The sequence below is a fragment of the Myxocyprinus asiaticus genome, chromosome 28 (assembly GCF_019703515.2).
Source record: "Myxocyprinus asiaticus isolate MX2 ecotype Aquarium Trade chromosome 28, UBuf_Myxa_2, whole genome shotgun sequence".
NCBI classification, from domain to species: domain Eukaryota; kingdom Metazoa; phylum Chordata; class Actinopteri; order Cypriniformes; family Catostomidae; genus Myxocyprinus; species Myxocyprinus asiaticus.
This window is the reverse complement of record NC_059371.1, coordinates 17,421,597-17,565,194: the sequence shown is the minus strand read 5'-3', so window position 1 is coordinate 17,565,194 and position 143,598 is coordinate 17,421,597. Positions and strand designations below refer to the sequence as shown.

Below are 143,598 nucleotides of genomic sequence, written 5' to 3'. Positions count from 1 at the left end.
TTCCTTTCTTTCATTCATAGGGAAAAAAGCAGTTCAGAGACATTCTGCTAGATAACTCTTTTTGTGTTCCACAGAAGAAAGAAAGTAAAATGGGCTTGGAACGTCATGGGGGTGATTAAGACAGATTTTTCATTTTTGCGAGAAATATGCCTTTAATTGCCATTTCCAGCTCTGTAGAAAAACAACATTAATCATTTTGACCAGATTTAAAAAAGAAATGTGCTTTTTATTGTCTCTCCATGTCCAGTTGGTTGCCCGTTCCCCCATCCTCATTCTGGTGAGTTGCTCATCTCTTTTTGTTGCATATGTTTAATGTTTAATGCATCCTTATGTATTATGTACATTCTTAATATATCTTTAGTATAAAGTAATATATATATATATAGAGAGAGAGAGAGAGAGAGAGAGAGAGAGAGAGAGAGAGAGAGAGAGAGAGAGTATATATTTATATAGTATCAGTTTTTTACTTTAAATTTAATGTATACACAGGCAGTTAGTGTGATTTATGTTATATCGACAACTTCCATTTGATCAAGTACTGTTTTGTATTGGATTGTCTGGTCTGTGATATGTTTTGTCTAATTAGCTTTCATGGCATGTGACTTCTGTAATGAATTGCCAGACAGTCATGGAGTTAACAGCCAATCAGAGGGCTAGTAAGTCTCTAAACAGACTGTTTTGCTGTGTTGTGCTTGGCATAATGATAATTAGTGCATGCATTTATGATAATGTGAGTAATTAATGCGTAAAACTAGATCACATCATTTAAATCTGTTGTCTTATTGGTCTGAACAAAACAGTGCAAACCTTTCCTTATTCTTTTCCAGTGGCTGAATTTAAATGCATGTGAAAAGCTGTACACAATCCTGCAAGGTTATGTTAATAGAAAGATTTTAATCATTCACACAAGTAGTTCTTGAAATTTTAATTAGCTAGGTTTGCTGCTTGATTAAGACTGTAAGATACAAGATAAAAAAAATGGTAAAAGAGCTGTGATACTGTTATTTACTGCAGTTGTTGTTACTGTTGCTATTAGTTATTCTATCTGAATTAGTGTCCCTGAATAAGCTTTAGAATGGTGGCGAGACTTACCTGGGATCTAGAATTATGAGCTCACACTACACTGCATTTTGCTCATAGCAGAATATGTGTATAGTAATACAATCATACTGCCACCCTGATGACTGAATACAACAGGTTTTATTAGGCTTTAACAACCCTTTTTTTTTTTAAATACTCCATGTTACTTATGTCTTATCAATTTAATTTAATTATCTTCTCGAAAGCATTAGATTTCGAGAAGATAAGGCTTTTTTTAAAAATCAGTTTTAGAATAGATACAAAAGATAAATTTTCTAATTATGTTTAAAAAACAAACATGGAAATATTTGGTTTGGAAAGATAAATACTGTATGTTTTTTTCATTTTGAGAAGAATATATTTAATTTGGACAGGTCTACTGGTGTGATAAAAAGCACTTTCACAGAAGTTACCATCGCGTATATAAATGCATTCATTTAAATGTCCCTAAAAGGCTGCTGAAGATATGCAAATTCCCATCAGTTCTCCAATGGAAATTTGCATGACTGAGTTTCCACATTTCCACTTCACCCAATACTATTCCATTTAACTTAGTCTGCTCACCATCTAAGAAAAGGAGGCTTCTTCTGTAGCCAATATTTATTTATTTATTTATTGGTAGCAGCCACAGAAAAAAATAAAATAAAATTACAAGCAAGCCTTTTGCTCAAATGCTTTGGTATATTCCTACAATTTCTGAACTAGCCAACATTTGGAGAGACATGTTGATCACACAATTATCCAGAGTGGAACTGCCTTACAGAGTGTAATGCCTGAACTGAACACACTCAGATAATGAGGTGGAAGATATGAAAAAAGTAATAATAGAATGTGGAAATACACACACACACACACACACACACACACACACACACACTAGTGATAGCCTAGTGTCTCCTTCCTATTTTGACAGCATTGTTTTGTTAGAATATACTATGCTATGAATATAAATGATGTAAATCAAATATTAATCAGCGCTGATAAACAGTGTATTTGATGACATGACACACACACTCTAATCAGCTCTATGTCAGAGCTTTATGAAGATGAATGAGCAGAGTTGACCAATATATTCTCATTCCTAGAGACAGAGAAACAGCCAAATGGCAAATCTGACAATATTTGAAAACTGAGAACACAGACTATATGAGAATCACAGAAAATAACAGTCTGCACTATTTTGAATGAATAAACATTCTGAAAATATGATGCTAGTGTGCACATAACTTGAGTGGTATGCCAAAGCCTTGCTATGATAGTTAGAGAGGTCTTTAAAAATGTTTGGATTTTTAGTGTTTGTGAGAGGGTTAACTGGCCTAATTGTGTTCAGATAATTAAAACCTGATATAACTCAGTGACTCACTTATACTGTATAAATGCTAATGACACATGCAGACCAGACATACAACGAAAATAAATAATCACATAAGGATAGCATTAACATATGACACAAGCACAGACCATGGTGTTAATAATGTAAATAAATGTTAAATGTGTCTAATGAATGCTTTTGTTTTGAGAATGAGTAAGAAAGAAATGTAATGTATCTGAACAGAAATGTTCTAACATTAATTCAAATATGAGAAGATTAACATACCAATCATTTCTTGGATTCCATTTGGTGTTTTCAAAAAAACATATACAGCATTTAGTTGTTATTAAATCACAGCATGAAGCAAAGATTTATCACAAAAATCAGATTATAATGTGCAATTTTCATTAGGCATATAATTAGTGTCTGAACTGCAAATTTGATGTCTGTTTACACAAAGATTGTGTTCATAAATCAGTTTCTACTAAACTCCCTGGGCACCAGCCTTGAGCAGTGATGTAATTCTTAAAGTCTTTTGTCAGAGGCAGAAAGTCAGTAAGACTGCTGGAGTCTAATTGTAAATTGAATGTTTACATAATCCCCTCTGCATTCACCAGGCCACCGTGGAAATCACAAAAGCCTTTTGATAAGCACCGTACCTTTCTATTTCTTGGCATCATTGCTGTGTCTCATCAAAGACTGCTTGGAATGTTCTTGGAGACTGATTGACTAAAAACCTTTTTTGAAGTGGGACAAGGAACTCAGGGATGTTTAAGTGTAATTAATAAAAAATAGCCTTTGCATAAATAAAAGGAAGACATTTTCCCAGAGGAGTAACTTAAAAAAGAACAATGAGATACAAACACTTTAATCCTCCCAGGCCAGAAACACTGAATAGTAGTTCCTCTTTGTTTAATTATTCATGTTGATGTGATTTTTTTATTTTTTTCTTTAATCTTCTGTGCTGCCTGCAACTTGGCTCAAGTGGTTTATACTGAATCTGTTTAGCTGTGGAGGAAAAAGTCACATAATAAGAGGATGGAAACATTGCGAGTCTCTTGGTGGTTTCACTTTAATGTTAGAATTATAAAGCAAGTACAGCCTGATTCAGCTCAAAACACTACTGTGCTTTATGGCTTTCTATTCCTATGTGATTTAGATACAGTTTATCATGTAGGGTTCAAAGCCATTAGGTACAGAGTGGCTTTTCCGCAGTGGCTTTATTCAATCCTACATATACTTGAATAATCAATACATAAACCTCCTGAGTTCATTAGAGTATTTGCCAAAACACTTTTGTTTTGGTCTGGACAAATGTATATGTTGAATGGACTAAAAAAAGGTTGTAGACAATATCTTAATCAGTTACAAAGAGGTGTTTTATTGATATGAAATACACAGCAGCAATATAATACTCCCTAAATAGATAGCAGTCTTATTGTTTAACCGAGTGTCAGGTTTGAATGTTAATCATGCAATTTGCAGTGCCAGTCTTTAACATTGTCTGGGCTGTCTGGGCGAGGGTTGGGGTGATGGCATATTCATGTTTGCCCTCCCTTGCATCATGGTTTCCCCTGGAGAAAAGATGCATTAAATTGAGAATGAAAGGAAAAAAGTAAACAAAAAACAAAAACAAAAAAAAGATGCGAGGAGAGAGAGACACACACAGTAAGCCTGAAAAAGGGGTGGGGGGAGAAAGAGAGAAACATGGGTTATGCATGTTGATGAGTGAATGAATGCCACACTAATCTGGGCAACAGGCAAAGCATTACATTTCCAGAATAAGGATCAGAACGAATCAGAGTTCATCCACAGGGATGCACCTCGGCAGTGAAAAAACAGAGCATCTGTGACATGAGGGAGACAGAGCACAGTTGTGATGCACGGCACGTTTCCTGTTGGCACATCCTTCTGGACTCTTGAAGCTTATTAAAGTGGCTCGTAGTACAGGATAATCCTTTTGCTTGGAGCCCAAAGGAGTAATGTATCAGGCAGATATAAGCCTGGAGAATAACCAAACTGTAGACTAGCTAGTATGGAATTGAAACCTACAGTCTGTGTAGGAGACTAAAAAAGTTACAATAATTTTTTTGCTAAGGTATCTGCTTTTTCTCTGCAAAATGCAAATAGTATACTCAAATAATTTTCTTTACAAATAACCCTGCTGATAAAACAGCTAAAACCAACTTAAGATGGTTTGCTGGTCTTGGCTGGTTTCAGCTGCCTGGCCAAGCTGGTCTTCAGCTGGTCTCCCAGCCTGGCCAAAGTGCTGCTCTGCTTGTTTAGTTGGTCTCCCAGCTTGAAAAGCTTAAAAAGCACCCAAAAACAAAGACAGTTTAGCAAAGACAGACTCCTGATATTAAAATTAATCTGAGAAATTGGAATGGCCAACGGTAAACGGATGTAGAAGAGGAAGTCCCGTCTTTCAGGTAAAAGAGCCAATCACCTTTTAGATACAAACATTGACTATTAGTTAGCTCTAGAACATGCATGCGTGGTTTAGCTGGACCAGCCTGTAAAATAGCATTTTTTAGCGTGATCTGAGTTAAAGAAGCACAGTTTATGATATCATTGTCGTCAGCTTTTACTACTGATTTGAAATATGTTCTTTGATTCTATTCTTGACAAACCGTTTTGGAGATTTCGGTCTTTCCCCATTCAAGTAGATATGAGCTGTATGTATGCCGCTTGTTTACATAGAAAAATAGCTGCCCAGCCTGCCCGAGAGCGTTCCAGAGATGGCCGCCAAGTAGAATGACTTGCCTTGAAAGTAGGGCTGCGATGGTACACAAAATTCACGGTTCAGTTTGTACCTCGGTTTTGGGGTCACGGTTCGGTACGGTTTCGGTACAGCAGGGAAAATATTGCATCTTTTTATAAATTATTTATTTTGAAAACACAGTGGCTGATGGGCAACAATTCTTGAAGGCTCATTTATACATGACTGCACTATGCATATTTCTTCAACAAAATTACAATACAGAACTCAAGAGCCTCTTATATGCACATTGTATAAAAACATAAATAATAATAAAAGTAAAAAAAGTGCAGTTATAATAATTGTAAAAAAAATTAAGACATTAGCAGTGTAGATTTCTGTGTCTGTTGCCTTTCAGCCTACGACTTGTACTTATCATTAAATTTTCAAGTTTATGATGGGGCTCAAGCACGTTAAGCAGATGCTTAAACCCTGTGTTCTCGACAACCGAGTATGGTCGCATATCTACAACAATAAATAATCCTATGGCGTTCATTATCACTTTAGCGCTGTCTGAGCTTGCAGCGAGAGGCTGCTTGAACACTGTGGTGAGACTAACATGCACAGGCTGTTTATGCTGTGCTCCCGTAAGCTCAAGAGACACATGTGGATGATGTCGCCACAAATGAGTCATCGTGTTAGATGTGCTTGCTAAGACATACCCGACTTCGGTGAAACAAAACCCATCTAAAACCAGCAAACAGACCAGACAGAGAGACCAGATAAAACCAGCTAACAATGCTTAAAGATCAGATTTACAAGCATTCTTAATCATAAACATCTCAACATCTGCTGAATGTCTTAGTGACATCCGAGTGGAGACGTTTGCAGATAAGAAAACAACCTAAAAATATGACTTTCAGATGTAAACACACATCAAAGAGATGTGAAGAGACAGACTGGGGCCTTTTACCCCATGTAGCCTTTGGGGTAAACACCTCACCACGTTTTTTTTTAATGAATTTTAATCAAAACAGTCTTTTGTTATTATTTATTGTCACGCAAATTATGTTTCCCTATCTGTCACTCACTCGACGTTGTGTCGATGTAGTGACACTAGGGGTCACTCTTGGGAGCCCGAGACACATCTGGTCTTTGATAAAAGGCCAATGAAAATTGGCGAGTGGTATGCAACCACTCATTCAGATTTTCTCTTCAGAGCCGACTGTTCATTCACCTCTGATGGATCTGATGGTGCATTTCAGCGGTTTCTCCCTCCTCTGCACTGGTGCACTGCAGAGAATGCCCCTGGGTGCTTCGGCAGAAATAAGAGTATATTTCTCTAAAAGAGTATATTTCCCGAAAAGAGTATATTTCTCTAAAAGAGTATATTTTTCTAAAAGAGCGGCATACACGGAACGTCTTTTTAAAGATGCCTTTCCGATTGTGTGTTATTCCTGGTTGCGCTCGTATTCTCTCGCCTTCTGACAGTCAGAATCACTGTCTTTCGTGTCTGGGCACTGCTCACGCGGAGACAGCGTTCATGGATGGTCATGTTCTCATTGCGAGGACATGTCCATGGCAACGATGCGGTCGCGGCTCGCCTTCGTAAGAAAGCAAGCCACCCCAGAGGCTCCCCGCCTCGTTCCTTTTACCCACGGGTATGAGCCCAGCGTGGCTAGCACTGGGGGCAATTTGGGGACCCCAATGGGACCCCCTCCCATTCCCCAGCATGCTCGTCTGCCCCGATCGGGCTTCCGGATGAGTCTGCCGGCTCGTCTCACAGCGAGTTTGACCTCTTATTCGGAGCCCGCGAAAATGATGAGCTCTCGAGCACAGCATCGGAGAGCAGGCTCGTCCAGTCGGATGTGGAAGCCTCAGCTGGGCTCCTCCCTTCGGGGACGATTGCCCAGTCACAGGCTGATGCGGAGATGTCGACATGTTTTCCCGGGCAGCCGCGAGCGTCGGCTAGAGTGGAACCCTCCGCTCTTCCCTGAACCCTTGCGGCTCGATGATTGGTTCCTGGGCTCACGGCGCCGCTCAAAGCCATGCCCTGCCCCCCTTCCTTTCTTCCCGGAAGTGCATGAAGAGCTGACAAGGTCGTGGGAGGCACTTTTTACTGCCCGGTACCGATCTTTTCAGCTTCCCCGCCCTCACTACCCTCGATGGTGGGGCGGCCAAGGGCTATTCAGCAATCCCCTGGTGGATAAAGGCGCTCACATTGCACCTATGCCCGCAGAGTGCCACCACCTGGCGCGAGTGCCCAAAGTCCCCGTCCAAGGCCTGTAGGTTTACGTCGTCTCTGACGGCCAAGGCCTATAGTGCCGCTGGACAAGCTGCCTCTGCCCTGCATGCCATGGCTCTCCTGCAAGTCTGCCAAGGCGCTAAAGGAACTGCACGAGGGTAGGTCCGCCCCGGGATTGATGCAGGAACTGCGCTCGGCAACCGGCCTCGCTCTCCGAGCGACGGAGGTCACGGCGCAGTCTCTCGGGCGGACGATGTCCACATTAGTGGTCCAAGAGTGCCACCTTTGGCTCAACCTGGTCGAGATGGGTGAGGTCGACAGGACACGATTCCTTGCTGCCCCCATCTCCCAGGCTGGCCTATTCGGCAACACCATCAAGGACTTTGCCCAGCAGTTCTCGACGGTGGAGCAGTAGACGGAGGCTATCCGGCATATCCTGCCCCGGTGCGGCTCAAGATCCCGCACCCCATCTACTCGTTGCCAAGGGCATCCCCCTGTGGTGACTGCACCAGCTCTGCCGCTGCCCGCCCCTTCGGCCCGGCCCCGGCGTGGAGCCCACTGCAGGAAGCAGACGCCACCCATCCCATGAAAGTCTTCAAAGCTCCCTTGAGACGGGCGACCCCAGGACGACGAAACCCACTGCTCTGGAGCTGGTAAGCAGACCTCTCCATCTTTTTGTTACCTTTGCATTTAATTGCACTGCATGCCCAAGTGGCTGCAGTACTCAAGAGTTCAGCAAGAGTGGTTTCCTTGTTCCCTGGGTCACGTATCCGGTGTGCACAGCCGTCATCACGACCACCGTCCACCACTTAATTTGGCAGGTTTGGCACTCCAGCGGCGGTCTCCCACCCCTGTGCGCCCAGCTGTGGCACATATCCGCCCCCGATGTGACAGTCTCCACGGGTCACGAAGACAGGCCTCTTCATCCCCATCCCAGGCTGTTCCAGAGGTGGTCACAAGGAGCCAGGTAAGTGCTTTGATGTCCTTAGACTCAGCACGGCCACGACATGGTGTGGCACCTCGAGCTCCATCCCGCCACGAGTCCCCACCTGCCGGTATGTCCGACAACGTTGTCCCTTTGGTCCCCTTTGCGCGGAACTTGGACGCGTGGCTTGCGCTTTCCAATCCGTCGTGATGGCTGGTCCGGACCGTCCGACTCGGCTATGCGATTCAGTTCGCCAGGCGTCCGCCCAGGTTCAGCGGTGTCCACTTCACCTTGGTGAAGGACGAAAACACTGCTACCTTGCGCGGAGATCGCTACCCTCCTGCCAAAAGGGCGCAATAGAACCAGTCCCTCCGGCCGAGATGAAGAAGGGGTTTTACAGCCCCTACTGCATCGTACCGAAAAAAGGCAGTGGGTTGCGGGCAATCTTGGACCTGCGAGTACTAAACCAGGCTTTACACAGACTCCCGTTCAAGATGCAGACGCAAAAAAGCATTCTGGCAAGCATCCGGCATCAAGATTGGTTCGCGGCAGTAGACCTGAAGGACGTGTACTTCCACATCTTGATCCTTCCTCAACACAGACCCTTCCTGCGGTTTGCATTCACGGGTCAGGCATATCAGTACAAGGTCCTCCCTTTCGGCCTGTCCCTGTCTCCTCGCATCTTAATGAAGGTCGCAGAGGCAGCCCTTGCCCCGCTAAGGGAGGTGGGTATTCGCATTCTCAACTATCTCGACGACTGGCTAATCTTAGCTCACTCTCGGGACATGTTGTGCGCACACAGGGACTTGGTGCTCTCACACCTCAGCCGACTAGGGCTTCGGGTCAACTGGGAAAAGAGCAAGCTCCTCCCGGTTCAGAGCATCTCTTTTCTCGGTTTGGAGTTGGACTCAGTCTCTTTGACAGCGCGCCTCACGAACGAGCGCGCCCAGTCGGTGTTGGTCTGTTTGAAGGTGTTCAAACAGAAAACAGCGGTTCCACTGAAACTTTTTCAGAGGCTCCTGGGGTGTATGGCATCCTCAGCGGTGGCCACCCTGCTTGGATTGATGCATATGAGACCGCTTCAGCACTGGCTTCAGACTCGTTCCCGAGATGGGCATGGCACCACGGGACACATCATGCGGTCATCACACCAGTCTGTCACCATCTTTTCAGCCCTTGGACTGACCTCTTGTTTCTACGGGCAGGTGTTCCCCTAGAACTGGTCTCCAGGCACGTAGTGTTCATGACGGACGCCTCCAAAACGGGCTGGGGCGCTGTTTTCAATGGGCACGCAGCTGCCGGCTTGCGGATGGGCCTGCGACTGCATTGGCACATCAACTGCCTCGAGTTGTTGGCAATTCTGCTCGCCCTGCGGAGGTTTCAGCCATTGATCCAGGGCAAGCACGCGTTAGTTCAGACAGACAGCACGGCAATGGTAGCATATGTCAACCGCCAAGGCGGTCTGCGCTCTCGTTGTATGTCACAACTCGCCTATCATCTCCTCCTCTGGAGTCAGCAGCACTTCTAGTTGCTGCGAGCCACTCACATCCCGGGCAACCTCAACACTACAGCGGATGCGCTGTCACGACAGGTTACCCTCAGGGAAGAGTGGAGACTCCACCCTCAGGTGGTCCAGCTGATTTGGAGTCGATTCGGACAGGCACAGGTGCACCTGTTCGCCTCCCAAGAATCCTCCCCACTGCCCGCTCTGGTACGCCCTGACCGAGGCCCCCCTCGGCATAAATGCACTGGCACACAGCTGGCCCCCTGGCATGCACAAATATGCATTTCCCCCAGTGAGCCTACTTGCACAGACCCTGTGCAAGTTCAGGGAGGACGAGGAGCAGGTCATCCTGGTAGCACCCTACTGGCCCACCCAGGCATGGTTCTTGGACCTCACACTCCTCACAACAGCCCCCCCCCCCCGGTGAATTCCCCTGAGGAAGGACCTTCTTTCTCACGGAGGGGGCACCATCTGGCATCCGCAACCAGACCTCTGGAATCTCCATGTCTGGCCCCTGGACGGGACATGGAAGACCTAAGCGATCTACCACCTACAGTGGTAGACACAATCACTCAGGCTAGGACTCCCTCTACGAGGCACCTGTATGCCTTTAAGTGACGTCTGTTCGCTAAGTGGTGTTCTTCCCGACGGGAAGACCCCCAGAGATGTGCAGTCGGATCAGTGCTTTCCTTCCTGCAGGAACGGTTGGAAGGGAGGCTGTCCCCTTCCACCTTGAAGGTGTACGTTTCCGCCATAGCAGCACACCACAACGCAGTCGACGGTAAGTCCTTAGGGAAGCATGACCTAATCATCAGGTTCCTAAGAGGCGCCAGGAGGCTGAATCCCCCCAGACCACGCCTCGTTCCCTCATCGGACCTCTCTGTAGTTCTTCAGGGTCTACAGAGAGCCCCCTTTGAGCCTTTGCAGTCAGCTGAGCTTAAGGTACACTCCTTGAAGACTGCCCTCCTGACTGCACTCACTTCCATCAAGAGGGTAGGAGACCTGCAAGCGTTCTCTGTCAGCGAAATGTGCCTGGAGTTTGGTCCGGGCTTTTCTCACGTGATCCTGAGACCCCGACCAGGCTATGTGCCCAAGGTTCCCACGACCTCTTTTAGGGACCAGGTGGTGAACCTGCAAGCGCTGCCCTAGGAGGAGGCAGAGCCAGCCCTGACCCAGCCCATGCATCTATTTGGATCGCACGCAGAGCTTTAGGATCTCTGAGCAGCTCTTTGTCTGCTTTGGTGCACAGCGGAAAGGAAGCGCTATCTCCAAGCAGAGGATCGCCCACTGGCTCATTGACGCCATAACTATGGCGTATCAAGCCCAGGACATGCCGCCCCCAGTAGGGCTATGAGCCCATTCTACCAGGGGTGTAGTGGCCTCCTGGTCCCTGGCCAGGGGTGCCTCTCTAACAGACATTTGCAGAGCAGCAGGCTGGGCAACACCCAACACCTTTGCAAGATCTAGGTGGAACCGGTTTCGTCCCAGGTAGTGGCACGCAATACAAGCAGATAAGCCCGGGATAGCCGGCCGGGTGTATCGTTTGCACATAGCGCCTTCCACCTCCTTTTGTGCTGAAGACGTGCGTCATTAATTCCCAGTAGTGTTCACAAACTTTTTTCCCTGGTCGACTTCCACCGAGCCCTGTGGCTGTCGAGTCTTCGGAGAGACTCGCTGCCGGCCCAGTACACATGCTAACTAAGAGTCCTGTTCTGGGGTAGGTGCTCCACATGTGGCGGTTCCCTGTAAGGCTAACCCCATGCGATATATATCTTCCGCTAATTCATTTCCCTGTTAGCAAACTGTGAGGCAAAGACCCTCTGCCCCAGTCTCCATGTTTGTAGTAACTCCTCCCCCATTGGGTAGGATCTACCTTGAAGACTCTCCACATGGTTGAAAAGACCATGTGATGTATTTTTCCACTTAAATATCCCCCCCCCTCTTTGGGCGAGGTGTGGTCTCTGCGGTGTCTTCCCCTTGGGAGGGACACCCCCTGACTAGACCTGGCGGCCCAGTCGGACAATCCCCCTTCTTTTTTAGGGAGTGGAAAAAAAGAAGGGGAAAAGAGGCCACGACTGGGTTAGCCTGTCTCTATCTTTTTGGTAGTCGACTTGTCTCCAAAGGGCCGTTCAACACTCATAACTATGTTGGGGGAGGTTACGTGTCGACCTGGTGTGCTGGCTATGAGGCACACAGTAGTCTGCCCACCACACACCGCCAGTTCACTTAACACAGTTCAGCCAGTTGTAGTGTTTCGTATAGGGACCCCTAGTGTCACTACATCGACACAACGTCGAGTGAGTGACAGATAGGGAACGTCATGGTTACATGTGTAACCTCCGTTCCCTGATGGAGGGAACGAGACTTTGTGTCCCTCCTGCCACAACGCTGAACTACCCACTGAAATGGTCGTACCTTATATCGGCTCCTCAGCATAAAACCTGAATGAGTGGTTGCATACCAGCTCCTTTTATACCCATATGTCCGGGGGAGTGGCATGCAAATACCACTCGCCAATCTTCATTGGCCTTTTATCAAAGACCAGAGGTGTCTCGGGCTCCCAAGAGTGACCCCTAGTGTCACTACATCGACACAATGTCTCGTTTCCTCCATCAGGGAACGGAGGTTACAAAGTAACCATGACGTTCTCCATCATCATCCAATAAAAATATATATTTTTTTTTATCTTGATACATTTTGTGATCAGAAAAAAAAAAAAAAGCCAATTTTCCTTAAGGTGTGCCTTTTTTAGCCCTATTGTACCCTACGTGTTCTGTCAGGGAATAATTGTTACAAGAAAAACACGGAAACACTAACGATAAAATTATGCGATTCTTGTTGCATTCGCCAATTCATTGTAAATGGTGGGAAAACACTGAACGTGTGACATTGTCATCAGAGGACGTCAGGTCAGCACGCGGATATTAAAATACAATGCAGGTGCTGCTTCAACTTTTTTGCACTTTGTCTGTAGAAAAGAAATGTACACACCTGTATCTAGCACGGTGAGTTTGCACAACCATAGGGAATGTAACAAGTGTAATACTTTCACGTTAATCCAACCAGTCTCAGAGAGTGATTCTTTCAATTTGTATTGGCCACACATGTGCATTGCACAACCTCCATTCGTTTGTTACGTGAAAACCGCATAGGTGCTGTACAGGAAACAGAAATGATTAGTTTACCTCTCAAGTTTTTTGGTCTCAGTCATTCGTTCTTTTGTCACGTGACATCCGTATACGCTATGCATTGCTCAAACAGGAAACAGAAATTTTTAGTTCACTTCTGGAGTCCTCTGGTCCGAGTCGTTCGTTCTTTTGTCACGTGACAGCTGTATACGCTATGCGTTGCTCACACAGGAAACAGAAATGATTAGTTCACCTCTGGAGTCCTCTGATCCGAGTCATTCGTTCTTTTGTCAAGCATATACGTTATGCACATATGGCTGTCACGTGACAAAAGAACAAATGACTCGGACAAGAAGATTCCACAGGTGAACTAATCATTTCTGTTTCTCATAATTTGTCCTTGGCTGCATTATCAATTTTTCCTTATTAGGACTATAATCAAAGTTTGTGTAAGTATACATGTTGGGGGGATTTGTCTATTGAAAATGTAACATTTTAATTTAATTCTGCTCAAATGAACAAAATGACTTGAATAAAGATTTGTTACGAGACTCAAAGATTCAAGTTAGTAAAATGATCTGATCCTCCCATCACTACTTTACCAGCTGTACATGTCACATTATTAATCATCATTCCCACTGACTCTCTCTTTGCCCTTGACAGTTTTTTGTTTAGAAACGTATTACACTATCTCGGAAATTGCAGACTTTTTGTCTTAGGATTCCCCTAAGAGGATTTTATATACGCACAATAATTTGTCTATCCAACAGTTGGACACAAGGTGGAGTGATTGAAGTTTAATGTGATTTGTGCCATCAATATTCATACCCATATGCTCTTTGCTTTCATTCCTACACAAAGCTGTCGGGGAATTTGTAGGTCATTAGTTGTCAGCTCCCAACTGCAACGAAGTAAGTATGCATGTGTTTCAAAACATTAAAGACTCTGCAGTTCAGTTAAAATGGGCATTACATTTTCCTCTGAGACTGAAACATGATTCCAAAGAGCTGTAGAATTGAGCTGCAGCTCTCTCTCTCTCTCTCTCTCTCTCTCTCTCTCTCTCTCTACACACACACACACACACACACACACACACACACTCTCTCTCTCTGAGAGTAAATGATCTATGGCAGCATGCGTGACCACTGCAGGTGTGTGCTGTGTGTTGGTCAGGGGACCCTCAAAGGGGGCTTGGGAATCTGGATCAAAGCCATCTTAGTGCTCACTGTATGATGACCAAAGTGTTGTCACTCTGGAAAGCAACATGTCTTTGCTTGGTGCATGAGCTGGCGGTTTCATTTCTATACTTTGTATGAACCTAAACCAAGTCCTCTTGAATTTATCTGTTTATGGAAAAAAAAAAGTGGGTGAACTATTGAAGGAACTTTTTGAAGGTTTAGAGCAGGGTTCGGGAACCTTTTTTCACTAAGGGTGTGTTCACACTTGTAGTTCGGTTCTCTTGGTCCCAAAAATGATACATTTAGTCCTGGTTCGCTTAGCGTTCACACTGGCATTTTTAACCCCGAACTTAAAGATACAAAACAAAAGGCATAAGGATAAAGTTACAACCTGATTGGAGAGCTTTTATGAAGTATATTTTGCAGCGGAACTTCACAAGAGTTGCCACTTCGACGCAGAGCATCACGCATTTTTATGTACTGTTGACGCAGCTTCTTCACTTTTATGCCGCACTGTTCCACACTCAGGTTGAACCCACTTTCCCTTAACCTATCACTGAACATTTTGAACACTTGAGCATTTTTTCCAGTATAATGCAAATATGTTCGTCGGACCAAATTTTAATAAGGAACCTCCTTATTGCTCCCTGTGTGCCCTCTGCTCATTTTGTTTTGCGAACACTGCTCTTACCGCTCTTTCTATGTTATCAAATCATGTGATTTTTAGGGTCTCATCTTGTGACATCACGTCCTGTTATTGGTCCGTTTAGATGTCTTTGGTCCATGCTGCATTCTTATATCAGTCGAACTGCACCAGAGTTCATTTGGAAGCAGACCGAGACCCACTATTCAGGCGGTCTCGGTCCGCTTGTTTGGTGCGCACCAAGGTTCAGATGGCAGCGTTCACACTTGTTCAATGAACCGCATTAACAGAGCAATCGCACCAGAGTTCGTTTTAATCAAACCAAACCTGCCAAGTTTGAACACACCCTAAGGAGTCAATTTTAAAATTTTTGGTTGATGCATTTTTTCGAAAGAGCCATAGCAAAAATGAAAAATGTACTATTTTCAGGACAGTTTTTCAATAAAATAAATTGTTTATATTGCCCATAGACTACTCAAAAACACAAAAACAAAAAAATATGCAAAAATAAATAGGTAACATGTTGCAGTCTCCATAAAATTACTTCATTTTACAATTGTTAATGAAAAATTTTACTTCCCTTTTGGGCTGGGCAATATGTAAAAAATATTTGAACGATAATCGCCATTATATGGTCAACCCCCCTGTCAAGGGTCGGTAAATATTTTTTCTTTATTGATTTTGCTTTAAAAATGTAATTAATTTATTGAAACACAAAAAACTTAAAAGACATTTCTAAATTCAAATTGCACTTGAAACGAAAAAAACAGATTAAAAAAATCTTATATAAACTCAGCAAAAAAGGAACGTCCTCTCACTTTCAACTGCTTTTATTTTTAGCAAATTTAACGTGTAAATATTTGTATGAACATAAAAAGATTCAACAACTAAGACATAAACTGAACAAGTTTCACAGACATATGACTAACAGAAATGGAATAATGTGTCCATGAACAAAAGTAACAGTCAGTATTTGGTGTGGCCACCAGCTGCAGTAAGTATTGCAGTGCATCTCCTCCTCATGGACTGCACCAGATTTGCCAGTTCTTGCTGTGAGATGTTACCCCACTCTTCCACCAAGGCACTTGCAAGTTCCTGGACATTTCTGGGGGGAATGGCCCTAGCCCTCACCCTCCGATCCAACAGGTCCCAGACGTGCTCAATGGGATTGAGATCCGGGCTCTTCGCTGGCCATGGCAGAACACTGACATTCCTGTCTTGCAGGAAATCACACACAGAACGAGCAGTATGGCTGGTGGCATTGTCATGCTGGAGGGTCATGTCAGGATGAGCCCACAGGAAGGGTACCACATGAGGGAGGAGGATGTCTTCCCTGCAATGACAACAAGCTCAGTCTGATGATGCTGTGACACTGCCCCAAACCAGGACGCACCCTCCACCTCCAAATCGATCTCGCTCCAGAGTGCAGGCCTCGGTGTAACGCTCATTCCTTTGACAATAAACGTCCGACCATCAACCCTGGTGAGACAAAACCACGACTCGTCAGTGAAGAGCACTTTTTGCCAGTCCTGTCTGATCCAGCGAAGGTGAGTTTGTAACCATAGGTGACAATGTTGCCGGTGATTTCTGGTAAGGACCTGCCTAACAACAGGCCTACAAGCCCTCAGTCCAGCCTCTCTCAGCCTATTGCGGACAGTCTGAGCACTGATGGAGGGATTGTGCATTCCTGGTGTAACTCAGGTAGTTGCTGTTGCCATCCTGTACCTGTCCCACAGGTGTGATATTCGGATGTACCGATCCTGTGCAGGTGTTGTTACACGTGGTCTGCCACTGCAACGATGATCAGCTGTCCTTCCTGTCTCCCTGTACTGCTGTCTTAGGCATCTCACAGTACGAACATTGCAATTTATTGCCCTGGCCACATCTGCAGTCCTCATGCCTCCATGCAGCATGCCTAAAGCACGTTTATGCAGATGAGCAGGGACCCTGGGCATCTTTCTTTTGGTGTTTTTCAGAGTCAGTAGAAAGGTCTCTTTAGTGTCCTAAGTTTTTATAACTGTGACCTTAATTGCCTACCGTTTGTAAGCTGTTAGTGTCTTAATGACCGTTCCACAGGTGCATGTTCATTAATTGTTTATGGTTCATTGAACAAGCATAGAAAACATTGTTTAAACCCTTTACAATAAAGATCTGTAAAGTTATTTGGATTTTTACGAAATTATCTTTAAAATATAGTGTCCTGAAAAAGGGATGTTTCTTTTTTTGCTGATTTTATAAACACCTCCTCCCCAAATCAAAACATTTACCATCTCCAACGGCCCCATTTGCTCAAGCATCCATCAACGACACCAGGTGAAAAATTACTTAAAGCCTACAAATCAAGAACTAAAGATAATTATAAATGTAAAGATAATTATAATTATCATCATAATAAATAAGCCTAATAAATTCCCTTGTGTTCCAAAAAATAAAAAATGCTGCCAAATGTGTTCTTATCGAATGTGTTTGTATTGTGCTTTGGTAATACAGTTAATGCTGCCTAAAAAAATATCAAATAGAACTCAATTTTAGGTTCAAGGTGAACGTGTCTTGTATTACTTTATGATGTAATCACTTTCGTCTTTGTTTCTTTAATACAAAGAGACCTGTATATATTACTGAAACTGCAGAGTTGCGTTCAAAATGTGTAAGAGCAAACTGCTCCGTGGAAATAAAGCGAAACTCACAGCACCTCACAAGATGTTCGGAGATCATTTGCAGCATTCTCATAGACGACATTATTCTTGCAAACAGTTTTCAGATGAATGAAACAGAGAAAAAGGAGTAATAACTCTTTACATGCGCTTGTTCTACGAGACAGTCTCGCACAGCACGTCTTTGAACAAACAGCGAATCAGACACAAGCAATGATGGCTTTTCTTTTGTCTGTTCTTAAAAATATAATAAAGTGTGTTTCTTCAAGCGCATGTCTTTTTGACTAACAGCATTTCTTGTCATGTGTCACTCCAAGACGTCTTACAGGTTGCCCACCTGTTGCGGGTAGATGAGCAAAATTACTCACGCATGAAATACATTTGAATGAGGAGCTCACGAACTGGATTCAGCCTCGTCGCATTTGGAGTATGGCGGGTGCTATTTCACATCCTGGGCGCACATAAAAAATAACAAACGTTCATAAAAATGCTCGTAGAAAATGCTCTTAACAGCTAAGATCAATAGTTATTGGGAAACGAGGCCCAGAACTCTATGAATGTGCGTGTGTTGGAGAAGCGCTTTCATTGCACTCTTGAATAGCAGAGCTCAGTGTGCACACATATCAAATCAGACACACATCGGCAGCTTTTCTTTCGTCTGTTCTTCAAAATATAATCACGTTTTTTCAAACACGCATCTTTGTGTCTAATTTCTTGTAATATATCACTCCGAGAAGTCTTGCAGGTCACCTTCCACAGTGGCTGGTACATCAGCAAAATACAGTGCATCCGGAAAGTATTCACAGCGCTTCACTTTTTCCACATTTTGTTATGTTACAGCCTTATTCCAAAATGGATTAAATTTATTCTTTTCCTCAAAATTCTACAAACAATACCCCATAATGACAATGTGAAAGAAGTTTGTTTGAAATCTTTGCAAATTTATTTAAAAAAAAAAAAATGTAAAAAAAAATAAAATCACATGTACATAAGTATTCACAGCCTTTGCTCAATACTTTGTTGAAGCACCTTTGGCACCAATTACAACCTCAAGTCTTTTTGAGTATGATGCTACAAGCTTGGCACACCTATTTTTGGGCAGTTTCTCCCATTCTTCTTTGCAGGACCTCTCAAGCTCCATCAGATTGGATGGGGAGCATCAGTGCACAGCCATATTCAGATCTCTCCAGAGATGTTCAATCAGGTTCAAGTCTGGGCTCTGGCTGGGCCACTCAAGGACATTCACAGAGTTGTCCCGGAGCCACTCCTTTGTTATCTTGGCTGTGTGCTTTGGGTCGTTGTTCTGTTGGAAGATGAACCTTCGCCCCAGTCTGAGGTCCAGAGCGCTCTGGAGCAGGTTTTCATCAAGGATGTCTCTGTACATTGCTGCATTCATCTTTGCCTCGATCCTGACTAGTCTCCCAGTTCCTGCCGCTGAAAAACATCCCCACAGCATGATGCTGCCACCACCATGCTTCACTGTAGGGATTGTATTGGCCAGGTGATGAGCGGTGCCTGGTTTCCTCCAGACATGGCGCTTGCCATTCAGGCCAAAGAGTTCAATCTTTGTTTCATCAGACCAGAGAATTTTGTTTCTCATGGTCTGAGAGTCCTTCAGTTGCCTTTTGGCAAACTCCAGGCGGGATGTCATGTGCCTTTTACTGAGGAGTGGTTTCCGTCTGGCCACTCTACCATACAGGCCTGATTGGTGGAGTGCTGCAGAGATGGTTGTTCTTCTGGAAGGTTCTCCTCTCTCCACAGAGAAATGCTGGAGCTCTGTCAGAGTGACCATCGGGTTCTTGGTCACCTCCCTGACTAAGGCCCTTCTCCCCCGATCACTCAGTTTGGCCGGGTGGCCAGCTCTAGGAAGAGTCCTGGTGGTTCCAAACTTCTTCCATTTATGGATGATGGAGGCCACTGTGCTCATTGGGACCTTCAATGCTGCAGACATTTTTCTGTACCCTTCCCCAGATCTGTGCCTCGATACAATCCTGTCTCGGAGGTCTACAGACAATTATTTGAACTTCATGGCTTGGTTTGTGCTCTGACATGCACTGTTAACTGTGGGACCTTACATAGACAGGTGTGTGCCTTTCCAAATCATGTCCAATCAACTGAATTTACCACAAGTGGACTCCAATCAAGTTGTAGAAACATCTCAAGGATGATCAATGGAAACAGGATGCACCTGAGCTCAATTTTGAGTGTCATGGCAAAGGCTGTGAATACTTATGTACATGTGATTTTTTTTTCTTTTTTTTTTCTTTTTTTTTTTTTTAATACATTTGCAAAGATTTCAAACAAACTTCTTTCACATTGTCATTATGGGGTATTGTTTGTAGAATTTTGAGGAAAATAATGAATTTAATCCATTTTGGAATAAGGCTGTAACATAACAAAATGTGGAAAAAGTGAAGCGCTCTGAATACTTTCCAGATGCACTGTACTCTGCATGAAAAGTTTGCATTTGGCTGGTGTTCATTTCAAACCTTGTTTACCAGAGTAGGCTGTACGACAAATTCGGGAGAAAAGAAATCAAAACAGTGTAATTTACTTTGCAATCGCACCCACACTTTCTGCAGGAAAATTCCTGTAGAACGTTTTAAACGATCATGTGTTGGTAAATGGTGAGACACCCGGCGAGCCATAGGTTCCCGACCCCTGGTTTAGAGTTTGTAGCAAACAAGTCAACAGTGTTAGGGGTGTTCAGTATGGCATAAAACAACAAGACTAAAATATTTATTGCATAATCTTGTTTTAATTCTAAACTAGTATGATGTTTTGGATCAGCTGGGCATGTACAAAAAGATTAGACAAACCAAATAAAAACCAAGCTGTTTGAGCCAATATTTATTATTTATTACTGCTTGTGCAATAGCCTCAATTGCTCAAACCCTCAGTTTATGCTTGTGTGATGGCGAAATGAATACTGTAATGAGACTGCTCAGTATACTTGCCACGGTATCATAATTTTCACACCGGTGCAGTGTTAACGTTCAAACTGACTAACACCAGTATTACTGCTGGTCGGATGCTAGGTGGTATTGGGTAATTTTCGTTAAGCAATAGCCTACACAATAATGCAAGGCAGCTTGATTTCAAACTTTGAACTTTATTTTTTATTTATTTTAACTAAAATGTCAAATGAAACTGAAAAAACTGAAGTGCAATTAATGGGTGGTGTTCAACTTTTTGAAAGATGGCTGTTCAACAGTTGTGAACTTAGGGCAACATCTTTTTGGCAAAGAACCTACGGACTTCATCCGTGCATTCTCTCCATCATGGACTACTGGTGGGTATTTCATTGTTCGGATAAATCCATCACTTATTGTGGGTTGTTGTGGGTTTAATGTTGGTGTTTTATTACCTTTCATCCCAGGACTTAGTTTAGCTGCTTTGGAAGAGTAATGACTTTGAATGTGTGAATAAATTTGTTTTGTTCCCTCCTAGGGGCGATATGCAAGAAATAAATTGTTCACAATATTTTTATTTAAAAAAAAAATAAAATATATATATATATATATATATATATATATATATATATATATATATATCACAATATCTAATTACATCAACCCCTCGGCTGAGGGATCGGTGAATATTCTTGCTTTAGTGATTTTGCATTGAAATTAAATTCATTTATTTAAAGAACGAAAAACTTAAACCAAAGACATTTCTAAATTCAAATTTCACTTCAAACAAAACAAAAAAGCAATAAAAAATAATGAAGTGCTTAAACATAACCACCTTTCCATTTATCATCAGGCAAGTAGGCCTATCCATCTATGACAACGGTGGAAAATTACTAATACATATCTAGATCAGATCAGATCTAAAAACAATTCTAAAAACAATAATTATAATGAAATTTCAGATAATAATCACTGAAATATAAATCATGGTTCGAGGTGAACGTGTTTTTGTATTATTTTATAATATAATCACAGATGTATAGGCTATATATATAAAGTGAACCTGCAGAGTTGCGCTCACAATGAACTGCTCTGTGGAAATAAAGCAAACTGAACTCAGAGCACCTCCTGAGCTGAGATGGTCTGAGGTCATTTACAGCATTCTTATAGATGATACTATTCTTGCAAAAAAAAATTTTTAGAAGACTGAAACAAAGAAAGAGTGAGAACCTTTTACATACGTGTGTTCCACGAGACTGCACGCCTCCGAACAAAGAGCGCGTCAGACATGCGCATAGATGGCTTTTCTGTCATCTGTTCTTAAAAATTTTGTTTCTTCAAGCCAGTTTTAATTAGGCAACTATTCTTTATTTAAGGCTATTCCATTCGTTAGGCTATTGTATTGATATTGGAAGTTCCATTCATAATGTTTCCACCGGTATAAAATTTTAAACTGGTGTTGTCCCTTGTACCGAGTAAAACCGGTAACACCATACACCGTGGCAGCCCTACTGCTCAGACAGAAAGAAATGTTCATAATACAGTAGTTAAGCTCAGTCGACAACATTAGTGGTATAATGTTGATTACAACAAAAATTAATTTCCACTCATCCCATTCTTTATAAAAGCAAAAATCTGGATTACAGTGAGGCACTTACAATGGATGTGTATTGGGCCAATCCGTAAACGTTAAATTACTCGCCGTTTCAAAAGAAGACATAAGCAATATGCTTGTAAACATGATTTTAGTGTGATAAAATCATTTACTAATATTTTCTGTGTAAAGTTATATCCAATTTTACAATTTAGTTGCCATGACAACGCATAAACCATAAAACACCCGTAAAAAGCAATGATTTAAACAACTTTACAGCTCAAATAATACACAAGATTTGTCAGTGGTTCTATAAAATTATTAGCTTCACATTTCTGCCTATAAACCCTCCAAATACTGGCCCCATTTTCTTCCATTATAAGTGGCTCACTGTAACCTCGATTTTTGCTTGTTTTAAATAATTTGTAGTCATTTGTTTTAAATAATTTGTTGTGATTTTACATCACAACAATGCAAACCTCAAACAGTGGTACACCACCATTCTTGGGGTAAAAGAAGCATTGCCTTTCTGATTTATTGTCAAATGTCTTTGTACTAAATGAAGTTGTCATAAATGACCAACTTTCCATGTGGACTTTATACATGCTTGATTTAATGAAATTTAAATATTTCTTAACTTAAACTTGTTTTTGATCATCTACTGTAAAACACAACAAACGTTTTTGCTTAAGTTTGCCAAAAACCGAAGAACTCTCTTCAGCCTGAGGTTGCTATGGATTGGGAAACTGCTACAGCAGCTAATATTGGATGTGGGATGTGACCCATTTTCAGAATATGACAATGCAGATGCAAAGGCAGAAAAAGCCTCAGAACAAGAGTCTTTTGTGGATTGTGTGAATGGAGGCTCACCCTTTGGCAAGATGGTGTCAGCGTATGTTTATTAGATTATGCTAAAAAGTGCTGATTCCACACTGTGCTGTGATGAATTGCTATAATTTCACTGCCTCAACAGAATTTTTGATTAAATAGTGTGATTTTGTGTGTATTTCACTGTACAGGCAGAGGAAGAGAGAGAAGAGGCATTAGACATGGTAGACCTGGGCTTACTGACTGATGATCAGCTGAAAGCCAAACTGCTCCAATATGGATTCAAATCTGGACCCATTGTAGGTCAGTCCATACAAATCAAAGACTGTTCCTTTCAAAACTGATGAAAAAACTGGGAGAAAATGCATACTGCTGGTTTTAAAGTGAAGTATGTTATTTCTGTGCCACTATCTACTAGAAAGGAATTGCAAAAATGACTTTTCAAACAGGTTTCCCAAAGTCTTATATTTGGTCTGGCAAACGGATGGTTCCATAGCCCCAATCTCACACCATTGGTTGAGCCAGTGTTTTTATCATACTACCATGTTTTTATCGTACTACAAAGCTGCAGTGTTTACACTTTTGGAGAAACAAACCCAAAATTGGCCAATAGTTGACTCTGCACATTTAGCTGGGATTGGGTTGTACAGAGTTTATCTGTCTTTTATAAATGTTGTATTTTATGTGTTGTGAACAGCTTCCACTAGAGCCTTATATATAAAGAAACTGCACAGGCTGATGGAACCTCCAGCACTAGCATCACTGCAAAGGGTTAATGGCATAGCTGATGCAGGCTGGCACTCTGATAGTGAGGTAGAGGCTGATGAAGTGTATAAGGAATCTGGTAGGCAACAGCATTGTATAACTCCCAAATAATAGTCTTTTTAGCCTTATATTTATTTGTATTTGTTTTATTTTCTGTAATGAGTGTGTTATTTTACTTGCTGGTGATGTAGTATGATGTTGTTGTTTGTATGTATCTGTAGAGCCTGAGCTTCATCCTGAAATAGTGCCCCAGATGGAGACTGAGACCAGCAAAATAACCAGCAGAGTGAGTATTTAACATACACCTGCATTCATCCTCATCTTAATTAATCTTAACTCTCCGCTCATCTAGTGTGTTGATCATCAACATGGACAGCGAACCTGTTGATCAAATCTTTTTGTGCATAGAGGTCAAGCAACCAGCTGTCATTCACTTTCTTTGTGTAACATCAAAAATGTGGCTGATGCCTTGAGATGGACACTTTTAATGTAATTTGATGGCATTTAAAGGAACTTTTCACCCAAAAATTAGAATTCTGTCATCATTTACTCTCCCTCAGGCCATCCCAGATGTGTATGACTTTCTTTCTTCTGCAGAACACATATGAAGATTTTAAGAATATCTCTGTTGGTCCTCACAATGCAAGTGAATGGTGGCCAGAACTTTGAAGTTCCAAAAAGGACATAAAGACAGCATTAAAGTAATCCATTTGACTCCAGTGGTTAAATACATGTCTTCAGAAGCGATATGATAGGTGTGGGTGAGAAACAGATCAATAATTCAGTCCTTTATTTACTATAAATATACACGTTCACTTCCACATTCTTCGTGCATATCGCCACCTACTAGAAAAAGGTGGAGATTTATAATAAAAATTGACTATATTTTTCTCACCCACACATTATCATATGACTTCTGAAGACATGGATTTAACCACTGCAGTCATATTGATTCATTTTATGCTTCCTTTATATGCTTTTTGGAGCTTCAAAGTTCTGGCCACCATTAACAAGTAAGTGTGTGGTCCAAGGACAGTGTAGAATCACTGAAGGGATGTTTTCTCTGCACCGACTGGGAAGTTTTCCATAGCGAAGACATTGATGAAGCAACTGTGGTAATGACGGATTATATTAAATTCTGTACGTACAATGTGGTCTAGAGGTTGACCGGTAGTGGATTTTACCAATAACTACGTTGGGCAGTACCTGCCGATAAACGATTAATCAACCGATAGTTTTTAAAATTGATACTGAATGAAAAAATAACTCAAAGTAAAATAGTAATAAACAGTACTGACTGAACCATGAAAATGTATTGTACTTTTTTAAATGAAATAAATATTAATATATATGAACTAATATTCAAATTTTAAAGTCAGCTGATTTTTAAATTGACATTGTTTCCTTAGTCCACAAGAGGGCACAATAAATACATAAACCATTCAGCACCATTATATTATTGCATAGAACATTTCTATCCTGGCTGTTAAAAAAAAGCATTTCATTTTCAACTAATGTGCATAAAATAAATAAATAAATAAATACAAAGTTTTAGTCAGTCCATATTCTCAAATGTTAAGTCAAAAGTAAAATGAGGGGGAAAACGCTTCAATAGACAGTTCACATGGTGTTACACTTGCACTGATTCCGACTACTCCAGACTCAAGCTTCATAATAACAGCGAAATACCACATTGTTTTTTATTCAGTACAGTTGTATGTAGAGTATCACAGATAGCAGTCGTATTCGGCTGAACTCGGTGGTGAAGCGGCTCAGACTATGAGCCCAGGCCAGGGGGCTGTACAAACAGATGGAACACAATAGACTGGAACCAAACGCGAGGATCTCGAGACACACATTTCAAAGATGAACATCTTTCCTGACAAAGCATTTAAACAAATCATTGCTTAATTTGAGGGCGTTTTCAGACCTGTAGACCATTTGCTTTGTTCCGAAATGGGAACTAAATTGTTACAATATTCAAAAAGGAAATCAAAAAGGAAATCTTCAAGTCCTGATAGAATTTCAGCTTCTATTTTAAAAAAGGGCTGTTATTTTACCAGTCCCAAAGAAAACAAAGCCATCAGAAAATAATGACTTTAGACCTGTTGCACTAACGTCAACTGTATTGAAATATTTTGAAAAGTGTGAGGTGTTAAAGGCAGATGTCAGTACAAGGAAGGGGCACTGAGGATGCCATTAATAGCATTATGCATTTGATTTTAAAACACCTGGAGGATCCTAGAGCTTATGCTTGGTTGCTTTTTATCGATTTTAGCTCTGCTTTTAATACACTTAAACCTCATTTGTTGACTAAATAACTGGAGCAGCTGAGTGTAAACCCATCAATTATCAAATGGTATTCTTTTTTAACAAAGAGAGCGCAGTGTGTGAAAGTAAATAGTCTGTCACAAAAAAAAAAAAAATATCAGTACGGTTGTTCCACAAGGCTGTGTTCATTCACCATTCCTTTTTACACTTTTTACAAATGAGTGCTCAAGCAGGCACTCACAGAATTATATTTTTAAATATTCAGATGACTGCTATTTTGAGTTTACTTCACAAGCAAGACAATATCAGCACTATCTACCAGTTGGAAATAAGGTTGTTTGTTGACTGGTGTGATAAGAATTATTTAATAATAAATTAAAAGAAAACAGAGGAGATAGTCTTTGATCCTAAGGGCATAGGTAACCATTGTCAAGTGATTATACATGGCCAGTAAATTACACGCAGTCCTATAAGTGTTTGGGTATCTATATAGATAGTTCACTCACTTGGAATACACACATTGAATGGGTTTTTGCTCGTCTGCATCAGAGATTGAACTTTTTACGTAGACTGTGTTTTTATGGAGTTGATAAGAAAATGTTGTTTTTGTTTTATCAGGCTGTTTTAGAAAGTATTGTCAGGTATGGAATAACTGTATGGTTTGGGAATCTTACTATGAAGCTAAAATCTAAGTTAATACATTTAGTGCAGACAGCAATGAAAATTATGGGACGGAAAGAGTATCACAAACTCCAGTCTCTATTATCCCTTTTCCACCGACATGGTTCGGGTGCGGATTCCTGGACCAGTGTGAATTCTCAAACTGTTCTGTGAATTTCCACCGAAGAAAAGGCCTTTCCAGTGTTGTGTCGGACTCTGTATAGAGGGAACAATATCTGACGGTAACATTCTCTGCTGTCAGAATGTGTTACCCAAGCACAAACCTAAGCCTAACCCTTCCCTACCCTACCGTACCCTACCTACACTTACCCTAACCTACACAACCCTACCTACCCTAACCCTAACCATAACCCCATACCCGAAACAGATTCCGACAAGGAACACAATTCGATACAACACTGGGGCCGAAAACCTGGATCGACACCGGCCCCAAAAGCTTGCTGGTCTTTATGCAGGAACTGATTATGTCAGGGGATGGACAGCAGGATAATGTTTCGTCACCATGGTAAAGTTTTCCCAAACAACAACAGTAGCTACTGTCTGCAGCAAGGAGTACTTCTTCGCTCTATAACAATAAAAAACCCACAAAATTATCAGACATCAAAAGCGTTCTGGTAACATGACGAAACTTGTGCTCTACTTGCGATATGGTATTTACGAAGATCCAAGATAAACTAGAGAGATTGTAAAGGAAAAAATATTCTAAGAGAATGAAGATACAGCACGAAATGATGCATGGCAACTTCAATCGGACAACTGACCAAATCATAAACAAATTGAAAAACACTTAAAGTAGTACAGGGACCATAAGAAGGACATAAGCAAAAGTGACACTGGACGGAGCAACGATGTTTTGGACTCGGACACCGACCAGCCTGCTAACTAACATTAGTTATTGAATTGAATTCAGCCAGTCACGCTCGTGATAAACAATGAATTGCCGGTGTCCTCTGCAGCTGATCTCAGTAAGTTGTTATATTTGCCAACTTTGTTAGCTTTCCTTACACTGTTGTCATCTTATTTTGTGCATTGTTTTGTTCTGTAAGGGAATTTTTGACCAGCTACTAAGTTCAGAAGATCGTGGCTTTCTGTTAAGGAAAACGATGGGATTCTCAATCAATAATGTTATATGCTATGGCAAAAATCCAAATATAACCATCACATTTACTGAAAGTCTTTTATTGTGTGTTTGTACTGTACTGTGCTGTACTGTACTTTGTGTAATATTTAATGTTCATTGAAATGTAGCAACATTGAGTCCACACCAAATTTCAACTTGGGGACAATAAAGTATACTTTGACTTTGAATTTTCATTGTATGGACCGACAGAGCTGTGATATTCTTCTAAAAATCTTCATTTGTGTTCTACAGAATTAAGTCTCACACATCTGGGATGTCATGAGGGTCAGTAAATGGTGAGAGAACTTTCATTTTTGGGCGAACTATCCCTTTAATGATGCAATGTGTTATCTTATGATTTTCACTTTTAGAAGTGTGAACAATGGCACTATTTTGTGGTCAAAGTCGGTATGGAATTAAATCATGATGTATGTTGTACTGCGTTTTCTGGTTTCACAGGTGGGGAGGTTCTGTCAGAGCAGAGATTTTAATCCACAGTGCTTTGTACCCTCTGCTGGATGGGTAAATGTACATTCTGAACAGCATTTTAAAGGGTCTCTTCTAATCCTTTTCTGCGGGGGATAAGGGGTCAAAGGCACAGAATTTGATTCTTTCAGACTGTTTTGCGATGTGAAATTATACCGGATTCACACGGCTTTGTACACTTAAGGCACACACTGTATGTAATACATACTCTTTTTGTTCTTCAGACAAGGTTTGGTTTGATTCAATTGCACTTAAGGATTGTGGAGATTTTGCTATTACAGCTGATTGATTCATTTGTCATATTGCTTGATAAACACTGTTTGGCCCTTTGTAACTTGCAGGGAAAGACTCCACACAGGTCATCTGACAGCAGCCGAAATGGGTCTTTGGTTCAAACTGGGTCGCCGTACAGGTCCTTCAGCATCACCCAGATGGTGGATGAGGGAAGTGTGTGTGTTGAACTAAAAATAACAGTAATTATGCTGCCACGTGTCAATGGCCTAATTACAGTTTTACAATACCTTTGGTGAGTGTAATATTTCATTTATACAGGTCTATACATTTTTTTAATATAACTAATTAATAAAACTAATTTATGTTTCAGACAAAATTAGGCCAGTTAGTGTATTTTTGTTTTTTTCTACATCAACAAAATTTGTTCCAAAAGAAGCGAAAGCAGGATCAACACATACTTGTCGCTGAGCAACTCACAGAATGTCAGCTTGTCTGGAACACTGCAGTCTCAGACAAGCAGAATGATACAAAAAGTGAAGCACCCCAGTGCTGTTAGATAAAATATCAGCACTCTTGGAACGCCGCTTGACAAATCAGAGTACCGTATGACAAAAATTGTGGGATGATTATCAGTGGTCTAATGTATTTGTCTAATACATTTGAATTCATTTTGTTTTGGTTGGTGGTCGTTTTGGGAGTATTGTGTGTTTATGTTGTGGGATTGTACTCGTTTTGTCTGCAGATTGAGAACAGATTAAGTCCTCAGTCACAACACACGCAGTCTGAGAGGAAATCCAGCCAGAGAACTGAGCATATGATGAACAACAGGGCCCTGCGGGTTTGTGGCCACACACACACAATAAGTTGACTTCAACAGCAATGCTCAACAAATCTGACAAAAGCTCAGATTTTCTCATCAGGACTTCATGAGGCTGGACAAAGATACCATGACCGGCAGATCTCTGTGTTTAACAACTCAATCACCCCATCAGAAACAAACTGTCACAGTAACTGCTTTTTCCCCCTCAACATTCCTTCTCTGTCCTCAGGGTCGCTCTTTGTTTGTCTGCACTGTTTCAGTGGATGTTTAATTCAGCAGACATACTGCATTGCCAAAAGTATAATGGGCTTTCACACTCCTCTGTCCTTCAGGATATCCCTCTGAATTATCTAGTTTTTTATCTCTTTTTTACTGCTTTATTGCTTCATTTCCTTTCCAGATCGGAGTGTTCAAACTTAAATGTACAAAGTAAAACCCCAAGCATTGGCATCTTTCTATAATTTTTTTTTTAGACAGTCTATTTTATTTTTTTATTTTTTTCTCCTGATTCAAAGGCAGGCTGTTGAACAAATGTACTGTAATGTGTAACCATAATAAGTCTGTCAGAGGAAAGAGCTCAGAGAATTCATTAGTCATATCAAAAGGCTTACTTTCTTGTTACAGACGCTTGTGTGCTTTAGATCTTAATACTGCGTACATGAGTGCAGCTCACGTGTGATCATAAGGCTTAAATCCTGTATGGTTGACCTGCTGCGGATGCTGTTTTGTGTTCCGTCACCGTGTTCATCTAGCTTTTTATAACACTTTTGTGTTTTTCCACATTTTGTGTTTTTTTTTTTTTTTTTTTTTTTTTTTAAATCTGTCACATTATGTTCTTGAGACTGGGCTGGTATTCCTCTGTCCTTTATATTCCGTCCTCTATGCCTGTATGGTTTTTGTTACAGCTGGTTCACTCTATTTCTCCTGTACACTTTCCATGTCCTATGCAAGGAGTACTTGTTTTAAAGACCCCATGAAATCGGTTGACGAGAGTAGTTTCTATTCCTTTGATGTATTTCCTATTTAAACAAAGTTTGGGCGGGACATATCAAAGGGCTCTTCCCCCTTTAGTTTATGTCAGGCATGAACATGATTTGCTCTGTCTTTGCTAGTCAAAAGTAGGTGATATTTAGATGCGGGGAATTCTCATTATAGAGAACATTTGATTGGACAAAATTACTGTTTGCAAGTCATCAAAATTTTTGGTCCATTTTCCCAGAAGAAATTCTAAATTTAAATGTGTGTGTACCTGCTAAAAGCCTAATTTTGTCAGCTTTTTTTAGTACACTAGCATATATTTGGCCTCAAAGATAATAGAAATGGACTAAAAGTCACTAAACTCCAATTTTGATTTCATGGGATCTTCAAAGGGATACTGTAGTTCACCCCAAAACAAAGGTTCTGTCATGATTTACTCAACCTCATGGCATTTCAAACCTATGACTTTTTACCATGTAACACAACATGTTGATATTAGGCAAATGTTAGGGACTGACAGCCTTTAGGCCCAGGTATACTTTGATTTTCATTGCCTTGCAAAGTATACTCTTTTGACCACAAGTGAATACGAACGTTTGACGCATGTGCACTACTACGACTGCTTTGTGATACACTTTTGGTACAGTAAACGGCAGGAGCATACACCGAAGATGCGCACCGAGGAGGACTGTGTGTTGCGAAAATCTGGACTGCACGGTACACGCAGACTGTGCCAATGATGAAATTTGCGTTTCAGCAACGCGGACAACCGAAGTTACAAACTTTATTACCTTTAGTCACCATTCACTTACATTGTATGGAAAAACAATGCCATGAAAGTGAATGGTGACTGAAACCAGCATTTAATCTAACATCTCCTTTTGTGTTCCATGGAAGGAAGTCATACAGGTTTGGAACTATGTGAGGGTGAGTGAATAATGGCAGAATTTCCATTTTTGGGTGAACAATGCTTTAAAATCCACCTGTTTTCCTGATTTTGACTGTTTTGGCCTCTAGGAACCTGTAACCGATGTTCTTACAGAGATGTTCCCTAACACTGTCAAAACTCCCACTGGAATCTAGTGAGTACCACCTATGAAACTGTGGTGGTAACTAAGGCTAGGGTAAACTTTGTTTTTCTGTGTGCTGTTCTATCTTGCTTACTGTCGAGCGCTCAGCCTTCAAAATATCCACCTTTATTTGAACACGGAAGTGTTCCACGATTCATAATGGATGACTGTTTTTGTTTTCCGGTCTCCAGAGTGGTTTCACTCACATCGGCGTATGTTCTTAGTGGATAATGTGATCTTTAACGCATTAAATGTGTAAAGATTATTATCATGTTGCTCCATATTTTTTGATGGTGCCTAACTCATTAAAATTTAAGGATTGGGTGGATGATGTGAAGCTATGGCCCAAAGTTAGTTACGTTGATATATTTTAATACTTTGAGTTATGACAGCCAACAACTGCACAAGTTGAGCCTGAACTCATTTTTACTCCAACTAACATGGTTGTTGTTCTCCATCTTGACCACTTCTATTGGTAGTTTCTTGTGGAGACCGGAATCAGAGAACAGTCCAACGGCAATTAGAATCATCATAGCGCCACCTAATGGTTTGTCAGGAAAACTATGAGTACCCAACACATATTCCTCTGACTGCACATATGATCGCATCTGACGCAATTGCACTATGACTGTTTTGTGACACTGTTATAGCACAGTCAATGGCAGGTGCATGAGCCAACGGCTGCATCCGAAACCAGGTAAATGCTGCCTCCGGAGGCTTTATACAGAGGTAGGAAGGGACCAAAGCATGTCTGAATTCTATGTTCGTGTCACATCCTGTCTACTGAGATACCTTCATCTGATCGATTTTTTTAAGGCAGCATAGATGTATCCTTCGCTGCCTATCAAATCCCACAAACCTGTGCGCGCGGATCCGTGGCAGTTGAGCTGAAATAGAAAAAATGACGGATGAAGAGGCAGTTGATGGCCAATTTGTGTATAAATGTTTTTATTCACTTTTTCCAACTTCTGATTCCATTTCTAGTGAGAGAGTAGTATTGTAGTTATTTATTTATTTATTTTAATTTTTATCCCCTTTTCTCCTCAATTTTGGAATGCCCAATTCCCACTACATACTAGGTTCTCATGGTGGCACGGTTACTCACCTCCATCCGGGTGCTGGAGGACATGTTACAGTTGCCTCCCCTTCTGAGACAGTCAGTCCGCACATCTTATCACTTGGCTTGCTGTGCATGACACCGCGGAGACTCACAACATGTGGAGGCTCATGCTACTCTCTGCGATCCACACACAACTTACCACACACCCCATTGAGAGCGAGAACCACTTAATCGTGACCACGACGAGGTTACCCCATGTGACTCTACCCTCCCTAGCAATTGGGCCAATTTTGTTGCTTAGGAGACCTGGCTGGTGTCACTCAGCATACCTTGTATTCGAACTCGCAACTCCAGGGGTGGTAGAGTATTGTAGTTATTAAGCATACATTTGGTTATCGCCAAAACTCTTGATTTGTTCTAATTATTAGACCACTGTTGTTCGGTTGTACTGAATAAGCAGACGCTTTACCTCCTATTAAAATGAATGGGAGAAATTGGAATGCGCAACCAAGTAGCTGAGCGCCCAACGGTCAACGGATGTAGAAAGAACCAATCACCTTTTAGATACAGACATCACCTGTCAGTCAACTCTAGAACGCGCATGCACATTAGCTATACAAGCTGGGAAAATTGTGTTTTTTTTAGCTTAATATGAGGTAAAGAATCACAATTTATGATTCTAGTATTGTCAGATTTTATTGCTGATTTGAAATATGTCCTTTGGTCGTAATCTTGACCGACCGTTTTTGATATTTTGGTCTCTCTCCATTCAAGTAGATAGGAGCTGCACCAGCATGACTGGAAATAGTCTCATGAGAGCGTTACAAAGATGGCCGACAGGAGACTGACTTGCTAGAAAGATTTGTTTTAGTGGACAGCAGGTGGTAGTAATCGGTTGCTGGTATCCTAGCAATGATGTGATATTATGCTGAAGCAAACGCTATCTGGTGAGTCATTGACTGATAGGGCAGCGAGGCATCAAGAAAGTTACCTTTGGTTTCGGATGCAGTCAAGGATGCGCAAAGATGCAGACTTTGTAGACACGTGGCGCATGCACTTGCTGTTGACTGTTAAAACACGTACTGTATTAATGATGAAATTTTCATCACACGCACTTTCCACAAGATGTCCTAGCACATGGAAAACCAAAGTATACAATATATTTATTTTATTATCTGATCAGCAGTTTTGACAGCCTGTTCTCATTCTAATGTCTTTGCTTTCACCAGCACCACGAAGAGACTATAAAGGGAGCTGCAGGATGTCCTGTGCAGTTTAAATACCAAGATTTGCCACAACATTGGAGAGGCAGGAGATTCAGCAGCGCCTGGTGCCTTTGTGGGTTCAGACCGTGCTTTTTCTTCTTGTGGTCTGTCTGCTCTGCCTCATCTACTCGTACATGAAAAAGCCACTCTTCAATCCGCTCACTGCTCTGGTGGATGGTCTACATGAGGAACCTGCTCTCATATCCAGCACGCAGGCCACACCCACAAGTGGTGATGCAGCTTAGGTTAACTGTACCGTGAAGATACTGATGTCATAGAAAGTTATGGAAAGATCAGTTCCTTCTACAGTAGTTCATCTCAGGACCAATTCAGCCAGGTGTCCTCTCTTCTGGATTTTACCTTCTAAACTCGTCTCCCTTTGTTAGACAAACTGTGTGTAATTGCGTTTGCGACACTCCCTTCATGAGCTAATCATCTTTAACTGTCTCAGAAAACTTGATATGATTGGACTGAATACAATTCAAGGAGCAATCCATCATAACAGCACTCAGATGCAGCATTTTTCTTACCACATACATTGTGTTTGTTGTAAGTAGGATTGAGCATGGAGTGTATGTTTTGCCAGATTTATCTTTTATCATATACATTACATTTTCCTCATTTAAAAGTTGTTTGGGTTATTTGTACTGATGTATTCATTCACCCTGATTGTAGATAACTCATGAGGGAACAATTAAATTATTTGTCTTTTCCACATGGACAAATGAGGTGTGTATCACCCTTCCAGTTTTAAAGATTGTGTACTGGTTTAATTTGTTAAAGATTGTTCAATTTGTGTGTGGTCAGTGATGAACCTAGAATGCATTTAAGATTGATATAATCAATGTTCAAAATGTTGATTGCTCTCAATTGCTTCTCACATTTGTGATTGGGTCTTTACTACACCAGCAGTGCTGCTTATGTTGCATCACCGTTGGGGCAATAAAAAATGTGAACCCTGATCATGCAAAGACAATGAGAGGACTGTCATTTCCTTCTGAACTGACTGAAAGATGAAGACCAAAATCAAGTTTTTCATAATACTACTGACAATCGCTCTACTTTCAGTTTTAATTTTGTTTCTTGTTGTGATAGGTAGGACATTTACATTTAAGTTGAACACAGAGCTTGAAGAATGGGAAAATACAACCACCATTTATCCTGGTTTAAGTCCAGAACAGAGAAAGGAACTGCTGGCAAATTTTAAAGGTAAAAAGCAAAGCCCATTTTGTCGTAATTTTGATTGCTTAAACATATTTTAAATGTATACCCCTTCCATCCTTTATACTCTTGTGAATTAGTTACTGGAGGGGGGAAATATGATGTAGAGTTTTTAGGTGTATTTGGTGTTATGTTATTTGTTATTGTACCTGTTACTTACACACACACACACACACACACACACACACACACAAACTTCTCTTGGCCAAGTTTACATGCAGAATATTTGGAATTTGAATTAGGTCATGTTTCGATTGTCAGCCTATGTGTTGTGTAAACGTGTTAATCCGATAACCAGATTATACTTTATATTCTGTTTACTAGAGTAAGACATATGGCATTTCTATATTCTGAATTAGAATTATTAAGTTGATTCAACTACTGTGCAGAATAAATATTGATTATTTGGAAAAGATTTGAGTTTATTTAGCATATGCTGATTACCAACAGAAATATTCTAATGGTTCCGTACTCATGCCTTCTTTTCATCTCTTTCATAGAGGCAATTCAGATCCCCACAGTGTCATTTTCAGAGACACAGCAGAACACAAGTGCACTGCATGAATTTAACCTGCTGCTCAGAAGGAGTGAGTTTGTTAGATCCAGCACCAAATGGGCAATGTTCTCCAAAGCATGCATGGGACCACTTGCTGCTAATGTCTTGATTCCTTTTGCATGATTATGCATGAAGAGAGAAAGATCCATTTTTTTATATCAATTTATTGCATCTCTCACAGTCTTCCCAAAGGTCTTTTCATCCAGCCTGGTTCAACATGAAGCAATATCAAACTACAGCCACCTGTTTACAGTGTTTGGGAGTGATCCCTCTTTGGAGCCGTATATGCTGCTGGCACACATTGATGTAGTGCCAGCTGATGAGGTGGATGGGTGGGACGCTCCTCCTTTCTCTGCTAAAGAGATCAATGGCTTCGTTTATGGGCGAGGGACCATCGACAATAAACAGTCTTTGATGGTATAATGAATAAACAGCAGTTCAATCATCAGCACAATCATAGTTGTTTTGGTCAAAAGGTGAAGTGTGTCATTTCTGTGCCTACAGCGACACCAAACAGAATTGCAGAAATATTGATTGTTTTACAGAAACAGATAGTCCCATCCCAAACTCAGGCCACTGGTTGAGCCAATGTTGCTTGTCGGAATGCTCAGACAAATGGAGCAATGTTTTGATAGCACCATAGTTTTTACACTTTTAGGGGAAAGCAACCTACAAATGGCTTACCTACAGCTGACTCTGGGATAGAAGTATTTTAACACTGTTAAAACAATACTACGTGTTCAGTGCAATCTGCTCCTAACTGCACTTATATGTGTGCTCTTAAAGGGGATCCTTCAGGCATTGGAATATCTATTGGAACGAGGTTACACCCCTCAGCGAAGCTTCTACATTGGTTTGGGTCACGATGAGGAGGTCAGTATCAGGATCATTTCTGTACAACTTCAAAACACTAACCACAATTAACCTGGTGAAATGACCACAGCAAGCTTCTCTTAATGCAGCTGTTTATTTCATTTTTGTCAGGTGCATGGCTTACATGGTGCAGTGAATATTGTGAATCTGTTGAAGAGTCGTGGGGTGAAGCTGCGGTATGTTTTAGATGAAGGTCTTACAATTATGGATGGCATTGTAGATGGCCTGAACGGACCAGCTGCCCTGTGAGTCACATCATTTTAGGATTAACTGCATTAATATAAACATTTGATATTGAATTAGTGTGTAATTTATGCCTGGTGTGTTTTTTTTGTTTGTTTTTTTTTTTTGTAGAATAGGAGTCAGTGAGAAGGGCCAAGCCACAGTAAAGCTGAGTGTTAGTGGTGCTCCGGGACATTCATCCATGCCTCCTAAAGAGAGCAGTATTGGCATTTTGGCTTCAGCAGTCAGAAAGTAAGATGAAACTCCTAAAACACTTAAATAATAACTAATTTATCTCGCACTCTTTATTCCCGTCATTTGCTGGCAAAACATCTTTAAAAAACGGCATTACACCAAGTTATCTAGTAAGCTAAAGCTAATTTTGCGCTTTTGGTGATAACCTTTTCCAGTTTGGAGAAGAACCGGATGCCCAATCTCTTTGGTCATGGTCCTGAGCGTGCCACATTTGAGCAGCTGGCACATAAGGTAAAGCAAAACAAACATAAAATTGTACGTCACAACACATCATGCATTTTAAAGAACACGCATAATAGTTTAAATAATTTTGTTCTGTAGTTTGGCATGCCTCACAGAATGGTCATGGCTAATCTGTGGCTCTTCTCTTCACTGCTCAGCGGGTAGGCCACATTGCCCTTTTCACTTACTATAGAATCAATGAGTACATGCTCTGATCTGTGCTACATTCTTACTACATTTGCAGTATTTTGGAAGGACAGCCTGACACAAATGCCTTTGTGAGGACAACGACTGCCGTTACAATGTTTAACTCTGGTGTAAAGGTGGGCTGTCATTCACATCATTCTTATGACACATAAAATCACTCTTAAGCATAAATGGATATGCCTGATTATTTCTCTCTCTCTCTCTCTGTCTGACAGATTAATGTCATGCCAGCATATGCCGAGGCCTTTGTCAATTTCCGTATCCACTCAGCCCAGACAGTGCAGGAGGTAAGAGTTGTTACCACAACAGTGGTTTTGGCACATTCAGTTACTCTTTTAAGATCTCAGTAAGATCTCATAATTGTTTAAAGACTTTTCCCTATTCCTTTTGAAGGTTTTGAAGCTGATCGAGTCCACCATATCAGATAAGCGTGTGAAGGTGGAGCTGGTCAGTGGATTTAACCCACTGCCCATCAGTTCGTATGATGAGCACACATTTGGGTACCAGATCATAAAGAAAACAGTGCAGGACATTTTTCCTGAGGTCACTGTGACCCCTAGTAAGTTAGTCGACTTTTTTATGCACCAAGTACTGCATATTTTCTCCCTCAGCAAAGAGCTCAAGGGGCTTAAATGCCCCTTATATACATCATTTCATTGACTCTTGCACAGCCTGCTTCTACTCTTTGCTTTGTCAACAGTGGTACTCTATGATTTTCTCTTTCAGGTATCTGTGTTGGCAACACTGACAGCCGTCACTACACAGAACTGTCTCCAGACATTTATCGTTTTGCCCCGTCATGGTACAAACCTGGTGATTCTGCAAGGTAGGACACATGGGAATACCACTCTTGGTGACGCAGCATGCATACTCACGTATAAAGACTAAGTATTAAATTGTTTGCACTCCTGTAGATTCCACGGTGTGAATGAGAGAATCGCCATTCAGAACTACGAAGAGATTGTGCTGTTCTACTTTCAGCTCATCCAGAATTGTGACATCAGAAACGTGCCATCACCTCGCACCTGACATAAATCTCTTGCTGTGGTGTTTAAGTTTAATTAACTTGAATATAAAGTCTGTAAAAAAATAACATTATGGCACATTCAAAATGGTTGCAGTGCTGAATGAGTGTGGTTGAACCAACCTATGAAGTGTTGAACCGACCTCAACATAATCTAATGCCCCTTCTATAGTTATTATTTTCAAGTGTTTTGCATTTGTGCAGATTTTACTGAAGATTCATAGTTGTATTTTAAACTGCTGGATTACCATTAGATTATCAAATTTGTGTCAGACAGAAGTGCTTTATTGTGGTATCCTATTCAAATTCTGATAAAGTCTGATGAAAGGTTTGAAGTGTGGTTCAATAAACATTTATTTGCCTCTAAATATCTCTTACATCACAGAGCTGTTGCTGAACACAAATTTTTGGTTGTTGAAATATTCAATGTGCCTTTGAATTCTTTTCTGTTTTGAACTAAAGTGATAAGTACTGATATCGAAAATCCTTGTTTATTTCCATAATTTACGTGAAATAATATGAAATTGCATGATAATTAAGATAATTTCCTATAAGGAAATCCATAGATGAGTTCTTTCTATTAGGTAGATTCGGTCATTTTTCATGATCAAAGTGATATTTAGCCATGCCAAGGCAGTCTACTGTAAGATGGCCAAATTACAAGGTTACCCATACAATATCACTCTATCACTGCGAAACAATGTTACAGATAAGTAACATTACCTGCCTTTAATTTTACGACCATAGAATAGCCTGGTCTTCATGCAAAACCTGTTTTTGGGCAATCATTTCTCCAGTTGTTAATTTGACCTATTTAAAGGAACGTCCCGGTTTCAATTCAAGTTATGCTCGATCGACAGCATTTGTGGCATAGTGTTGATTATCACAAAAATATATTTTGACTTGTCCTTTTTTTTTTTTTTTTTTTTTTTAAAGCAAAAGCCTTGGTTCTAGTGAGGCACTTACTGTACAGTGGAAGTGAATGTGGCCAATTTTTGAACATTAAAATACTAACTTTTTCAAAAGTATAGCCACAAGACAAACAATATGTGTGTTAGTAAAATCACTTACTAACCTTTTCTGTGTAAAGTTATAGCCAATTTTACAACTTACTATGTTACAACTGTTACTATGATGTTAAAATGCCAACAAACCCTAAAACAACTGTAAAACCTTACAGCTCAAATAATACATGAGTTTTAACAGAAGAATTAATACAAGTGCTTCCATAAAATTATAAGCTTCACATTTCTGTTTAAAACCTTCAAAAACTGGCCACATTCACTTCCATTGTAAGTGCCTCACTGTTACCTTTTTCTTTTTTAAAAGGAGGGACAAGTCGAAATTATTTTTTGTGGTACTCAGCATTATGACACAAATGCTGTCAATTGAGCTTAACTTGTACTAAACCCAGAACATTCCTTTAATCCTAAATTTTTGCCAGCTAAGTGGGCACATGTATTTTACTCATTGGATAGCCCAATGAAACAAACTGTATGCCTTTTCCAATAACAATAAAAATAACAATAAAATGTTTGTTATTTATTGTTGGTCACAAAAACTGCAGGGTGTAGTATAGTTGCTCGTAAGGACCAATAGAAAATTGCAAAGTAAAAAAATAAAACTTTTCTTTATCCCATTTATCATGACAATACTTAAAAATCTGCAACTTTACAATGTGACTCATTGAGTTACCAATTCTTAAATGAGGCTCTGTTTTTTCACACTCACAATTGTGACCATTTACTGTACATGTTTATTTGTCCAATGAGCATGAGCCAGAGCTATCTTATTAATATATAAATTATAGACCCATTAAACATTATATGTACAAAATATGGTAGTTATATGTGTACTATGACAGGTTTTCCTTGCTTTGACACTGACATCGTCTTTCAGAGGGACGCAGTGAAATTAAATGGCTCTGCTCCTGTGAATATCTGCACCACTCATAAAAATTTTCACATGAAATCAGACAGTCTGCACTGTTATTTATGGTTGACCATTCTATGTAGAATACAACAACTCTTTTTAGACCCTTCTGAATTTAAACCGGTGGGATTAATTCCTAGGCAAATCACAGTACAAGCAGCTGCTACAGAAGACGATCCCAGCAGGGCATTTTGTGAATGAAGGACATCAGGTCAGCTAAGTTTGCATACACCCCGTCTGGCTTGCCAACATAGAACTGAACAGGCAGGTTTATTACATTTCTTATGTAATTTTTCACATTGGTAGTTTGGTGGCATTGCTTGTTGTATTTTTGACTTTGATCTGACACACTGTGAATGATTAATAATCATAAGTTAAAACGAGATGTACTAGTATTCACATGTTTATCAAGCTCACTGAAGAGAGGGTAGCTGCCGGTCATAAAGATCGATAGAACAGATTAGGGCTCCTCCAACAGGACCAGAGCAAGTAGTTTTGAGCATGTCAAGTGCCTGTTGACAACCTTTATGTAGTTTATAACCTCTGTTATGTATTTTACCTTTGTCTCAAAGCTCTCCTGGGTGTCAAATTCCACTCAATAATTTCCCTTGGTTGCAGATTGAAATCTCTGACCTTCAATCCACTGTAAAGTGGTTCCTTGAAAGAAAAAAAAAGATGATCATCTGATGGGTGATGATAAACTCATGAGTGATTTTGAAATGATTTTGACTGCAGTGTTACTGCAGATTTAACGGACTGCTGATCAAAATAGTGTGTAGAACTGTGGTTTTGAATTGTACTTTATTTTAAATGCATGAGTTTGAATGTTAACCCATGCCTCAAGTTGATCTCATATCAGGGTCAGCTTCTCAGATGGAATGCAATCCCCAACCACAATCATTCATTCATTTACTTTCCTGTTGTTTTTTACCTGTCTTAGTTGCCTGAAATGAATCTGATAACACGTCATCTATGCCTGGGTTCAAGAAGAGAAGCTTGTTATTAATTGGTCATGTTACTGGCCAGAGCTCTTTTCTAAACTTGAATGTAGAAAATCTCAGTTGAAGGTCACACCTTTGATGTTCTCAAGCCATTGGAAGAGAAGAGGAGGGTGACAAAGTTGGAATCCAGTGAAAATAATGGTGGAATTTATAGTAGGTTAATGACATAATTAAACAGTTGATGTACTAAATAAAGTCTTGTCTACAAAAACCACAGCCCAATGTTCCACAATTTATTCCTTATTTTTATAAAGGTTGTGCTAATTTATAAAAAATTTACAAAGAAATTAGATTTAAATTTTTTACATTTACATTTATTCATTTGGCAGACGCTTTTATCCAAAGCGACTTACAAAAGAGGAATAATACATCATAAGTGATTCATCTTAAGGAGACATTGGTACGAAAAGTGCTGCATTACAAAGTTTAACTAGCATCAGAATAGTAGTATCCAAGACAAGAATATACATAATTATTACTATTTATTTATTGAGTGCATGGTGAAGTGCTCATGGAAAATATATTTTTAGAAGTTTTTTGAAGACAGAGAGTGAGTCTGCTTCACGGATGGAGTTGGGAAGGTCATTCCACAAACGAGGAATGTAGTTCTGCAGAAATGATTTTAGGTATGCTGGAGCAGACCCAGTGACTATTCTGTATGCCAGCATCAGAGCCTTGAATTTGATACGTGCATCAACCGGCAGCCAGTGAAGAGAGACGAGTGGTGTAACATGCGTTCTCTTTGGTTCATTTAAGACCAGACGTGCTGCTGCATTCTGTATCATTTGCAGGGGCCTAATTGCGCATGCAGGGGGGATGCAATGAGAGCATTACAGTAGTCCAGTCTAGTTATGACAAGTGACTGAACAAGAAGTTGTGTGGCATGTTCAGATAGGAAGGGTCTTATTTTTCTGATATAGAGGAGTGTAAATCTACATGAATGTGCTGTCTTTGAGATGTGGTCTGTGAAATTGAGTTGGTTATTGATGGTTACTCCTAGATTTCTGACCGTTTTGGAGGGTGTTACTGTAGTTGAGCCCAGCTGAATGGTGATGTTGTGTTCAACAATAGGGTTGGCTGGAAAGATGAGGAGCACCATCTTCGCTGGGTTAAGTAGTGGGTGGTGTTCCTTCATCCAGGCCGAGATGTCTACCAAACAGGCTGAGATTCGAGCAGTCATTGTGATGTCATTGGGACAAGTAGAGCTGTGTGCCATCGGCACAGCAGTGGTAAGAGAAACCATGTGCGTGAATGATGGGTCCCAGTGATGCTGTGTAAATAGAGAAGGGAAGAACCAGTCAAGCACAGTTCCTGTGATGCCCAGAGTAGAGAGGGTTGAGAGTAGGATCTGATGGTTGACTGTGTCAAAGACTGCAGAAAGGTCCAGTAGAATCAAAAAGCAATATAATAACTCTAACAGACTCTAATAGATTAATTTGTTACATCAACACTTATGCAATTTTTGGTCATTTTTGACCAAAATCAATTTGGTTTATTTAATAAAAATGTTATACTTCATCTGAACACACACACACATAAATTGGACTGGATTTGATGAGTTTAGGCCGCGTGACAAAAAAAGCGACACTCGAGTTGTGCACGTTCAAATTTGACCAACCTGAGTAATGGGTGAGACTGTAACACAGAGCAATTTGTTTTGGAATTTTTCAAATAAAATCAAAAAGTCATCCACAATGCAGAACACACACAGACAGAAATGAAGAGTTGAGACTATTAACACTTCCACAATGCAGAACACATGTGCTCACACACACAAACAGGAATGAATGGGTGAGGCTATAACAGAGGGGTTTTGTTTTATTTTGTTCTTTGAGAATTTGCCAAATAAAATCAATAATTCAGCCACAATACAGAAAACACACACAAATGAATGGGTGAGACCATAACACATCCACAATGCAGAACACATACATAAATTAATCTTGTTACAACCAGGAATGAATTAGAGGATCTCTGCAGCCATCTACTGGTTATTATTGTCATAACATGATTTTCAAGTCAAGTAACGGACTACTTGCACTGAGCCTCATGATGTACTTCCACTTTGAAACAGTGTGGCCTGCTAGTTTCCAGTTACATTTGTTCACATGCGTCGAAGTTGCAGAAACATCACTTAAAATTAGTGTTCAAAAGAGGATTTTAAAGTATGCATCTTTTCAGAGACAGGAAATTAAATATTTTGAACATTAACGTGTGCTTCTTCAAAATTCAGTGGAAGAACAGTTTTCAGAGCTTTTATTCAGCCCTAGCCTGTCTGAGAAAGCAATGACTACATACTCCAATCCAAGCGCATTTCACCAGTTCTCCTCAAACGGAGGTCTGTAGCAGACATTTAACCACATATCAGCTCGAAACATAAATGACAAAAGGTGGAAGGAGCTCCAGCTCCTTTGAATTAAACAACTACGTGCTTCAGTCACTCACTGCTATGTTCAATGTGTGAGGGAGAGAAATGCGATGAACGCACCTGTTTTTAATAAATGTATGCTTTAATCTTTATTTTGTGTTGGGGGGGGCCTTGGTAGCTCAGCAAGTATTGATGCTGACTACCACCCATGAAGTCACTAGTTCGAATCTAGGGCATGTGTGACTCCAACCAGAAATCCTAAGCAACCAAATTGGCCCAGTTACTAGGGAGGGTAGAGTCACTTGGGGTAATTTCCTTGTGGTCGCTATAATGTGTGGTTCTCGCTCTTGGTGGGGCGCGTGGTGAGTTGTGCATGGATGCCGCAGAGAATAGCGTGGGCCTCCACATGCGCTATGTCTCAGCAGTAATGCGCTCAACAAGCCACGTGATAAGATACGCGGATTGACTGTCTCAGACGGATTGAGGTAAGTCACTATGCCACCACGAGGACATAGAGCGCATTGGGAATTAGGCATTCCAAATTGGGAGAAAAGGGGAGAAAAAAGTAAAGAAAAAATAATCTTTATTTTGTGTCACTGTTTCACTGATAAGTACAATATATTGATAAATGTTGAAATGCAAATGCATAAGTAAGAGCTGCTAAAGATAATGAGTTATAACGTTTGAAATAGATTAAATATATGTAGTGTGATTAAATATATTTTAGTACAGTTATTTGTTTATTTAATTTGATAATACTTCATTCTTCATGCTTCATTCTGCTCTGAGTGATTTTTAAAGCATGATCAGAGTAAGATAACAGCTAATGTATTTCTAAATAAATACATCTGGGACATTTATCCAAAGAAAAGTCATTATTGTAATCGTTGTATGGTGGAATTTATCATTAAATCTCAACTGGTATGAAATATCATCAGTGAATAAAACTGTTAATGAGACGGCCAGACTGCTGCAGGTTATATGTGTTTGGTTTATTATTCAGGAGCTGAGTTTAGCTACATTTGGAAAGGGAAAAAATATATTTAGTGGCAAATTTCAGCAAATTATAAAACTGTGACGTCACGTTAGCGCCAAAAATATGATTTATTGATTTAATCAGCTGACAGCCCTAAAAATAAATAAATAAATAAATAAATAAATAAATAAATAAATAAATAAATAAATAATAATAGTCTGCCTTCCCATGAATAAATCTCTGCACATAGGCGCGCTGAACGCAGTTTTGCAAGTAGCCCATTGTTCTTTTTTGCACCAGATGGCAGCAATCTGCCCCGAATTTATGACACATTCTCATATTGTTTTCATGTTTCAACTTATAGAAGAGTAGGGGTTTACTGTAGTGAAGTTAACATACATTTGTATGTGCAAATTAATGCTGTATTTGAGATGATAATGTCATGGTGTAATGATGTAATGATGTAATGGTAGATCAAATCTAAATAGTGTTATTTACATTTACATACCCCATTACATTTCTTTCATTTTTTTTTTATTTTTTTATTTTTTTATTTATTTATTTTTTTTTTTACACATTTATTGTTTTCGTCAATTTTGACCTGAAGCAATACAAGTGCGAGTCTAAAACGGACAATGCACAAAGGTTAATTTGCTTTTGGGCATGTGTGTTAGGCTATTTTAACTCGGAAACCCAGAGGTTTGCTGAATTTTCGGTTTGAAACTTCAGTTATATACAATACTTTCCTAAGTTATTTCATTTCTTTTGTCAAAGCACACAGATAATCAAATCTCTTTGTTTGTGCTCAGTTCTATCCCGAACCAGCAGAAGGCGCTCGTGCTGCATCATCGTCAGGGTATTCAATAAACATGGATCCTGATCATGAAATTACTGTTATTCTCACTTCCTGAAACATGACAGGCCATAGCACTCAGTGGAAAATATTTAGGTTTTTGAAAGTACTGCTGCTAAGTGTCATATTTTCGATTACATTTGTGTTTCTTGCTGCCACAATGAGGACATTTACATGTGATGTGAACGCGGGGCTTCAGCTTGGAAAATGGGAAAATACAACCACCATTTCTCTTCATATAAGTCCACAACACAAAAAGAATCTGCTGGCAAATTTCAAAGGAAAAAACGAAGTAGAAACAGCGATGAGTCGGTCTTTGTGCACACAAACTCCAATTGCTTACACGTAGTTTAAAGAGATTTAAACGCTTAACATCACGTGAATGGGTTTATCAGGAGATTATCTCTTCATGTTGATGATAATTGCTATTGTACTTATTCTTGATTCAATATTTTTGTTGCTTCTCATGCCATATTTTAAACTCATTCACAGCGGCAATTCAGATTCCCACTGTGTCATTTACGGAGACAAATCTGAACAAGAGCGCCCTTCGTGAATTTGACCTGCTGCTGAGGAGGGGTGAGAGATCCTTGAGATGAGACAGGACATCAAATAGACAGTGTTTTCTAAAGCATGGCAAAACTTGTTGCCGCGGTCCTATATATATATATATATATATATATATATATATATATATATATATATATATATATATATATATATATATATATATATATATATATTACCTGCCAATGGCCAGTGAAGCTTACCAGTCATAAATAATTCTCACTCACCATGAAACTGTGCTTTGCATAATTTCCCTACAATTTTTGGTCTTATGACATTTTAATTACTTTGCTATTTCCGCAACACACTCTCACAGCGAAATCGTCAGGATTCATACAACATTTCTCAATTGTGCGACTGCACTCGTTTGAATTCCTACGATTTTCACTACAGTCAGTGACATCACTAGACATCGTTTTCATCTAATACGCGACAATTACTTGCTTCTGTCACACACAACAGCTTCCTGTCCACTCTACTGTTTACACACTCTACTGATTGGTTAAGTTTAGATAAGGGGTTTGGGTAAGGGCATAATATTAATAAGTATGCCCTTAACGCCTGCACGGAATTCGTGCTTCTGCATTAGACATCTGGGAATTTGCACGTGATGAAGTCATACAAGTTTATGTGAACAACATGGTGCGAGACCATACGAAATAGCCAACTCGTAAATTATGTACGAATTTTCATGAGATGGGGTTGTATTTCTCTCATATTTACGGCAACACCGCACGTTATTACACTCACGTCAGTAGGCCTATATATTAAATTCTCTCCAAACGTCACTGTCACAGAAACATCGATATCCAACATGGTTTTATTCCTTAAATGTTTTCTTTTTGTTTGTTTGTTTTTTTGTTTTGTTTTTTGGCCATATAAAGTTATGACTGGAGTTATGACGTGTAAATAAGATGTTACGTGCCGTTTATATATGTTTTTAATAGAAGAAAAAAACGTATATAAAAAAACCTCTTAGTTAAATTTTTATCTGAAGTAAAACAGAGGACTTTGGGTAGAAGTTAGGTGCGTGACAGAATAGCCAAGCAATCAGTTTTCTCTGTGGAACACAAAAGGCAATATTTCGCAAAATGCCCAAGCTACTCTTTTCCACACAACAAAAGTAGAGTGACCAGAGGCTGTCAAGTCTCAAAAAGGATTGAAAATCTATCAAAAATACAATTTATGTAGTGTATACCAGTGGTTCTCAACCATGGAGAAGGATATAGCCTGTTCTAAACTGAATTTACTTAACATATTAAATCTGTCAGACTCAGGACATTGTTGAAAATAATTAACAGGTAAGCCAAATCTATGAGAGGGTAAAAAATACGCTGAAAAGATGCGTGTTTTTCACTATGAGCAGTCGTGCATTAGCCATTGATCTAATATGACAGCTGTTCGGTAAAGAACGTTAAACAATAACAGTTACAATGTTTAACAAAATAGCTATAGAATAGAAAAATAGGCCTGTCATATAGCCTAGAATAAACCTAATAATTCTAAACATGACGTGCACACAGAATAAAATATAGTTTAACCTGTTAAGCAGTCGGCACCTCATTGAAAATAGCCTGCGTAATCAGCAGATAAAAAAAAATGGCATACCTAGCCTAAAACAGTCATTTTCTAGGCTACTTACTCAAAAGTATATATTTTTTGATGAGCAAAATTAACAGGTCAACATAATCCGGTGAAACGGGATTTGACTCATCAGAGGCGACAGTCCTGCGCTTGGAAAAGCCGCTCGGCGGGAAAATAACTTTCAAGCATGCACAGATTTAAAGAAGATTCAAATGTGAAAACATCCGACTTTCAAGCCAACATTTCGGAAATCCACTTCCAGCACCACCACCGAAGTGATGCACCGAAGAGCACTGCAGTGATATGTGCTCTTGTAGGGGATTCTTCAGGGGTTGGAATATCTGTTGGAGAAAGGCTACACACCTCGGCGAAGCTTCTTCATTGATTTGGGTCATGATGAAGAGGTCAGTATGAAGGTCTTTTCCGCAACTGTGGGTCATTACCCAGCCTGATCTCAAGAACATTACCTGACCGTGGCAACATTTTTGCAAAAAGAAATTACGTGCTTCATCATTGAATATTTCGCTGCAGTATCCCAGTGAAATGTCAAAAAGATCTAATTATTATTATTAGATGGATTTTTTTTAACAAAAAAATGTACCTCCCTAACCATAAACTTTAACCTAAACCTAGGTTAAGTATTAAAGGAAATATTAAGAGTAAACAGAAAACAGGGAAAACTGGGCCAAAAGGGGGAATCGAACCGGGTCATTTGTATGACAATTTCACTTCCATAGTGTCTTTACACACCACACCATTAAATTTCATTTTGTCAGGTGAATGGTTTACATGGTGCAGTGAATATTGTGAAGCTTCTGAAGAGCCGTGGAGTGAAGCTGCGGTATGTTTTAGATGAAGGCCTTGCAGTCCTGGATGGTGTCGTAAATGGCCTGGATGGACCAGCTGCTCTGTGAGACTATATTATTTTGAGTAATTTTACTAATATAGGCATTTTATTAGTATGTGTATTAGAATAAGTGTCTATTTTTTGCCTTGTTTGTTTTTTTGTAGAATAGGAATAGGGCCAAGCCACAGTAAAGCTGAGTGTTAATGATGCTCCGGGACATTCATCCATGCCTCCTGAACAGAGTAGTATTGGCATCTTGGCTTCAGCAGTCAAAAGGCAAAAAGAACCTCTTAAAACACTTTGTGCACCTTGAAATATAATACAATTTATATTTCCATCAAATTAGTTATTTTATTGTTTTTGTTTAAAAGTTTTGCTAAAAAAACTGCATGACAGCAATATGTAAGTTAAACAAATTGTTCTTCATAATAACTTTTTTTCCCAGGTTGGAGGAATATCCGATGCCCAGATTGTTTGGTTATGGTCCTGAACGTGGCACATTTGAACATCTGGCACATAAGGTAAAAACTATAAAAAAATAAATTAAAAAAAACTTTTTTTAAAAATGTTTAACTAAAAAAAACAGGCTTTGTATGTCATAGCCTGAAGTGCGTTTTACAGAACACCCCTATAAATAATGAATTGCTTTATACATGTGCAATGGGCTTTATGCATGTCTCTTCCTTTATTCTGTAGTTTGGCTTGCCTCTCAGATTCATCATGTCTAATCTGTGGCTCTTCTCTCCTCTGCTCAGCAGGTAGTTTGCATTGATTTTCTTAATAATCATCAAGTAACTTGTCATATAATGGTATATACTGTTTCTGTGTATTCATCTGTGGCCCTTTCATATTGCGCTTGCAGGGTGTTGGAGAGAAAACCTGACACAAATGCTTTTGTGAGGACAACAACTGCTGTCACCATGTTTAACTCGGGTGTAAAGGTGGGACGCACATTTCTGTTTGTAACTCATAAAGTCAGTCTTAGTTTTAGCTGAATGGAGATTTCTGATTATTTCTCCCTCTCTGACTGCTCTGACAGATTAATGTAATCCCATCATATGCTGAGGCTTTCGTCAATCTGCGTATCCACTCAGCCCAGACATTGCAGGAGGTCAGAGGTCACACTGTAGCCACAGCTATCATGTTGAGTCATTCAACCTGCTCTAAAGCACAGAGTCCAAGCTCTTCTGATAGTTCATCTATTAACTTTTGCTCTTTACACCGTCTCAAACCAGTTTCAGGCAATTCACTTCATCAAAGACTATGAGTAAAGTGAAATGTTCAGAACCAAATGTAATTATTCCTAACTTAAAAACTTTCATAATTCATTTTACCCCCTCTTTTCCCTTTCTAGGTTCTGGAGTTGGTTGAGTCCACCATATCAGATGAGTGTAAGGTAAAGTTGGTCAATGGATTTGACCCACTGCCCATCATCTCCTATGATGAGCAGTCGTTTGGGTTTCAGATCATAAAGAAAACGGTGCAAGGCATGTTTCCACAGGTGACTGTGGCCCCTGGTAAGTCCGCATTTCTGTTCGCTTTGCAAAGAGCTCAAGGGACTTAAATGCCCCTTACATACATCATTGACTCTTGAAGAGCCTGCCTCTACTCTTAGTTTTGTCAAAAGCAGTACTCTATGATTATATCTTTCAGGTATCTGCGTTGGCAACACTGACAGCCATCACTACAAGGACCTCACTCAAGACATTTATCACTTTGCCCCGTCATGGTTCAAACCTGGTGATCCTCAAAGGTAGGACACAGGAAAATGGCTCTCTTTGTAGAAGAGCATATCCTCTAATATAAAAGAACTGTTGAAGCTTACAGTGTTTATATTTATGATTAAGCACTCACGTTCGTTCATTAGATTCCACGGCGTGAACGAAAGAATTTCCATTCAGAACTACGAAGAGCTTGTGCTGTTCTACTTTCAGCTCATCCAGAATAATGACATCAGGAAGTTGCCATCACCTCACAGTAGCCAGCATGAGCTGTAAGTTTGATGAGGTGTTGCTTACAGCGATCTCTGAAAACACCCAGCTTTTAGACATTAAGCTCAGGGAGCATAGTTTTAACAAACAGGAATTTCAAATCTACACATATCACTATCATATCTTTAGAAAAAAACACTAAAGAAATATAATCTGTAGATAATTACAAGATCTATAGGCTTTAAGGGTCTAACATTTCAGTCATAAAGGTTCATTCTTTCAGTCCTAAGCAAAATTGCTTTTAAACATAAAGTACAAAGGTTTTTAAAAGCTGCATTTATATCTTCACTAACATTACATTTTTTAAAAGGAAAGTCCACCCAAAAATGAAAATTCTCTCATCATTTACTCACCCTCATGCTATCCCAGATGTGTACGACTTACTTTCTTCTGCTAAACACAAATGAAGATATTTAGAAGAATATTTCAGCTCTGTAAGTCCATACAATGTAAGTGAATGGTGACCAGAAGAAGGTCCAAATGTGAAAGTTTAGATTTACTGTTAAAAATAACTTAAATATTGGCCTGTTTCCCACCTACACCAATCATATCGCTTCAGAATATATGGATTTAACCACTGGAGTCATATGGATTACTTTTATGCTCTCTTTATGTCCCATTTGGACCTTCTGAGTTCTGGCCACCATTCACTTGTATTGTGAGGACCTACAGAGCTGAGATATTCTTCTAAAAAAATTTGTTTATGTTCTGCAGAAGAAATAAAGTCATACACATCTGGGATGGCATGAGGGTGAGTAAATGATAAGATAATTTTCATTTTTGGGTGAACTGTCCCTTTAAGATTAATAATTACTTAGGAAACGTTCCCCCAAAAATCAAAATTCTCTCATTCACTCACCCTGATGCCATCCCAGATGTGTATGCCTTTCTTCAGCAGAATACAAATTAAGATTTAAAGCTCTGTAGGTCCTTATAATGTAAGTAAACGGGTGCCATCAGGCTGCTGGCTATTTGATGGACCAAAAGGCATATTTAGGCAGCTTAAAAGTAATCCACACGACTCCAGTCGTTCAGTTCTTCTGTCGCAAACCGATAGGTTGGTGTAAGAAACAAATTGATAATTAAAACGTTTTTAACTTTAAATCGTTGCTTCCACCCAGCGCTGTTTTTCTGTTTGAAATGACCTAATTCTCACGTGACTTTCATTCCTCTGTTGTATACAAAGCGCACGCTTCTGACTTCTTGCTTGAACGTGCCATAGCACCTACGTCACTGATGCACCGACTGCTGGCAGGAAGTGATTTTTTTAAAGTTAAAGGAATGTTCCGTGTTCAATACAAGTTAAGCTCAATCGACAGCATTTGTGGCATAATGTTGATTACCACAAAAATTAATTTAGACTTGTTCCTCCTTTTCTTTAAAAAGAGCAAAAATCGAGGTTACAGTGAGGCCTTACATTAAAAGTCAATGGGGGCCAATTTTTGAATGTTAAAATACTTTTTCAAAAGTATTGCCACAAGACATAAACAATATGTGCGTAAACATGATTTTAGCCTGATAAAATCACTTACTAAACTTTTCTGTGTAAAGTTATAGCCAATTTTACAACTTCATTACCATGACGATGTAATGTCAACAAACCCTAAACGATTGTAATAATGACAATTTAAACAACTTTACAGCTCAAATAATACACAAGTTTTAACAGAGGAATTAGTGCAAGTGCTTTTATCAAATTATGAGCTTCACATTTCTGCCTTTAAACCCTCCAAAAATTGGCCACATTCACTTTCATTGTAAGTGCCTCACTGGAACCTCGATTTTGCTTTTTTTAAAGAAAAGGGGGAATGAGTCTAAATTAATTTATGTGGTAATCAACATTATGCCACAAATGCTGTCAATTGAGCTTGCCTTGTATTGAACCCGGAACATTCCTTAATAAAGTTTTAATTATCGATTTGTTTCTTACACCAACCTATCGATTTGCTTCAGAAGACAGTAATTGATCGATGGGAGTCATGTGGATTACTTTTATGCTGCCTAAATATGCCTTTTGGACCATCTAATTGCCAGCAACCTGATGGCACCTGTTTACTTACATTATAAGGATCTACAGAGCTTCAACATTTTTCTAAAAATCTTAATTTGTGTTCTGCTGAAGAAAGACAGTCATACACATCTGGGATGGCATCAGGGTAAGTGAATAATGAGAGAATTTTCATTATTGGGTGAAATATTCCATTAAGTCTGTTGACTAAATGACAAAATAAACATTAGCATACAACCCTGACCATGACCGAAACTTAGCCACCATGACCGCCTTAAGCACTGTTAAGCACTATACAAACATCAGTCAAAGTCTGTAAGTGACCGTCCACCAACACAGATGCAGACCAAGCCAGCTATGGGAATGAAGGAGACAGGAATGGGCATTATGACCCAATTTACACCTGGTATTAAGATGCGTTTTTGGTGATCCAATCAAATGTGCTCAGCGCTAAATACAGGTCAAAACAGGGTCTAAAACGTTTTGTGATCGGATCACAAACCACATACGAATGTGGTCAAAAACGCATGTGAACGCATCACATTTGAGGTGTAAACGCTAATCTGTCCTGTATGCGTCCTGGACAGTAGCGAAGTGCCACCTCTGACCTGTCAAACAAACGCTGCGCTAAACCGAATGTTTATACTTTGCCGGTTACGAGCAGCTTAAAAGAAACAACTGTCAGATCTGAACATTTTAAGAAGCGGATACATACACAAACACGAGAAATTCATGGATCTTCTTCAGTATGTCTGATATCAACATGCAGGGACTTATGAGAAGCACGAACATCTGCAGCTCAGGTTAATACAGGTAATCCACTAAAATAACAGACAATTCTGCTCGAAATGTTGATTTTGTGTTTAGATTAAATTTAAGCTGGGAGAAATATTGCACCTTCTTTCGTCTTTGTCTTTTCTGACTTTGTTGTGGTTTATTATCATGCAGTAACACACTGACATAGTGATTGATGTATGTTGTCAAGAAACAGAGACCCTCCCCTCCAAATGCAAACACAAGTGTCACAGGAGATGCATTTAAGCAACCAGGTGTAAACGGGGTCTAAGATGATGATGAAATAAATACTGAGTGATGTTTAGTGGTGCTTTTGTGTATGGTTGAATGTGTTTTAGTGGGGGCAGGGGAAATGGGGTTCAAATGGACTTTGTTAATTTTTCAGTATAACAAACGCCAGCTTGTGTAAGCTATTTTCTGAGTTAGATGATACAGCTTGAACAAACATATTGCCAGTTTACTTTGTTTTGGTGCTCTTCAAAACACACTGTTAATATGTCTGACATTACATTGTCATGCATGCTGCTTTAGGGCCACATCCAAACTAGTATGTTTTAGTTTGAAAATGCATTAATTTTGCTATGTTTACACCACTGGAATGGCATTTGCCTCCACTGAAATGGAGACTTTTGAAAATGGTCTTCATAATCATCACATACTTTGGAAAACGATAATGTTAGGAAACTGAAAACAAAGTTTTCAAAGAAATATCTCTCTATATCAGCTGTATAGATAGCATTGGAAGACATTTAATTCAAAACAATCATTTAATTATTAACACAATACTTAAAGACTTATAGGTGAAGTGTTTCACTTCAGCGCCACTAGCATCACCAAACAGAATAGCAAAATAATTTTCAAGCAGGTTTCCCAAACAGTCCCTTATCTGCCATTAGTTGGACAAACTGATAGTCCTGCCCCTAATTGCGGCATTGGTTGAGTCAATGTTGCTGTGTCGGGCTGGTCGGGGCACTCAAACAAACAAAACAATGATTGGAATGTGCCACAGAACCAGTGTTTGCACTATTCGGGGGAAATAAAGCTAGGAATGGCTTACTTATAATTGTCCCTGCACATTAATCTTGAATAAGAGAAAGTCTATTTAAACATAAAAATACCATTTCAACTTTAAGAGACACTTTATAACATTGCACTCATTTACATTAAAAGCTACAATGCAGATTTAACATTCCATACATTTCCATTGCAGGAGTGTCACAGTAGTACACATTGGATTACATAGGATTAATTCTTGGGCCAGTCACAGCAAATGCAATTGATATTGAAGATGGTTCCTGTAGGGCATCTCTGTACAAAAGTCCTGCCATTAACACACTGTACAAAGGACATCAGGTCAGCAGGGTTTGCATACATCCCACCTTGCTTGCATGCACAGAACTCCTCTTCGGGTGCTGCTGCTGATTGAATATAAGGTCTTGTGGAATGGGACGCAATGGGGGGTGCTCTTGTCGTGGTCTCACCAAGCTGATGTGTTGTATTTGGAGGTAGAGGAGGTCATTCTGAAAGATAAGATGAGTAATTTGAAGGACAATGGCAGGTCATTTGATGCTTTCTCTTATTTTTCACATTAATACTCTGATTTAAAATATCTTTGTACTTAGAAAGCAATGATACTATTATTAATTATCAGTTATGAGATTTACCAGTATTAAGAAGAGCATGGAGTTGGCTGATGAGAGGGTAGTTGCCCTGCCCACAAAACTGTCCCGTAAAGTCATCGAGATCCAAAGTCCAGACAAAGGCTCCTCCAAAGTTATTCTCCTTCAGGTAACGCACCTATAAAATAACAATGAAAATTACAAATACATAATAAGACTAGCCTCTAAAATAACAGTGAAATAATAAAGACAGCATGTTTGTTCAAAAATTAAATAATTGCCTTTAATTTGTAATTGTACTAAAGCCACAACAAATTATTAAAGGGATAGTTCACATAAAAATGAAAATTCTCTCACGATTTACTCATTTTCATGCCATCCCAGGTGTGTATGACTTTGTTTATTCTGCTGAACACAAACAAAGATTTTTACAAGAATTTATCAGCTCTGAAGGTCTATACAATGTAAGTGAATGGGTGGCAAAATTTTGAAACTCCAAAATCCACATAAGGGCAACATAAAAATACTTCAGTCTACTCTGGTGGTTAAATCCTTATGTTAAGAAGTGATATGATAGGTGAGGGTGAGAAACAGATCAATATTCAAGTATTTTTTTTTTTTTTTTTTTTTTAACTATAAATTCGCCTCCCTATTTAGTTAATCTCCACTTTACTTTCACATTCTTCTTGTGTTTTTGGTGATCCACATTCTTCATGCATATCTCCCCTTACTGGGCAGAGAGGAGAATTTATGATAAAAAAATGACTTAAAAATGGATCTGTTTATCACCCACACCTATCATATCGTGTCTGAATATATGTAATAAAACACTGGAGTCTTATGGATTGCTTTTATGCTCCCTTTAAGTGGATTTTGGAGCTTCAAAATTTTGGTATCCATTCACTTGCATTGTATGGACCTACAGAGCTGAAATATTCTTCTAAAATCTTCATTTGTGTTCTGTTGAAGAAAGAAAGTGATACACTGGGATCTGGGATGGCATGAACCCTCATCAAAGTAAATCATGAGAAAATATTCATTTTTGGGTGAACTATACCTTTAAATGTTTTCTGGAAAATATTAAGAATAGATTATATTGGGGCCTGGGTAGTTCAGTGAGTAAAGACGCTGACTGCCACCCCTGGAGTCACGAGTTTGAATCCAGGTTGTGCTGAGTGACTCCAGCCAGGTCTCCTAAGCAACCAAATTGGCCCAGTTGCTAGGGAGGGTAGAGTCACATGGGGTAACCTCCTTGTTGTCGTGATTAGTGGTTCTCGCACTCATTGGGGCGCGTGGTAAATTGTGCGTGGATCGTGGAGAGTAGCATGACCTCCACATGCTGTGAGTCTCCGCGGTGTCATGCACAACGAGCGTGGATTGACGGTCTCAGAAGCGGAGGCAACTGGGACTTGTCCTCCACCACCTGGATTGAGGTGAGTAACCGCGCCACCACGAGGACCTACTAAGTAGTGGGAATTGGGCATTCCAAATTGGGAAGAAAAGGGGATAAAAAAAAAAAACAGCCTATCTTTTTTCTACCCTATATTAAAGTTTTCTAATTCCCAATAGTAGAATATTTGAGAGTTTATTTCAATTCTGTTTAAAGAATTCACAATAAATATGGTTCAAATGCAGTCATAAATATTGTCATAAGAGCAGTGTTTTCTTTTTCACAAAATGACATTTACACTCATTAAAAAAATTATTTTAAGAATTATGCATTTAAATTTCATAACAAAATTCCTTCAAACTGAATTGAGTAATCTTTAATTAAATAATATTGTTATTATTATTATTATTATTATTATTATTATTAATAATAATTATTATTTTTTATGAAATAAGTATTTTAAGTTTTATTAATTTGATTTTGTGAAACTATAATAATAATAATAATAATAATAATAATAATAATACATTTTATTTATAGGCCCCTTTCACGACACTCAGGGTCACCTTTCAAACAGAACACAAAAAAGTCATCCTTGAAAGCATCGACAATAACAACATTAAGCAAACAATACTATGTATATACAATAAAACATTGGAAGATACAAAGTATGAACTCAATGCATGCACAGTCATAAAAAATCCTGTTTAAAAAGGTGAGTTTAAAGACGAGATTTAAAAGTATGAAGACTTTCACTGTTACGAATGTCCAGAGGAAGGGAATTCCATAAGTGAGGGGCAATATAACTAAAGGCTCTAGACCCCATAGTGTTCAGACGAATACGTGGTATAACAAGAAGAGTTGACGAGGAAGATCTAAGGGTATGAGTAGGTGTATAGATATGAAAAAGATCAGAGAGGTATGAAGGAGTAAGATTATTTAAGGCCTTGTAGGTAAGAAGCAAGATTTTGAAATCAATTCTGTACTTAACCAGAAGCCAATGCAAATGTTGAAGAACAGGTGAAATGTGTTCAATAGAGGGGGTTCTAGAAATGATTTGTGCAGCTGAGTTCTGGACCAGCTGAAGTTTATGAAGAAGTTTGGAAGGAAGACCAGAGAAGAGAGCATTGCAGTAATCAGTACGTGATGTAACCAGTGCATGAACGAGAATGGCAGTGCTGTTCAATGTGAGAGAGGGACGAAGACGATTAATATTACGTAAATGAAAGTATGCAGAGCGAGTTATATTATTAACATAGGCTTCAAAGGATAAGGTGCTATCAAGGACGACACCCAGACTCTTAACCTGTGGTGAAGGAGAAGCAGTGGACTGATCGATAGTCAGTTTTTGCCAAATTAGATTTGGTGCCTACAAGGAGAATTTCGGTTTTACCACAATTTAATTTGAGAAAATGAGATGAGAACCAGTTTTTAATTTCAGATAAACAGCTGGAAAGAGAGGGCGGAGGAAGGGAAGAAGTGTGCTTGGAAGACAGGCAGAGCTGGGTGTCGTCGGCATAGCAGTGAAAATTGACACCATGTTTCCTAAATATATGACCAAGGGGCAGTAAATAAATAATAAATAGAAGAGGGCCCAAAACTTAGCCTTGTGGAATGCCAGTGATAACTTGTGATGATTTAGATCTAAAATTTTTGAGTTGTATAAACTGAGTGCAACCAGAAAGATACAATCGAAACCAAGACAGGGGTGTGCCCGTAATTCCAACTGAGACCAGCCTGTCTAGGAGGATGTTATGTGAGATCGTATCAAAGGCCACACTCAGATCAAGAAGAATGAGTAGAGACAGCTGACCAGAATCCACAGCCAACAGCAGATCATTAGTCATTTTGACAAGAGCGGTTTCCGTACTATGATGTGGACGGAAACCCGATTGAAATTGTTCAAACAAATTATTAGCTGAAAGATAATCATAAATCTGAACTGCAACACTCCTTTCCAAAAAATTTTAAATAAATGGTCAATTAGAAATAGGACGAAAATTATCCAAATTAGTAGGATCTGCCCCTGGTTTCTTGAGTATTGGGGTTATCGATGCAGTTTTGAATGATATAGGAACCAAGCCAGAAGACAGTGAAGAATGAACGATCTCAGTGATTAAAAAAGACAGAGAAGGTAAACATGCTTTAACTTAAATATGTTGGAAGAGGATCAAGTTGACAGGTGATGGGTTTGGATTTCTGAATAATAGAGGATATCTCATGAGAAAATGCAGAAAGAGGTAGTTCGAAGGAAACTGAGCCTGACGGGCCACAACCATCATTATTTAAAAGTATTTGCTTATGAATATTTTCCATTTTGTTATTTAAATAATCCATAAAAGTGTTACATACAGTAGTAGAATACATATGTGATGGTAGAGACTCAGGTGATTTTAGTATATTGTTTACAATGGAAAAAAGAGATCTAGTGTTCCCTTCACCTGTCCTAATTAGATTAATACAAAATGTTATTTGATGGAATTTTGTTATGAAATTTAAATGCGTAATCATAAAAACAGGCAAAAATATTATTTTATGTATATTTCTTACTGTTAAAATAGATTAATACACTAACATTTTCCATGGACTCCCTTGCGCCCTATTGAGGACCCCAATTTGAAAAAAACTTGATTTTAAGCATGTTGTCAGAAATTGCAAACATGTTATGTAGTTTCTAACCCCTGTCACATATTTTACCTTTGTCTCAAAGCTCTCCTTAGTATCAAATCCCACCCAGTCCTGTCCCTTGGTTGCATATGGAACTTTCTGATCATTAATCCACTGTATGGTGGCTCCTTGAAGGAAAGTGCAGATCTAAATGGAAATGATCGGCCCATAACTATTCAGATTCTTGCAGTCCAAAAATATGTCACACAATTAAACAATTGCTATAATTTAAGTGCATGAGTTATAAATAAGGCTGAAGGTAAGACCTCATAGTAGGACAAGAATCCAGCCTCTCTGGTGTATGTTCCAGCTGAAGCAGGACCACTAGCTGGAGCTCCCACTCCACTGGTTGTGTACGACAGACGGAATGTTCGTCCATATGCTGCAAACCCCATCCTCAACTTATCAACAGGGGCGCCCTGATTTCTCCAGTATTTAATTGCAAAATCCTGCATTGTCAAGGTGAATCAATTGTTCATTTTGCTTCTGGTCACTTGTTCCCAGCTTCTTGTTATTTGCAATGACTCACAGTGTTCACATTATATTTCTGTTATACATGGTTGTTATTAAGAGGCCATTTTTTTTTTAATTATGCCACCCTACGAACAGATTACTTCTGTTGTCTATGCAAATGAAGCATTGATAGAAGAAAGTGTTATAACATAAAAAATAATTGTTCACTGTATGAGATGCACTTTCACCTAGTTATCTGTGAAAGCTAGATTGCTATAAAACTTCTGTCATCATTTCGTCACCCTCATGTCATTGCAAACCTTTTAGACTTCCTTTCTTCCCTGGAACATAAAAGTAGATGTTTGGCAGTATGTTAGCCTCAGTCACCATTAACTTTTACTGTTTGGAAAAAAGAGGCAATGAAAGTGAATAGTGACAGAGGCTAACATTATGCCTAACAACTCCATTTGTGTTCCACAGAAGAGAGTAATAGAGGTTTGGACCAGCATTGGATTACATTGCGATTATATAAGGAAAATAAAAGGTGAAAGGCCTTCTTACTGTATTAAAGTAGATCTTGTTTCCTTTGTCTCCAGAGCCACGATAAAGAGGACTGTTGTGCCCAGTGAAACTCTCCCATGAACCATAGAAGTCATAGGTCATGACACTGATGAAGTCCAAACACCTGCATCACCAGTAATCAATAGCAAGTTTATACTTCAGTTTGGCTTTTTTGAGGGACATTGTGTGATTCTTGGCAATCTGCATTGCATGGATCTGCATTTAAGGTAGTCTGTCTTAAGCGTTATGGTATTATTTAAAGTGAACCAAACTAATATGAAAAATTTTAGTCCTATACATCAAAATACTTCCAAATGAAAAATGTTTCAACTTCAGAAGATATACTTGGCAATTTCTGCTATTTCATAGGCAGTATCAATGGTTTCTTTCCCAGCAGCCACTGCAGCAGTGAGCATGAGTCTGGGGCATCCAGTTGCATCACTCTCTGCCTTGTAAGCTTCCAGGAGTTCCTGTTATGGCCAAATATAATCTTTTTTGTTATTAATCATTATATTCACATTAAAAAAAAATGTATTTCATTATCATTTTATTTCCAGTGTTGTAATTTCCAGTGGAAACATACATTTACATAAATCTGAAGTATAGCCTATACATGCCACGCTCATTCTTTCTCTGATTCTCAATTGTTTTAATTATTTCTCACTGTCTTAGATATCCCTGCCAGCAATCTGCTGGAGACCAGCAATGCTGATCTTACTATATTGATTCAAACAGTCAGAACATCATCAACTTACCATGTAAGTGCATGTGAGTGCAATTCATAATTTGGTGTTTAAAGTCAACTCAGAAGTCATTGTGTGAAAGCTTTGCACACAGAATACAAAACTGTAAATGCCAAAGTACCTTGCAGAGCAGAGTGAATCTTTGCTTGTCCTCTGGAGGACTTCCACGGGATCCAGGATATTCCCAGTCAAGGTCCAGTCCATCAAATCCATGGGTCCTCAGAAATCTGATGGAGGACTGAATAAAAGTCTGTCTGTTTTGTGGTGTGGACACCATGGTACTAAACCTGAAATTATGGCAAGTGGTTCCAAGAAGAATAAATAAACACAGTTCTGTTCAACACATATTCTACAAAGCTTGATGTTTGAGCAGGACACTTACTGAGCTGTTCCAAAATTCCATCCTCCAACAGCCAAGAGTGTTGTTAAGCTGGGATTTCTATCAAACCAAATATTTGTAACATATGGACTGAAATGCTCTCTGACAACATTAAATCACAATCAATTACTTTTCGAAATAGCATTACATAATACATAACTGTAGCCTACATAACATCTGATCATGTCAGAGGGTGAGGGGAGACAAGGGGACCCAAACGCAGAGGGAAACAGTCAATGAGTTTATTAACAATAAAGTTTGTAAAGAAGTACAGGCACACCCGGCACCGGCTGCAGTGATGAGTAGAGTCAAAAGCTATAGCCGCTCAGCAGGCTAAGGAATGAGTGTGTTAGTATGATGAGTACGTGCATTTTGGAAGTCAGGAGCAATCTGAAGAGAGTCCGTTGAAGCTGGTGTGGTGCAAAGTAAAGGCCAGGCGAATTTCTCCCCCGACACACAGACAGTGACCGAGGAACCCTCCTCCAAGGGAACTGGGTGACAATACAGGCGACGGTGAACAGGAAGTTAACCACACCTCTAAAGACAGGCAACCAACAGACACATGAGCAATCTCCAACTAAACAAGAGAGCACAGTTAACATGGGGAACGATCAGGAAATGGTCCGATAAACTTGGGAACCAGCTTATGTACGTGAGGGGAGATGGAGTGGAATGTCCTGGGAGGACAACTAAACCTTCTGCCCGCACACGTTAGTCGGGGGCTTAGACCGGTGTTGGTCTGCTGACCTCTTAACATGAGCGCCAGTCCATAAGAGGGCTTCTCTGGCAGCTTTCCAGGTGCGTCGGCACCTCTGTAAAAATGTGTGAACGAATGGGACCTGAGCATCGGGCAACAGAGGGGGCTGGTAGCCGAGGCTACACTGGAAGGGTGACAACCCTGTAGACGATGCAACAATGAGTTATGTGCATACTCGACCCAAACTAAACTTTAGCTCCAAGAAAAAGGTTACGGGAGGCCATACATCGCATGGTCTTTTCCAGTTCTTGGTTAGCTCGCTCCGCTTGCCCATTTATCTGGGGGTGAAACCCAGAGGAAAAACTCACTGTAGCCCCCAGCTGTCAACAGAATTCTGCCCAAAAACGTGACAAACTGGGGGCCTCTGTCAGAAACCACGTTGACCGTGAGGCCTTGGATGCAGAGGACGTGATTAATGACCACTACCGCTGTCTCCCTCGCTGAGGGGAATTTGGGGATGGGAATGAAATAAGCCGCCTTTGAGAACTGGTCCACTATGGTCAACACAACTGTGTTGCCATGGGAGGGGGGGAGACCAGTTACAAAGTCCATGGCTATGTGCGACCAGGGTCTCGTAGGGACTGACAGCGGTTGGAGGAGCCCAGCCGGGGGGTCACAGGAGGTCTTATTAGTCGCACAAACTGGACAAGCAGCAACGAACTGGCGAACATCCCGCGCAAGCGATGGCCACCAGAAACGCTGTCTAAAGAGCATCTCGGTACAAGTAGCCCCTGGGTGGCAGACGACATTAAACGAGTGACCCCACTGAAAGACTTGCGTTCGAACTGATAGCGGAGCAAACAGCTTACCTGCTGGGCAAGTGGTGGGGGGCGCGGTGTTATGTAGCACAGTGCGGAATTTACCCTCCACCTCTCAGGATACCATGGTATCCACTGGGGCGGTAGAGGTCTTGATTTTGAAACATTGAGATAAGGAATCGGGCTTGATGTTTTTGGAGCTGGGGCGATATGACAGGGCGAAATCAAAACGTGTGAAATACAACACCCAGCAAGCCTGCCTAGAGTTAAGATGTTTAGCGCTACGGATGTACTCTAGGTTCTTTAGATCAATGATGCCAAAATAGTTGCAGCGGAAAACGTGGCTTCAGCCAGCGGAGACCAGCAAAAGTCAGTGCATGTGGAGGTCAGATCCATCAGGGGCATGGCGAGTTGGCTATAATTTCTTATAAATCTCAGATAAAATGGCGAATCCCAGAAACCTCTGCAATGCCTTGCAAGAATCTGGGGTTGGCCTCTCGGAGACGGCTTCAGATGAAACGAAGAATCCCAAGAATGGAACCGACTGTGTGAGATCCTAATATCGTCAAGATAAACAAAAACAAAACGATCGACCATGTCTCTAAGCACGTCATTCACAAGCCCCTGGAAGACGGCGAGGGCATTGACCAATCCGAAAGGCATGACCAAATATTCAAACTGCCCCCTATGGGTGTCAAATGCCGTCTTCCACTCATCCCCCTTCCTGATACAGACCAGGTGATAAGCTTTGCATAGGTCCAACTTCGTAAAGACGGACACCCCCTGCAAGAGTTGGAAGGCTGAGGACATCAATGGCAAAGGATAGCGGTTCTTCACCATGATGTCATTCAGCCCCGATAATCTATGCAGGGTCTAAGCAAGCCATCCTTCTTCTCCAAGAGGAAGGGCGGATGAGACCGGCTGCTAAAGAATAATTTATATACCTGTTCATGGCCTCCCTCTCGGGAGCAGAGAGTGAATACAGCCATCCTCGAAGAGGAGAGGTGCCAGGAAGCAATTCTATAGCACCGTCGTACGGGCGATGAGGAGGGAGGGTCACGGCGCGGGACCGGCTGAACACCGCCCTCAAGTCGTGGTATGCCAACGGTACTCCAGACAAATCTGCTGGTGCATCCTGCAAGAAAACACAAGACTGGACAGGGGAGACAGCAGAGTTAAGACAATGTGAAAAACAAAAAGCAAGGACTGTGTTGGTTGCCCAATCTATGTGTGGGTTGTGTGTTACCAACCAGGGATGTTCCAGCACAACTGGGGTCGATGGGGAGAAGATGAGATAGAAGGACATCTGTTCAGAATGCTTAACGGAGACAAGGTGATTGGTTTCGTGGAATGGGTGATGCCTGACAGGGGCATGCCACTAATTGTGTGGGTGGTGATCGGTTCATCCAATCGGACCCTGGGGAGCCGCCATTTGGAAGCCAAATCTGTGTCAATGAAATTCTCTTTGGCACCAGAATCTACCAAAGCTGAAATCATATGACTGTTAGTTCCATTCTGCAGCCGGGCTGGAAGAAATGTGTGATGTCAGGGGGCTTTGTCCAAGGGTATCGCGCTCACCAGTAACCCCCTTACTACTGATGAGCGTTGTCTTTTAACGGGCATGTTGCAGAGAGGTGGCCCGATCGGCCACAAGAAAAACATAACCCCTTAAGAAGCCACTGCTACTGACTGACTGTCTCAGAAGCGGAGGCAACTGAGACTTGTCCTCCGCCACCCAGATTGAGGTGAGTAACCGCACCACCACAAGAACCTAGTAAGTAGTGGGAATTGGGAATTCCAAATTGGGGAGAAAAGGGGAGAAAAAAAAGAAGCCACCGCTGCCTTTCTTTATGTGACACCGGAATTCTACCCACCTGCATGGTTTCAGAGTCGAGACGAGTGTCAGGTGATCTGGTAGAAGGAGTGGGTCGTAGGTGAAGATCAGCTTCCTGAAAGGGCGAAAAGCGGCTAGAAATGTGGAGAAAATGTGGAGGGCTGCAAGGAGAAGAACAGTGAGCATCTTGAGAGAAAAGCTCTAAAAGATCCCTCACCTGAGAACGGAGCTGGAGGGAGGATGCGCGCTTCTGGGCACCATGGGGCGTGGGAAGCTGCCGAAGGAGATGGGGGTGTGTCCTGTGCGGGACTGGGATCGAGAGGAGGGTGGAGCTGCTGGACCACCAGGGTGAGTTCCGCAAGCTGCGAAGCCATCATTTCCAGAGCGCTGTTAGAGGGAGAGATTTGATCTTGGTGACGTCCAAGCAGAGCTCCTTGTTGTGAAAGGGTGGAGCGAAGAGTAGTCTCCTCTGCTGGGTACATGGTGGCCAGCTTATTCTGTCAGAGGGTGAGGGGAGATAAAGGGACCCAAACACAGAGGGAAACAGTCAATGAGTTTATTAACAACAACGTTTGTAAACAAGGACAGGCGTACCCAGCACCAGCTGCAGTGATGAGCAGAGTCAAAAGCTATAGCCGCTCAGCGGGCTAAGGAATGAGTGTGTTTGTATGATGAGTGCGTGCATTGTGGAAGTCAGGAGCAATCCGAAGAGAGTCAAGCTGGTGTGGTGCAAAGCCCAGGCGAGTTTCTCCCCCAACACACGGGCAGAGACCAAGGAATCCTCCTCCAAGGGAACTGGGCGACAATACAGGCGACGGTGAACAGGAAGTTAACCACAACTCTAGAGACAGGCAACCAACAGACACACAAGCAATCTCCAACTAAACAAGAGAGCACAGTTAACACTTGACAGCAAATAATTAACTGGCAAAGAAAGTGGGAAAACACAAGGAATAAGTAGGGAGTGCAATCAGTGAGAAGCAATTGGAACAGGCGAGTAAATCATTGCCATGACCAGCGCCTCCCAGTTCCCATGGAAACGCTGATCACGAGTGCCGGCTCCACCTGTGAGACACAAGGGAGAGAGAAAAACAAACAAAAGTATGAGCAGGCACAAATGCCGGAACAGTGACACATCATACATACATTTTCTTCAGTCCATTGAAAGATTTGTAGTGAGTTTCATCATTCCATTCATTGGTGGTCAGCTCATTTGCCTGATTAATAATGGAAAATGCATAAATTAAATGGGTGCATAGGTGTGGGTCCACATTAGATGGCAGGTACTTGCTGACATCAGGTCTGTACTGAGACCAGTTTGTGAAGTAGCATATGAGCTGGGAGGCCAATCCTGAAATTTAAATAATAACAATAATACTGTGATTTTGACGAGTACCTTTTAGTGTAATGAAACAACAAACGAAAAGAGCGACTTACCAAAATGACACAATGCCAGGGAAACGCCTGAAAGGGGAAAAAAATTTGAAATGAAAAAATAAAACATTTCAAGGCTATCAAACAGTCGGTTTTATCTGAAAAAACATTGTGTGAGATCAAATGTCACCTACCAGCTAGAAAAATACATTTGGCCATCATAAAGTAATAGTTGTGTCAGGCAAGAAACTCTGTCCACTGTTGCTGGATGGAAGACGAAGATTTTTTATTGTTTCCTCTTACCCCCCACACTGCATGACACCAATGATTAACCAAAACACATAAGAACTAAATTTCCCCAGAAATAACTGCTGCACTGTCATCTGCCCTTGATGGTGTTACACATCACATGTTCAGAGGAATTGACTGTTGCACCATAACAATCCATTGGGTTTTTTAGGCCTATGGACCTTAATAACAGTAGCACCATCTTTCATTTTTTATTGAAATTTCAACAAGACTGTGAGGTATAGACTTACAGTCTCTTCAGTGGGTTTACTGTTTTTTAAAGTATTTTGGATCACTCCACTGAAGAAACATTGAAAAAACATCTTTCCAAGATATTTAGAAACTCCTGAAAATATGAGTTGTGGATATTCATGCCAAAAATCAAATATAGCGCTACTGTGAATAAGGTCTATGTTGTGATTGTAGGACAGTGTTTGGTCCAGTCATCATTCAGCATTTTAATGACTCAATTAAGTGTTTTAGAGCCCCTTTAGAATTCCTTAAGTCTGCACTTCCTGCTAGAGGTGATAATCTAAAATAAAATTAACCTCTGTGATTATACTGAATAAAAATTACACAGCCAATGTTGTAGGGGGTATTGTACACCCGTGAAAGAATCTTGATCTGTCAAGGGAGAAAGATTACAATATCCCACTACTTTATATTAGAAATGTTTGATTCAGTTTCTCATGTTACATTGCTCATTGTTTCTTTTTGTCTACACACTTTAGTGCACATCCTGTCAGTTCACCTGCTCTGAAGAACACTGAATGATTTGAATGTGACAAGCTGACTTGCATGGTTAAAAACTGAGAAGGCATAAATGAGATGAGTGCACAGGTGCAGATGCAGATTCACATAATCTGGCAAGAATCTTCCACTAGGTCTGTACTGGGACCAGTATATTGCACTGCTTTGTTGGTAGAAGATACTGTGAAGCGCAGAGCCTGGAGTCATAAAAGTTCACCCCAGTCAACCTATCTCCTAGATTTGTTGAGATTCAGCATTGTATACTTTCAGCCTTTATCGACTGCATTTTAAACACTCACCCAGATACATTGTTAATGCAGAGCAGTATAAACAGACCTTGAATGAAGCACAGAGTTGGCTATTAAGATACACAAAGTTAGTTTGGGAAAATACATTACTGTAAATATAATTTTGCAAATTAATTTGTATGCTGCTTTGGATAAAAGCATCTGGTAAATCTAAATGTTAAACCTCAAGTTTCTTATGAAATCTCTGTTGAGTTGACATGATTTGAGATTAGACTCATTTACGTTTTTATTTTTTATTTTTTTAAATAAATGATGAATAAACTGTGATACAGTACTTACCAATTATAGACAATTATTCTTGCCATGACAAATCTTTTTGAACTTCATATTAAAACGTACTAATTGGCTGCTTAAAACTTATTTTAAAAATGTAATCATATGATTTAAGATTGTATGATGAATTTATATGATTCATGTCTGATTATACTGAGAGAGGCAAAACTGAAAATGGATTATATCATTACAGCCACTGGACTGGCATTCCATCCTGTTGGTACATAGAGCTTATAATATCAAATCTTGTCCACTTTTATGATGTGAAAGTCATAAAAAGTCAATGCCAGTGTTAGGCATTTTTGTCTTTATGGCCCATATTGACACAATTACTCACAGCTGTCACATTCCTTGTCTTTGTAGTTAAAAACCTATGACAGCTGGATGAAGTATATAAACAACTGTAACTCACTTTAACACAGAAATGATCTCTCCTTGAGAGTCATCTTGACACAAAATCAGACCTGTTGTTAAAATCCCATGGTCACTGGAGACTGCCAACTGAAGCATTGCTTGCAAAAACTAAATTGCAGAGGACCTGTATCTGACCAATTATAACTGAGTTTTAAAGACTGCTTTAATCATTTCATTCTTTCTTTTGGGGGGTTACGAAGGACCGTGTCATGAACAGAACAAGTTGTAGTATTTTGCATTAAAGTGTTACATAACAAATGAGAGATATAAGAGAGCGTGATAATATTTCACTCCACAGATGGTGAACTTGCTCCCCTTTTCTTGTTACAAAATGTGCTTTTAGGAATGTAACAACACAACTAAACTAAAAATAAATTACATTTATTAATGGGTTTAGAACTCAATATTCTAGAACATTAAGCAACAAGGAAAAGTCACAAGGACATCACACAATGTTCTTTATTTAGCACAGGAAATGTAACTCGTGGATAATATATATCTTTGAACATTAGATCATTTCTAATGTGAAAATCTTGTGAATATATATTTCTTGATGTGATGAAAATAGAGCTATACAGCTTATTAAAAGGCTCACACACACTGTGGATTTGCAGTGTTTGAATACATGTTTGTGCATGTGTTTCTACTATATGTTTGTGGTTTGAAGGCCAGTGGACAGTTGCTAAACATCTTGATGAGGATCTGGGTCAGTTCGATCTGCCATCTGCTGGAGAGTCTCAGCCTGTCAGCCTTGTGATTCTAGCAATCTGAAATAAGAGCTGGTCTAATAAGATCTAGACAATAATGCTCTTTGGTTATGTAGCCAAGTGGAGAAATTTCATGTAATTTAACTCTATTTATAAACTGGATGTGGCCCCTTTAAGAACTGGGGTTTTGCGACACCAAAGTTTTGCAACACCTGCTTTCCAGCACTCTCTCATGTTAGAGACTTGAGAACTGGGCCGAGTTTGGAATTGCATACTACCATACTACTCTTACTATTTCTGCCCTTGACAGATATGGCAAAAGTAGTATGAGTAGTATGGGTAGTATGCAATGGTATTGTGCAAAAAAGCTCTCGGTTTTGTTCATGGGTTGAGAATTCTTTGGGTAAATATACAATTTTACACAAAATGTTTATAACTTGCATTAAATATGTGTTCAGAAGAATTGTATGTTAAAATTGAGTGTTTGTTATGGATCATTTTTGAAGGATGCATATGGATTGCATGTGTGGAGTTTGACCACGTTTTGGCATACGAGGACTGGGAATGTAAATTTAATATTAATCATATCTTATTTAATGATTTATAGCCCAGAGTGTTTTCCAATTAAGTGAACATGTATAACAAGAATTATATTGTTTTAAACTGTTATACATGTCCTGAATGCCTGGTTAAAAATGCATAAAATGCTTTGAGTGATTAAAGCATGTGTTAAATGCATAAGATGATTTGAGTGATTTAAGCAAGTGCTTAAATGCACAAAATGCTGTGAATGATGTAAGCATGTATTAAGTATATGCTGAAGTATATGGTTAAGCTAATGCACTGTTTGTATTTTCATTTGACATTAACCTCTACCGTGTTTCGTCGAAACATATTTCAGTTTTGTTTTCCATTTCCATTTTCATTTCCAGCCCCATCGACCATTGTTTTTTATTATTTTTTTTTTATAAACAGCCGTCAAAATAAAACCCCCAAAATATATTTTTGTATCCTGTGTTGTTTCTTTACACCACCGGCTACAGTTATATCACAGCACTGTACCTGTCAGAACAAAACATTTTTACCCTAATATATCAAACTCCAAATATGGATCACTAGAACAGTATGGTTATGAATAAAAATACTGTTTATCTGTGTTTGTCATGATAATCTGTGCATTCTGTGATATTTACTACAGTTATGACATTCAATTTATTCATTTCATGATTTTTAATATTTGAAGCAATAGCACTACAACACTTAAGTACTCTTACTGAAAAATTCAATGGATTTCATGCACCTAATACTGTAATATGCATGAGTTTTAAATAAGCAGCTGAAAGTTAGACCGAGGTATTTCTGGTAATGTAACCTACCATACCATTACTACAAGGAATCACAGAACAGAAAAGCAAACACACATGCAGAGATACATTATATTTCACAATATAAAATCAGCATTAGTGGCAATTATCAGTGATATCAAACACTGGTTACGTAACAGCACATTGTGGAAGTTCTGTACATCCAACATTTCTACAGATGTCTGTGTAAGTAAATGTCTGTGAATTGACTGGAAAATGAGTGTACATGAGTTGTTCAGCTAATCAAGCTTCCACCAGCCACATCTCTTCTGTCTTCTTATCAACATGATAAACACATCAGGACGTTCTTGTCTGGCTTCCCCTCACATGATTTGTAGATAAAAAAAATAATAATAATTAAAAATCTGATTGGTGCTATTAAATCCCCAGAAACACAGCTTTACTCAGCTAACTGGCCAAACACCTTCTAAACACACCTTTATACATAATTTCCAGCCTGTCCCACGGAAAAAAAGGAGCATAGTCAGTTCACTCTCAGTTGTAGGTTGAGAGGTCACCTCCATCTGTGTAAAGGCAGTTTATGATGGTGGGCATCCCAACATTAGCTCATGCTTTCTCTAAGCAAAAGAGTAGATGGCCACAGGAGATGTGGGCTCAGAGTTGTCATGGTATGAGCTCCTATCTATATTCCTCTTACTGACGCCTGTGTATTCTCCGATGAAAGAGCCATCCTCATTAAACTCGATCTCTTCCCCCTCTCCGTACTCCATGAGGCTGTCGTCACTGTTTGTTCTCCTCCCAATGTGCTCAATTGCAGCTTGACTGCGTCCCTGTTGACTTTCCTCCTCACTGGGGTGAAATACAACATAAAAACACACAAACGGGTATTGCTGTACAAACATGCATTGGGGTTCAAAAGTCTATATTGAAAATCTGGGACTCCAAATCTAATTTAAATTAAACCTGGAAATTAAATTTTACTTTTCACTCAATGAAAATACTGGTAATATAATATGTAATGGAAAAAATGCATTAAATTAGACAGATTAGACACTTCAGTACATTAAAATAAGGTTGTGAAGGCAATGGTAGGCTAATATTATTCCAAACAAGCCTCTGATTGTAAAACAAACCAAAAAGAGATACATACCGTCTAGAGTAGGGCAGGGTGGGCACTCGTGTTATCCTGCAGTATATATTCAAGTCGTAAAATTGCATCAGTGTGCAGTTTTGTGTGGAGAAACAAATACACTTACTCAATTTGCAGTAATGCTGAAGCCATATATAGAAATATAGGGTAAAACATGGGACATTCTACTGATGAAGTCAATAAATATTTTCAGTAAAAATAAAAAATATAAAAATTCAAATATTTAATTTTGTATATTGTTATGTTATGTCTTGTTTTAAAGCAAATAAGAAACTAGCAAAAAGGTCTAACACTTGTTATGTATGACATGTATCATACCTCTCAAGAGACCTTCAGTGGTCCAATTGCAAATGACATAGGGTGAAAATTAAAGGGAAAATGAACAGAGTGAGACATGTTTGATGAATGAAGGGATGAATTGAGGGGACAGAGGGACAATTATTGTGGCATACTGTGTATACTCCTAATCAACCTGTGCTAATACGATAATGTTATGATGTAAATGATAGGATTAATTTTTCACCCTTTAATACACCTCACATGCTGTTTTCATGTACTGTAAGTGCAACACTAAAAAAAACTTTGCCAGTATTAAATACAAGTAAACTTAATATTTTTAAAATCGAATAGAAAAATATTTGTGCTTATTTGCATTCTATGAAGTGAATTTACAGGATGCTGCTTATCAAACACAGTTACCTGTAATCAAATGTTCCATTCTCCCTATCGTCCATAGGTTCCAGCGCAAAATCTTTTTTGTCCCGCACTAACAAATAAAACAAAACAAAAAACAAAAAAACAAGATAAAAAGCAAGGGTATTTATTTTGCCACATGTATCTTAGGCACTTCATAATAATGCTGAATGTAATAGATTGTTTTTTTTTGTTTTTTTCGTTTGTTTTTTTTTTTGTTTTTTTTTTTTTTGTTAGGGCGATCTGTCTCACTTTCAGTTTACCTGGGTACTTTCCTCCTCGACTCCTCTTGATGAAAAAGACAATAAGCATGATGAGGACCAGAAGAGCAACCGCACACATCAAACCAATGAACCAACCCTGCGTCACAATGTCCACTTGCTCCCTTGTATGCTCTGTTTATGCACACACAGGAAAACAAGCAAACATCTTTAAGAGTAAGGAATCATTTTCAAAAAGTTTCTTGTTTAATCTTGTGAATTAACTCTTACCCTCGGTTGTAAAATGGGGCGATTCCTCCGTAAACGCTTCCCCTACTCCAACCTGGGTCTGAGCTGCCAATGAGAACTTGTATCGTGTGTATCGGTCAAAACGACGCAGGGAGAAGTAGGTGATGTTTGGAGGAATGTATTCCACCTGGATTCTGTCCCCCAAGGTGACGTTCACTACAGAGGGAAACTCACTACAGACTTACTCATAGAAATTGCAAGAGCATTCATGTGTATCTGATGTGAGTGCAATACTTACGGGTCTGGTATTTGAGGATATATCCTGTCAGAATGCCATTGGGTTCTGCGGGTTCTTCCCAGTCCAGGTAAATGGTGTCATAGTGCCTGTGCATGATTCTGAAAGATCTGGGAATCGATGGCACTAGAGTGAAAGTTAGATGCATTTGGTCAGGGCCATGTATGTGGGCGTAAGATATTTCAATGTCAAGCTGTTCAGTTTCGTACCTCCTTCAAGCGTCTGAAACTCAATTGTGTGGCTAGGTGGACCCTCATAGCGGTTATTGGCCACTACAATATACATCCTGTAGTTACTATAAGGGACAAGACCAGTCAGGGTTCCAGACAGACGTGGTCCATTAGCTTTAAAACTCTTGGTCTTAATCCTCCTGCTTACAGTGTTCCAGGGCAGCCGACTGCTCTCTCTCCAGTAGTAAATCTGAGAAATCAGCAACAGCTCCATCAGTGGCCCATATCATTGATTGTTTGGACATTATCAGAACTATTCAGCTAAGAAGCCACAAATCTTTCACTTTTAGCAGATAATTTTTACATGTACAATGACTGATAATGACATCACTGTTATAAATGTCCAAATTTTCAAGTCTTACTTTGTACTCTTTTATTTCACCCATGATATCAGCCCTTGCTACTGGTTCCCAATGGACTGTCAGCTTTGTGCTCTCCATGTCTGATACCCTCAGCTCAGATGGAGCAGCAATAGGACCTGTTTGAGAAACCCAATTTGAGAGAAGCATTGGCTGTAAGCCATTTCTTTAACCCTTTCTTTAAGGAATGATTTTTGATTTTCTGTATGTTCTGAAATGAATCACTTACATAAGGATTTTTTTATATTCTGTTATACTACATGGCCAAAAGTATGTAAACATTGTACAAACCCTTTCTAATTAATGGGTTTGGCTATTGCAGCCACGGCCATTACTTACAGGTGCATATAACAAAGCATATAGCCATGCAATCACCTCAACCAAACATTTTAAGAAAAATTGAGTGCACCAAAGAGCTCAGTGACTTTCAAGGAGGCAGAATCAGAGAATACCACCAAAAAAAATGTTTTACTGAGACTGGCCATACTCAAAACACATGACTGGCCTGCACAAAGACCAGAACACCTTTAAACACCTTTGGGATGGTTCAGAATGCTGAACTCAGTCAGGCCCCATCACCAGGCTCATAAGGAATCTGTGCACGTAACCATTACCCAACATCAGTGTCTGATCACCCTGATCTGTGCTCTTGTGTCAGAAAATGAGCAAATCTAAGCAGCCATATTCCAACATCTAGTGGAAAGCCTTCCTAGAAAAGTGGAAACTGTTATAGCAGCAAAGTGAGAACCAACTGCCTATTTAGGGCCATGGATTTGAAATTAAATGTTTCACATATTTTTGGCCATGCAATATATTTTGATGAATTGAATCTTGTGTGTTGTGTTTTTGTAATGTTACAAGCTGTTTTTTGATAGTTTCTATCTAATGTATCAAATTTGTTAGGTTATTGAAGTAGGTGTGATGCAACTTACGGTCCTCTCCAGAGTAGCCAATGACGACAGGGGATTCTGGGCCGTAGCCAAAAAAGTTGACTGCCTGAACTTTAATCTCATAGGGTGTGAAGGTGTCAGTGTCATAGATGATGTAGCTACACCACCAGTATGTTGTATAGTTCTTCCACTCCTCCCTTGAATCCCTTCGTCTCCACCAAACCATATAGCCCAGTTTTGGGCCATTCCATTCTCTGTATTCCAGAGGCTTCACACAGAACAAAAACATCACAGTCAGGGACAAAAATAGGCACTTACGAAGCACAAAATGTAATAAAGTAAGTACATAAAACAGTTGCTCGCCAGTGGCCTGCAACTTTACACTATATGGAACTGCAACATGATAAATGCTCTGTAACAAATGATGTGTTGGATTCACTTAAAATATATACATAGCATTTTTGCAAATTCAGTAAATCAAATTCAGTCAGCACGATCAGAAAACCTTTGTTAGATATACATAAATGTATCAGTTTATTCAATTTTATTTGCTTAAAAATGTATGTCACATAAATAAGATTTAGCAACTAATAGCAAGTTGTTTCAAATGAACAGTTATATCACTGTTTCTACTTAATTTACTTGGCTCTAAGAAAATAACAATTGAGGTCAGGCATTAAACTTGATTCCCCAAAGTGCACATAATGCTTCACCTATGAATATTCACATGCGCAAGGAAAAATTACATAGATCGAACAGGACCCAAATGGAACACTTATGGAACTAATCACCCTAATGGTGACTTTACACAAAACAGTTATTTACAGTAAAACAACATCAATAATACTAAAAAGAGATAAAATCTCTATGTATTTAAATAACAACTAATTAATTGTCCACATGAGTTCTTCTTGACCAGACATACATGCTTAAATTATTCAAGCACAAGGGCTTATGGGTATTCCCCACAACCTCAGTTCTGTACTTGATTGTTTGAGTTAGTAGTCCTTAAAATCTTAATTTTATGGATTTGTAAGCTGAAGAAGTTCAAGGAAATAACGATTATTCATTTACTTTTAGAACTTTCTTCACCTTAAAATATATATTTTGTGTACACATTGAAGAATATTACATAAAGCTAAAAACTGTATAAATATACATTTCTGAGTAGAAGCTATTTATTTTTATACGTTATGGTGGTTGAGGCAAAAAAATAATTTTTTATTTTATTTGTTTTTTTCAGTTTGGTTTAAGTAGAATTGTAAGAATGATAGTCTGACCCTAATTAATCTGTCACGACCCACACGTCTTCCAACAACTTTAAGTTGATCTATGATGCCTATTTTTTTCTCTCTCTCTTAAACTTCATGTAGCAAGCAAAACATTTGTGAAATATTCCTGGCATTAAGCCACCAAAATGAAAATATGATGAACAAAACTATGAATCTTCATGTTTCTGTGCCAGTTGCAGTCTCTTCTTCACTGTAAATAGCATTGCCTTTCAAATCATACACACCATGTAAAACTTTAGTTTCTGAACAGGCAGGGTTTCTAAAGAATAAAGAACAAAAATAATTGCCATCCATCAATCATCACCTCCCAGCTGATTTCCATGTTATTTCTGAACACGCCACTCCCCAGTCCTTTAATGTTTCTTGGAATGGCATCAGGCACTAAAAAACAAACAAACAACCCCAAAAAAAAAAAAAAAACCCACTTCTATTATAATGTAATAATAATAATAGATACATATTGTACACCCATTCAGCTAATATGAAGCATAAGACCTTAAAACTGCTAAAAGAACCTCTCATTATGTGAAATGACCTACCAGCCCCACCAGTCTGGTAGTATACAGATGGCCAGCTGGGTTTACTGGGGCCTATACCATTTACAGCAATGACCCGGAAGCGGTACTCTACAAACGGTGTCAACTGTAAAATTACAGAGTTTAGATTGCCAGGGTAACTGGTCAGATTCCTCCAGCCACTCGGTATCAGCCAATAATCAGCAAGGAGATCTTCAGAGTACTGAACCAAGTATTCTAAAAGAGAATTCATTCAGTATAACATTATTGTGAGTCTACATGGTTGTTTACAATATTTTATTTTATTGTGTGTATAGTAGGATGAATCTGTGTTTTGTATACCTTTAATTGGACTGTGGTTGCTCAGTCCTGGTACCCAGGTGAGTCTAACACTCCTCTCTGATGGGTCAGACACCTCTAAATCAGTGGGAGGGTCTGGACGGTCTAAAATCAATATCACACAGTGTATATATATACAGTACATATGCATGTTTAAAGTACCACAGTTTATATGTATACAAGTGTGTGTGTGTGTGTGGGTGGGTTTGGGTGGTATATAAGGACATTTTTTTAGGTTACAAACTGGTAATTACAAGGGTATTATGCTATAAATGTGGTTTATGAGGACATTTCTAGTGTCCTTATAATTAAAATCGCTTAAAAAAATATACTAAACTATGTTTTATTGAAAATGTAAAAATGCAGAATGTTTTTTGTGAGGGTAAGGTTTAGGGGTAGGGTTAGGGTTAGGGGATAGAATCTATAGTTCATACAGTATAAAAATCATTATGTCTATGGAGAGTCCTCATAAGGATAGCCGCACCAACGTGTGTGTGTGTGTGTGTGTGTGTGTGTGTGTGTGTGTGTGTGTGTGTGTGTGTGACACAGAGAGAATGAATACTGTATAGGTACTGGTACCCATCACAGTGAGTTTAGCTGAGGCAGTAACCTCCTCCAGTTCACTTTTAACTCTGCATGTATATATGCCTTCATCCCTTCTGTACACATCAGCAATGCTCAGAGAATCCTCATCTTTTGTCATCCTAGAGAATACATACACATAATAGTCAAAAATGGTATCTTTTAATTTAACAAATTCAAGATCCTATAGAAGTTGTATTTACCTCCTTCCTAAGATCAAGAACTTCTTGTCTTTAAGCCAAGTGACAACAACCTCCAGAGTTGAGTCAAATTTGATCTTACAATCAAATCGAGCCAGACTTCCTCTTATGACTACAGTATTGTGCGGGGCACGGATGATTTTGGTGGGCTCTACAAAATAAGCACAGGTTTAATCTACTAACAAGTACTTCAATATACAAAGGAATTCAAATTAAATAAAGACAACCTTAAAATAGATTGAGACTGAGTCTGAATTTTATTGAAATTAAAAATGAAAAATAATATTACAGCATAATATTATACAAATAAAATTAACATTTATTTTTTATTTCATTTAAATTTGATTGGTTAATTAATTTATATTTTTGTTTTATTTTATGCAATAAACCATACTGTAATAAATCAAAACCATCCATAATGTATTGTCATGTTCTTCTAGTTCCACATATTAAAATTAAAAGACTTTTAGTTTTTTAGTTTTTTTACATAATTAAACTCAAAATGTATATCTGACACTTTAAAGCAGCATCTATGCCAAAGACTAACCTTTGACCTCTAACTGAACCTCCTTCTCATCTCGTCCAATGACGTTGCTCGCAACACATACATAGGTTCCCTGATCTTGCAGCTTTGTGTTTCTGATTTCCAATGTACCATTCGGAAGAACCCTGTAATGACCTCCTTCTAACATACCCATTCCTGCTTTTGACCTCAAAAACAAACATACACCCTATATATTCACAATATTGAAACTTTTTGTTCTGTTTATCCAATGCATTACCATAGTCATCTTTTCTACTTGTAAACATCTGCAGTGTGAATCATACATTTCCTTGCATACATGAGCTACATACTTTATACATAAGTCTCATATGAATCAGTTTGTGTCTGTCATAGATTTGTGGTATGGTACAAAAGTGAAGTCTATGTAAAGTACTGACTTGAATGCTGGCAATAAATGACAAGACACACAAATAATTACCATCGCAGGTCAGGCTTAGGAGAGCCAAAATATGGGCAGTCTAAAAGAGTACGATTGCCTTCTGTCGATTTAACAAGCTCATCTCTGGGTCCCAACAGACGTGGTTTCATATCTACAGAGTCACACAACAGTCAGTTACAACCATTGGTTAAAGTTAGTTGTACATAAAGATTCTAGCATTTGTCAATTCGCCCTTTTCTCTCTCTTACCCATTACAGCCAAAAAAGCATTTGCCATGATATAGCCATACTGGTTTGAAGCATTGCACTGGAACACAGCAGCACTGTCTGGAACAACAGAGTGGAATGTCAAAGTGTCTCCAGAAACCTGTCTGCCCGGACTCCTAGGGGCATCTGAAGTGAACAGAGAGATTGTGTGTGTTACAAAAGCTTTCCAGTGCAGTTGTTTGCTCATAAGGCTGTTTTGTCTCTTACCCATGATAGGCTCTCCATTGACTAGCCACTGAATCTGGGGTTGAGGAATTCCATCAGCTTTACACACTATACTACCACTGTCATCACGAGACAAAACCAGACTCTCAGGTCTCTCCACCCAGAATGGAACCGCTGCACAAGTTATAGATTCAGAGAGGCACCGATTGAATTGAGATTGGATATTAAACTAGTTCTTGCAATTCTTAAAGGGATAGTAAATTCTGTCATCCTTTACTCGCCCTTATGTCGTTTCAAGCCTGTATTACTTTCTTCTGTGGAACACAAAAGGAATGTTTTTTAAGAATATTCTACACTAGGCCAGTAGCTTTCTAGGCCAAACCTGGCCTAATTATAGTCTGTTCCTCACACAAAGCTATCGTATGGCTTCAGAAGACTTGAAATATAGCACACGAGTTACGTATATGGGCAACTTTTATGATACTTTTATGGTATTTTTTGTCATTCTGGAGCTTGACAGCGCCAGTCCCCATTCACTTTCACTGATATGGATGTTTTCAGTGGTGTTCCACTGGAGAGAGAAATTCAGTAAATGATTACAGAATTTCCATTTTCCTTTAAGGAAAATCCATATCTCAACGTTATAAGTCAATAGTGATAAATATTAATGATAATAGTAAAGTAATGAATTATTCTACATTCGACCCTGACGGTGATGATGTGGTCCAAGCTGCCCATCCTGTTTGAAATGGTGCATATGTAGTCTCCTCCATCGTCCATAGAGATCTTCTTTATTCTGAGCATTTTATTAAAGTTCTCTAACTTCTTTCCTCCCATGGACAACTCCTCCCAATTTTTGGTCCATTTGATGGAGGGAGTTGGACTACAACAAAATAGAGAGAAACAGTGTTGTTTTAATTTGAGTCTTAAATACTGCCATTTAACCCTTTAATGTATACCTCAAGTCTTTAGGGACCCAGGACCTGATTCCATCCCCTGTACCTCATCCATTTTTTTTAAGTTATGCCCACACCTCTTTGGTATTCCTCAACCTTTCTCTTCTGAATAGTGTAACAAAACAAACAAGCATCATATATATATATATATATATATATATATATATATATATATATATATATACAGGGTTGGGAGGGTTACTTTTGAGATGTATTCCACTACAGATTACAGAATACATGCTGTAAAATGTAATTTGTAACGTATTTCATTAGATTACTCAAGGTCAGTAACATATTCTAAATACTTTGGATTACTTCTTCAGCACTGGAAGATTTTTTCACTTGTTTTGACTATAAAAACTCTGCCAGTACAGTGAGACAAAATACACATGTTAAAAATACATTCTCTGAAAAACCTAAATATCTTATGCAGTGTTGTTTCTAAAACAAGATAAATCAAATTGATCTTGTTTTAAGGATTTGTAGATATTTTTACAGGAAAACAATAAAAAAATTATTATCAAGAATATGATTTTTGCCCTAATATCAAAGGTTGTACTAGAAAAAAAGAATTATGATCCAACATGAATTTTCTTGATAAAAAAATATGATTGTGCCTGGTAAATTGTGCATGTAAAATGGCTAGAAATAGCATTTTAGTTTAGCGTAAGGCTGACAATTTACACAAGGTTTATTTCTATTTCTTCTGCTCCAAACTTACTTCAAACTTACTTCTCTGTCTGCTCATATGAATGTAACACATCATAAGAAAGTGTTTCACCGCTGTTCAAATGCACTTTGGATCGCGTCATTTATATGTATAAATGTTTTCCATCTGAAAGGACTAAATATTAAATGAAACAAATGACAATAAAATGCAAAGTAATCTCTTCAGTAATCAAAATACTTTTTGAGTGTAACTGTATTCTAATTACCAATGATTTAAATTGTAACTGTAGTGGAATACAGTTACTTATACTTTGTATTTTAAATACGTAATCCTGTTACATGTATTCCTTTACTCCTCAAACCTGTATATATAAATATATATTTATATATATATATATATATATATATATATATATATATATATATATATATATATATATATATATATATATTCAATGGTGGACAAAAGTTTGTAATAATGTACAGATTTTGCTCTTATGAAAAGAAATTGGTACTTTTATTCACAAAAGTGTCATTCAGCTGATCACAATGTATAGTCAGGACATTAATAACGTGAAAAAATTACAATTTGAAAACATTTTCAGAACTTCTTAAACTACTTCAAAGAGTTCTCATAAAAAAAACCTCCACGTGCAGCAATGACAGCTTTACAGATCCTTGGCATTCTAGTTGTCAGTTTGTCCAGATACTCAGGTGACATTTCACCCCACGCTTCCTGTAGCACTTGCCATAGATGTGGCTGTCTTGTCAGGCACTTCACACGCACCTTACAGTCTAGCTGATCCCACAAAAGCTCAATGGGGTTAAGATCCATAACACTCTTTTTCAATTATCTGTCGTCCAATGTCTGTGTTTCTTTGCCCACTCTAACTATTTTTTTTTTTTTCAAAAGTGTCTTTTTCTTTGCAATTCTTCCCATAAGGCCTGCACCCCTGAGTCTTCTCTTTACTGTTGTACATAAACTGGTGTTGAGTGGGTAGAATTCAATGAAGCTGTCAGCTGAGGACATGTGAGGTATCTATTTCTCAAACTAGAGACTCTGATGTACTTATCCTCTTGTTTAGTTGTACATCTGGCCTTCCACATCTCTTTCTGTCCTTGTTAGAGCCAGTTGTCCTTTGTCTTTGAAGACTGTAGTGTACACCTTTGTATGAAATCTTCAGTTTTTTTGGCAATTTCAAGCATTATATAGCCTTCATTCCTCAAAACAATGATTGACTGACGAGTTTCTAGAGAAAGCTGTTTCTTTTTTTGCCATTTTTGACCTAATATTGAGCTTAAGACATGCCAGTCTATTGCATACTGTGGCAACTCAAAAACAAACACAAAGACAATGTTAAGCTTCATTTAACCAAACAAATAGCTTTCAACTGTGTTTGATATTATGGCAAGTGATTTTCTAGTACCAAATTAGCAATTTAGCATGATTACTCAAGGATAAGGTGTTGGAGTGATGGCTGCTGGAAATGGGGCCTGTCTAGATTTGATCAAAAATGACTTTTTTCAAATAGTGATGGTGCTGTTTTTTACATCAGTAATGTCCTGACTATACTTTGTGATCAGTTGAATGCCACTTTGATGAATTAAAGTACCAGTTTCCTTCCAAAACAGCAAAATCTGTACATTACTCCAATCTTTTGTCCGCCAGTGTATATATATATATATATATATATATATATATATATATATATATATATATATATATATATATATATATACAGGTCTTTAATGACCCTATAAGCCTTTGTAATTAAGCAGTTATAATAAATAAATAAATAAATATGTATATTTATTATAACTGCTTAATTACCAAAAGTGTATAGGGTCATACACTCTATAGGATCTGAGATATGTAAGATTGTTGCTTTTTTTTTTTTTTTTGCGCTTCATAAATCATATTTTTATGATAATAATTGTATGATTTCATATCTATATAAGTTTACTATAACATGATATCTATTTCTTTGTTTATTACAAGACAAAGGAGGAATATAGTCATACAAATGACTACTATATCTCCTAGATTTTCTGTGCAACAATGGTTAATTATCAGTATTCCATACATATACATTCCGTACACATACATATTATACACCGATTAGTTACAACGATTAAAACCACCTGCCTAATATCGTGTAGGTCCCCCTCGTGCCACCAGAACAGCTCTGACCTGTCAAGGCATGGAATCCACAAGACCTCTGATGGTGTCCTGTGGTATCTGGTACCAAGATGTTAGCAGCAGATCCTTTAAGTCCTGTAAGTTGCAAGGTGGGGCCTCCATGGATCGGACTTGTTGGTCCAGCACATCCCATAGATGCTCAATCGGATTGAGATCTGGGGAATTTGGAGGCCAAGTCAACACCTTGAACTCTTTGTCATGGTCCTAAAACCATTCCTGAACAATTTTTGCAGTGTGGCAGGGCGCATTATCCTGCTGAAAGAGGCCACTGCCATCAGGGAATACCATTGCCATGAAGGAGTGTACATGGTCTGCAAAAATCTTTAGGTAGGTGGTACCTGTAAAGTAACATCCACATGAATGCCAGGACCCAAGGTTTCCCAGCAGAACATTGCCCAGTGCATCACACTGCCTCCACCAACCTGCCTTCTTCCCATGGTGCATCCTGCTGTCATCTATTCCCCAGGTAAATGATGCACACGCACCCAGCCATCCACATGATTTAAAAGAAAATTATTCATCAGACCAAGCCACCTTCTTCCATTGCTCCTTGGTCCAGTTCTGATGCTCACGTACCACTGTAAGGTGTACAGGGGTCAGAATGGCACTCTGACCGGTCTGCAGCTACGCAGCCCCATACGCAGCAAGCTGTGATGCACTGTGTGTTTTGATACCTTTCTATCATAGCCAGCATTATATTTTTCAGCAATTTGTGCTACAGTAGCTCTTCAGTGGGATCGGACCAGACGGGCTAGCCTTCGCTCCCCATGTGCATCAGTGATCCTTGGGCGCCCATGACCCAGTCGTCGGTTCACTGGTTGTCCTTCCTTGGACAACTTTTGGTAGGTACTAACCACTGCATACCGGGAATACCCCACAAGACCTGCCATTTTGGAGATGCTCTGACCCAGTTGTCTAGGCCCTTGTCAGAGTTGCTCAGATCCTTACGCTTGCCCATTTTTCCTGCTTCCAACACATGAAATTCAAGAACTGACTGTTCACTTGCTGTCTAATATATCCCACCCCTTGACAGGTGCCATTGTAACGAGATAATAAATGTTATTCACTTCACCTGTCAGTGGTTTTAATGTTGTGGCTAATCAGTGTACATGCTATTTCTTACTCATGGTGGCACTGATGTATCAGTGATTGACTTGATTTACATTTGACATTGCTATTTGACGAATGAGCAAAGTGGAAGTAAACTATAGCAAGTACAACACATGAACAGTATGATTTGGCTATTGTCATTTGGGTGAACTACTGAAATTATGTAAGATGTGTGTCTCTTTAGACTCAAAAAGTGCCTGAAAAATACATTTGTGTAGCTTATGTGTTATGTCTAGTTCAATGTGTGTTTGACAGCCAGGTGAGTCTCATGAAATTTCATTGTGGAAGTAATGCATCCTGATTAATTTATTGCACCATCTCTTCAATATGTGGAAAGTAAAACATCAGAATATATCAGAATATATTCTATTCTATTATTTTCTAATTGTCTTGAAAAAAAAAAAAAAAAAAAACATTTGACACTATCTGGGCATTTTGTAGATCCATTTGTGATCGATACACATGCCAGGTTGCTAAAGACCCTATTATGCAATAATGTTTGGAGAAACATACAAGGAATAGTTCACCTGGATACTGCCATCATTTACTCAACCCATGTTGTTCCAAACCCACCTTTTCTCTGCTGTGAAACACAAAATGTAAATTTTCTAAGAATTTTCCTGGCTGCTCTTTTCAACATTATGAAAGTAAAATGAAAATTCATCTTTTGTGTTCCACAGAAGAAAGAAAGTCATCCAGATTTGCAATGGCATGATGGTGAATCAAAGATGACAGTTTTTCATTTTTGGGTGAACTGTTTCCTTCATCAAAATCAACTCTAGTAATAACATAGCTTTTGAAAATGACATACAGTAGATAATGTTTTAGATACTCTGCACCTGCCCTTTTGACTGACATTTCACCAAAAGGCTTTTAAGACTCACACTCCGGCAGCAAAACACTCCAAAACAAGTTCTTCCCCCAACATTGCGGTCATTGTGCTGGCAGTTCCTTTGGGTTTCATAAACCTGGGTGCTGTATGGGCTGCCATGCGAGCTAAACAGACAGAAAATAACACAGTTGTAACAGAAGAACTCCACACTCAACATAACAACCCTCACAAACTGCCAAACCAAGCCAAAGCATGATTAACTAGTTAGCAGATCCGTAATGGCCAACTGAATATATACCATAAAGGGGCATAAGATAGAGTCCCAACTCACCACTGTATTAGACTGTTAGATGGTTTTAATCATTGTTCATCCACAACTGAATACACACAATCACAGACATTGAGGGAGAAATATTATATCAGCCATATTAGACCAAATTACAAATCAAAAGTTATACTAAAGTATGTATTTGAGCACACAGACCTGTGAGCACCTGTAGGATGAGAGGTGGTTTCTGTTGAATGGTGTTCGTAAAGGGGAAGCGTGCAACACAGACATAGTTCGTAAGAGCATCCTCTTCCACGATACTGGAGAAGTACAGATCTCCATTCTCATCCATTGATACTCGACGATCCTGACGTATAGGTGCCATGGCTATGGAATAAAGATAAACTTGTGGGCAGCTGACTTATGAAATACTTGTCACTTTTAAAATTTTGAAATTTGAAATACTTTTACAAATTCACACTCCAGGATGAGAGTCGCGTGGCACCATGCAGGGGTCGGAAGTGTGAACGGTGAGCTCTGCGCACTTTGCTAGCTTTAAATTTTTTTTGTATCATAAACCAGTGAGATTTGATACACCCTGCTCCATAACTGTTCTAAGAAGTCATCATGTCAAAGAATTCAAAATCCTTGGACTCTGGAGATATGACACTCACGTGCTCAAGCTGATACCCCAGACAGGGCCGTAGACCAGGGACTCAGTTTTGACAGTGCGGCGGGAGAAATTCAGCGGCAACTGTCCAGCATGTCTGTAATGCTGGTGAAGGTTGTGGCGGACTTGGAAGATCTTGCGGTAATACATCGATCGATTACTTCCATGGAGGCGAAATTCTCTGAGTTGGTTACAAGAATTTGGGAGGTTGAGAGACGGATTGATTATCTGGAGTCATCGGAGAGGGAATTAGCTGCTAATCCGCTAGCATCCAAAGCAGATTTGGAATGTGTTTGGGAAAAGCTGGAAGACCTTGAGAATCGTAATCAATGAAACAACGTCCGATTTGTTGGAATTCCTGAGCATGAGGAAGGCCGAGATATGGTGAAATTCCTAGACGAGCTCTTCCTGAGCCTGCTCGACATAACAGGCCAAAAGCTGGAAATCGAGCGAGCTCACAGAGTCCCGGCTCGGAGATCTGATGAGGGACACAGACCCCGATCAATTCTGGCTAAATTTCTGAGATCATCCGAAAAAGATCTTGTGTTATGTGAGGCGAGGAATAAAGGAAGGCTTTCCTGGAAGAACCACAGCATTTTCTTGTTCCCAGACTTTGTGAATTCGACAAGGGAGAAATGTGATCGATTCAAGGTTTGCAAGAAAATCTTACATCAACGGAAGATCACTTTTGCACTGATCAGGGCCTGTCTCCCTCATCGTTGCCGTACATGGACTGTTTGAGTTTGGAAGGATGGACGCCGGTTGGCGCTGTCGTGCACGGGGTTAATGCGCACATTTTTCTTTTTTCAGTTTGTTTGGTTCTGGGGGAATTTCGGAGTTTGATTGTTGCACTAATGTTGGAATGTGGTCTTTATAATCTTGTTTTTGACACAATCTATTTTTTCTAATATGTCAAAATGTTAATATGAGTGGACTGTCTCTCTCCACATGGAATGTGAATGGGTTGGGGCACCCCATAAAAACAAAGAAAGTTATTTCTTTTCTTAAACGTAAGAAATATGATATAGTATTTCTTCAAGAAACGCATCTTTCCCCGCAGGAAGCTGAAAAATTTGGGAAGATATGGGGTGAGCATGTTTTCTTTAGTGCTGGCACAGGTAAGAGCAGGGGAGTCATTACACTGATAAGTAAGCATCTACAATTCAAATGTCTCAAACAGATTAAAGATAAATTAGGAAGAGTCATTATTGTTTTAGCAGAAATTCAAGGGCAAAGGTTGATTTTGGCTAATATTTACGCACCTAGCGCTGATGATCATGGCTTTTTTATACAGTTGTGCTCAAAAGTTTACATACCCTGGCAGAAATTGTGACATTTTGGCATTGATTTTGAAAATATGACTGATCATGCAAAAAAACTTTTATTTAAGGATAGTGATCACATGAAGGCATTTATTATCACATAGTTGTTTGGCTCCTTTTTGAATCATAGTGGTAACAGAAATCACCCAAATGGCCCTGATCAAAAGTTTACATACCCTTGAATGTTTGGCCTTGTTACTGACACACAAGATGACACACACAGGTTTAAATGGCAATTAAAGATTAATTTCCCACACCTGTAGCTTTTTAAATTGCAATTAGTGTCTGTGTATAAATAGTCAATGAGTTTGTTAGCTCTCACATGGATGCACTGAGCAGGCTAGATACTGAGCAATGGGGAGGAGAAAAGAACTGTCAAAAGTCCTGCGTAACAAGGTAATGGAACTATATAAAGATGGAAAAGGATATAAAAAGATATCCAAAGCCTTGAAAATGCCAGCTAGTACTGTTCAATCACTTATTATGAAGTGGAAAATTCTGGGATCTCTTGATACCAAGCCAAGGTCAGGTAGACCAAGAAAATTTCAGCAACAACTGCCAGAAGAATTGTTCAGGATACAAAGAAAAACCCACAGGTAACCTCAGGAGAAATACAGGCTGATCTGGAAAAAGACCCCTCTCCAAACATAGCACTTATGGTTGTGACCATAAAGCTCTATTTTGGTCTCGTCACTCCAAATTACAGTGTGCCAGAAGCTGTAAGGTGTGTCAAGGTGTTGTCGGGCATATTGTAACTGGGCTTTTTGTGGCATAGGCTTCTTTCTGGCAACTCGACCATGCAGCTCATTTTTGTTCAAGTATCGTCGTATTGTAAAGTTCCATTACCCTGTTACGCAGGTCTTTTGACAGTTCTTTTCTGCTCCCCATGGCTCAGTAAATAGCCTGCTCAGTGCATCCACATGAGAGCTAACAAACTCATTGACTATTTATACACAGACACTAATTGCAATTTAAAAAGCCACAGGTGTGGGAAATTAACCTTTAATTGCCAGTTTTTGTTTTGTTGTTTTTTTGCATGATCAGTCATATTTTCAAAATCAATGCCAAAATTTCACAATTTCTGCCAGGGTATGCAAACTTTTGAGCACAACTGTAGATCTTGAAGGGATGTTGCAAGCCGCTGGCACCCCTCATGATATAATATTGGGAGGAGACTATAATTTATTGATAGACTCAGTCCTTGATCATAGTGAATCATAAGCGTGTAAGCCCCCTAGAGCAACATTGACGCTTCTCAGGATGTGTAAAAATCTTGGTCTTGCAGATATTTGGAGATTTCTGAACCCATCTGGTAGGGACTATTCATTTTTTTCATCAGTCCATAAGATTTATTCTAGAACAGATTTTTTTTATATATATCAAAGTCCCTCATTTCATCTGTTGTTGATTGCTCAATTGGAAACATCTTAGTCTCAGATCACGCCCTGGTGAGATGTTGCCACATATGGAGAAAAAGAAATCGTATAGTTGCCGCTTTAATATATACCTTTTGCAAAATCCTGATTTCCAACAAATGTTAAAGGCTGAAATCAATGTCTATATGGATACCAACTGGTCCTCAGTATCTTTTGTGGGTGTGGCTTGGGAGGCATTTAAGGCAGTTCTTAGGGGTCGAATCATACAGTATGCCTCATTCATCAAAAAATACAAAGCACAAGAACTTGTGGAGTTGGAAGGGAATCTGATGGCCACAGAGAACTGACCTGATTGAAATACAGATATAATACTATTTTGTTGCGGAAAGTGGAGTTTTGGTTATTCAGGGCAAGACAGTCATACAAGAGAGAGAGTCTTTTTCTACCATTTCCTCAGTGAAATCTGCTGGTGGTGAAATATTTACCTCAGCCATTGATATTAATAATGCTTTTAAAGAGTTCTATCTTGATCTCTATAGTTCCATGTCTTCATCTACTGATGAATATATTAGAAACTTTGTGGAACCTCTAGAACTCACTAAACTGACGACTGAGCAAAAAAATTCTCTAGATTCTGAGATAACTTTGGAGGAGCTTGACGAGGTAATTAAGGCCCTGCCTACTGGCAAGGCTCCGGGGCCAGACGGCTTTGCCTCAGATTTTTTTAGATCTTATGCTGCAGATCTGGCTCCACTTTTGTTAGAAGTTTATACTGAATCATTAAAGACTGGAAAGCTTCTGCCAACCATGATACAAGCCCGGATCAGTCTGATTCTTAAAAAGGACAAAGATCCAAGCGAGTGTAAAAGTTACCATCCAATTTCCCTGATCTAGCCAGACGTTAAAATATTGTCAAAAATTTTGGCTAATCGATTAAGTAAAGTTATGACATCTCTTATACATATAGATCAGGTGGGGTTTATTCGGGGCTGCACCTCTTCTGATAACATTAGGCGTTTCATTAATATCTTGTGGTCATTGGCGAATGATCAGACTCCAGTCGCTGCCATCTCACTTGATGCCAAAAAGGCATTTGATATGGTAGAATGGGATTATCTTTTTAAGATTTTGGAAATGTATAGGTTTGGGAGTACATTTATGGATGGATTAATTTGCTTTAGACAACCTGTAGTGTCTATACAAACAAATGGATTAATTTCAGATTATTTTCTTCTGGATAGGGGCACCCAGCAGGGTTGCCCTCTTTCCCCACTATTGTTCTGTCTTGCCCTGGAACCATTAGCAGCCGCTATAAGAAAGGAGGATGATTTTCCAGGGGTGATGGCGGGAGGGATGGTGCATAAGCTTCTGCTTTATGCAGATGATCGTCTCTGACCCCACAGATCTATGCCTTGCCTCCACAGAATTATTAATTCCTTTTCTAAATTCTCAGGATACAGAGTCAGTTGGTCTAAATCCAAGGCTTTGGCTCTGACGGCGTACTGCCCAGTGACGGCTTTCCAGCCGGGTACCTTCCAGTGGCCCAAACAGTGCATTAAGTATTTGGGTATTTTATTCCCAGCAAATTTGTCTGATTTAGTTAGAGTTGATTTTGACCCTTTAATAAAAAAGGTTTTCGAACGATGTGGGCAGGTGGGCTTAATTACATTTATCGATGATTGGGAAGGTTAATGTTATTAAAATTAATTGTTTTCCAAAAATCATCTACCTGCTACAGTCACTCCCTATAGATGTCCCCCTCTCTTATTTCAAGCAATTTGAGAGCATAGCGAAGTCTTTCATTTGGAATGGTAAGCGTCCCAGATTACATTTCAGTAAGCTGCATAGGCCGATTGACAAAGGTGGGCTAGGCCTACCCAAGATTTTGTTTTATTATTATTCGTTCAGTCTCAGACATTTGGCTCATTGGTCGCTTCTATCTGAAAGAGCCCCACCCTGGTTTTGTATTGAACAGGAAGTTATTGCCCCTATTTTGCCATTGCAAAGCCTTTCTATCAATCTAGCCAGAGAAGTTAAATTACACCCCGTTATCTTGCATTTGCACTCGGTATGGACAAAAGTGTCCAGAGTGTTTAATTTGTATATTTATCTAAATGTTGCCTCGAGCTTATGGCTGAACCCCAAATTACATATTAATAAGTCCCCTTTCTGCTGGTCAGAGTGGATTGTGAGGGGGGTTACTATACTCGGTGACCTATATGAGAGTATTGTGTTGAGATCCTTTGAAAATTTGGTTCAACATTTTGGGATCCCCAGATCTCAGTTTTTTAGGTATCTACAGCTGCGCCACATGCTCTGTATTATTTTTGGGAATAGCATACACCCCCCTAAAGCGGCAGATACTATGAGAGTGGTGATTACTGCTTTAGGAAAAGGTCATGAGGCATCAGTGTATTACTCCCTGTTAATTCAGAGTCTGGGGGACGGAGCCTCAACCACTCTCAAGAGATTATGGGAGAAAGATTTAAACTTGGAATTGGAGGAGGGAGAGTGGGCTAGGATTCTAAAAAACATCAAGTCTGCATCTAGAGACGCAAGGGTGTGCCTTATGCAATTCAAGATTTTACATCGGTTCTATTGGACCCCCTCTAGATTGTATAAGCTTGGTCTTAAAGAAACACCCACCTGCTGGCGATGCCAATCAGAGGATGGAGACATAACCCATGTCTTTTGGGGGGGTGTTAAGATCCAAGAGTTTTGGTTGAAGGTTCAGAGTTTGGTGTGTGATGTATTGGGCACTCGGGTATCATTTTGCCCCTGACTCTGTATTTTGGGCGATGGGGCAGTCATCGATATTGAAAATAGACACATAAAGAGTTGGGTCTTAACCAGTGTCATGATCGCCAGGCAGATCATTTTAAGGGGCTGGAGGTTGGCTGGAGCACCCTGTTTTCAGGAGTGGTGTTCGAAATTGGGAAGGGTGGCTACCTTTGAAGAGGGGTCATTTAGAAGAATGGGGAGGTATAACTTGTTCATGGAGAAATGGGGCAGGTATATGTAATTTATAGATGTGTGATTATTATTATATGTTTTTTTATTTATTTGTTTATTTTTATTATTTTGTGTGTGTGTGTGTGTGTGTGTGTGTGTGTGTGTGTGTCTATATCATATACAACCACTGGGTTGTTGTTGGGGCCAGGGTGGGATTGGGGATTGGGAGGGGTAAGGGTAATAGTGGGGGTTAATGCTGATTCTGTGTATATATGTTTTGTTTTTCTATGTTCATTTATGTGAATCAGTAAAAAAATGTTAATCTGAAAAAATTCACACTCCAGGACCATTAAACTAGTGAATGCAAAAAGGTGATTAAAAATGTTGAAGAGCTTAAAGGAAATGGTGACCAGTCACAGGACCTAAGATATACGCTTTCTCTTATACACTCATAGACTTTTAAAGCTAATATCATGTTGGTGAATAAAAAGCCCATGGACACATATTGTGTCATAAAATTCTTAAAGATGAACATGCTACTACAGATACTAGTAGTTCTTTCTTCTTACGTACTTCTTCATAATGTCAGTGGTAACTGTAGTGCCAACTTTGGTTACCACAGTCAATTAACTTGTATTATATCACAAATGATTGATTGATATACTCACTGCTGTTTAGCCAGTAGGTGTCAGGATTTGGAGGGCCTACAGGAGGGTTGCAGGGAAGGATGAGAGGAAGTCCAACCACCACCGAGACTGGCTCCAGATATTCTTTCAACCATGTACGAGCCTCTGAGTCATACAAAGACATGCACATGACAAAGACACATTGAAACATCAGTGGACTAATTGGTATTAATTGTTGTACAGTACCATACTCATGTTATTGCATTGTGAAGGCTTACTGGAGACACGTAGATGGATGTGACTTGACAGAGCTGAGCCAAATTCGTTAGTTGCTGTGCACTGATACACGCCTTCGTAGTCATCAGGGCGACCCCAGAAGAAAATCTCCAATGTGCCAGAACGCCTCCTCATGCTGACCTGAGGATCCCGCGCTACATTCAGGTATACTCCATTACGTGTCCATGTGAAGCTTCATACAATACAGAGGCGAATGAGTAGAAGCTTTCATACTTCACACTTTATGCTCTATTCTTTTACACAATTATCCAAAGCCATACTTAAATGCTCATTACATGTGACATATATGTAATATATTTTATAAACTTTGTGTCCCTTAAAATCAATCAGTATTTTAGGACTGTCAGACAAACATTACAATACAAAGTACGAGGAGGCATAAGCCAGTCTAGTAGGAAAGAAAGATCAATTTGGCACAATGTAAGGTAAATAAACAAGTTCTACAAGGAAGCCAATGAAATAATGTGCAGGTAATGTGCGATGTGTTCTTTTGTTGCTCTTAATCTGTGCTTTGTACAGTGCAATATTGTGAAAAACAGGCAGGAGGCCATTTCAATAGTTCAGTTTCTTAGTGATAAATGCATACATCAGTCTCTCACTGCCTGCTTCTGACAGATACTGCATTTTGTCAGTATTTCTAAGATGATAATAAGCAGTTTTGGGGACATTCCTATTATGGGCAACAAAATGTATATGCTGGTCTTAAAGAGATAGTTCACCCAAAAATGAATATTTTCTCATTTACTCACCCTCATCCCAGATGTGTATGACTTTCTTTCTTCTGCTGAACACAAATGAAATTTTTTAGAAGAATATTTCAGCTCTGTAGGTTCTTACAATACAAGAGAATGGTGACCAGAACTCAAAGTCCAAAAAGTATATAAAGGCAGCATAAAAGTAATCCATAAGACTCCAGTGGTTAAATCAATGGGCGATATGATAGGTGCAGGTGAGAAACAGATCAATATTTAAGTCCTTTTTAACTATAAATATCCACCTTTGACCAGCTCCAACCAGTAGCTGGCTGAATGTAAATGTCACTTGCACACCAGAATGTGGAAGTGGAAGTAAAAGTGTAGATTTACAGTAAAAAATGACTTAAATATTGATGTGTTTCTCACCCACACCTATCACATCACTTCAGAAGATATGGATTTAACCACTGGAGTCTTAAGTATTCACATAATGGCCTTTATGTGATTTTTGGAGCTTAAAAGTTCTGGTCACCATTCACTTGCATTGTATGGACCTACAGAGCTGAAATATTCTTCTAAAAATATTAATTTGTATTCTGCAGAAGAAAGAAAGTCTTACACATCTGGCATGGCATGATGGATGGATGGATGGATGGATGGATGAATGAGAATATGATGAGAAAAATTCCATTTTAGGTGAACTATCCATTTAAAGGAATGTTATATACTTGACTCATAGACTTCCATTGCAACTGCATAACACATTTTGAATCTAAATTCTGTGGTCTACTAAATATAATTCTATTTTTTGGTGGTAGTCAACAGCATTTTATCAACCAAATCTACCTTTGAAGCACACTACTTAAAACAAGGGAATATATTACAGTGTTCACGGTAAAGAGCTTGTTGATCAGAAATCAGGTTTTGTTTACTTACACTGGAGGCGGATTCCCTGTAGCCTCACACTCCACTACAATGGGGTCAACTGGATCTACAATGTAGTCTTGAACACTCTCCTTAATGATCATTGGAGGCTGTCTGACTGTGGGGACATAAAAATTATAAAATTTTAGCAAATTAAAAGAATGTACAGTAAGTATGAAAGCAAATGATGGATGGATGCAGAATATCTACACTGCCTCACCATCAGGTGGTATTTCCATTGCTAAAATCCATGTTTGCTGTAGAATTGTTAGTATGGCAGGGATCGTCCAACATTTCAGAGCTCTCATCTCTGCTGTGGACATCATCTGCCTCATCATGCTATGACACCAGAGAAAATGTTAACACCACTACTACAACAGCAACAATTTACTCAGTAACAGCTGTCTTGAATCATCTTGTTTAAATGTATGTCGTTTTATACTTACAACATATATGTTAGTTCATAATCAATCTCTATTGCTTTTGTTTTGCATTTGTTTTGTTTTGGGGTTAATGGTCAACTATTCTCAAAGCAAAACATCCTTTATTCGGTGGCAGCAGACTCAAGTGAGTCTGGAGATTAACATATAAATATATTATTTCTACAACCCTAATTTCGAAAAAGCTGGGACAGTATGAAAAATGCTAATAAAAACAAAAAGGAGTGATTTGTAAATTATATTCACCCTTTGCTTTATTGAAAGCGCTACTTCAACACATTATATGAGGTTTTACCTTGTGAATTGCATTGTTTTTTTGAAAATATACAGTAATTTCAAATCAGATGATTGCAAAACGCTCCAAAAAAGCTGAGACAGGGGCAATTTAAGACTAATAAAAATTTGATGAGTTGAAATAACAAGGCGATGTTAAACAGGCAATTATGTCACAGTATATAAGGATCCTCCAAAAAACAGCCTAGTCCTTCAAGAGCAAGGATCACTGGAGACTTGTCAATTTGCCAACAGATGCTTCAGCAAATAATCCAGCACATTGAGAACAATGTTCCCCAAAGACAAATTGGAAGGATTTTGAGCATTTCACCCTCTACAGTGCACAATATAGTTAAAAGATTCAAGGAATATGTTCAAATCTCGGTGCGAGACAAAAACCATTTCTGAATGCGCGTGATCTCTGATCCCTCAGACATCACTGTCTTAAAAAATGTCATTCATCTGTAATGGATATCATGAACATGGGCTTGGGATTACTTTAGTAAACATTTGTTAGTCAACACCATTCGCTGCTGCATCCACAGATGCAAGTTAAGACTTTACTATGTAAAGCAGAAGCCCTACATCAACACTGTCCAGAAGAGCTGCCGACTTCTCTGGGCTCGGTCTCATCTTAGATGGAAAGTAGAACAGTGGAACCGTGTTTTTTGGTCCGATGAGTCCATATTTCAAAAAGATTTTGAAAAACACAGCCATTGTGTTATCCGGGCCAAAGAGGAAAAGGACTATCCTAGCTGTTATCAGCGTCAGGCCTAAAAGCTAGTGTCTGTATGGGCCAGGGGTGTGTCAGTGCTCATGGCATGGGTATCTCGCACATCTGTGAGGGCACCATTAATGCAGACAGATATGTAAAAATTTTGGAGCAACATATACTGCCATCCAGCTCCGTCTTTTCCAGGGATGTCCCGGAATTTTCAGCAGGACAATTTCAAACCACATACTGGCCGAATAATCAGAGAGTGTGGGTGCTAGTTTGGCCTGCCTGCAGCCATGACCATCTCCAATTGAGAATGTGTGGTGCATTATGAAGCACACCATACGGCAACAGAAACCCTATACAACTGTGCAGCTAAAGACCTACATAATGGATGATTGGGGGAAAATTTCACTTTCTAAACTTAACAAACTTGTGTCTTCAGTGCCTAAATGCTTAATAAGTGTTATTAGAAGAAATGGTGATGTTTCACAGTGGTAAATACTCGACTGTCCCAAATTTTTTGGAGCGTGTTGCCATCATCTGATTTGAAATTACTGTACATTTTCAAACAACAATGAAATTCACAATTAAAAACATCATATAATGTGTAGTTGTAGTGCTTTCAATATAGCATATGATGAATATAATTTACAAATCAGTTCTTTTTGTTTTTATTAGCATTTCTCATTCTGTCCCACCATTTTCGGAATTGGAGTTATAATAAAATAAAGCAATTAATTTACAAAATCACTTAAAGATAATATCCAGTAAATGTAACCATCAGTATAAATAGCCATACTATATGTGATAAATGTACCTTTGCAACAAATCGGTTGAACACATAGAACATTTATTTATTTATTTTTATTTCTGTTTCTTTTTGGATTGATTTCAAAATAGACATGACAAAAAAATAACAAAATATTTTTCTTTCAATATATATATATATATATATATATACACACACACACACACACACCTGTATTTACTGTATGTATGTATATATATATATATATATATGCAAAGTTGTATATTCACAAAGCAAGAGTCACTCAGCCTTTGTATGCAACATTTTGTAACACCAATGGTGTTCAAATATGACAACACAAAATCCTAGACTTCTGAAAACTGTGAAACATCTAAAGCTTTTAAAATGTTTGTAATTTATCTTTTATTTTTTTCTGTTTTATTTTATTGTATTTATTCTAATTGGGTTTTTTTTAATGAGTTTTATTGTATACATTTTTCTTAATTTGTTTTTATTTATTTTTATTTTTTTAATTATACTGCTCTATTGTGTACTTTGTTTTAAAACACACTGTTACTGATGCGAATACAGGTAAGATTAATTGGCACATTTCCGGAAACCCTGCCCATTACGCAGCTATTTGCTTTGACACACTTGCGCATAAGCAAATGAACATAACTCGCTGAATTCGTGATTTACATGAGAATTCCCCAAAAGGCGTTTGTAGCCAGAACTTTAATACGGCCAAAACATTTTAAGAAATTTGAATTTTCAGTGCCTTTACATTAATAATTCAATACAATATAAAAATACAAATAAATAGGAGTCTGCTTGTAAAATAGCCTATTTACTAACAGCATTCCACCGTACGAGCTTTAACTACATTAAAGTGAAAATTTCAGTCAATTTCCTAGATTGGGGAAAAATATGTAAAGCTACATAAGTTTGGTGAAATGCTGGTGAAAGGCTACTGCTTTGATTTCACATTCAGTCTAAAAAATACCTCATTACATACAGTATATTTAGCAAAACATCAGTACACAAACTGACCTATACCATCTGAACTGTAGAATCCAGGATTCAGAAAATCTTCTTTATCTGTGCCAGCAGGTAATTTCACAATGCTAAAAGAACATCAAAATCGTATGAAAATAAATATGGTCCCAGAAATAGTGTTAAAATTACATATTGTTATATTACACAAAATTACACAATTAGTTTGACACAATTCAGTAAAGAAGTACATTTGGAGATGGTTACCTTTTACATCTGACCTGCAGATTATTTCCTCTTTACGGTAATTAAGCTGCCATCAGCATATTCCAAAATTAGAAGCAGAAAAATGATGAATATCTAAACAGATGTTTTCTGTTATGTATACATCTCCAACTAACATCACTTCTCATTGTCTTCATCCATTTGCCCACTCTGCCCATGAACCATGAATGACGTTCCACCCCCTCCATCTCTCTCTCTCTCTCTCTCTCTCTCTCTCTCTCTCTCTCTCTCTACACTCAGTACTACTTAAATCACATAATAGCACTAATACTGGTGTGGCAATGTGCATCATATGTGTCGTGAGAGTGGCAGACGCTTTATTGTACGAATAGTGACTGAATCAGAAAACAAGTATAAATCAATAGAGTCTTTTGTATTATTCAATTTGGATCTATTCTTATTTTTTACATCTTGTCATAAATAGCCTGTACTCAACTCAAATATATTTTGCATTCATTTTGATTATGACATCAATGTGTGGGCCTCATTGTTTGGTCCTGAAAAAAGAAGCTAACTCAATGAATGAAATGTTTGTTTCTCTGTGAAAATTCAAATGTGGTCATGCGACTCGGGATTGCGCCTAATTGAGATTTAAATGGTTTTTAGATTACAAGCTTTCTGTTTCAGAAACTGATGCCCTTTTGTACACTTTGACTTCATTTTACCTTAGAAAACTTTCAATGCATTTATGTGAGTTATAATGGTCCCGTTAAGAAACAGAACAGGTAGTGAATAATGTCTATGCCACAACATCCCAGAGGGCAGAGCTTGTCTCAGGAGAGTGGATGTGGGTTGAAAAAGGATCTCAACCACTGAGACACATTCCTAACCCACATCAGCACTCAAGAATCTACGGACACATAAAGTATATTTCACTGGGCACATACATTTGTACTGTCCACTCCACATTAGCATATAAGATATTGAGTGTCATGAGTGAACAAAAAAGTTCATGAGTCATCTCACCAGTAAACAGAGACGTGTGTATGATGTAATTCTGGTCATCTTCTCAAGCCCTTCAGTATCCTAAGCAGTGCACATGACATCACCAGCGCTACTGTGCCATGCACCAAACTGTACAGCGCAGGGCATGAGCCTGAATGAACCGCTTCCTCCAGACTCAGGACAATAAAACATCTGTCCACATGGACACAGGCTGCTAGTTCTGTTCGAATATCTGTTTTATCAGTTCAACATTAAAGTGGCACTACAGCTTGTTTGAAAGAGCAGATGCTGGTTAATTTTTCATAAGACCGATCATATGTGATTCTGAATTTAAACATATTTGTATAATTTCAGAGAGATGGCTGTCCTCCACAAAATGTCAGTTTTTGATTATTTGTGAGCAGGTCAACAGTGGTCTTAGCACATGCTTATTGCTACCACAACACAAGAACAAAACTAAATGTGTGCAGCTATTTGGTTTATCAAGCACATTATTTATAGATGTCATGTTCATAACTAACAGCACATATTTTAAAAAGGCCTTAATAGGTAGAAGCTTGTGTGTCTGTATTGTTGACATTGTCTTCAATGACAACTTTAGTTCACACAAAGCAGCTGAATCACAACTCTCCTGAAGTCAGAGAGGATGATGACATTACAATGAAACATGTTGTACATTGTTTAGCTGACAATGACATTGCTCTGCTTTTACACCCAGTCATGGTGAAATGAAAATTGCTTTGGGAGACACAACAGGCAAAAAAAAAAAAAAAAAAAATGTAACCAACCCAAACAGCAAAGCCATACAGATTTATAATACAGTGCAGTTTACTATGTTGCTTTGGTAAGAAAGTATCTGATAAGGAAATAAATGCAATAATGTGTATTATACTGTACATTTTCTCCATATAGAGGCATTTTTCTTATTTCGAAAATGAAGAGAATGCTCTTATCTGATTTTACAATAACCTCAATGTACAGTTCAAATGAAAAAGCCACTGCAGTTTATATCCAATTTACTATTGCACACTCTGGGGCTGTGGATGTCCATGTCTTGTCTTTTAAGCCATGTCAGACTGTCAAAAATCGAAGTAAAATATAAAAAAGATCCAACAGTTTGTTCAAAGCTGGTATTAACAACGAAAGGCTGAGGTACAATAACACTGGATCTCAGAAAGTGAATTTTGCTCAATTGTTCTAGAAAAGAAACAACGCACTTCAAATAGCAAATAAGGGCTCTACTGATGTTCCAGTCATCACTGGTCACATGAGTGATGACCGTGTGGCTTCTTCAGTTCAAGCACTGAAAACATCACTAAATTCACCAAGGTTAATTTCTGTTAATATATTCATTACCAGCACACTGTTAACGGCGGATATGTAAACAGTAATGGCAGTTGTTTCTATTATCTTTAAATAAGGGAGGCTCCATAGGATTTCCATGTGTTTTGTTTTCTCAAGTTGTCTCTAGCGTCAGTGATTTGAACTTTGTATGGGTAAAATATTAGGTAACTTTAATTAGACTTTAAATGATCCATTATCTGTTATTTCATTTGGAGAAATAAAAGATTAACTAAAGATTAACATGATGCATTTTGTTATTAAAAAAAACCTCTGAAAATGTAAATAGAGCAATACATATCATTACCATACCATAATAAATAACATCCACACAGATTGGTGTTTTAAATTCATAAACTGAATTTTAAAACTGGTTTAATGTTTTCATAGCAGAAGTGCTCTGTGCATTCAGTCATGGCTTTGTATGCATCATTTGATTTAACTTCTTCAGTACTATTTCAAAATTTCTCTAAAACATTGCAATCTTGTGTGACCTGTAAAAGGAAAACCCTTAAGGTTTATTCATGCGATTTTTTATTTTTTAACAAAGAAACAACAGTAACAGTATATACACAAGGGTCAGAAATTAAGGTGGGAAATTACTTTGTATTAATCTAATTATTAATACTGACAATTCATGTTAATCGGTTGGTTCAATTCACCTTCAATTTGACATAAAAGGACAACACCTTATATTTTTTTATTTTGGCTAGAAAAAATACCCTATAAAGGTATAAAATATCCTTGAAAATCCAGGGGGTAAATATTGCCCCTTAATGGAAAAGTTAATTTCTGACCCTGATGTACACGTATCTTATGTTTATATAGTAGGTCACGATTTAGTTTTACCTCCTCCCTGAGCTAAATCATCTGTACATTAAATATCCTTTTAAATTGTGTTTTGGATCCAAGATTACATTATAATTAAAACTAACAATTTAAATTATGTACAAATGTGCACTGACCATGCAATGTCTAATACATGCATCTGATTCCTCTTCAGTAATTTATGTCCAGTCAAGCCCAGCGCTGCTGCAGCTCCCACGCTTTCTCACCAATCCAGTCCCGTGTTTTCCAGATTGCTGTGCGCTCTGCCATCAGAACATCACACATGCGATCCAGTTTGGGTCTGTTCCGGTCCATGTACAGCTGTGTGTCTTTCTGCAGCTGCTGAAGCACTCCAGACCTGCTTTCATCCAGAGTCACGTCTATACTCAGCATTGGGTTAAAGCGGAAATACACATTCGGTGACAAGAGATCATCCAACAGGGTGTGTACACCTGAAAATGAAGTATGAATAATATCAACACCTTAATACACACAATTGATTATTTAAAGTAAAGGGAAAAGGAAAGTGTGTGCAAAGAACCACAATTTTGATTGGAAATTAAATTAATTTAAAATACAGGTAAAGTGGGAAACATCAGTGTCATTCCATTCTAGTATGGAAGAACATACACATAATGATAGATAATAGATGACAATATACTGTACCCAGGGCTGTAGCTAGTGGGGTGAAAGGTGGTAATGATTCTAGGGGCCCAAAGGTACAGGGGGGCCCCACAAAACATTTCTAAACTGTATTTTTTAATAGGAAAGGGGCCCAGAGCAATATACAGTCAGGGGGCCCAGATTACCGTGCAACGGCCCTGACTGTACCAGTTGCCACAACTTACCAGCATCCACCCATAGGATTTAATTAAACGATTTAGTGTGAATTGTAGGTTTAGTATCCTAGCAGTGGTTCTAGACTTACCTTCTGTATCAGTTGCACTGCAAATCAGATTGCTGATTTTGGCTCTTAAACTTGTGGAGGTTGCAGGCCCTCTTCTAGCGTTGTCATAGCGACCAGTCCCCAGTGAAAGCACGCACTGGAAGGGCTGATTGGGCCATAGCAGACGGCTTTCATTGACAGCAAGGGCACAAGGGTTATTGAGTATAAGACCACCATCCTGGAGAAGCAAGATGAAAAAGATCTGGACACATCCATCGTCATCACCTCTACTATAATGAAGTGATGGAAGTAGCATGTGGCAATTTGAGCGACATTTATTATTACACTGACCTGGTGTATGTCACCATGGAGAGAGAACTCCTGGAAATAGCCTGGAGCAGCGGATGAGGCCCGAACAGCCTGCCACAGCTGGTATCCTGACCCTCCAGCGTAGCGGCTCAGTCTTCCTGGAGCATGGTTATAGTTTCGGAAGATAAATGCTTTTGGACTGGTTCCCCAGTTTACTACTGCACTTACCGCAGAGACCTGTTTAAGGAGAGAACTGCAGTCAGGATCTCTTGAAAATATGGAGCACTCTTTAATAAAGACTGTTGAGTTCCACAGCTTTACCTTTGGGCTCTGCTTAGCTCTGGCTGTTTTAATTAAAATCTGCTCCTCCATTTTCTCCCTATGATGAACATGAAAGGATAGTTAACAAGGCAGGGTATGATATACAGATTATATTTCTACTACTCCAATAACTACTGAGTGTGTACATCCAACCTCAAGATCATCTCCCATGTTTCTGTGTTGTAGTAGGAGTGTGTCCAGCCCATCTTCACAGTACCAACGAGGGGGTTCTGTCTGAAAACATCTGACCCAAAACGATGATACATCTCTTCACATTCATCTAAAGAGATACGAGCCAGACCCAACAGGAAAGCCAGAACCGCTCCTGAACAACAAACAGACGTAAAAAAAATATATGATATATAATATAGGGTTGAATATATAGATACATGTAGAGTATTATATTGACTTTATCTTATTCTTAGATTTAGGGGAGACCGGGGCTGACACTCAAATGGGGACGTTGCCAAAAGGGCTATCTCTCAGTGATGATAAGACTTGAAGTTAAAAATCCAACTACACAAATATGTTTTTTCTAGTAGAGATTTTGAATGTTGGTTTCCAACATATAGTTCAAAACCCTCTTAAATTAGATACATTTTTGTGAATTCTATCCTCCAAAGTAAATTTTGACTAACATCATATTTTTGTTACAGTTTGTGGGTAAACAAGGGAACATACTGTAATCAAACCACACTGGCATACATTATGGCAAGGGTCAACTACTATAATATCAAAGCAGAATTTTCTTTGGACAAAGGTATTTTTATTAGTTTTAAATATCATAAATGTATAAAATGTATCAATTACAATTTTTGTTGGCCAAAACAATGTTTGATATTTTTGTACATTAACTTTACCATATTTGTTGTTTCATTAATCATTTTGTGCCTCATAGCTGTTCTGATTTTTACAGTTTCCTGAACAGCCTATAATATGCAGTTTAATGCAGGTGTAGATTTAAAGAGGCACGTCAATTTTGTTTTGCTCGTGGTGCAGTCGCCCCAATGTTCACATGAAACCTACGCCACTAGTTTAATAGCAGGTTCCATTGTGACAACTTGCCCCCACTATTGGGCCAAGATATCACAAAAGGTCAATGTGTGTTCAATGAACTGTATCTTTTTTCCAGGGCAATAACGGTGAAAATGTTCATTGCTTTTTTATAGCCAAATCTTTAAGGTGATGAAATTGATTTGAAATAAACCTACTTTGAGAAAAATTCACTGGAGTCGAAAGAGTGACAAACAGACCCAGTCTCCCCATACGTCCTGTATTTCTGAGACCTGAGAGTGTTTAAGTTTTTCACACATTTTTACCTGTGCTTACTCCACAAATATAGTCAAAGAGTTGATAAACTCGTTTTCCTGTTTGAGCCTCCAGCTGTTTGAGCACTTGAAGTGGAACTATCCCTCTGTAATGCAAGAAGCAGTTATAATTAAAACCCATCTATGCATAAACACCAATTTTTGTAATATGAGGGACACAAATATTGTCTTTATTCTGAAAAACTCACACTATAACATTTTTCACAGACATTTTATATACAATAATCTAGCCCTAAAAAGCTAATTTTCGAAGATCTGTTGGGTCATATTTGTCCAAATTACAGACATTCAGTTGTAACAGGATGTTAAATATTCAGTGATTACTATAGTATTCCTACTTTGTTCCTCCTCCATCAATGGAAAGCACTCTGATCCCACAACCTTTGACTGGATCTACATAGCCAATCAGAGCAAGAGTTTCCCTAATGGCTTCCTGAAGTTTTTCATTCATCCAGAAGATCCGGCGCCGTCTAAGGAGCTGCAATGCTGCTTTTTCCTGGATTTCATCAAAGAAAATTAATAAAAAATCAGAATTTCCACAGTCACGGACAGAGTTCTGAATTTAGTGAAGGCATATGAGCATTGTATTGCACCTGCCACACCACAGCTTTGCATGCTGGGTGCTGAATGAGATGAGTGTTCAATTCCTCCACATGGGAAGTGATGGATGAGGGTCCCATAGCTTCCTGTAGGCTGTTCAGTAGAACTCTAGTGGTGTCCTCCGCCTTCCTCCTTCCCAAAGCCTAGAAAACAGAGCATGTTTGGCTTACATTGAGCCGGAGCAGACAAGCTTGACAAAGCAGGTCAGTAGGGCTTACCGTTTTATACAGCATGGCCTCTGGAGCCCTGGCTACAGATGTGGTGTGGTCGCTATTCCTGCTTGAACCCATTCCCAGGTAGCTGCCAACCAGGCGTGGTAGAATTGATGGTTTCAACAGGCTCTGAAAAAAGGACACAGACTTTTTCTGTGTCATGGTGTATTCAGGTGAACCTATGTTTTGTTCTGTATAGGGCTCTCGGTCCATCTCCCCCTCCTCCTCTGAAACTGCAGATCCCTTAAAGTAGCGGTTGATATGGTTGGCCATGTAAGTGTAATTTTCCCCGAAGTGTGTGGTGAGGCTGCTCATGTGGAACAGGCCTTTGGGTCGAAGTGGCAAAGTAGAGTTATCTGCTCCCTCTAGAGAAGACTGGTCCAGTGTAATGGAAGACTTCAGCATTTGTGTCTCAGTATGTGACATTTGATGATCAGCAGAAGCTGTCCCTTGATTATGGGGTGGTTCTTCAACAGAATCAGATTTTGCTCCAAAGTATCGGTTGATGTGACGGGCAAAGTGGAGGTACCCTTCCTCCCAGGAACTAGACACTTTGTTATTACTAATCTCTGCTGCCAGTGTTCTTGTTGGTGTATTGTTTTCTCTATTTTGCTCTGATTCTCTGTAAGGATCACTCTTATTACCTACAACTCTTCTCTTTCTACTTCTAGACCTTCTGAACTCATCATCTAATAATACCTCCGCATGGAAATTTTTTGCTGGACTTCGAGAGAATACAGAGTTAATATGATTGGCCACATAGCTGTAACTCTCGCCAAATCTAGTCGCCAAGGAGCTAATATGGAACAGCTGTAGTCCAAGGTTGGACAAAGGTGGTCCCTGAGACTGATTTGAGGAAGCTTCTTGGATTTGCTCAAGGGCAGGTGTCCCTATGAAAGCACTGTTCTCTCCAGAGCATCTCTCTCTAAGTGCTCTTTGGCTTTGAGCTCGTCTTTGAGTTCTGGTTAGCGGGTCCTGCACTGCACACATCAACCCTTCCTGTTCATAATATATCAAAGAGGCCTCTTTCTTCATAAAGTACAAGTTAATGTGCCTGGAAAGACGATTAAAAGATTCTCCTAATCTCAACCCTAGGAAGTGCAGCCGAAAGGGAGTCCTGCTGTTCTGGTAAACTCCAATGGGAGCCTCTGCTTTGAAAGACTCTCTACTGGAGCTTGAGTAAAATCGATGAATTTGAAGGCTCAGTTCATATTCAGATTTCACATTATTGGTAACTGTCCCAAAACGTCTTGTGGGGGTAATGCTAAAAATCCTCCTTTTTGATCTATGGGATTTTAGAAGAGTTCTCCTTGAGGACTGAAGTGATGATGAGAAGAGGCTCTGACAAGATCTATGAGGCCTCATGGAAAATGGACTTCTGACAAGCTGAGACAAATTTCTGATGTTTGACAGCAGATACTTCATCTTGCAGAGTAACTGGAGCCGCCTTGATCCTAGATGAGTGACCCAGTTTTTGTCAAGGTACCATCCCATCACTAAAGCACAAACAACTTGGCAGAAACAATAGGGACCAAGTAGATGATTTGGACCAGGCCTGGATGAGTGAGCAGTAAAATCAGAATCAGTGAATGTCTCAAAAACATACAAGCAAACAAAACAGCATGAAGGATAGTTTAGTGTGGTCAAGTGGTTGTCTCTTCATTGGACTGGTATATATATATATATATATATATATATATATATATATATATATATATATATATATATATATACTATACAGTATATAAACAGTTACTAAAGTTAGTCCTGCAGCCATGAAGTAGATCCAAGTGTAACAACATCATCAGACTATTTGTCACAACATAGGGGTGATTTATGTATGTACGCCCCCTCTTGGTCATTTAAATAACCTTAAACTAAAATTAGTATTTTCCAGTTTTTATTAAGCCACAATCCTCTCATAAATGACATGCAAAAATGCAGACGACACACCAGATATCACATAAAACTCTCTGAGCCACTTTTGAGAAGATTTACAAATTATTCTCTTAAATAATGGATTCATAATGTCTCAGTGACATTATATTTAGTTAATTTTAATGACTGTTGTCCAGTATCGTGTGATTCTGCTCCTGCAAGTAAATGACTTTTTGTAAACAACTGTGTTTAGTGCTTCCATAAAGCCCCAATCCATATTTATAGTTGCTTGTTGGGTCACATGGCACTCAGGACAGAGGTGCCACTCTTTGCTACTCTTGTCTTTGTTGTGATATATGAGGACTGGCAGGGTTCTTTGTCACATTGTGCATACAGTTTCACAACAGGTCTATTTCCATATGCTTAGTCGTGGGGGATCAATAAGTCTTGTCCTTAAATGCCAGGCATACTGAAAAACTCAACAACAGATATGTCCTCTCTTTTATAATTTGTTCAGCATGCAAAAATATTAAGGCTTACATTAATGTAAGCATTAGACACATAATTCAGTATCTGTTACCAGACATGTTTTCACCATGAACTATAATTGCACTATTGTTCCATCATATACTTTATTCTTCAATTAATGCAGAAGAATACAGTATTTTCTATCATAGAATAAATATAACACTAAAAGCTGACTGAAATTTTAATAACTGATAGAAACTAGATAATATCACAAGCCTTAGTTGTGCACCAACATTCAGATGAAAATCTGTGTATTGACAATTTGGGACATCAAGGGTTAGATACTCAATGTGTGCAGTTGTGTTAGAGGTCCATTTGGAATTAGCAGGTAGTTTATATTGTTTTAAATGTCTAGTAACAAGTTCTGATTTTGAATTCTGTAAAGTGCAGGGGGTTATAAGTTTAAATGTGCTCTTACAATGATCACATTTTATCATAAACAGCATTTTCTTCACCAAGACAGGTCAAAATGGGCAGCTTGAGTTTAGCTCAATGCAGCAATGCACACTTAACCTTGCATTTACCTTGGAGGTACTAGCAAAATGCCTGGCAAAAAAACAAGAAACAACTGTAGATATTTTATCTTACCTGGCTCTCTTCTCTTTTGAGCTTGTCTTCAAAATGACAAATTAAAGATCACTTTCCTTCCAAAACACATATACTGCTTGTTGTCACTTGGATTACATCCTGTGGTGCTTACACATTTTACAGTTGTGGATATTATTCTAATCCCACCCTACTCTGAGGTCAGACTCCTATTGGTCAGTTTAGAGTTGAGAGCAACTGACAACCTGTGGCCAGCCCCCATTAAAGCACAATTTGTTCTTCTGCACCAAATGGTTGATGGCAAGTCAGGAGGGTTCTAAATTTAGAAAATGTACCTTCAGAGTTCTTAAAAGTGTCAACACTCTGTCATTTATACCCTTACAGTTCAAATAACTTCCTGTATACACGATGTCATGTTGTTTTTAAAAGTTAAGATGCTATGGTAAACCATAGAGTTTAAAGGCATTTTAACTGCTATGTAGCCCATATTCAAAAACTGCACTTAGCACACGCACTGTCAAAACCAGTCGTTGCCAATGTACAATATGACATGACATCCACCATTCACAATGTTACTTACTGAAGTCATCTACTCATATTGATAAGATGTATATGCCTACTATATAGGTGCCATAACTGCCTTCTAAATTAGGCCTACTTTGCAAAAGTAATGTACAGGCTACTTACTACACTTCCACTACATAAACACAAATATGGACATGAACGTGTTTTTACACAACAAAGAATAGCTATTTCACAATGCTATAACTATTTAAATCATCACCTGTCATTAGTGGTAAATCTGTACTACAGTTATATTTAAAATTCAACTTCTTAAAAATGTTGCTGAAAATCCAAACAAAAATACAATAGCCTACCTAAACCTGTGTTGGTGACAGTTTGGTAGATTGGGAAAGTGTACACATTTAGTACAGATTTCAGGTCCTTTTATTTCATTTAATAAAAAACTTTAAATAAAGCACATCTCAATGCAACTGGCAGATAATTGTAGATCACTTATTTTGAGCACATAAGATATTTAACAGCTATTCATATTCAAAGGCCTTTAAATATCAAATGCAAAATGAAAACTAAATTACTGTCATTAAAGGGAGAGTTCACATCAAACTGAAAATTCTCTTATTTCCTCAGCTCGTGCCATCCCAGATGTGTATGACTTTCTTTCTTCTGCAGAACACAAAGATTTTTAGAAGAATATCTCAGATCTGTAGGTCCATACAATGCAAGTGAATGGTGGCCAGAACTTTGAAGCTCAAAAAAGCATATAAAGGTAGCATAAACTTAATCCATATGACTCCCGTGGTTAAATTCACGTCTTCTGAAGCAATATGTGGGTAAAAAATTGAAAATTTGTTGTTTTTACTATAAATCTCCACTTTCACTTCAGCATTCTTCTTTTGTTTTTTGGCAATTCATATTCTTTGTGCAAATTGCCACTTACTGGATAGGGAGAATTTATTGTAAAAAAGGACTTAAATATGGATCTGTTTCTCACCCATACCTATCATGTCACATTGATTTAACCACTGGTGTCATATGGACTTTTAAGCTGCCTTCATTTGCATTGTATGGACCTACAGATCTGAGATATTCTTCTACAAATCTTCATTTGTGTTCAGCAGAAGAAAGTCATACACATCTGAATGGTATGAGGGTGTGTAAATGAGAAAAGTTTCATTTTTGAGTGAACTATCCCTTTAACAATAGTTTCACTAACATGACATTACAGTGCTGAGACCATTTTAGAGTGCTCTGACCCTTATCTCCAAGCATTGACACGGTCTCTTATTTTTTCCACCTTAAGTGTTTTTGGGAAGCCTCTGATGATAAAAATCTAGATTTTAAAGAAAATGTACTTTTGTTGTGACTTTTGCAAACCATAGCAGTAAATGGAAAACCTTGATTTTTAAGAATTTTCTTCTTTTGGGTGAATTTCATATGATTTTAGCAAGCTGTGACATTCAATATAAATTTTTCCCAACTAAAACTGTTGTGATAGTTCAGAGTGTCAGTTACTGTTGGGTAGTCTCTTTTCTGACTCTTAAATAAAAACTGGTATTACCTGCTTTAAAAAAAAAATAAAAAAACAAAAAAACAAAAAAAAAATCACAATTCTGCTATGCTGGGTCTCCGAGGGTTAAGTTTAGTGAAATTGGGGCCTAAAATGTACCCATGTGTGACCTTATCGCATGAATATATTTTAAACATATGCTCAATTTTACAAAGTAAATATTTCTCTGTCAGTAAATATATTTTAGAAAGAAAAAAAAAAGAAAGTGTAATGACAACCTTTTCAGGATCGTTTTTTTTGTTTTGTTATTTTTTTTAACAATTTAAATGTTGAAATTAAAAAATATCTATCCTCAGACATTAACGGGATGGCCAGCTAATTCATAGGTTTACTTATGTTTATTTCCCCTTGCATTATGCAAACCATGTTTTCAGCTGCTCAGGACAAATGTACAATATATGAAGATGAATATAATTTACATCCATACAAAAATACACTGAATACAGCAAAATGATCATTTCATCAAACCACACCTTTATTTCTCTTGGGTATAAATTGTACAAACAATAGTGTAGATCAAATCAGCAACATCTTAATGTGACCCAGTCCCTGATCTCCATTTACATCGTCAATTCCTGTGAAGAAATACAAAACATGTAACTGAGCAAGACAGCTTAGGAATATCATAAAACTGTATTTAATGCATTAATGATTTAATGCAAATACACTGTATATGAGCTCTTCTCAGAACAGATGAATTGGCTTCAGAAGAACGAAAGTCATACTGTTAAATCATCACAGAAGTGTTTTGAAATTCATGCGAGGGTGGGGGGGGGGAAGAAAAAGAAAATGCATTTTATTAAATTGTCGTTATTAGATAAACTCACCATAATAGCATTGACAATGTCATTATTGTTATTCTTCAGTGCACGCACAGCCTTTGCCCTGGACACATTGGCCTGTGACATGACCAGCTCAATGTCCTTGACTTCCACTCCGGTCTCATCAACCTGTAAACAGTAAAATAAATGACTCGGTAGAAATAAAATTAATTTTCACATTTCAACACAATATGAAAACATACATATACAAACACAGCAAATAAATCATTTAAATATCACTTAATCACAATGGCATAAGCTCTCACCTCTTCTTCTTCGCTCTCCTCCTGTACTGTAGGTGTCTGTGTGTTTTCCTGAATGTTTGAAACAGCTTCTCCTTGGACCTTGAACTTCTCTGCAGCTGCCAATTGAGCTTGCTGGGACAGGTCTTCAATCTGTGAGGAAAATAAACCATCAGGATTTTAGCTTACTTTGTGAGGCTCAGTTAGCAATAACACCACTAACATTTTCCTCGCTCAGGACAGAAAGTTTGGCTTCATCAGTCTCAGAAGAACGAAAGTCAAACTGTTTAAATCATCATCAAGAGGAAGTCTAGCCTAGATTATCTAGTAAGGTTGCAATGTAAAATTACAACTGTTTTCGACCACAACATAGGCTAATAGCCAAGAGAGTGCACACTAACATTGAACTACTTAAAAGTACAGTTGAAGTCAGAAGTTTACATACACCTTAGCCAAATACATTGAAACTCTGTTTTTCACAATTCCTGACATTTAATTGTAGAAAACATTCCCTGTCTTAGGTCAGTTAGGATCACTATTTTAAGAATGAGAAATGTCAGAATAATAGTAGAGAGAATGATTTATTTCAGCTTTTATTTCTTTCATCACATTCCCAGTGGGTCAGATGTTTACATATACTTTGTTAGTATTTGGTAGCATTGCTTTTAAATTGTTTAACTTGGGTCAAACGTTTTGGGTAGCCTTCCACAAGTTTCTCACAATAAGTTGCTGGAATTTTGGCCCAATCCTTCAGACAGAACTGGTGTAACCGAGTCAGGTTTTTAGGCCTCCTTGCTCGCACACGCTTTTTCAGTTCTGCCCACAAATTTTCTAACGATTGAGGTCAGGGCTTTGTGATGGCCACTCCAATACCTTGACTTTGTTGTCCTTAAGCCATTTTGCCACAACTTTGGAGGTATGCTTGGGGTCATTGCCCATTTGGAAGACCCATTTGCGACCGAGCTTTAACTTCCTGGCTGATGTCTTGAGATGTTGCTTCAATATATCCACATAATTTTTATTCCTGATTATGCCATCTATTTTGTGAAGTGCACCAGTCCCTCCTGCAGCAAAGCACCCCCACAACATGATGCTGCCACCCCCATGCTTCACAGTTAGGATGGTGTTCTTTGGCTTGCAAGCCTCACCCTTTTATCTCTAAACATAACAATGGTCATTATGGCCAAACAGTTCAAATTTTGTTTTATTAGACAAGAAGACACTTCTCCAAAAAGTAAGATCTTTGTCCCCATGTGCATTTGTAAACTGTAGTCTGGCTTTTTTATGGTGGTTTTGGAGCAGTGGATTCTTCCTTGCTGAGCGGCCTTTCATGTTATGTTGATATAGGACTCGTTTTACTGTGGATATAGATACTTGTCTACCTGTTTCCTCCAGCATCTTCACAAGGTCCTTTGCTGTTGTTATGGGATTGATTTGCACTTTTCGCACCAAACTACGCTCATCTCTAGCAGACAGAATGCGTATGATGGCTGCGTGGTCCCATGGTGTTTATACTTGCGTACTATTGTTTGTACAGATGAACGTGGTACCTTCAGGCATTTGGAAATTGCTCCCAAGGATGAACCAGACTTGGGGAGGTCCACAACAAGGGATTTCTTTTGATTTTCCCATGATGTCAAGCCAAGAGGCACTGAGTTTGAAGGTAGGCCTTAAAATACATCCACAGGTACACCTCCAATTCACTACACCTCCTATCCGAAGCTAATTGGTTAATTGTCTAAAGGCTTGACATCATTTTCTGGAATTTTCCAAGCTGCTTAAAGGCACAGTTAACTTAGTGTATGTAAACTTCTGACCCACTGGAATTGTGATAGTCAATTAAAAGTGAAACAATCTGTCTGTAAACAATTGTTGGAAAAATTACTTGTGTCATGCACAAAGTAAAAAACAACTTGCCAAAACTATAGTTTGCTAATATTAAATCTGTGGAGTGGTTAAAAGATAAGTTTTAATGACTTCAACCGTAGTGCATGTAAACTTCTAACTTCAACTTTGTGTGTAATTTTATATATATATATATATTATTTTTACCTTGGCTTCACCAAAGACAATGTATGTATCTGAAGCTGGACTTTTGTAGACGTCTGGTTTGGTGATGACAAAGAGTATGTTCTTAGACTTGCGAATGGTTACCCTGGTAACGCCTGCAACTTGTCTCAAACCCAATTTAGACATGGCCTAGCGAAGGGAAAAAAGGTTTAAAAACAATGAACGTATTCATTATGAAGAATTAGCAGTTACGGGATTCATGTGGTTTCTTGGATTCTTTTTGTGGAATAGTATACCTTTCTTGCTTTCTTCTCACTTCTGCTTTGTTTTGCTTTGCTGACAGGTTCCTCATCGATTTCAGCAGCAGCTGCAAGCTATGGGAAGGTGAAACAGTTTCAGATCAGTTCCATGGAAAAGACTCAAATGTCTTTTCTTTCCATCTATCCCATGATCAAGAGGAATTATTTCTAACAGTGAAATTAAAAATAAGTGCTAAATTTCCATGAGTGTGAGAAATAGAAGACACCTAACTGCAACTAGCAGATGCAGAGGAAAAAATACTTATGGAACCAGACAATGCCGTGTCTTACCTGTGCCTGTTGTGTTTGTGTCTGTGCAGAGTCCTGTTCCTCCAAATCAGGAACAGATTCATCACTGTCAGATTCAGTACCAGACCCTAAAATAACCAGAAATCTCAGTTAATTGCCAATAGACACATGCAAGACACACAAAGAAAATAATAATAATAATAATAATAATAATAATAATAATCCGAATCCTGTTTAAATAATTAAAATCTTCAAATTGGGAAAAATGTGAACATCAATTTTAGTGTTTTTATTAAAACATTTAATTTTAAACAACCTGTAACATTGAGGTAAAACAAATTGACCACTTCAGAATGAGATTATATTGTTGATAACTAAATGGGTTTTGCTTGAGTTTATCACCCCATGCCCCTTCAACACCCAACTGAAACTCTTGTAAATTTCACTCAAACAGATGCAGACAGATGTATGATTCTGAAATGGACCACTATTGCTGACAAAGGACATCCAGTGTTATAAGTGTGCATTTAATGATCCTAAAGCATAATAAATAAAATAAAATAATAATAATAATAATAATAATAATAATAATAATAATACACCAACATATACTTCTAAAGAGTAGAAAACAGACAGACAGAAAGAGAGATACCCTTGTCGTTCCTGATGACTGGCTCCAGTATGGATGGGGGTTTAACTGGTATGGGAAAGGGGGCAGGTTTAACTGTAAGGGTAGGGACAGGCTCAGCTTTATGAGCAGCGTCAGGAAGAGCCTCACCTTTAGAGGTAGGGGCAGGCTTAGCTTTAGAGGCAGCCTCAACTATAGGGACAGGGGTTGTCTTTGCTTTAGGGGCAGGAGCAGCCTCCACTTTAGGGGCAGGAGCTGGCTTAGTTTTAGAGTCAGGTGTTGGCTGAGTTTTAGAGGCGGGAGCAGCCTCAACTTTAGAGGCAGGGGTTGGCTTAGTTTTAGGGGCGGGAGCAGCCTCAACATTAGGGGCGGGAGCAGCCTCCACTTTAGGGGCAGGAGCTGGCTTAGTTTTAGAGTCAGGTGTTGGCTGAGTTTTAGAGGCGGGAGCAGGCTCAGTTTTAGAGGCAGGGGTTGGTTTAGTTTTAGGGGCGGGAGCAGCCTCAACTTTAGGGGCGGGAGCAGCCTCAACTTTAGGGGCGGGAGCAGCCTCAGTTTTAGGGGCGGGAGCAGGCTCAGTTTTAGAGGTAGGGGTTGGCTTAGTTTTAGGGGCGGGAGCAGCCTCAACTTTAGGGGCGGGAGCAGCCTCAACTTTAGGGGTGGGAGCTGGCTTAGTTTTAGAGGCAGGGGTTGGCTTAGTTTTAGGGGCAGGGGTTGGCTTAGTTTTAGAGGTAGCAGTCGCCTCAACTTTAGCAGCAGGGGCTGGCTTAGATTTAGTGGCAGCCTCAGCTTTAGGAGCACCCTCAACATTAGGGGCAGGAGCAGCCTCAACTTCAGGTGCAGGAGCAGATTCAACTTTTGGTGGAGGAGCAGCCTCAACTTTAAGGGCAGGCTGAAATTTAGTGGCAGAAGCAGCCTCAACCTTAGGGGCAGATTCCTTACTGGTAGGGACAAGCTCAGTGTTCAGAGCTGCTGGGGTAACTACAGGGATTGTGCTAGGTGGCATGTGTGGGAAAAGAGGCATTGTAACAGGATTCTCAGGTGGTATGAGTGGTGGGAGATCATCATCATCCTGTAATGCTGCTGGCACAACCCAGGGAGCAGGCTTTGGGGGGGCCACAGCTGGCTTATCTTTTGGAGATTTTGCTTTGCTAACAGAAGCAGCCAGGGCTGCCTTTACATCTGTCACTGGGGCAGGGCCAGGTTTAGCTGCTGCTTTTGGAGGTGCAGAACTCTTGGGTTTCGAAACAGCAGCGGTTGCTTCTTTTGGTACTTCATTGGTAACCTTGGGAGCTTCAGCCACTTTGGGTGGACTGGAGGCCATGTCTGCTGTAAATGATTTGGGTGCAGGTGCAGCAGGCTTGGAGGTTATTTTAAAAGCCACAGGAGCCACAGCAACTTTGGGAGAGACAGGGGAATCAGCTGAATCTTCAGCTGGTTTTGCTACCTCTGGTTCTGGTATAGCAATAGACCGCATAGTTGCAACTGGTGCAGGCTCTTGAGCATGCTTAGTGGCGGAGGGAGGTGCAACCGTTTGCTCATGTTCGGCAGGTTTGAAATACTTTGCTTTTTGTTGCTTTCCCTGTTTGCCAGCCTTTATAACCTTGGGAACAGTTTGATCAGTTTTCCCAGTGACTGGAGAGTCAGCTGGAGGAGAAGCCAGGGGGGAGCATGGTGGGGTAGCACGAGGGCCAGAGGCAGATTTTGGAGAGGTGGGGGAGCTTGAGGAGGCAGAAAGAGAGGAGCGTTTCCTGCGTCCAGCAGGAACAGCTTTAGGAGCAGAGGTGAGAGATGTTGACAGCTTGGGGTTAGTCTTGCCCTCTTTAGGCTTTGCCTGAGAGGGAACAGGGGCCGCAGCAACAGGGGGAGGCACAGGACCAGCAGGTGTGGCTAATGGAAATAAAGGGGCTAGAGTGATTTTTTTGGTAATCAAAGTTGCATGGTGTACATCTTAACACGCATGCGAATTATGGGGGATGCATTCAAGAAATTGCACAAAGGTGTTTGTTATATTGCACCACAAAACTTTTTGCTAAATAAGACTTTCCACAAAAACATCTGGCTACTAAAGCAAACCAAACACTCCATGAAAAATGTGGTTAGGAACTGCGAGTCTCTTTAAACCACCACTCAAGTGCACATGCATGTTCCAGCCAGTAATTGTCAATGACCCAATGTACCAAAAGAAAAAAATATATTAATACATTCATATTAAATAAGTTCAACTATTAATAACAAAATTGGACAAATTCAAATCCAATTTACCACTACAGATAAGTTTTTAGAGAAAATGTCAATGATTCATTATTTACAAGCAATTGTAATATTGCCCATTCCGCAAATACAGATGTGAAAGTGTGAAAAAAAAAAAAAAAAAAAAAAAAAAAACTGTAGACTCCAAACTGGGTGACCTTCACCACTGAGCTATTTTACTCTCACATAGCCAGATAAGCTCATTTAAAGAATTATATAAATAACTAACATTCTGTGTATAAAAAAGGGCAACACTATTTTCAGTTGATATTTTTCCAAGTCCTCAAAAAATGAAGGGTGTGGACATAATTTGAATGGAAACAATGGTATCGCTTTTACAGCTAGCAGCAGGTCAGACTTTTAATGACCCAACTCAAAGGTGTTGAGATGGAGGGCAGCACGTTTAGAATTCAGATGAAACTGCATTGTCACTGAAAAGTAGGGGTGGGCAAAAAAAATATTTTTAGATTAATTTTTATTTATTTCATTTGGCCAAATCGATATCGATCTTTGTGTACTGGGTCTGATTAACGTGAATCCTGCAGCTTAGGGGTCCACAACTCCCAGGTGTTTGCAAGTGGAGCCTTTGTGAGTGGAGCGCATCTAACGTGTACAGCGGGAGAAGAGGATGTAAACACGGAGATGGTGTGCAACAGCTAAATCCATCCGTGTAGCACGTTGACAGAGTACAACTATTCCTTGACTCTGTAGCCAGCAGTTATGTGTGTGTGTTCCAAGAGTGCTCACGATGTGGATTCACACAAGAATGCTCAAAAATACTTAAAAAGTCTGTCAAAATACCCATCTGGTGACTTATCAAGGTATGAATGTAAACACAGAGAATCAAAATATTTTAATTATAAATGTGTAATTCCAGCTCTGTCGCTGTCTAGCATGTCATTTATAATAATAAAACAACAATAACAAGAAAGCGAGAAATATATATATAAAATTTGAGGGGGGTGGTCTACAGGTCTCCTCCTGCTGCTCAGAATCCTGTGGGAAACACTGAACTCATTTATTTTTAAACTGGTGTTCCATGTACAGCTTTAGAAACATCTCTCCAATTAGTAGTACTGAATTTTCAATGTCTAATGACTCGATTTTAATCGAATCGAGATCTTGTGAATCAAAATTGAATCGAATCGGGCATCTGTGCTGATACCCAGCCCTACTGAAAAGGCTGTGACTGCATCTTTTAACATTAGGTTAATTTGAAAGGAAAAACTGGTTTTCCATAAAATTAAGATCATTAAGGCCACATACACACTACAAAGTTTCAAGAGTGACAACTGCATATAAATGCAAGAGTTGATACCCTAAATTTTAATTCCATATGTACGGAATACAGGAGTTACACCCGCAATTGCGATGATTGAAAAGTGATAACCTTAGCAACGCTGCACGGTCTTGAGCCTGGGAACATGAATGCCACCAGTGTAACTCATTTTGTGTTTGCTCTTTTTAAGCAAAGAGATTCTATCCACCAGAGACCTATTATCAACCAGCATTGTTTTATAAGCTGCCGTCAAAAGAATCACCGTGTTTTATGCACATCCAAGCGGCTGTTGTTAAACAGCATGTGCACTCTCTCTGGACTATAATGTACAGGTTACCCCGAGACTGCAGGCCTGATGAGAAAAACTACAATGGAGAAAAAGACTGAAATATATGAATGAATGAAGACACATACATTCAGTTAGGTTCTGTACACACTACGTGAAATGTGAAAATGTGGTTGTCACTCCTGTAAATGACCAAACTGTATGTGTATGTGAGAACAGGACTAAGCACTCAAAGGTGAACTGACAACTTTTTTTGGCTGCAGTGTGTACATGGCCTAAGAGAGACTTCTTAATCTGCAAATTTGCAGTTAACTGCATCTCCTTCCTTCACGCGAAGATCAAAATGTTTTTTGCAAGTACATTCCTGAATGTAAACAAATCGATACAGAAAATACCACAAAAAAAAAAAAACAACAACCTCTGATCCAGCACAATATTTAAAATTGCCAGCCTTCAGACTGGACCACAATAATAATAAAATATATATATATATATATATATATATATAAACATATAGTTTAAGTTAAAGGTTGAAATCACTGATGTTTTGTTAAAGGTTAGGACAATGTAGAGTTGATTTGTCATGCAGAGTTGGTATGTTCATGTTCCATGCACACAGATTTAGTGATGCACCTATTTTTAACAATATCACACCTCAACTTTTAGTGCAATAGTAGTCAGTACAGGCAAATCAAACTGTTGGGCAAGTTCTTGGGTCCTGGATCAGCCTTTAATATTAGAAAACCAAACAACGTTTTCAGTATTATTAACACATAACTAACCTATGAGCCTATACTTAACCAATTTAGGTAGCTACACAAAACTATGCTGGAGTTCTTGTTTGCTATGTTAAACAGAAGCCCCGTTCCCACCTACAGTTCTGGTACTTCTATCATAGTAACTTTCTAGATGAGAACTCTTACCAGGAATGGCACACTCTGAGGAGACTTTCTCGCACTCACAAAAATAACCCGCCAGTGACGTCTAGTATGGACCATTTTTTTTCTGACGTTGTTTGCATGTGCAATATTCAATAGCGACAACACAAACAAAACCGATGGAGGCAGCTGCCTAATTAGTTAATGGTTTAAATTACAGCGCTTTTAGATGAAAGGAACTCTGGTCTCTAAAGGAAACTGGTCTATAAACAGTTTAAAAGCACCTTATTTAATTGTACCTCCTTATACAGCCTCCAAAGGCAGCATTTTCCAGTTTTCAGAATCAGCCTGTGTCTTCAGGTTACAGTTAAAACTGGGTGCATGAGGCGCGCGTGCGGTGCTCCGTGCTGCAGACAGAGTGAGAAATGAGACGAGGCGGTCTTTAACCACGCAGCACTTGCTGAACTCAATGGACAACATGTTCAAAATGCACTATAAACCTATTTATCAACACAAACTTTTACAATAGATGCTTTTAGGACTCAACATAAATTACTGTATTGAAATACTCAATGCAGTAACAGGCACGCATTACTTTCATGTAAACTAGATTTCATGACGGTTTAGTTTATAATGCATTTCATTTACCCACTCTCAATAACCATATTATTTATATCATCCCAGGAACATTTTGATGTAGTAATCCAGCAATCACTTTATTTTCTGTATAGTCAGTACAGTACTCAAAGCATGTCTCTCGATGAAGCATCTTCTGTTACTTTTAATCTGTGGTTTTTATCCGTCTTTTAATACACACATCCCTATAATGGACATTCTTGTGACCGGGCAGCAGCACCTCGTGAGCTCTGTGCCAGCTGAACACAGCTCGCCCTTGGCGTTTGATGTCGCACTGCATATTTATGAACTGCGCTGTAAGAGCTGCAAGTCGTAGCGATTTGTTTCATGACTCCAGCAGGGACATTTTATCTTTTCATTTGCACTCATTCTGTTCTGACTTTCTGGTGGATCACACTCCTCCTGATCAATACCACACCATCACTCTGTACTATACTGTTGGGCTCTGTTGTTGCTTGTAGTAAGTATATTGTGTTTGTTGTTTTATGGTTTGGTTTGCTTGTTTTGTTTACATGTATGTTTACGTTTGAGCATTGGCTGAAAGCGTAATATAAAAGTAAACATGTTATAATTGTTGTCAATATTAGTGATAGTAACTCGGCCAAACGCATGACACCGCGTCATGTGCGGTCAACTTGGCAGCGCCCATGAGCGGGCGACCCACTCAATGCAAAATTAAACTGCTTTTATTGGGTTTCTGATGACATCTCATGTGTACATCATTTAACATTTCTAAAAAAAATACTATTCATATCTGTGTGTAAAACATTTTTTTAATTAGCAAAAAGTTAGTGTACCTTTAATATCTACCACGAAAATGCATGACAGTTTAATTTATACAGCCATGTTGTTGATTAATACCAGCTGTATTTTAAAGCAAGATCTCATAATCATGTCCCAAGTAATTGAATGGTATGTTTCCCAATGTGTATGGATGAACACCTTTGCCAGTGCCCGAATTCATGTTCACAATATCATGAAATAGGGAGCTAGGGAGTGAGATAAGACGCACCCTAGGTGGCTCAAAACGCATCTCCACCTGACAAAAACAAAAAAACAAAAACATGAAACCACTCCAAACACAGAAAACTGCCTTGTGAAGTAGCTGCAACAGCTGGTAGATGGCCATAAAAAACAACAATGTCAGAAACGTGCATCTTCCAATAACCTTACTGTATTATACCGGAAAAACTGCCAAAATCAGCAATATAGCTCCAGGACCCTTGGCACAAGCCGCATTTAATGTCATGCATGCATTGCACATTTAGAGGACAGTACTAACCCGTCTCGGCCTGTGGCTGCTGCATGTCCTGCTCTGTAACAGGGACAGTTTCTGTGGCTTCGCCTGGCATTCTGGACTGCAACAGAAATGGAAATAATCACAAATGTCATATGGATCTCACAAGTGAATACAAATAAGTAGTTTTAGGCACATGTGTCTTTGTGTCAAACCTATGTGGCTTGCATACTAGGCCTCTTCCTGCTGGGCCTCTGCTATCAGCTGTCTCACAGCCGGCTGAATTAAACCTACTGGTGTGTTCACATCATCTCGAGTATCGAGTTTACGTAATAACATTTCTCAGGACTCCTGTACATAGACTCCGAGTTCTATCAAACGTCCAAAGACTAACTATAACCAATTCAGTCATTACTACACAAAGGTGTCGTTAAAGATGTGAGCGTGCAGTGTGATGGACATTTTCACGTGTGTAACAGAGAGCAGCTCTGTCACGCAGCTACTGTATGAGACGAACAAAACAATGTGGATTAAAAAGATAAACGACCGCTGGCTCAGTACAGTAGGTGTAATACTGTCACAGCATGTGCTTCTTTCTATCTAAAGATGTTTTTCAATGGCTTGCGTAATACAGCAGGCGAGATAAACTTTCCAATCAGTGATTCCTGGCACACAATACTCATTCCCTTCGTCTTTACGTTACATTAAATCCCCACAAAAATCACCACGGTTATTTCTAATAGGATATTTCCGAACAAGGTCCTAGAATTAGAGCGATTCGTAACACACCTAGCCAGCAGCTCGTAACATACAGAAGGCAGAGCGTCTTGCTACCCCATTTTGAACAGTCAGCCGGTTGTGTTCATAAAATATTTCAAGAGACAAACCAAATTATTCAATATTTACCATTAGGTACCGAGGAGTACTAAAACATCGATACTCGTACTATTTCAGGGGTCAAAAGCGCTTAAGCAACATAGGATGACAGTAGATTTAAAACGGCAGTACTCACTAGATCAGGGCACAGGATCCAAGATGGCTGTAAGAGAGGGTTTCTGACCTCTGCGTCGCTCTGATGTCACAACTCTGCTTCCGGTACGAACAGGAAGTTTCCACATGATACGCCGCTTGCTTGCTGTCTGAGAGAAGACCACATATTGAGGTGAAATGTTATTTATATGCTTTTAGCCCTCAGTTAAACACAAGTTACCTCTGTTTATTCAAATAGCAGAAAATTAGCACAATAACTGTTTGGAAGGTAGGCAGGTGTTCTTGTTTACAGCAAATCTTGCCGTAATTAGCAGTTCAATGCTAACCTGAATATTTTTGTAGCATTGAAAACGTTCACACGATGTACTACTAATATATTATGATCAGAAACACTCACTTTTATCCTATGAGTTAGAAAACACATCGAGATGTCTTTGTTTTTATCCATCAACATATCAGTTAGCTTTTCCAGTATAGTTCACTCAAAGATGAAAATTCTCTCATCATTTACTCACCCTCATGTCATCCCAGATGTGAATGACTTTCTTTCTTCTGCAGAACACAAATTAAGATTTTTAGAAGAATATCTCAGCTCTGTAGGTCCTCACAATGCAAATGAATGGTGGCCAGTACTCAGAAGGCCATAAAGGCAGCATAAATGTAATCCATACATCTCCAGTGGTTAAATCTATATCTTCGGAAGTGATATAATAGGTGTGGATGAGAAACAACAGTATTTAAGTCCTTTTTTTTCCCTCTCTAAATCTGCACCTTTGACCAGCCCCAACCAGTAGGTGGCTGTGAATGTAAAAATAAAAGATTATTTGTTTAAAACCTCAACAAAAACCCATAATGTGTCGATGATTAAACCAGTTTAAAATCATATTAAATGGCCCCTACATTCTAAACAGCACTGAAAAGGAATAAAGGAGAAATCTGCACAATGAACAGACAGAAATGGTAAGGTTTCAATCCATACATCACAGATATTAAAAAATATATTTTCCATGAATATGTATCAGGGTAGTGAGGGAATACAATTTAATTTCTGGATGTTTTTCTTACGAAAAATATAATTTGTTTTATGGTTACTGCTGATCATGGTTTTACTTTTACCTTTGGTTACTATGATCATATTGCACAGTTAAACTATGGATACAATGGAATTTCCTAATGTGTAAAATCTTTTCTAATGCCCTCTGATTGTTGAAAAAGGCTTTAAAGGCTTTTTTATCTTCAGATGACTGTATTTTAATCAGATAAGATCCTGATAAAAGAAAGAAACCTTAAATATTGATCTATTTCTCACACACACCTATAATATAACATCTGAAGATATAGATTCAACAACTGGAGTCGTATGGATTACTTCAATGCTGCCCTTTTCAATGTCCTTTTTGGACGTTCTGAGTTCTGGTCACCATTCACATGCATTGTATCACCCTACAGAGCTGAAATGTTCTTCTAAAAATCTTAATTTGTGTTCTGCAGAAGAAAGAAAGTCATACACATCTGGGATGAGAGTGAGTAAATGAAGAGAGAATTTTCATTTTTGGGTGAATGTATTCCTATGTTGTGTTTTATACAATGTATATTATGTACCATTGCACATCCTACATAATATTTGGAATATGTAAATTTTTTTGTGTTATGTGCCTTGCCACAGGACAATGTTTTTTTTTTGTTTTTGTCTTCAAAAAAACATTAGGTATTTATTTTCCTTGCCACAATCACCTTTGGCTTGCTCATTGGTGCTACACAAAAATGATTTGACAATGCACTATTTTGCTATTTCACTTTAGTCACACTTGACGTATTGTTTATCCCAACAGTGAGATGTCTATGTCCCATTTGTATGGGCGTAGGGGAGATGAGGAGGAGGATGGTGTGGAAATTGAAAAGTTTGAGATCTCTGAGTGGGACTTGGCCAATGAGTTCAACCCAGAGAGACGGAGGCACAGGCAGACTAAAGAAGATATGACTTATGGGATCTGGGCTGAACATGACTCTGATGATGAGAGGCCCAGCTTTGGAGGCAAGAGGTATGGAGCTGTTGTTTATAATGAACATTTGAGCTCATCTCAAACAGTTATGCTGCCAGAGACTTAGATAACTAAATAATAAGTGCTTTTGAATATATGCATGTCTACTTGTTGTAGGAGAATTAAAATATTCCTCCTCTGGGCTCTTCTAATTTTGTTCTTATGTGTACAACTCTCCAGTCAACATCCAAAAATGAAATTTACTCATCCTCATGTTGTTCCAAACACAAAAGGAGATTTGAAGGCCTCAACACACTCACGGCAAAGTGTTTGGCAAAGTTCTTCGCTCAGAGCCTAAAATACGTTTGAAACAGCTGAGCAACGATATACTGTTTGCGAACCTTCAAACACCAGCCAAGCCACTGAGGGAGGCTTTAAGAGGAGCATGTATTATATGAGGAAGCTCAAGACTGCATGTAAAACATCAACTAATATGCCTTTAAAATGTTTTATCAATGACGTCATGCCTCATTCTACTGTATGAGTAGAATTCACACGAGATCAGTAAAAGACGCTGTTTTAACTATTTTAAAGTAACATACAGTATATGCAGTAGATCAGTGTTTCCCAACCACTGTGCCGTGGCACACTAGTGTGCCATGAAAGATTGTCAGAAGTGCTGTGTAAAATTATCAGATTCCACAAAATAAATCAGGGCTCTAGACTGTGACTAATTTTGCAACCATTTGTCCTAACAGTGCGATTCAACTTTGCAAGAGGTCGCACTGGTGCGACTACAAAGTTGGTAGACTCTCTGTTTGTGCGTTGTTGATTTTTTATTGTGCATGAGTAATATCAAACTTTCCAAAAGCGAAAGGAAACAGCTCTACCTGGATCAGTCAGTGCAGCTCAATGTACTGATCAGTGCAGAGATGTGCATTTACACGTGGACCGGTGTTTATCTTCAGATGACTGTATTTTAATCAGATAAGATCAGATAAGATCCTGATAAAAAGAAACCGTGAAAGAAAACTCATCCTCACTGTCAGAGTATTTTAATTAGCCATTGGATTTGTTATTTGTAAAAAGTGTGCCATGGCAGAAAAAAGGTTGGGAAACACTACAGTAGATAATGTACCATTTGTAATGTTTACCTTTGGCAATCATGGCACTAATGTGCAAACACGCTATACGCTGCCATAATATGCGCCGATTACACTGTTATTGTAATTTATGATGACACTTGGGCTGCAACTAACGTTTATTTTGATAATCGATTAATCTTCGATTACTACTTTGATTAATCGGTTAAAAAACCATTTTATTTCCTGAATTTTATTAAAATATTTTTTTTAAGATAAGGGCATATGGATTTAGTTCAGTTTATTTTCAGGACATATGCAAAACGGTTTATTTCCTTTACTTTTTTTTTTTTTTAAAAAGTGCTGTTTATTGTATGATGATCCATGGGGATGGAGTGGGACAAAAAAAAAATCAGCCCAGCAGAGGGCAATGGTGACAGCAGAATAGAAATATGAATAATTATGCCCTGCTGAAAAATACATAATTATGTTAGATACATATGCTTGTACACAGTCACTGATTACACACATTTTAAGTATTTTACATTAATATTGTAGGTTTCAAAATAGTATTGTCACTGATTACATGTTTCTAAACTTTTTTTTTTCTTCTTTTAATGTGTTTGTTTATGCAGTAAAATAATGTTTGCCATGTTATAAATTTACTGGTGAAATCAGACATTACATTTGGCATTATCAGGAGAACTTTCAAATATCAGGACCCTTACAATTATTATTATACATTATATTCATCATTACATACAGTTTAATATAGTACAGTCATCTGTAAACACAGTGCAGATTCACTATCCCGCTGAAAATAGTATAGTTGCAAATTAACCTGCTCTTTTGAGGAGGAGAAATCATCTCAAACACTTAAAAAACCGGCACACTTTGACCTTTGAGATATCAGTATTAAATCCATGAAAGCTGCATAATTGATCACCAGTGTTGGGTAAGTTACTTTCAAAAAAAGTAATCCATTACTGATTACTAATGTAATGTAATTGGATTACTAATTACTTCATATGGAAAGTAATTAGATTACTAATTACATTACTTTGAAGTTACTTTCTAAAACCAATCAAACCTGCGGGGAAAAAAACAAACAAATGTGACATTAATAGCTCTTAGTACTTTAATATTGACTGAAATATTAACCAAATTACAGCAATATGACAAAGACAGCAACTTGGCTAAAGAGATCCAGTGCATTTCTAAAAATGCAACTTAACTTTCTTATCTCAAATATGCTGTAGTAGTATCTTCAGGTGTGTGTGTGTGTGTGTGTGTGTGTGTCTGCTGTCTACAACCATCTTAGCTGTGTGTGGCATGTATGTGTTCAGTAAGCTTGTTTACTTGTGTTGGTGTGAAAGACTAAAAGAATACTAATGAACTGAAAATATTTCTGAAAACCCATTTGCAGACAGCTTTGATAGTAAAACCATTGTGTATTTTAATGCTTTTTGTTTCTTTTTGGTGTGCATATACAGGTTTGATTGTTTGTTGCATCATGTATGTCTGTTTGTATGTGTACATGTGCAGCATGTGTGTGTTTACACAACTTTACAGCGATTGGATTATTTCTACCTCCCTCCTTGTGCTCAGACAAATTGAATATCCTTTATCACCTGTGCATCTGTAACACTATAGCATTGTGTTTGTTTTTTATTGTGTACAGTACATAAAGAACATAAAAGAGCCGTTTGCTTAGTGACGTCTTTTTCAAGACGCCGTTCTGCAAATGTTCCCACCTTGTGAGCGATATATCACTCTGTCAGACAGGAACGAGCGCTGTTTTCCACATACACCCGAAACTGATCCCCTCTCCTCCCGCAGCAGCTGCAGAAGGACACCCGAGGGAGACGCGTGAGGATGGGGCGGAGCGCAGAGATTTGAGGAGGATTTGTCGGTGGCCAAGCCTTGCGTGCCTCAGACAGGGCTGGGAGCATGCTAACACAGAGCTCGCTGAGATTGATTGTGAGCGCATAAAAACTTGAAATGCTTCACCTTCGTTTTCAATTTGAATAAACAACTACACACCGCTGCGTCCATAGTAACACAGCTCACTCATCTGCCATCGCCTCGATACGTGTCCGCAATGCCATGGTGGTTTGTTAGAGCACATGCTCATCAGCTGACACAGCAACACACATAAAAGTACTAACATAGGAACGTAATACATTTTAAAATGCATTCTACTTAATATTATTGTTTTAGCAATAAATGTGTAATCCAAGTAACTTCATTTTATTCATGTCTGTAACTGTAATCAGATTACTTAATTTTAAGTAACATGTTATATTACTGTGTTACGTCAAAGTGTAATCAGATTACAGTTACTGGAGCGCGAACAGACAGCATTTCTGCGTGGGGCGCGCTTGAGAGATGTGCAGGTGCAAGGCGATCGTATGGCGAAGAGAGTGGCTATGTCTGAAATCATTCACTATTTCCTATATAGTAAATGGCAGTTAGTGCACAATATCTCAGCAGTGAGTGAACGAAATGAGTGCGTGAATTCGGACGCTGACGTATACACCGAGCGTTGGAGCTCTGGGGCTGTCGCAGAAGCAACGTCACATGAACTTTTAAAATACTTGGGCCTTACTTGTTATTCTAATTAGATAATATATTAATACAATAAATCTTAATTCTGTTTGTCATTTTTAATATATATGTTAATATAAAGAGTAAACATATTTTATCAAATGTACATTATTGTATTTATTTGTTATACTTCAGTACCTTTAAACTCCAATACAAGCTGGGTAGTGTTTCTTATCTGACCATATTATCATAACCTACATGTTATAACCGAATATTTAAATCACAGAATAATCATTTCCACTGTGTGCAGTCTCCGGATTTAAAATAATATCACCTCAGTGAATTATTTAGTAAATAAAGAATTCTTCATCTTAATGGCAAAATTCTGTATAAATATAAATAAAGAGTACATTTTAAAACATATCTGTATGTTTTGCCTCTATATGTTATTATGTTATTTTAATCAAGTAATGATTTGTCAAAGTAATTTAATATATTCAGCATGAAATAAAACATTGCAGGAGTGAAGGAAGCAGTTCATACGTCTTCCCCACGGTGGATTATGGGCAATTAACCGTCATCGAGTGTATATCAAATGTACATGTGCCCTATGCAGGCTGCGTTTAGAGAGTGGTGGTACTGCTGTACATAACTAATGATCTAAATTCTTTTGACACTGAAAACTGTAACTATACTGAAATAAGAATTTACGCAGGGCTTTAAAAGCAATAAAATAGAAATTAGGCATTAATAAGATCTTGATTTGGTTTATATTTCAGCATTGTATATAATGTCCCTGTGGGACATTTTCACGTTTTCAACATAATAATTACTAGAAAGGTTTCCAAACCTTATTGATAAATTCATCCAGATCTGACAAGAGCCCTTAATGGGATAGTTCACCCCAAAATGCAAATTTTCTCATCATTTACTCACCCTCATGCCATCACAGATGTGTATTACTTTCTTTCCTCTGCTGAACACAAATGAAGATTTTAGAAGAATATCTCAGCTCTGTTCGTCCACATAATGCAAGTGAATGGGTGGCAACATTTTAAAGCAAAAAAAAAAAAAAAAAAATATAATGTCAGCATAAAAGTAATTATTAAGACTCCAGTGGTTAAATCAATATCTTCAGAAGCAATGTGATATGAGAACGTGTGGATGAGAAACAGATCACTTTCACATTCTTCTTATTTTTGTGTTTTTGGTGATTCACTCGCCCCCTGCTGGGCAAGGAGAATGCTGTCTATCAAAAAATGACATATCACCCACACCTATCATATCACTTCTGAAGATATGGATTTAACTACTGGAGTCTTATGGATTACTTTTATGCTGCCTTTATGTGCTTTTTGGAGCATCAAAATGTAGGCACCCATTCACTTGCAGTATTCACTTGGATGGTATGAATAAATTATGATAATTTTCATTTTTGGGTGAACTATCCCTTTAAAGTGATAGCTCAGCCATAATTTGATATTCTGTCATCATTTCCCAACCCTCGTGTTGTTCCAAACCCGTGTGACCTTCCGTATTCTGTGGAACACAAAAGATGTTAGACAGAATGTTAGAGACTGACAGTCTCGGTCAACATTCACTTTCAAAACATAGAGAAAAAACATTCACTGAAAGTAAATGGTGACTCAGGCTAACATTCAGTCTAATATCTCCTTATTGTGTTGCATGGAAGAAAGTAAGTCATACGAGTTTGGAACAACATGTTGGTGAATGATGACTGAATTTCCATGAAGAATAATAATAATAATACGTCTGTAATACATTTTAAATGTGTATTATGTAATGGAATATAAGGGAGTTAACTTCCATTATGTCATTTGTTAAAGTAATGAGTAAGAAGGTGTTTAGCTTCTGGTACAAAGTTTTCCTGAAAGTTGGCCGTGCCGAGCTGTTACGAACCACCGAAACGAACTCAAAAACACCTTTTTGGCTAGATTTTGTTCTAAATTACTTCACACCCATTCCTTATTGGATTTCATATGAAGTGTGCAGGGGCCAGCAGAATGTTAGGGACTGACAGCCTCAGTCACCATTCACTTTCATTGCATCTTTTTTTCCATACAATGAAAGTAAATGGGGACTGAAGTTGTCAGTCTCTAACATTCTGCCTAACATCACCTTTTGTGGTTCTTTAAAAAAAAGTAATACAGCTTTGGAACGACATGAGAGTTGAGTAAGTGACGAATGTTTATTTTTTGGTGAACTAATCCTTTTTTTTATTATAATATTTTTTTTCTCCCCTTTTCTCCCCAATTTGGAATGCCCAATTCCCAATGTGCTCTAAGTTCTCATGGTGGCGTAGTGACTCGCCTCAATCCAGGTGGCAGAGGACGATTCTCAGTTGCCTTCGTGTCTGAGACCGTCAATCTTATCACGTGGCTTGTTGAGCGCATTACCACGAAGACATAGCACACGTGGAGGCTTCAAGCTATTCTCCGCGGCGTCCACACACAACTCGCCACACGCCCCACCGAGAGCGAGAACCACATTATTGAGACCACGAGGAGGTTTACCCCATGTGACTCTACCCTCCCTAGCAACTGGGCCAATTTGGTTGCTTAGGAGACCTGGCTGGAGTCACTCAGCACACCCTGGATTCGAACTCACGACTCCAGGGGTGGTAGTCAGCATGAATACTCGCTGAGCTACCCAGGCCCCCGAACTAACCCTTTTTATATTTATATTATTAACCATGTAGATCGAAGGACTTCTCAGCTCCTGTAAACTTTGTAAGTGCTGGCCTACGGAAGACTGCAGCTGAGGAGAAAGCAGAAAAAGAGGGTTCAGATGACTCCAGTCAAGATGGAGATACACCACCTCCACCCCGCACTTCTGCTCCCAAAAAACTCCAAACGGTACAGTGAGATGTCTACAAGACTGACACAGCAACAAGTCTTTGGTTTTGGATATTGGGCCATTGAAATATTTCTTGATATCTGTCTTTGGATTCATTTGGTTAGGGTGGGAGCTTTAAGACATCTCAGAGGTTTGCAGGTGGTATCAGGGCAGGACAGGACCTGGGTTCCTGGGAGAAACACACACGAGGCATTGGTCAAAAACTCCTGCAGAAGATGGGCTATGTTCCAGGAAAAGGGTTGGGCAAAAATGCTCAGGGTAAAATAATTCAGTCCATAGCCTTTATTTTATACCTCAAAGTACTGATTCTGTCTGAGTACAGTTAGCTTATAGTGAGTTATGTGTCATGTTTTTATTTACCTGGATTGATTATCTGGATTGAAGTCTGTTTACAGTGTCCTGACATGTTTGTCTGCAGGTATTGTGAATCCGATTGAGGCTAAGGTGCGGAAGGGGAAGGGAGCGGTTGGTGCATATGGAAATGAAAGGACTCCACAGTCCCTACAGGATTTCCCAACTGTAGACTCTGAGGAGGAGGAGGAGAAAGTAAGTCAACTCAAAAACAGGAGTGGTTTTTGTAACTAGTGCCTGAAGCTAATGGCAAGCATAATACAAATGTTTAAGATTCACCATCATTTTACGTGACGCAAAATCACTTTTGTAATTAAAGATGATGACTGCATCAAACTGGATCACATGTTTTTCAAAACACCATCATATTATATAACTCTAGAAATAGAAAAATATAGTTATTTAATTATAATTATACACCATTATTTAAACAAAATTGGACAAAAATGACAAACAACAAGTCATCAGAACATATTGTAAGTCTAGGCTCAAAGCAACACTTTAATTCTTCACTTTCTCTTTTGCAGGAATTTCAGCGGGAGTTGGGGCAATGGCGTAAAGAGCCAGGAGTGGTGAAGAAAAAGCCTAAATATTCTTACAAGACTGTGGAACAACTGAAAGCTCATGGCAAACTGGCCAACCAGAGCATGAGCAGGCCTGCTGGAGAACTGGCTCAGGTCAAGGTAAGAGAGCAGCAGGCATAGAGTAATGGTCAATAAGCATTACAATACACTGCACAGTAAACAATTAACCCTCCCCCCCCGTTTCAGGTGATAGATATGACAGGCAGAGAGCAGAAGGTGTACCACAGTTACAGTCACATGAGTCAGAAACACAATGTGCCCGAGGAAGCCCCTTTGAGTGTGAGCACACGAGAACAGAAGAGCTCTGGTTTCTCTCTGCCAGAGCTGGAACACAACCTCCAACTGCTCATTGAGCTCACAGAGCAAGATATCCTACAGGTACAGAACTCACAAACAAAACTGTGATCTACCGACATAACATTGTGCTCCGAGAGAAATGGGAAAAATAAGACACTGTCAGTATCAGTGTACACTACATCCTTGGTTTGCAAACTTCTCAGACCAGCTACACTGTAAAATATTTTCATAATTTTAACGGTAAAAGACTGTAAAAATGCTACAGTAAAAAAACATTAATTGGTTAACGGGCAGTTAGCTTAAAATATACAGTACAAATTGTAATATATTTAAAAAGACAATACATGTAGTTTTATGGTACAATTTTGTAAAAAAAAAACAAAATGTAATGTAAAAAGTATGATTTTCTGTATAATTAACAGTAAAACTGTATGTTTAACAACAGTACATGTACTTTTTATGGTAAGCTATTGTTAAAATTAAGGTAAAAAACAATAATCGGGCTTTCCCAGAATTCCCTGCGTGACCCAGTTCATTTCATTATATTTTCTTGGAATAGTTATGTTTCTTCTTATTATCAGTTATGTACATTGGGGTGTTCTGTGTTATATTTAATGTAGTTTAGTTAATGTTTATTACATTAATTTAATTTCACATGTGTTCCCTGATGGTGTTTAGTGTTTGTGTGAGTGACACTGAGCACTGTCTCTACATGTTTATTGGTCATTGCTCCAGAAAGGGCCTCTGTTGATGAACTTCATGTCATCATGTGCACTTTTGTAATTACTATGATGATTAACAATACATTATAAAGTGAAAAGCAGATTTTTACAGTTTCAGAAGGTTAATATGATATTTAATAATATAAACGACGTAAGGCACCGTAAAAATACAGGCATCAAAATTACATCCTGTAAAGCCTGAAACGTTTTTACCGTTTTTTTTACGGTGAATTTAACAGGATTTGTTTTTACAGTGTAGTTTAAGTACCACCTAGAGCTTGAGATGAAAATTGGTGGTTTATATTATATTGGTGAAGTGAATATAAAGATAAACAAAGCATGGAAACATCATTATTGTAAATTCCCAGGGCTGTTTGTGTGGTGTACCACTGGGATGCTCTTTTTACCACAGTTTGGGAACCACTGTGCTACACCATGTGAGAAGTATGAGACAAAAACTATTGTCAGACACATAAAAATCACTTTTTTACATATTTTTCCTCCTAGCAGGACATTTTATTTATTTATTTATTATTATATTTTTTTCCATTTTTTCTCCCGATCTGGAATGCCCAATTCTCAGTGTGCTTTTAAGTCCTCGTGGTCGCGTAGTGATTCGCCTCAGTCCAGGTGGCGGAGGACGAATCCCAGTTGCCTCCATGTCTGAGACCATCAACCCGCGCATCTTATCACGTGGCTTGTTGAGCACGTTACCGCGGAGACAGCGCGTGTGGAGGCTTCACGCCATCCACCACACGCCCCACCGAGAACTAACCACATTAAAGCGACCACGAGGAGTTTACCCCATGTGACTCTACCCTCCCTAGCAACCAGGCCAATTTGGTTGCTAAGGAGACCTGGCTGGAGTCACTCAGCACACCCTGGGATTCGAAGTAGCTATTTTACCACTGAGCTACCCAAGCCCCCTAGCAGGACATTTTATTAAAGATTCAATGTTTTCTATTTAAATGCATAATTTGTTTAATAAGAAACACCTGCTTTAATCACTAACTGAAACCTCAAACAAGTTTTGAACAAAGTACTTTGTGTTATGTGTATAGAGTGCTAGGCGTCTGCAGCATGAGAAGGACACTGTAGTGACCCTGACCCATGAGAGCGACGCCCTACAGGGCAGGCTGGCAGAGGAGGAAGAGGCTATTGGTCGGTTAGAGCGGGTGCTGGACATAGTGGAGCATTTTGAGGCGGGTGAAACGGAGGGCAGCCCTAAGCTCAGCCTTCAAGAATGTGCTCAGGTCTTCCAGCAGCTGCAGACAGAGTTCTATCAGGAGTATAAGACCATGGAATTGGGAGATCTAGCTGTGTCTGTAGTGCATCCTCTACTGAAAGAGAAACTGCGCCACTGGGATCCATTGAAGGTAAAAACTTCACTGTCTATAACACTGTTTTAAAGTAGCCATCTCATGGTAGTCTTTTGATCCAATAATTGATAATCTGTTTGATCATATAACAACCAATAAACATGAGCAGGTTTCCCAGGTCTCCTATGCAACGAAATTGGCCCGGTTGTTAGGGAGGGGAGAGTCACATGGGGTAACCTCCTTGTGGTCGCGATTAAGTGGTTCTCGCTCTCATTGGGTCGCATGGTAAGTTGTGCGTGGATCGCGGAGAATAGCATGAGCCTCCAATATGCACAACGAGCCACGTGATAAGATGCGTGGATTGACGGTCTCAGAAGCGGAGGCTACTGAAACTTGTCCTCCACCACCCGGATTGAGGTGAGTAACCGCGCCACCACGAGGACCTACTAAGTAGTGGGAATTGGGCATTCCAATTTGGGGAGAAAAGGGGATTAAAAAAATAAATAAAACACAAGCAGGGTTCAACAAAAAAACATTTTCAGGCCCCACCACAAAAAAAAGATAAACTGTATTTTTTGCAGTGTATTTTTTAACGTGTCTTATATACAGTATATATACCGATCAGCCACAACATTAAAACCACCTGCCTAATATTGTGTAGCTCCCCCTCGTGCTGCCAAAACAGCGCCAACCTGCATCTCAAAATAGCATTCTGAGATGCTATTCTTCTCACCACAATTGTACAGAGCGGTTATCTTAGTTACCGTAGACTTTGTCGGTTTGAACCAGTCTGGCCATTCTCTGTTGACCTCTCTCATCAACAAGGCATTTCCATACACAGAACTGCCGCTCACTGGATCGCATGGATGATTGTTGGTGCTGTTTATCTGTCTTTATCTATAGGATTGTTCAGATGGTTTAGAGGAAGTCGGTCAATGGAGGGCCATTCTTGAAAACTCACAGTCTCTTCAAAGTGGACTGGATACTTCTCAGATGGACCCTTACCACAGGTAAACCATACGTGAGTCCTGTATATGTGGTGTGTCTATGGATGTGTAAGCAGGTTAGTTGAGCAAGTGTGTTCGTGTGGCTCCAGGTTGATATGGGAGGTGTGGGTTCCTGTCATGAGGATCTGTGTGTCTCAGTGGCAGACCAGAAACGTGGGGCCCATGGTGGACTGTGTGGAGTGCTGGGCCCCTGTGCTACCACTTTGGATTCTGGACCATGTTCTGGAGCAGCTTATTTTCCCACGACTACAGAGAGAAGTTTGTTTTTCACATTTGCATCAGACCAATTTATATTGCATATTCCCTGGTCATACTTGACAAGTAATATTCATGCAGGATATAAATCCTCTCTCTGTTTTTGGATAGGTGGACAACTGGAACCCACTGACAGACACGGTCCCCATCCACTCATGGATTCATCCTTGGCTGCCCCTGATGCAGACCCGCCTTGAGCCCCTATACGCACCAATCCGCAGCAAACTAGCCCATGCCTTACAACGCTGGCACCCCAGCGATTCATCTGCCAGACTCATTCTGCAACCCTGGAGAGACGTCTTCACACCTGGTGCCTGGGAGGCTTTCATGGTCAAAAATATCGTCCCCAAACTCGGTATATGCCTGTGATTGTCTGATTTGGCAGTGCATATGCTGTCCTGATTCTACAAGCCATGTCCCGTGCCCTGACGGTGATAAAGACTTAGGATGCCATTTGTACTGATAATTTTCTTTTGATAGCTGTAAATGTTTAAAAACTGACATTCTGGGATTCATGCTTTTTCTATCATGAGATTTTCCTGTCATGAAAAACCAGCAGCATTGTGCCATGTAGCACTTAGTAACAAGTTTTTGGGCTATGAAGTTCTTTAACCCTTTAATAGAACGGTAAATAATACATACATATAAAGAATCATGTTTGGTGCTTCCTCTCCAGAATACTGAGTCAGATTCTGCACAAATGAAGAAACATTTGTTTTGCTTTGTTTTTTTAAGAAAAACATGCTCTTATTTTATTAACCACCATCTGACAAAGTATTTTAAGCTATCAAATAGCTTATAAAAATGGACCTCACAATGGAAAAATCTTGACAATCTCAACAATTTCCATATTAAGTCTTAAAAAAAAAAAAAAAACATTAAGAAATCTTAACATGGCCAGTAAAATCTTTGTATTTGTAAAATTTCTATAACATGAGTTAAATGTTTAGGTTAGTAACTTGTGTCATCTGGTCACCCTATTCTGAGGGAGTGCCTGCCTAAACTTTGTGTTGGTTTGTTGCAGCTTTGTGTTTAGGAGAGCTGGTAGTGAATCCTCATCAGCAGGTGTTGGAGCCGTTTACCTGGGTGATGGACTGGGAGGGCATGCTCTCGGTCTCCACCATGATGGGACTACTGGACAAGAATTTCTTCCCCAAATGGCTACAGGTCAGCAAACTGGCATGTTGTCTTGTAAAGTTAGTCAAAAGAATACAATACCTTTTGTATTAATGCAAATCATGTGCAAGTGCTAAGAAGTAATAATTAGATCCAAATCTGATTGGTGTAATGCCAAAATATGGCTTGTATTTTAAGGACCAAATGTTGTCATTTCATGTTGCAGGTGTTATGTTCGTGGCTCAGTAACAACCCAAACTATGAGGAGATCACTAAGTGGTATCTGGGCTGGAAGAGCTTGCTCTCAGAGAATCTGCTCGGTCACCCACTGGTCAAAGACAAACTGAACGAGGCTCTCGACATTATGAACCGTGCGGTTGCTTCCGGACTGGGTTAGTCATACACGCATATTTCCAAATATCACAAAATATCTGTTCACCTTCCCTTTAACATTATACTGTAGATGCCAACTCTCTACTCTCTTTTTTTGCAGGTGGATACATGCAACCTGGAGCAAGGGAGAACGTCGCATACCTCATTCAGACGGAGAGAAGGAAAGATTTCCAGTGCGAGGTACAGCCTGAGCGCCGTGAAGTGGAGAATTCTGTTCCACGCCCACCAGGCACGGCCCAAGTACCGACATCTGTACCCACCAATTTCAAAGATCTAGTCCAGGCCAAGGCTGAGGAGAATGGCATTGTCTTCATGCCACTTGTGGCCAAACGTTATATGGGCAAACAGCTATTCACATTTGGCAGAATAGTCATCTACATTGAGCGTGGAGTGGTCTTCGTGCAGGGTGAGAAAACCTGGGTTCCAACATCACTACAGAGCCTAATTGACATGGCCAAGTAAGACTGATGCTGGTTTGAGTGGGATTAGGAGAAACTTAAGAGTGTTTTACCATGTCTGTCATAATGCTGTTTTATACGTTAAAGAACTGGTTTTGAAATAAATTTGTGCTTAAATTAACGGTGCTTGACTGTTTTGTATCAAGCTACCAATTGTGTCTGTCATTTTGTCCAAATCTGGGATAAATCCAAATGCATGGTTTCAACAACCACTTTCATTTGTCGTTTTGACCTCCATGAAATAATATTAAAACAGAGTGTGAAACAGATCTTAAGTTATTTTAATGAACTGGTAAAAAAAATAAAATAAAAACATTCAGAAAATAAACATTTACAAATATTAGAGAATGCCAAGAAAAGAAAAAAAAAGAGAAGTGGAAGTTTGTCCTTATTTTTTATAATTTCAACAGTTTCTTCAAGATCCACCAATGGAAAGTTTCAGAGCAAAACTGCATTAGTTCTTGTATAGCAAAGTATCTATCTTCTGAAAGAGTTTTGCTGATATGCTGATTCTATGTTGTAATGTCCCCAGCTCTTCTGTTTTAGAACTCCTTCTGATGATCTGCACAAACAAATCAAAGTGATTGTCAAATCACTCATGCTAGAGCCACAAAAATCCAACTTGCTAATTTGTAAAGCCTGAAACGAAGTGTATTTTGGACTCTTGAGATAAGGGACAAATCATGTCAAAAACAAAAATCCTTTGTGTTAAAAATAAATTCATAATAAAAATACTGGAAAAGTTAAATCTAAAGGAAATGTGTATACTCATTTATTACTTAGATTTCAGATTTTTTTTTTTTTAATGCATGCTCTATACGTGGAAGCACATGTAACTTAACCTGTCCTCAGCAAGAGGTCACAATGTTGCCAAACAAAGTGTTTTAAAATGCAACTAATTTATAAATATCAAATGAAAGGTAGGGATCTGTAAGATATCAAACAATACATTAGGGCTGGGAAAGAAACCCGATTCTGTTACATATCGCCATTCTTGAGCCAAACGGTTTTAAAATAGTCTCCCTGGTGAAAAATAAATGTTTATCTTAATGCTACATTAATGTTTTCTCTGTGAGAAGTTTTGTCTCTTTAAATCTTTACATTAAGTCCTTCATTGCACCACTGCTGCAGACATCAAAGCGCCGTTTGTTCACTGTTATATGTCAGAATCCTCTGCTGTGATCATCTGACATACAACAGTGAACAAACAAACAATGATTGTTCCTGTTATTATGCATAATCCAAAAGTTTATTTAAGAGGTGTTGTGGAGAGTATTTGTCAGAAGTCATTCTCCAGATTCTGTTTGACATGGCTTTAATAAATAGTTTAGCTGTAAAAAGGCTCATCAAACTGTTGGATGTCATAAACTACATGCTGGCGCATTTTTGGGTGAATTATTCCTGGGCTGAAGTCTCTGCGGTCACAGCTACAACATGTCAGCTCTGTCATTCCCATTATGATAATTTCTGTTATGAATTGTGGGATACATTTTGGCATTTTAGTGTCAGGTTATTGAGGAAGCTTTAACTGAGTAAAAAAACAAAATGGCTCCAGTGTACAACACATGGTTAAGATGGAAAAATATTCAATTTTGTCAACTCAGAAAAACAGAAGAAAATTAAAATGATAGAATGTATTTGATCACTTAACTCTTTTACTGACCATAATAAGATAATTAAATAACACTCTTGTTGCATGAATCAAATTAAAATAGAATGCTTTTTAGTGTGTCTGACGGAGTTGACACAAATGACAATAAGATGTAATTTATGATGTGAATAAATGACAATTTTCAGAAAAAAGAAAAAAAAAAGCATTCTTATATAAACCTGTTCCCTTACATGGTTCGTTAGCGGAGAACTTTGTCTACAAATACATACATTTCAAATTAATTTATTATTAATAAACAAAAACTAAGATTTAAAACAGGTTTTGTCACTTTTCTCAAGAATCCACATTTAGTTGAAAGCCAGAAGCAGAACCGAGGCTTATTTCTAAACTCACCACTCTTCCTCAGCATCTCTCCTTTCCGAGACCGAGCCATTGCCTCCAAAAACCGATCAAGGACCTTCACATACTTGGCCAGGCTGGTGCGCTTATAGTCTAAGTGAATATCAATAAAGGGTGCATTTACAAATAATCAAGAATACGTTTAAAACATTGCCAGGAGGACTCAATACCTGCCTTCAGAACTAAAGGGTGACTAGATAACAAAGCTTAAACCCTCAAACACTGTCATGATGTCTCCTCACCTCTGATTCTGCGCCGTTCTCCAGCATCTTGTTCATTCTCCTTCTTCATTTCATCTTCCTCTCCCTCATCTGCTCTGGGTTTCTCCAGCTCCTCACAGATCAGACTACAGAAAGACCAGCTAGTCAATCATCTCTAACTTCACTTAAATGCACTTCTATAATTTCAGTGACCATAGCAGACGCCATATCCAGCAATATGTAATGACCCAGCTAACATTCACACTGATATTTGGTGTTTACCTTATTGTAGGCACCTCAAAAGGATCAAAAGTGTCCAGTTCTTTCAAATCTATTGGCACAGAGATTCGACCTGAAGACGGTAACAAGATAAATTTGAAAGCTGAGAACTTTAATCTCTAAGAATCCTGTAATGAAAATGTTCTGAAATTCAAGTCAAACGCTGTGCTTGTGTTTATTCTAACTTAAGGGTCTCACCTGTCTTGGGGTGTACGCTGAAGGGGCTCTTCAGTAAGTGGTTGACTCCTTTACTGACGTTGACATCCAGGCGTGGATAACAGTACTGCAACATGATCTCCTTATCGAAGTACTGCCCACCCTTCTTACTGCTCGACTTCACAGGCACATAAAATAAACAAAAAATATGCTGGAAAACTGAACTGTTCAGTATTTGTCTACAAAGAAGACATCCGAACATTGGTGCCAGACCAGTTTTATGTAGAATTAGGCTCATAACTTGCATTTACCTTTTTACGGTCGACCAAAGCACAGATTCTCTCCCACCGCTTTATTGGGTTCTTCTCATTTTGATTAAAACTAGTCAGCTCCTTTCTGATATGTGTTGTCAGACTTAAAGAAATAAACAAATCCTCATTTTGGTCATAATGAAACCCTGCAAATTGTGCGAACTAAACATGATGACAATCACAACTGATGAACATGTTCCACGACAATGGAAGGATATCTTCAGGTAGCAAACTAAGCACTTTGTCTACACTCTCCGTACTGCCCAGTATGTCCTGTCCCACAATGGCATACTGTGGGAAATATCGTTCCATGACAGTCAGAGAATGACTATGAAAGAAAGAGATGGAGTGAAAATTATGCAGACTTCAGGTTTCAATATACTGTACATACATAAGGTAGATGCATGTTTGTTTTTTTTACCTGATGAAAGGATGGATTGGATCTGACAGCACAACTTTCCTCACTGTCTCTTCACCACCCTAAAACACATGCACATGACACTTTAAAACCCTGAGAGCATATAGAGCTGAACATTGTGAAGTTTTCCAAACTGCGGTGCTGTGTGTAACCTTGATCAAGATTATTTCAGTGACATATTTCCAAAAGACTGCACTGGACTATACTATGTACTACTGCTTTAAATACAATGTCTAGTATTATTTGTTATGTCACAATGGAATACCTTGACTAAACTAAGGTATTCTGCCACGGCAGACCGTGCTGCCACTGAGAGTTTCCTTGCAGCATCATCACAAACCCAACAATGTACTCCTCTCCTTCCCGAGTACACCCACAGAAGATGCTGGAATCCAAAGTCCTCTGAAGTACACATACAGCAGAATGTAAGCCCATGTTAACTTTGCCCTGTTCATATCTTAAAGGGACAGTTCACCCTAAAATGAAAATTCTCTCATCATTTACTCTCATCATCTTCACAGATGTGCATGACTTACTTTCTTCTGCTGAACACAAAGATTTTTAGAAGAATATTTCAGCTCTGTAGGTCCATACAATGCAAGTGAATGGTAATCAGACCTTTGAAGCTCCAAAAAGCACATAAAGGAAGCATAAAAGTAATCCATAGTGGTTTAATCAATGTGTTCTGAAGCGATATGATAGGTGTGGGTCAGAAACAGATCAATATTTAAGTCCTTTTTTCTATAAATCTCCACTTTCACATTGTTCTTCTTTTGCTTTGGCAATTCACATTCTTTTTGCATATCGCCACCTACTGGACAGGGAGGAGAATTTATAGTAAAAAAGGACTTAAATATTGTTGTTTCTCACCCACACCTGTCATATTGCTTTTGAAGACATGGAATTAACCACTTGTGTTGTATGGATTACATCTATGCTGCCTTTATGTGCTTTTTTTGAACTTCAAAGTTTTAGTCACTATTCACTTGCATTGTGAGGACCAACAGAACTTAGATATTGTTCTACAAATCTTCATTTGTGTTCAGCAGAAGAAAGAAAATCATACACATCTGGGATGGCATGAGGGTGAAATAAATAAAATGATGATGAGAGATTTTCATTTTTGGGTGAACTATTTTTTTAATGTTACACATTTCTCAAAATGTAAATGCTCTATTGATGAGCAATTTCACTAACCCCGTAGTGCCCGGTCCAAAATACGGATAGCAATGGTCATAAGTGTCCAACACTTTGAGCAAATATCAGCAGCACTAAAGAAACAACATAAGATTAATAGAATGCACAATTGCACATAAAATGTAACATAATTCACCCCAAGTATAAATGTTTATAAAGCCTAAGGTAAAAATAAATTAAGTGAGAGAAGATATAGAGTCTGTATACCTGCAGCAACGTCTGACATCATCATAGTCAGTCATGTCAATGTCAAATACCAGCTCTTTCTCCAGGGCCTGGAATGTTCCAGACTTCACAGTGTTGTGTTGACTGGGCTGTCAATCACAGAACCGGACAAATTATTATCCTTTATTGACATGGGATTTCATAATCACCATGAAATATGAAACAGATATATAAAGAGCCACAATATCAAATAAACATACTGCCTGTTCATTAATGTAAAGTCCTATTATGGCCTTCTTTGAAGACTATAAATGTGATTTCATTTTTATAACAGCCAGCAATCGCATCTATTACACAGCAAGAAATAAATATTAATTTAAGAAATAGTTCACCCAAAAATGAAAATTCTCTTATGATTTACTCACCATCATGCCATCCCGGATGTGTATGACTTTCTTCTGCTGAACACAAAACATTTTTAGAAGAATATTTCAACTCTGTAGGTCCTTACAACACGAGCGAATGGTGATCAGAATTTTGAATCTCCAATTATCACATAAAGGCAGCATAAAAGTAATCCATATACTCCAGTGGCTTAATCCATGTCTTCTGAAGTGATCTAATCAATATTGGGTGAGAACAGACCAAAATATATATTTTTTCACTGTATATCTTGCTACTGCAGTCTCTTGGCACCATCATGATTTCAAGCTCGATTGCACTTCCTAGTGCTTGACGCATGAGCAGTGCGTTAAGGCCAAAGTATACTTGGTGCGTCTGCGTTGCTGATCATTCCGCGCACAGTATGCGTGACATAAATTTTGTCATAATCCAGTCCGCATGGTCTGACTGCGCACTGGCCAGATTTTCTCGAATCGCGCACATGGTCATCGTCTGTGCGCATCGTCGCAACATGCGCCGGCGACTGACTCTACTAAAAGAGTATTGCAAAGTTGTAGTGGGCATGCGTCAAACGTGGTCGTAGATGCTTGTGGTTAGAAGAGTATACTCACAAAGGCAATGCAGTCGCCCAGGCACGAGCTGATCCGGAACATGCAAAAACAAAGTATACCTGGGCAATTAGATGGTGCTAGGAAGTGTAATTGAGCTTGAGATCATGATCGACAAGGAGACAGCTGATGTCAAGCTTTATAATGAAAGATTTGTTACATTTTTGTCTGTTCTCACCCAAAATCAATTAGATAACTTCAGGAGACATGGATTTAACCACTGAAGTCGTATAGATTACTTTTATGCTGCCTTCTTATGCTTTTTGGAGTTTCAAAGTTCTGGTCACCATTCACTTGCATTGTATGGACCAACAGAGCTGAAATATTCTCCTACAAATCTTTGTTTGTGTTCTGCAGATGAAAGAAAGTCATGCACATCTGGGATGGCATGAGGGTGAGTAAATGATGAGAGAATTTTCACTTTTGGGTGAACAGTTAAGTAATATCAATATCATTAATTATTATATATGATTACTATTAGAAATACTTCCTTAGTAAATCCAGATAAATAATATAATAACATTAAACTGTGGACTATATAGTATCTGTGATAAGATTCATCACCCTGTGGCTGTAGACTGCTCCAATATCAATCTTGTAGGGAACCGTTTTCTGCATCTCTTTCTCCAGCTCATTCTGAGTGCTGAACGACTGATATCTCACATAAATGTCATCTTTCAGAGTGAAGGAAAATTCGCGGTTCTGGAAGTAGTTTTTAGACACTGCAAGAGGCAAAATACACATACGCTAAGAGCAGTTAGAAATGTAAATGTTGCAAATACAATGCACACATTGATTACATTGAAAAACGTAGATGTATTTTGCACTGTGGATATATACAAGCTGTTCAAAAGAGTACCTTTAACTCGCACATTGTCTGATTACAAACTGACATTGCTAAATTAGTTCAGTGCTTCAGAGATTGCCTTACCTCCGCCATAACTTAACCAGCGATAGTATTGTGGAAACGGGAATAATTTGCGGTAGTAAAGCGGCAACAAGTCAGGTAAACAAGCTGGATCATAATCTGAAATCGGCATGTTTTTTTAGTGGCAGTGTTTATTTTTTTCAGTGACAGGTGACTTCTCCCGCTGAAGCTGAAACTAGCGCGGGAAAAAGAACGTCAACAGGAAATTACGCAATACGCCCTCACTCGTTGAACTTTTACTTCGCTCCCGGTTTATTTACATACTCTGCTGCCGCCCCATGGCTCGGAAAACAGTTGCTTATGATTATGTTCACATAATAGCAAACTATTACTTCTCTTGTGGATCTTAAAAGCAAGAATTAAACGCAAAGTAGCTACTTAATACCCATAGTTGCCTAGTACCCACAAAAAGCTTTTCCCTCATGGGCTAATACGTGAATAAACGGTATGAGGTAGGCTATTTACAACATATATTAATACATCATTCGCTAATATGTTTGGAATACAATAGCTCACTTTTGAGAGGAGCCAGCCTTTATTTTACATCTACGTCCAGCAATAAAAGACCAAGCTTTTTAGCAAACCCATCATTAACTAACTTTTATTCAACTCCCTTTTCCAGCTAATTCTCTCTGTTTTTCACAGGAGGGCAGATATTCCTCCAGTACTGGACAGATCAGGCAGACTACAGCACAGCCGTCGCTCCCCCCAAAGTTTTCCCTCTATGCGAATTGAATTTCTGCAGCTAATCCTGGATCTGATCTGCTGAGCTCACAGTAACTACAGTAAACATGTGAAGGTATATTTAATGGGTTGTATCTGATGCCTACGTGTATATGCACACATGCAAATGTGTATTAGGCCTTTGTCAAGGGTAACAACCAGAATTAATTTTATCCTGGGTCCTGGGCTGGGGTCAGCGAACAAGGGACCCCTCCAAAAATTCTTAAAGGGATAGTTCAACCAAAAATGAAAATTCTCTCATCATTTACTCACCCTCATGCCACCCCAGATGGTGTATGACTTTCTTTCTTCTGCAGAACACAAAGAAAGATTTTTAGAAGAATATCTCAGCTCTGTAGATACAATGTAAGTGAATGGTGGCCAGAACTTTGAAGCTCCGAAAAAAGCACATAAAGGCAGCATAAAAGTAATCCATACGACTCCAGTGATTAAATCCATATATTCAGAAGGGATATGAGAGGAGTGTGAGAAAAACAGATCAATATTTAAGTTCTTTTTAACTGTAAATTCATCTCCCTCCCCAGTAGACGGCGATATGCACAACAAGTGTGAATTGCCAAAAAACGAAAAGTATAAATGTGCAAGTGGAGATTTATAATAAAAAGGACTTAAATATTTATCTGTTTCTCACCCGCACCTATCATATCGCTTCCGAAGACATAGATTTAATCACTGGAGTCTTATGGATTACTTTAATGCTGTCTTTAAGCTTTTTGGAGCTTCAACGTTCTGGTCACCATTCACTTGCATTATGTGGACCTACAGAGCTGAGATATTCTTCCAACAATCATTGTTTGTGTTCTGCAGAAAAAAGAAAGTAATAAACATCTTGGATGGCATGAGAGTGAGTAAATGATAAGAGTTTTTTTATGTTTGGGTGAACTGTTCCTTTCGGACAGGCAGGCAACCCAGAAAAATTTTGTCCCAGGCCTTTATTTGTGGATAAGGGGTCTTGCTGCAATAAGACTCTTGCAAACCTTTTAAATAGTTTTGTATTTTGTGTGAGTAACTGAAGATAAATTGGAATGGAGCATTTGTTCAAATAAGAGCACTTATAGGTAGAGAGTGTCTGACTAAGAGCACTTGTATCTGAGTGTACCACTCTCATTTCCACCTCTCCCTAAAGATCTTCCATACTAATAGCACTCTTTCATTTTCATTTTGTTTTTATTTCAGTCATTTTTAAAACATTCAAGCAGAGCAAAGGCCATGCATTCACTCCAAATGTTGTTAGAGGATTTTACATTCTGTTGTAAACGTGTCAGGGATTTCACTTCCGTCAGCAAGTCACTCT

General features: G+C 39.0%; 7 protein-coding genes, 2 non-coding genes and 1 pseudogene across 13 annotated transcripts; 3 read left to right on the top strand and 7 right to left on the bottom strand.

Annotated features, from left to right (window-relative positions):
- Positions 1–28,557: 28,557 nt before the first annotated feature.
- LOC127419437 (N-fatty-acyl-amino acid synthase/hydrolase PM20D1.1-like) lies at positions 28,558–38,856 on the top strand. Of its 2 annotated transcripts, none has more exons than XM_051660821.1 (16): positions 28,558–29,096; positions 31,074–31,138; positions 33,416–34,000; positions 34,547–34,660; positions 35,173–35,259; positions 35,410–35,645; positions 36,015–36,101; positions 36,213–36,346; positions 36,456–36,575; positions 36,734–36,809; positions 36,900–36,961; positions 37,045–37,123; positions 37,223–37,294; positions 37,401–37,566; positions 37,734–37,833; positions 37,922–38,856. In XM_051660821.1, exons 3-16 carry the CDS (start codon positions 33,913–33,915, stop codon positions 38,034–38,036), a joined length of 1,536 nt encoding a protein of 511 aa, XP_051516781.1. In that variant the 5' UTR covers positions 28,558–29,096; positions 31,074–31,138; positions 33,416–33,912; the 3' UTR covers positions 38,037–38,856. The 2 variants fall into 2 exon arrangements, with proteins under 2 accessions (XP_051516781.1, XP_051516780.1); XM_051660820.1 differs by having other exon boundaries at positions 28,558–29,265.
- A 3,193-nt stretch (positions 38,857–42,049) lies between these two features.
- On the top strand, positions 42,050–50,156 carry LOC127419382 (N-fatty-acyl-amino acid synthase/hydrolase PM20D1.2-like; annotated as a pseudogene).
- A 2,926-nt stretch (positions 50,157–53,082) lies between these two features.
- On the bottom strand, positions 53,083–64,133 carry LOC127419459 (acidic mammalian chitinase-like). Its single transcript, XM_051660848.1, has 9 exons — positions 63,225–64,133; positions 60,769–60,825; positions 60,508–60,673; positions 59,989–60,113; positions 59,644–59,767; positions 58,896–59,078; positions 58,660–58,776; positions 54,618–54,750; positions 53,083–54,473 (listed from the first exon to the last, which is right to left on the bottom strand). The coding sequence occupies exons 1-9, from the start codon at positions 63,584–63,586 to the stop codon at positions 54,469–54,471; spliced, it is 1,272 nt and encodes a 423-aa protein (XP_051516808.1). The 5' UTR covers positions 63,587–64,133; the 3' UTR covers positions 53,083–54,468.
- Positions 64,134–69,458: 5,325 nt separating this feature from the next.
- Positions 69,459–97,366, bottom strand: LOC127419455 (neurofascin-like). 2 transcript variants are annotated; one of them, XM_051660841.1, is made up of 29 exons: positions 97,243–97,366; positions 96,259–96,304; positions 96,049–96,122; positions 93,040–93,158; positions 92,832–92,937; positions 91,182–91,372; positions 90,946–91,068; positions 84,174–84,344; positions 83,742–83,853; positions 78,621–78,805; positions 77,965–78,096; positions 77,740–77,883; positions 77,531–77,642; positions 77,095–77,258; positions 76,551–76,698; positions 76,345–76,469; positions 75,769–75,870; positions 75,451–75,663; positions 75,216–75,292; positions 73,662–73,887; positions 72,733–72,848; positions 72,350–72,560; positions 72,144–72,266; positions 71,888–72,061; positions 71,660–71,791; positions 71,403–71,469; positions 71,022–71,033; positions 70,704–70,739; positions 69,459–70,402 (listed from the first exon to the last, which is right to left on the bottom strand). In XM_051660841.1, the coding sequence occupies exons 4-29, from the start codon at positions 93,155–93,157 to the stop codon at positions 70,171–70,173; spliced, it is 3,552 nt and encodes a 1,183-aa protein (XP_051516801.1). In that variant the 5' UTR covers position 93,158; positions 96,049–96,122; positions 96,259–96,304; positions 97,243–97,366; the 3' UTR covers positions 69,459–70,170. The 2 variants fall into 2 exon arrangements, with proteins under 2 accessions (XP_051516801.1, XP_051516802.1); XM_051660842.1 differs by lacking the exons at positions 71,022–71,033; positions 97,243–97,366 and having other exon boundaries at positions 96,259–96,403.
- A 103-nt stretch (positions 97,367–97,469) lies between these two features.
- LOC127419135 (calcium-independent phospholipase A2-gamma-like) lies at positions 97,470–106,153 on the bottom strand. The gene is made up of 10 exons (XM_051660290.1): positions 106,041–106,153; positions 103,053–104,601; positions 102,828–102,977; positions 102,573–102,730; positions 102,226–102,320; positions 101,060–101,231; positions 100,907–100,964; positions 100,628–100,822; positions 100,319–100,514; positions 97,470–99,842 (listed from the first exon to the last, which is right to left on the bottom strand). Exons 2-10 carry the CDS (start codon positions 104,538–104,540, stop codon positions 99,580–99,582), a joined length of 2,775 nt encoding a protein of 924 aa, XP_051516250.1. The 5' UTR covers positions 104,541–104,601; positions 106,041–106,153; the 3' UTR covers positions 97,470–99,579.
- A 2,391-nt stretch (positions 106,154–108,544) lies between these two features.
- LOC127418718 (nascent polypeptide-associated complex subunit alpha-like) lies at positions 108,545–120,005 on the bottom strand. 2 transcript variants are annotated; one of them, XM_051659444.1, is made up of 9 exons: positions 119,918–119,994; positions 118,951–119,026; positions 112,364–114,226; positions 111,754–111,839; positions 111,460–111,537; positions 111,206–111,352; positions 109,178–109,306; positions 108,918–109,040; positions 108,545–108,665 (listed from the first exon to the last, which is right to left on the bottom strand). In XM_051659444.1, exons 2-9 carry the CDS (start codon positions 119,018–119,020, stop codon positions 108,651–108,653), a joined length of 2,511 nt encoding a protein of 836 aa, XP_051515404.1. In that variant the 5' UTR covers positions 119,021–119,026; positions 119,918–119,994; the 3' UTR covers positions 108,545–108,650. The 2 variants fall into 2 exon arrangements, with proteins under 2 accessions (XP_051515404.1, XP_051515406.1); XM_051659446.1 differs by lacking the exon at positions 112,364–114,226 and having other exon boundaries at positions 119,918–120,005.
- LOC127419576 (small nucleolar RNA SNORD59) lies at positions 108,770–108,835 on the bottom strand. Its single transcript, XR_007893698.1, has one exon. It is a non-coding gene; the product is annotated as a small nucleolar RNA SNORD59 (small nucleolar RNA).
- On the bottom strand, positions 109,383–109,458 carry LOC127419575 (small nucleolar RNA SNORD59). Its single transcript, XR_007893697.1, has one exon. It is a non-coding gene; the product is annotated as a small nucleolar RNA SNORD59 (small nucleolar RNA).
- Positions 120,006–135,006, top strand: LOC127418719 (tuftelin-interacting protein 11). Of its 2 annotated transcripts, XM_051659447.1 has the most exons (14): positions 120,006–120,067; positions 121,728–121,937; positions 128,226–128,382; positions 128,488–128,641; positions 128,802–128,929; positions 129,262–129,417; positions 129,505–129,696; positions 131,399–131,713; positions 132,560–132,666; positions 132,753–132,921; positions 133,030–133,273; positions 133,943–134,085; positions 134,261–134,426; positions 134,528–135,006. In XM_051659447.1, exons 2-14 carry the CDS (start codon positions 121,732–121,734, stop codon positions 134,887–134,889), a joined length of 2,499 nt encoding a protein of 832 aa, XP_051515407.1. In that variant the 5' UTR covers positions 120,006–120,067; positions 121,728–121,731; the 3' UTR covers positions 134,890–135,006. The 2 variants fall into 2 exon arrangements, with proteins under 2 accessions (XP_051515407.1, XP_051515408.1); XM_051659448.1 differs by lacking the exon at positions 120,006–120,067 and having other exon boundaries at positions 121,793–121,937; positions 127,813–128,382.
- Positions 135,007–135,161: 155 nt separating this feature from the next.
- Positions 135,162–141,766, bottom strand: LOC127418720 (DNA primase small subunit-like). Its single transcript, XM_051659449.1, has 13 exons — positions 141,564–141,766; positions 141,197–141,354; positions 139,665–139,771; positions 139,458–139,531; positions 138,526–138,662; positions 138,264–138,322; positions 138,061–138,170; positions 137,843–137,934; positions 137,574–137,709; positions 137,379–137,448; positions 137,139–137,242; positions 136,891–136,989; positions 135,162–135,447 (listed from the first exon to the last, which is right to left on the bottom strand). The coding sequence occupies exons 1-13, from the start codon at positions 141,670–141,672 to the stop codon at positions 135,428–135,430; spliced, it is 1,275 nt and encodes a 424-aa protein (XP_051515409.1). The 5' UTR covers positions 141,673–141,766; the 3' UTR covers positions 135,162–135,427.
- Positions 141,767–143,598: the final 1,832 nt, after the last annotated feature.

Bases quoted from the DNA above. Each gene is read 5' to 3' on its own strand.
- LOC127419437 (XM_051660821.1), top strand. From the start codon at position 33,913: ATGATTGGACTGAATACAATTCAAGGAGCAATCCATCATAACAGCACT. The intron at 36,810-36,899 runs GTAAAGCAAAAC...TTTGTTCTGTAG, and splicing joins TTGAGCAGCTGGCACATAAG to TTTGGCATGCCTCACAGAAT. The intron at 37,124-37,222 runs GTGGGCTGTCAT...TCTGTCTGACAG, and splicing joins TGTTTAACTCTGGTGTAAAG to ATTAATGTCATGCCAGCATA.
- LOC127419459 (XM_051660848.1), bottom strand. From the start codon at position 63,586: ATGTCCTTCTATCTCATCTTCTCCCCATCGACCCCAGTTGTGCTGGAA. The intron at 60,674-60,768 runs GTAAGTGTCCTG...CCATAATTTCAG, and splicing joins TGGAATTTTGGAACAGCTCA to GTTTAGTACCATGGTGTCCA. The intron at 59,079-59,643 runs GTAAGAAGGCCT...TTGACAATGCAG, and splicing joins ACAAGATCTACTTTAATACA to GATTTTGCAATTAAATACTG.
- LOC127419455 (XM_051660841.1), bottom strand. From the start codon at position 93,157: ATGATGAGGCAGATGATGTCCACAGCAGAGATGAGAGCTCTGAAATGT. The intron at 91,373-92,831 runs GTAAGTAAACAA...TATTGTATGAAG, and splicing joins ACAGGGAATCCGCCTCCAGT to CTTCACATGGACACGTAATG. The intron at 84,345-90,945 runs GTGAGTATATCA...TTTATTCCATAG, and splicing joins CACCTACTGGCTAAACAGCA to CCATGGCACCTATACGTCAG.
- LOC127419135 (XM_051660290.1), bottom strand. From the start codon at position 104,540: ATGGGATGGTACCTTGACAAAAACTGGGTCACTCATCTAGGATCAAGG. The intron at 102,321-102,572 runs GTAGGAATACTA...CTTGCATTACAG, and splicing joins ATTGATGGAGGAGGAACAAA to AGGGATAGTTCCACTTCAAG. The intron at 101,232-102,225 runs GTAAAAATGTGT...TTTGTTGTTCAG, and splicing joins TATTTGTGGAGTAAGCACAG to GAGCGGTTCTGGCTTTCCTG.
- LOC127418718 (XM_051659444.1), bottom strand. From the start codon at position 119,020: ATGCCAGGCGAAGCCACAGAAACTGTCCCTGTTACAGAGCAGGACATG. The intron at 114,227-118,950 runs GTTAGTACTGTC...TATTTCCATTAG, and splicing joins GCAGCCACAGGCCGAGACGG to CCACACCTGCTGGTCCTGTG. The intron at 109,041-109,177 runs GTGAGAGCTTAT...TACTGTTTACAG, and splicing joins AGGAGAGCGAAGAAGAAGAG to GTTGATGAGACCGGAGTGGA.
- LOC127418719 (XM_051659447.1), top strand. From the start codon at position 121,732: ATGTCTATGTCCCATTTGTATGGGCGTAGGGGAGATGAGGAGGAGGAT. The intron at 128,930-129,261 runs GTAAGTCAACTC...TCTCTTTTGCAG, and splicing joins CTGAGGAGGAGGAGGAGAAA to GAATTTCAGCGGGAGTTGGG. The intron at 129,697-131,398 runs GTACAGAACTCA...TTATGTGTATAG, and splicing joins CAGAGCAAGATATCCTACAG to AGTGCTAGGCGTCTGCAGCA.
- LOC127418720 (XM_051659449.1), bottom strand. From the start codon at position 141,672: ATGCCGATTTCAGATTATGATCCAGCTTGTTTACCTGACTTGTTGCCG. The intron at 141,355-141,563 runs GTAAGGCAATCT...TGCCTCTTGCAG, and splicing joins CTGGTTAAGTTATGGCGGAG to TGTCTAAAAACTACTTCCAG. The intron at 137,449-137,573 runs GTGAGACCCTTA...TACCGTCTTCAG, and splicing joins CAGCGTACACCCCAAGACAG to GTCGAATCTCTGTGCCAATA.